Here is a 144,179-nt window from a genome sequence, read left to right on the forward strand (position 1 = left end):
CAGTGTTGGATTATAAAAATTTTGTTTTTTACATCAACCATTTATTGATGTTTTCACATTATTACAACACAGTACTTTTGTTTCTAGCAAAAATATATTTTAAAAAACAACCACCACAACAAATATACTATTAGTCTGAAAGAGTAACTCTTTGTAATCAACCAAATACGTGGTTGTAGAAAGGTTTAAATTAGGAATTCACACAGACCGAGGGCCAAGTCATCTCACTCAGACCTATTTTTCACTCTACCGACATAGCTACAAAAGTATCAAGGACACACAGCAGGCGGGGGGGAAAAATATGCTGATGCATGTTTTTTCCTTGTAAACAAAAGCAAAAAATGCTCCAAACTAAAATGCAATTCAAATAATGGTGCAGGGTCAAGCCAACAGCTTTCCCAGAATGGGTCTCTGTCATTGGTGTTGACCGGTACCACGGAGACCTGTATATAACATAAGCGGGTAGGGGGCCAAAGGATCCTCGGCCAGCATTCTCGTTTGCGACCCCACGCTGGGGTGTTCGCAGGTTTGCACAGACTCTAGGTGGCCTGAGAGCTATGCCTAGTGAGATGGTGGCTCCAGGTTTTGTACGGCCTAAAGCTTATGTAGTTTTGATTTGTTGTTGATGTCCTGTCCTGATGTGTGGGCACAGTCGTCTCTAAGAACATTCCTGGAAGCCGCTGCCACCTCAGGACAGCAGCAATTAACCCCATACAGAAGAAACTGTGAAGAACATGCATACATCCCTCTAACCCAAAGGCATCCCCAACTCAGTGTCTCTTTAGCTGGATCCAAAGATGCCCACAGCCAGGCCAGGAGCACCTGACATCAAGGGAAGTGGGAGTGGCAAGAGACATTGGTCTTTATGAAAGACCTTATTATAATCGAAATGTCTTACTTATGCAAAATTTACAAAAGCTTGTAAATACGTTTCTAGGGCTCATGCAGGTGAGGGGCCCTGAGGTTCAAAAGCCATCATTTCACAGTGAAGTCACCTCTTCTCAGGCACCAGTAGAGCACTGGACCTGCCTCCCTTTGCATGTATTCTGCCGTGCATCCAAACAGTGACAAGGAGAAAAATCGCCCCCTAGAGAATTTCTGTATGCATTTTATTCTATTCCAAACACCAAAACTTAATCCCTTGAGAGATGTCAGACTTCTCTCTCCACAAACATAGGAGGATATCTGAGCATCACGGAATCTGCAATCCTTATCCACTCTGCAGGCAAATGTTAAAACATCTCAGTCCTCGCTTTGGGCCCAAACGTGATCTAAGCAGGCGTGGATAGTCCAAGGGTCCTGCCACCTCCCAGCATTTCCTGCCATTTCTTTCCTCTTATCAAAACCTGCTCTTAGGGAGAGAAATCATATGAAATGATTTACACGGAGGTCTAAATGATAATGCTCAAACTATTTTTGCTTCCCTACTGAAGAGGAAGGACAAATTTCTCGCCTTATGCTACACGGGTAACTGCCTTGTCGGCCCCACTGTGAGTGGATATACCCACCACCCGAGGGCCAGGACCGCAGTAAGGCCCGAGGTCAAAGAAACAGCATCCCCGCAGTGCTCCGGACACCAACACCTCTCCCCTCTTTTACAGAAACTTACCAAACACCTGCTCGCTTCTGTAGGTGTCACCCCTAATAGCAAGTGGCAGCAAAAACACCAAGGAAAAACTTGATCTATGATACACACACACACACACACACACACACACGTATCTGTGTTTTTACCTTATGAAGGGTCTCCAACTTTTGTGAGACTTTTTATATCTTTGCGGGCTCCATTCATTCATGTGCTGGGCACTGGGCATACAACATCGAACAAACTAAACATGGGCCCTGCCCTTCGGGAATTTATAGTCTACTGGAAAAGACCAACAGTTAAACTGGCAAATACATGGGCAAGTACAAGGTGTGACAGGAGCACCCGGGAGAGGCATTTAGCAAAAACATGGGGAATCAGGCAAAGGGGTCTTTCAGAAACAGGGGCATCTGAATTGAGACGTCTAAAGTATAGAGACCTTAGCTCAGGGAAAGGGACTAGATTAGTAGAGGTGGGGGCTCAGGGAGATGGAGCAGCCTGAGCCAAGTCCTGGAGACCAAATGAATGGAACACATTCCAGAAAACTGCAGGAAGTTCAATATGGTCAGAACCTAACGTGTGTGTGGTGGAGGTGGGGGAGGTAAATAGTGGAAGAGGAGGCTGGAAAGTGAGGGGGAGGAGGGTGTCTGATCACAAAGGGCCTTGGAACTCATGTTAAAGAACTTGGGCTTAATCTTCAGGTGCTCAGAGTAGCCTTTAAAGGATTTTAAATAGGAGAGTGATATTATCAGATTTGCCTTTTAGAGAGATCCCTCTGTAACGTGGAGAATAGATTACACAGTGGGAGAAGCAAATTTGGGTGGGGAAGGAGGGAGATGTTGCAGAAGAAAGAGGATAATGAGCTCAGTTTTAAACTAATTGATTTTGAGGTATCTATGGGACGTCCAAGAGGAGGCATCCGGCCGTTAGTGCGAGCAAGGACCGGAGGCATGAGAGAAAGATCTGAATTGAGGCTTTAGCATAGAAATGGTTGTTGAGGTTATGGGTGAGGAAGGGATGCCTGGGGTTGGGTGGTGGGGGTGGGAGACATGAAGACTACAGTGAGAAACAGAGACCAGGGAAGAACCCCGAGGACACCTGACACCGAAAGGACAGAGAGGAACCTGGAAATCCTTAAGTAAGCATGTGGAGACAGCAGGGAAGTGGTAGAAGTATCATCGTGTGAGGGTTTCATAGGCTGTTTTGGTGTTTTGGCCCCTACCCAGCTCGGCATTTCCCTCCCCAGGAGATTAGAGTCACACACGTTTGTGATAAAGGTTTGTTATTTCAGATCTTTCCCTTAATATACAGTCATGAAATTGTATAACGCCATAGACTAAATTTCCATAACCCCTGTTCCCTGGTAGAGTTCTGCTACTTCCTTTTCAGAAGATGTTTACACACGTGATAAATGCAGGAAGACCCAATGTGCCCAGCAGTATGTCATAAACCAGGTCCTCTCTTGTCCCAAAAGAAACGAACTTAGAAAACAGAAAAATAATCCAAACTTCTCTGACAAGTCTTGAGGGATCTTGCGATTGGACAGCCTGAGTTGAAAACCAATGTCACCGTCACTGTTAATGTGATATGTGACCCTGGATGTTCTTTAATGTCAGAGTTTTAGTTTCCTCATCTTAAAATGGTGGATGACACCTCCCTTGTATGTTATTGAAAGAATTAGAAAAACACTTACTGGGCTATTAACAGGTATCAGAGACTGCTCTAAGCACTTTATCTGGGTTAAGCTGTTTAACACTCCAAACAGATGCCTATTACTGAGGCACAGAGAGGGTAGGTAATTTATGTAAGGTTTCCCTGCTAGTAGGAGAGGGAGGCAGGATTTGAACTCACCAAGTCCAGAGAACTGCTCCTAAACATTCTACTCTATTGTTTCTCTAAATATATGCAGACCCTCTAATGCAGCATCTGATGCATATAGGTATTGTACCTGATAAATGATACTGATTAATAAACAGAACTTTTGGATTTTTTGGGAAAGACAGGTTCCTTGATACTCTTTTATTCAACTCTATTCAATTCAGATCAGTTTCTCGAAGTATGTCAGTTCAAAAAGGCCCTTTTACATGTATGAGAAGAAATACCTTGGTTTGCAATAATTCTAGCAGTGGAGCAAAGCAGAAAGAAATGCGAAATATAGATTTCTCCTGGAACAACAGTATAATGAGGAAATGTTCCTCTCCTTTAAAAGCACTTCTTTCTATCATCTCTGAGGAGGGAGGCTAACAGATAAAACATTACAGACCTTGACTGGAGGGGGCAAGGCGCTGATGTCAATGTCCAGTGATGCATATTTGCTCCATAGGTCATGGCCATCAAAGCAAACGCAACAGCTATGACTGCTGGGTAAAAGCCCTTAGTATCCAACGACCAGATGCTTGTCCAAAAAAGCAATGCACTGCATTCATAAGGGAGACATGTCGGGACTTCACGGGGGAGGAGCCCTTACGGAGGCATGTGAATGGTGCTGGACAAACCCACGCCTGCACCCTCAAATGACTCCTACACCAAGGAATCTATCCAATCTTTATGACTCAATTCCATAGGTTAGCACTCAAAGGCTTTAGAGTATTCACAATGCCAACATAAAATTCCCCCCAAAGGAACACACACACACCTCTGAGCTTTTATCAACTACCTCCTCTGGAGAAATTAGTTGAAAACTAAGGAGAGAGCAAGATCTTTCAAAACCAAGGAAGTGCTAGGTACCTAACATACAGGAAGGCCAAATGAAAGTTGATGGAAGAGAGGTTAGAAAAGCCAAAGAGAAAACCAAGGGCCAGCACTTGTGATGTTATCAAGGATTAACTATAACAATTAGTTCACTGCTGGTCTCAGCTTCTATGAAGTTCCAAACCCAACAAAGATGGAGTATTCCTTATCATTACATAGGTTTAAATTTGCAAACAAAGCTTGAAAACAACTAATACATTTGCAGTTAGTCCTTTGGAGGAGGTTTTCTTCCTCCTAACTTTCTTCCTAGAATTCAGACAGTGGCACCAGGTAACCAGTAGCATCAGAATACATCTTAGTAGGATAATTGAGTCAGCCCCAAGGTACACTCCTCATGTACATTTCTTTGAGATGAACAGAATTATTAACAAAATTTGACAAAAGTATTGGAAACGGTCGTGGGGGCCAGATTCTGTTTACCTAAGAATATAGATAATTTTAGAAGAGCGACGTTTTGAGTTTTCATTTTTTGTCTGTAAAATAAAGATAGTATCTACTGTGAAATATGTGAGAAGGAATGAGGTAATGCTGTAAACAGCTTGGCACACAGTAGGCACTCAAGCTACATCGCTTTCTGGGAACTCCACAGGAGAGTTTCCTTGTGTTTTTTTTGTTTGTTTGTTTCTAGAGGCTGCCCTTATTACATCTGCAAAGCCAGCAACGTAGAATCTGACTTTATTCTGTGTCACTTCTCTCTCATTGAAAGACTCTCCACTGTGAAGAACTCACGATTAAAGCCAGGATAACTTCCCCCTTTGAAGGTCCACACCCTCGATCACATCTGCACAGTCGCTTTTGCCAGGTGTTCACAAATTCTGGGATCAGGGGTTAGACATCTTTCGGGGGCCATTATTCTGCCTACCACAAGCCGAAATAGCATAGTAAGCATTTTTTGCATCGTCTGACTTCTCTCCAGAAAAATTAATATAAATGTTTTTACAATAGGTATTATATACAGGGAAAGTATGTGAAGCATGAAGCCCAAATGAACTCCTGTACTGATTCAAAGGAGAGATTGACCTGAAAAGTATTTCAACAGTCCAGTGATGTAACACAGAATCCAACCCATTTTTCAATGCATATACTAATTTTAATTATCCCTCTCCTGGTATCATTTCGCTTCACTAAAACAAATAGGTTTTTTCAATTCTAAATTCAAAATATAAGAAAAAAATATTTCCAATGTTTCATAGCACTTGTTTGTTAAAGAGATACTATTCGTAAGTTTCTTACTTGAAAACATTTTGAGGTCTAAAGATAATTTAGCATTTATAAAAACAAATTTTGGTTGTGCAGGCTATTTGCTCAGGTACATTAGAATTTAAAATACTGCTATTCAACAAGTTCCTATTCTAATCAGTCAAAGAAAAGAGTCATTATGACATAGCGCGGGGACAGCCAGACGCTGTGAGAGCTCTTCATGTGCAACAGAGCTTAACTGACCACATGTTTTCTAAACCCAAAACTGAGGCACCTAATTTACCTCAATTTGACCTGAAACACTACCTAATTAATGTTTCGCACTGTTTTAAATAACTGCATCTTTTAATTCCCTTAATGTACAGTAACCTGAGTGTTTCTGTCCAATCCTGTTCTACGTAAATTCCCAAGTTAAAGGAAATTCGTCAACTCATTTTGTAAAGTGAAAAAAGAGCATTTTAAACTAAGGTTGTTTCTTTCATCCTGAGACTTCAATCTGACAAGTGATCCCAAACAGACTGTGTTCCAAAAGTTTACTCATAAGCTGAAATGTGTCTCTCCCACAGGATATGATTATCAGATGCCACGCTAGCCTATAAACACCTACATAATCAATAATAGCCAAATGGTAGATAACAATGCACTATAGTTCTCAAAAAAAAATCTAACAAAACAATAATATGAATGCTAAATATTGGTACTTCAGGAAATAAAATTTAATATAATTTCTCTAATTAAGCTTATGTATAAACTCTGAATGGAAATTTCAGCCCCTTTTCAAGTTCCTGAAACCTGGTAATATTGGTTCACTTAGAATTTCCTTTGCTTTCCGCATGCTGTTTAACACCACTCTCCTTTACTAACTAGGATTAATGACAACGTTTAAAACACTTAGCATAGGTCTGGGATGAAGTAAACTATAAAAATTAAATGGTTAAGAATGATTTGAGGCTCGTGGTAACGGGGCATCTATGCAAGAAATAGCCACCTGAGATAGTATCAATAAGGTGTTTACCACTCTTCTCCTTCAGAAAACCTGGGTCTGAGGTCCCTGGAGGCTAGAACTAGGAAACAGAGTCAAAGGTTACTCCCAGATTGTAGACCTGGAGCAAAGGCTAACCAAGTCCATACTGTAGCTAAAAGTTGTGAAGTGAGGGGTACCCCGGCGAGCAGCTGGAGAACTAGAACTGAATCCAAGCATTTAAGCAGATGCAGCCAGCCCATTCTGGAGTTACAGGCTGCAGGACAGCATGGCACTAGCGGTGCACAGGCCCTGGCAGCAGCATAGCTCTGGCTAAGTTTGTGGGCCAGGCTGCTAAGAGCACTGAAGCAGTTTGACAGCTGTGAGCATAAGGACGAAATGGGCAGAGAATGGCAAGTTGCTTGATCTTGTTAAAGAAACAAAAGGAAGAATCATCACTGGATCAATCCAGTGGTTCACAAACCTGAATGGATACTAGAATCTTTTAAGCATGCCCTTTAAATGCAGAGTCCTAGGCGCCAATCCTTAAATATTCTGATGGCTGAATAATATTCAGCCAAATTTGGGAATTCATCAAATTACAGTCAGTTCAACAGATTATTAATCTCTGAAAATTACAGAATATAATCAATTTACATTATCTCATAAAGTAACATTGTGAAGCTGCTGGTTTAGAAAAACTACAAACATAAATTTTTGTACAACCACACATTTTTGTGCAATATGTTAATGTCTGAAATGTTTTTTAAAACACAAATCCAAAGTGACATACAGTTTCTTCAAATACTTAAAGGGATTTTTGAAAAAAATGAAATAAAATAGGTAAATGTGCTCTCAAGTTTTAAAATTTGAATTTAAAAATTAAATCTGATATTGATACTATAAAGAAGACACGACACTATATTTTATTTCAGAAAGTTCAAGTCTTTTCATCATAATTGAAGGAATTACATGATTGATTAAATACTGTCAGCATTATTTTCCAAACTTTTCCATTCATTTTTTTAAATGCAGCCATACACCTGAGTGTCTTAAACCGTATAAATATATCCATTAGCAGTATAAGACTCACCAATATTTATATCATGCTTCTTCAACAGAACCTGAGATGAACCACTAGTAAAACAGGTTACAAGATTTAGATTTTATGATGAATTGGCCTGCTGAACTCTAAAACGCATAGAAGGAATTAAACTTTGCATTGTGCTAGTTTGCTTTGCATATGATGAAAATGGCTATTAAGGCCTTATTGTAAGGGATTACAAAAAACCCTATTGTGCACCATGCAAAAATGGAGAAAATAATGGTTTATAAATAACTGTTAAATAAGGGAATCATGTTTTTTTCCTCTCATTATGAACTTCTCAAAATCAAAGATTTTTTTCAGATTAAAGTTACATTAAGAGTTTATCGGAAATTACATCCCTAGTTTAAGAACTTAAACATCTTTAGATTTAAAAAAGGAATGGATAAAACATAGTTTTAAAAAATGATGCTTTGGGGAAAAGTCTTGATTCATTGTTTCATTCTTTCTAATAGCTGTTTCTTTGCTTGCTTACTATAAAAAAATACATTGTTACTGTGAAGCTAATTTTTGATTCAGTTCCAATGCTCTTGTATCTCCATGAGTTTTAGCATTGCTCAGCAGCACCTGTGGGAAGTCACAGACAGGTCAGTACGTTGTTCACTAACAATATCTATATTAGCTTCATAGAAGCCCCGTATGCCAAAGAGCAGCAAGCACTAACAAACGACAAGAGAAAAAGCGACTGTGGGCAAAAATGACCCTTCAGTCATTTTTGCTGAAATTAATTGTTCCACCAAAGCTAATAGCAGAGATAAGCACAATTTATTCAAAGGCGCAATTCGTACAGATGCCAACATCTCAATTGTCACCACTGTCAGCACTGTGTAAAATGACACAGTTTGTTGGGACTCTTTGTTTACAATACTATCACCGCTAACTCCTGACCCCAAAAGGCCGTTTTATGCACAGAAATATCCAAACGACATTGTTCTCCTTTAAAACCACAGCTTAGGATCAAAGCTCTGGGTTCTAGGCTCTATCAGGAACCTTTCCATGATTTTCACCAATTCCACAAACTAGAAGATTTAATTTCAATCAATCATTCGATTACTAAGACGTATTTTGGTTGTTCATTTTCAAACACTGTGAAGGGTCCGAGATTTTGCTCTACATGCAAGCTAACAAGCTAGTCTGCCGCAGTTTCACGGATACTGCCGGAATAGCAGGGCTCCCGGGTCAGAGACAAAGGCCTCCATTACTCATGGTACAGCAAACGTCATGCGCATCAGCACGTCTGCATCTGTTCCCTTTGCCTCCAAGTCTCACGGGGTGACATGGATGGACACATAGTTCCCACATACAGAGTGGGGTGCATCACACGACAGGAACCCTGAGCTGAGGACACTCGAGTCTTTCATTGTCGGCAGCAAACAGGCCTACTGTGTGCTGTGGAGGGAGACACTTAGCTCTGGCTCCCAAAGCTTTCACCGTACATACATCCTTGGAAAGACAGTCTGGAACAAAGGGCAGTCAGGCCCTCTGTTCATCAGATGTTTAGAAATGCCAGAGACCATGGTGAACGGTCTCCTAACATTCATACAAATTCTTCCTTTTTGGTTTGCAATATGCTGATTATACTGCCTCTCTTGTTTTTGTTAGTATTTTTTTAATATTGTAGTTTTCACTGAAAGGCAAGAAGTATTTCAAATGCTGTAGGTCTTAAAGCCTCTTGTTTCTTTTCATTGTGTTTTAAAAATTGCTGACTGAAGTTATGAAAATCTTAACTCAATCTATGTTTTACATACTCTACCTTTTTAAAAAGAATTTTAGATATCCATATTTACATATTTATATACCAGATCCATCCCATAAGCAGAGTAGAAAACAGCACATGCATTTTATAGAAAAGACAAGAATAAGCAAAATAACTTTTCTAAGATAATATGAACACCACATTAAATTCTACTACAGTGGGTCCTCGGTTTTCGAACGTCTCCGTTGATGAACATTTCCGTTTATGAACGCTGTAAATTTTATGGATCTATGGTATCATTAGATAGTAAAATTCATGCGACATTTGCAGTTTTAGGGGTTGATTTTAAAGCTTTGGAACGGATTAATCCACTTTGCATTACTTTCTAAGGGGAAACCGTGCCTCAGGTTTCGAACGTTTAAGAACTCAAAATGTGTATGTTTGAAACAGTCTACGTTCCAGAACGGATTACGTTTGAAAACTCAGGTACCATTGTACTTGTAATTGTATCCTATCTACGCATTTGCCTCCACTGAACTGGTCCTGAGAAATACCACACCCACCAGCTTGCACCCCTGTCTGCTTTCGCTTATTCTACACAGCACATTAGGAGAATGTATTTCCTACAGGTTAAATCACTGTTTCTCAACCAGGGGCAATTGCACCTCAAGTATCATTTGGCAATGTCTAGAAGACATCCTCGGTTGTCAACAGCTGGGTGGAGGAAGGACAGTGGTTACAGTGGTTAGAAATGCTGGTAAACGTCCTACCATGCACCAGACAGCAAGCCTTACCCCTCCTCCCACAAAGGTCCAAGATGAAATACGTTGAATAAAATCAATGACTTACATTAATGAGCTCGTAGTCATTTTTGGCATGTAAGTGTCTCAGTAGGTACCAACGTGCAGTGGACACAATAGATTTGGGATACCCAGGCTGATACACCACTCTCTCCAAAAGTCGCCGTGTCTCTCTGGGGAAAAGATATTTACATTTAGTCCAAGCATATAAATGAATATAAAATAATTCATAGACTGGACTCACACACACATTATCTTTCTCATGCTTTTGCATACGTGGTGCTGATTACTTCATGAATTTTTTCACATAGAAATACAGGTAATAATAATGGGTAACATTTAATCTTTATTATTTGCTCAGTACTAATGCTAAGTGCTTTACATATATGGTCACATTTAATATTCACGACCTTGTAAGGCAGATGGCTGTTATTTATTGCCATTTTGCAGATATGTAAATTAAGGCTCATCCCAAATAGAATAAGGGAAAGTCCCCTATTATGTGCACTTCTGAGTGCTCTACCACTAATTTGTTTTACATATTGGCAGAAAATAAATCAATAAATAATAAAAAATAATACAGAGTGGAACAAGGAGAAATACTTAACATCTACACTAGAGGCTAAGTGTGTATTATCAGGCTTTTAGTATATGTTTTCAAGAATGTACAATATGGGAACCCATGTAACAACAGGCTGATTTACAGCTCTGTTCTCATTTTTTCTTTTTTAATTTACAAACACCTATGACTGAAGACTTCTGTACTTGTAGAAACAACGTAAATAGTGGTGACTCAGAAACGCTGAATAGGGATTCTTATAAGTAGCATTGGTTTCAAGCAAGAGCTAAAGAACTGGTCTTAAGGATGCCTGTACATACAAATCACATAGTAAGCACACTGTTTTTTCTTACGCTGTATGTTTATTTGGGCTGATTTTTGGTGGTGATAAAAATTATGAGAGGTGCTAACAGATTACTAGGGAAAGGGGGGTAAGGCCCTCTAAGTAACCCACACTGAGAATCAGCAGAAGGAGTTCATTAGGAAGCTTAAATTACAGCCAAAAACATTTCTTGGTGAAATTAGTCAAAAAAAAAAAAAATTATGGTGATGGAAGAACTGACTCTGGGTGTTGAGCACACAATGTGATATATAGACGATGTATTATAGAATTGTACACTCAAAACCTATGTAATTTCACCAACTATTGTCACCCCAATAAATTTAATTTAAAAATAATGGTCATAAATAAATATTAATAAATGGTACTGAAATTGCTGATTAGCCATAGGTCTTAATTCTTCCTTCACTCCTACTTTGTTGATATGATCTTTGCAGCATATTTATATGTATTACGCTCTATGTCTACATCACCTATTGTATTCTAATAATTTTTTGAATCAACTGTTTTACTTACAGTTGCTTTGTGTTATGTGTCGTATCCATTAGAACTAGGTATTATTCCCAGAATGTTGAAATACTCTGGTCTGTTTTATCATCCATATGACTTTTAAGTAATTTTCTTCAAATTTATCAGACCCTATCCCCACCCTCCAATAAAAAGACTGCTAGAATTTTTATGTTTGTATCTGAGAAGCTTTTGGATTTTCTAGTTATAAAACCCACATTAATTATAACATGTCTCTGCCTTTTCAATATTTATTATTACTCTTTTCATAGCTTATTGCCTTGCAAGAACTTAAGTCAGTCTAGCCTTCAACGCGGGTCTGTTTGGTTTTGTTTGTTTCTAGAATCCGCATTACACTATTGGTCCATCCTAAGACAATAAAGAACAAAAACTCCAAGGCCTTCCTCACTTGAAATGCCATCATGCCAAATCTCTCATATTTTCTGTAGACCAAATTACTTTTTTTAAATAAGTGTAAGACTTTATTTTCTTCCTTATTGGGTGGGTTACTAGAACCAGACTTTCCAAAGTAGATACTGATATATGAATAAAGACAAAGTTTGTAAAACTAATTCTAAATCTTTGCTTCCTAGAAGGATTAAAAGTGAGAAATATTTCCAAGAAAAAAAATGAACAAAGAGTCCTCACACCTTGCCCCCATTTTGCGGTTGAACTGTAACAAAGCTTGTAAAAGGACAGCCAGTGGACAAAAGCAAAGTTTCAAGGCCTCAGCCGTAGCTTCTTGAACCAAGGACGGCCAATGATCATTGGGAATGTTAGCCTGTAAAAACATAAGACAAATAGCAAATCAAAGCTTTTGACATGTTTACCTTAAAAGATTGAAGTTGAACTCTCATTTATTGAATGCCTACTTGTCTAAGTTGCCATGTAAATGCTACAGGGAGAATAATCCTACAAAATGATTAAAATCTGATTCCTGCCCTTAAAGAGCTAGAAAACAGGGTAGACTGGGATAAAGGAGGTTTTCAAAGAGGAAACACCACTTAAAAAATACTAAAATATTTGCTACAAGAAAATGTACTGTTCTATTACATAGGTGAATAAAGTCTATCAGTTACTAACCCTATGGTCTACCAAATATACAAAACTCAATTTAACATGATTCTTTAACTGATAGTGATAAATATAAAGTTCTATATTTCAAAAATTATCTAAGGAGAGAGGAAAGGCTGAAATAAAATATTTTAATAAAATCCCAATATAGAAAAAAAGGTGCAAAGCAGATCAGAGATAAAGAAATCAAATCAAAGTCATCAATACTGAAAAATTTTTTTAAGAATTTCACTTTATGGAGGAAATGTTAAGGTGTCTATACATTACTTAGATTGCAAACTTTAGTTTCTTATCATATGTACTGACTCAGAAATAACAGAGGGAAGTATTTCCTAAGAACGAGTAACTGAAAATAAAATGAACACGCTACTGAATTATGAAAGAAGAAAAAAATGCATTTAAAATCTTTCATTAAAAAAACTCAAATTGTAACCAAGATTGCATAATTACAGATAGCTAGAATACACATTTTAATAAAGTTAATATAATGAGTCAACACATAATCCATCTCACACACTAAATGATGAAAAAAATGTTAGCGTAATAAACTCCGAGAGCAGCACAGGCAACAGTAATTTGTGTAATCAAGGAAGAGGAAGCTATAAAGATAATGAATTGAAAACAGAGAACAGAGGTTCTGAGACATCTGTTATAATGACAGGAGCAATGGGACCTTGGGTACAACTCATAAAAAAAATAAGGAAACGCCCATACTAATAAAATTATTCCTAATATATTTTTAAAAAACAGGAACACAAAACTCTCACTGGTTGCTTTCATAATACACTCTCTAAATTCGTAGAACTCATCATATAAAGTATTTTGTAAAGTTAGCCCAAAGATTATTATATAAGGAAAAAGTTGCTATATGTAACTGTATATTAAATAATGTGATTAGAATGCATTTATTTTATGTCTTAAAATAAATGTCTTCCCATTATGTCTTAAAAATTTATTATATGAGGGAGATTTTTCCTCTGTCCCTAAATGCAATTCAGTAGGCCTCATGACTCTTACATCCATTTGCTTCTACTTATTCGTAAACACAGTCTTAATTAGAATGTCCTCTTCTTTCCAACACTTCACTCTTCAATTAAAGGTAATATGCTCCCCACTCCTCTTTCCGCAGCTCCCAGCTAGGGTACGGCTATAAGACAGCTGGTTCCTCCTCCCGACACTTGTATCTTTTCTTGCTAATTGTAGTTTCAGGCCCCTACTGAAATACCTGCAGTTTGTATTTGATTAGTGCCATTGTAAGATAATGTCTACCTCTCTGGGCCTGACAAATATTTATAGCTCTTTTTCTCACCCAGATTTTCCCGGCTTTATCAGAGATCCCTAACTTCATGGGTAGTCTCTTCTCATAGGACCAGCTATGGAATCCATAGGGCCCAGGGCAAAATAACAACGCCCTTTGTTCAAAAATGATTCAGAATTTCAAGACAGCGACTATAGAGCATTACATCCGGTGCAGAGCCCCCTGCACTGCACAGGACGCATGCCCATGAGGCAGTCCTGCTGACCTGAAGGTCCTCTAACCTGGGTGAGTGTACTCCATTCTATTCCCTCTTTTCATATCCTTGAGTGATCTGGAAGCCTCTGGCTTCCTTTGTGCTGAGATCCCAATACTCCTCTATGTGGCCCTACTGGATAGGATCCAACAGAATTCCTCTCCAATCTCCTCTCACATTTGGTATTGCTCATTCCTCGGTCTACCAAACTCCAGGAGTGCTGCTGACCCATAGATCATGCTGCAGAAACTCTCCTTCAGTCCCTCCATCTGTGGTACCCAAGCATAGACTCCTACCCACCTTTGGGATTCACCCTGCTAATCACTCTCTCCTAGAAGCATGTGGTCACTTTCCAAAACACTAACAACTCCCTTTTTCCCTGTCCTAACACAGCAGGTAGAGAGCCATGGCGTCTGAGGACTGTGCCAGGTAGCTGTCCACACGCTTCTAGACATGTGCCTCCAGGACCACAGAGGTCCCACATCAAGGCCTCCCTCTCTCTGGCAGCACTTCCTTCCTCATTTTGTGAGCATCTCTGTGTGGAAACGTGCCAGAGAGAAGATGGGGAGGCAAAAACACTGTCCAAAGAAATTTCTTTATAATCCTTCTCCAACTGCACTCTTCTAATCCCTTTATAGATCCGTACAGGTTAGTCTTCTACCTTCTTCAAAAATCTGTATCTTCCTCTAATATTGCACTTTGGAACCTGATACGTAATATCTTGGTTGACACTTTCAGTTTAATATCGAGTTCATATATTATCACCCATACAGTAGCCTCTCATAAAACAGTCTAATTTTAATATACCCCTCCTCTGCTCCATGCCATCTATTTACCATAGAAATAGGGCATCTCCTTATAATAATTGTTGGGTGTCAAATCTTATAACAAGACCAAATTAGGTTAGGACAGTGCTCTAAGGTTTATGAACACGTACATTTGTAAATGTTATTTCATTTGATATTCATAACAACTTTATAAGAAGGCAAAGCAGGTATTATTATCTCCACTATTACCAAAAAAAAAAGTGGGCGCTATAAACAGCTTAATTGGCTAAAATTTTCATACGTAAATAACAGAACCAGAACCAAGTCTTTTATTTATTTATTTGTTCATTTGTTTGTTTGTTTGAGTTTTTGTAAGAGTTTATTTGAGCCAAACTGATGACACATGCCAGGAAGCAAGATCTCAAATGCTCCAAAGCAAAGCTTAGAGAAAACACTTTTGTGGTAGTTGGGGAAAGGGGCAGGTATGTATGGGTATTACTAAACCGAAGCTAAATCCCACATCATTGTGCATATTAAATTAGTGCATGAGTGAAGCACAGCAACAGTGCCTAGCAAGACTAAGTACTATATATGTTTGCTATTATTGTTTTAGTCCAGGTCAGATTTAATTTCCCATCTTTAAGAACAAACAAACAAAAAAAACCCCACACTACTAAGTGATATTTATTAACTAACAAATAATCAGCTAGACTGAAAGAGCACATACTTCTCCAGTTCACATTCAAGAACATGAACAGGCGCTCTGTGTGGCTTCCACAGCTCGCCAGCTACCGACATCACAGATTTGTGTTAAATATAGATAGAGACGGGATAAACAAAACAAAATGTTTGGTGGCCTACAATTACCATTAACCACCATTTCTTTCCACCCAAATGACCTCAATTTGACTGTCATTATTCATTCATTCAAAAACCACTTAGGAGCTCTTAGGTACAAGGCAGAATGAATGGTAAAGCAAGGATGAAAAGATGACTAAACATAGCCCCTGACCTAAGGAGGGCTTAAATATCCTCTACAGTAATAACACCAAAGCTGAAAAAAGGTCCTAATTCTTATATTTCTTTGTCAAAATGTCAAGTGAAAGAAGTAGCACTGGCAATGGATCACTACGGCAAAAGCATAAGTTAATTCAGGCCTATCTAGGATAATTTCTTCTAATCTTGTAAAATGAAAAATGACAGTTTATCTTTTAACTACAGAAGTAACATGTATATGATAAAAAAAAAATTCAAACACTATCATAGGCTATGAAATGAAAAATTCTCCTTTACCATCCCTTACAGACCCCCAGTCTTATATTATCCAAAGTAACGGTCATTACGTTTGTTTTATATTTTTTTGTATCTTCCTATGTGCTTATAAGCATACACACACACACACACACACACACACACACACACACGTTTTTACAGATATATATTCTTAAAAATATATACCACACACACATCCACTCAAATAAGATATCATACACACTGTTATGCAATTTGTCTCCCCACACATCCACTTAAACATTTATCTTAAAGAGTTTTCCACACTACCATATAAGACTTTTAGATTAATATACCTAACGTCGTATCGGAAAATACGATGTCAAGTCAAAAGTTACTAGATATCCCTCCTACAGAATGTCAAATTGAACAGAGAAATGACTGAAAATGTTAATTATTGGTATCTTTGTCACGTAAGAGTAGCTGGGTTAATTCTAACTTAAATTGCCAAGAAACAAAATTGTATATTCTGCCATAATTCAACTTTTAAAATTGAAATCTTTATGTTTTTTCTCCAAACACTGAGAATGTTTGGTTGGAGTCTATGGATTTATGTTACTCTTATGTCCATCAAGAGCCCAAATACAAAGTTTATCGGGAGACCACACTAGAAGGCGATGAAACAATAGAATATCACTATGTAAAAATCTTTCACCTGAAAGAAAAATTAAAAAATCAATTTTTCATGATCATAATTATTAAATGATCTTACCATGCAGACTTCTAATGCAAGCAGTGCTAGTCTCAACAGACTTGAGAGCTTCCCACTCCAACTGCCCTGTTGGGAAGCCACTTGTAGACTTTTTCTGTAGCACATCTCTGCAGCACCCATCATTCCTTGGGACTGATATATGTATGCCAACCACTGAAAAACAGAAAGAAGAACACAAAAGATTTGAGTTTAACAATCTGGTATTCTACTTCCAACAAATTCAGCAAACTTTGATGAAGTTAATTTTTTTGTTTAATGATTGGTAAGTTTTGTGACCAAAAAAACAAAAATCCCAGGTCAGGAAAGGGGTAGCATTTTTGGCCATTCTATTAGCAATAGCTTACCAGTCACCCCCAGTCTGAAGTCGTAAAAAGTCTCCCAAGATGGCAAAGACAGGAACAAAATCAAAATACAATGTGAAAACAGATAGATATACCATGTAAATACTGACCAAAAAAAAGTTTGTATAGCTGTATTAATATCCAATAAAGTAGACTTTAAGACAAAAAATATTAAGAGATAAAGCAGGCTGTTTCATAATGATAAGAGTCAATTCAACAGGAAGAAATAACACTATTTGTATACACCTAATAACACAGAATTTATGAAGCAAAAGTTGACAGAAATGAAAGAAAAAAACAGACAAATCCAGAAGCCCAGTTGGAGATTTGAACACACCTATCTCAACAATGATGAAAGAAACAGATAAAAAATTACTAAGGATATAGAAAATGTAAATATAATTAACTAGCTTGACTTAAATGACATATTTAGAAGATACTCGACAACTGCAGAATACATATTCTTTGCAAGTTGTATGCAACATTTACCAATCTGACCATATGCTGGGTCATAACGCAAGTGTGAATAAATTTCAAAAAACTGAAATCATACAAAGTATATTCTGATTAAGCAGAATTAAACCAAAAGTCAGTAACAGAAAGATGCCCACATGTCAGAAATTTTGCAACACATTTCAAAAAAAACATGACTCAAAGAAGAAATCTGAATGGAAATTAGAAAACATTTTTAAATGAATGAAAATGAAGGCACTACATAAAATCTTGTGGGGTGCATACACTGGAAAAAAATGAAAACTTTATGACGTAAGTTTCTATCTCAAGAAGCTAGGTGAAAAAAACTAAATCCATAGAAAGTAAATAACAGAGAAGAAATCAGTAACATGTAAATAAAGTATAATAAAATCAAAACAAAAAGTTGGTTCTTTCAAAAGTTAATAAAATTGGTTATGTTATCAAAAAATTAGAAAACAAAAATTACCAACATAAGAATAAAAAATGGAAAATCATTACAGATTTTACAAACATTAAAAAGAAGGTATCATGAACAACTTTATGCCAATAAATTGAAACCGAGATGCACTGGACAAATTCCTTGCAACTCACCAAAACTAAATACACAGAAAATCTTAAAATCTTATGTCTATTAAAGAAATTCAATCTGCAATAAAAGAAAAATTTCCCATAAAGAAAATGCTTGGCCTGAATGGCTTCAAAGTAGCTAAGGGAAAATTACATTATTTCCCTTTTAGAAGCAGAGTTAAACACCATTATAAAACACATTATAAAACATTATAAAACACCTTATTATAACATTTGTAACGCTTCTTTAGCTCTTATCAACCCCATGTAAAAGACAGTGTTTTCAACATTGTTTTAAATTGAGAAAATTTATAATCAACAATTAAGAAAGCTTTGAAGCATTATAGCAGATCCTAAATTAGTATTAACTTCCTTAGTTCCTCTGACCACAACACCCTTTAAATCTTGAAAAAGATACATGGTGAGTTGTGTGTTTTGTTTTGTTTTGTTTTTTAAGTTTCAGGTCATGGTGAGTTTAATGGCAAGACAAATAAAAATGGAGCAGTTAATGCTATGGAATATTTTAATTCAGGACTCATGTAAGAAAGGAGAGAATTTACCTGCCAAGCTGGAACAGAGGATGAATTGGACATGACTGTTTTTTTCAGCTCTTCAAGTACAACATCTGGGAGAGGCTTTTGGGATTCCAAGAGTGGTTTACATTGAACTTGTCTCAAAAGTAAGACAACAGCTGGCTGGTCAGGATTACTTTTCAAATTCTAAAATGTAAACCCCAAATAGAAATACATCAAATAGGTTCTTAAGTATAAAAGGCAATTAAGCTATTCTCCATGTTAAGAAACAAAAATTTTGACCTTTTCTTACTAAGAAAATAAACAAATTCGCAAGTAAATAAACAGACCCTGCACATCTTGGGAGTATCAAACTCTGTATTTAAAGAATCTTTAAAATTGGCAATGGTATTATTGTAGTTTATAAGTCATTTATTTTAGATTTAGTATGTCCCTTTGACTTGATTTATTCTCAGGTGATATCCTAAGAACTTTAGGTTCTGAATGGAAACAGCACAACTAACAAAATATAAAATTAACAGTGAAGGCTAACTCTTCTTTATTGGAAGAAACAATACTATGTAAAAAGGAAAGCGCAATAAAGTTTTTCCTTTTTCAACCTCTTAACAAAGATATTACATGTCCCTCCTCCAAGCACAGATTTCTTACCCATTGGGAGTAGAAGAAATGACCCATTTACCTATTTCCCTAAGCTGCTATTTTATATCCTAACACACATATATATACACAAATGTATTAAAAATATGTATATATATATAGATATATAGACATATATCTATATATATATACACACACATATATGTGTGTGTGTGTCTGTGTATCTCCTTCCACATACACATATGGAAGAAGTTAAAGAAATTTCTCTAAACAAGTCCTTTTACTATTATTTTAAACATTTCTTCCTTTATTGATTTCTCACAAGCTTCTCTAATTTTGACTAATTAGGTCATAGTCTTAAATGTATTTATTTCTAAAACGTACTTGATTTTTTTTTCCTAAGAGATTGAAACAAAAAATGACAAGGAAAAGTTCATAAAAGTTCCTTTATTCTGTCAGAAAGAGCGTAGCCACTGTCAATTTATGCTTACTAAACTCTCACTATATACTAACCTGTCCTGAACGTAGTTGGAATTTCTTAAATAAAAGGGAAAATTTATTACTATGACAATTCGAGTACCTAAGGGATCTTCAAAGATTCATTCTTTTTTCTCTGTCAAATTTATACTGATCTTTCAAAAAACTTCTAGAAAGACAACACAATCTCCCTGGTAAATATTTATAAACATGAAATTTTCAGGAAAAGTGATGTTTAAAACTCTTCTAACTCCTTAAATTATTTCTGAGTAGGTTTATGAAACTGATTTATTCATTCAGTAAATATTTACGGAGTCCCAATTATGTGCTAGGCAAAGTGCTAAGAATTTACTCACAGAGCCTCTATTACATCCAGGAATGTAAAAAACTACTCTGAAGGGAGTAACCAGAAATCAAAGGAAAATGCTACCTCCCAAATGGTACCAAAAAAAAAAAGAAAGAAAAAGAAAAGAGAAAAGAAAAAAAATATATTTAGAGCTTGGGTCCTGGAGTCAAACAAATGTGAGTTCAAATGGCAAGTCTATCAATATCTAGCTTTGAGCCCCTCTCTAAGCACTAGTTTTTTCATTTGTAAAAATGAGGATGACTATAAAAACCTATGTCAACAGGATTGCTGTAAAGTTCAAACACAAACTGCTAAATGTAGTGACTGGGTAATGATGAGTCCTCAGTAAATGTTGGGTGCTATCGTCATCATTAGTAACATCCCCGCCACCGCATGCTCTTCAAATAACATGCATTCTATTTTTGAAGTTATTTTCTACATACGACAAGAATCCATAAATCTCAATGCTCAATTCCGTAACAATACCTTTGTGCAAAGGGCTTCAGCTTCAGATAGTCTTCCTGTGTCTACTAGACCAGTGACAGCTTGCGAGAGAGACCACTTTTCAAGAGACACGTTGTAATTTTCAAGAAATCCTTTGTCTTTAACTATAAACAAAAACCGTCAATGTTACTTTCTTCTGCAATTTATAATGTGTTTGCAGAGGAGTAAGAAGTATTAAGTATTACAACAAGATGTATGCATATACAAGTTTTAAAACTTACATGTGTCACTGGAATACCACAGACTATCCTGACATGAGACAGGTTTCTGAAAAGTTTCATGGTAGGATTATTTGTGGTTGAATAACTTAAGACCTATATACTTGTGACTTGTATGAAAAATCATTACATCTACAGTAAAAGTGAAAATAAGTCATTGAAAAATTTAAAGATTTACTGCAATATAATGACATAAAATAAACTGCTCATGTGCACATATTCAAACTGTACAGTTTGATGAGTTTTGGCATAAGTATAAATTTATGAGCCATCACCACAATCAAGATAACGAACATACTCATCATTAAAAGTCTCCTCCTGCCCCTTTGTAATCACCTCTCTCCCCAGTCTACATCCCCTCCTCTTATCCTATGTCTCCAAGCAACCACTAATTGTTTTTAGTCAAAATAGATCAATTTTGAATTTTCTAAAATTTCTTATAAATGGAATCATAAAGTGTAAACTCTTTGGCATCTTTCACAATTGTTAACATGGTAAGAGACATTCATTTTCAAATGTCAAAGCAGGCTTGCATTCCTAGAATAAACTGCATTTGATTATGATGTATTATCCTCTTTTTTTATGTGTTGTTGGATTTGAATTGCTCAAGTTTTATTATGAATTTTTGCCATCTATGTTCATGAGTGATGTCGTTCTGTAGTTTTGTCTTGTAATGTCTTTTGTCTGGTTTTGGTATCAGGGTAACCGGCTTCAAAAGAAGTTAGGAAGTATTACCACCTCTTCAATTTTCTGGAAGAATTTGTATAGAACTGGTATTTTTTCCTTAAATGTTTGGTAAAGTTTATCAGTGAAGCCATCTGGTCCTTGAGTTTTCTTTGTGGGAAGATTTTTAACTATACACTCAGTGCCTTTAATCGATACAAAGCTATTCAGTTTATTTCTTAAGTAAGCTTTGTTGTCTTTAAGGAATTTGTAAACTTCAACTAACTTGCCAAATTTAATGGCATAAACTTATTCATAAGCCTTTTAATAGCTATAGTGATGTATCCTGTTTCATTTCTGACATTTGTTGCCTGTTTTCCCTGATGACTGGCTAGAGGTTTCTTAATTTTATTGATCTTCTCAAAGAATTTTCACTTTTGTTGATTCTGTTTTCTATTTTATTGATCTCTACTCTTTATTATTTCTCTTTTGTCTGCTTTGGGTTTAATTTCCTTTCCCTTTTTGTAGTTTCTTAAGGTAGATACGAGGTCATTGATTGAGGCTTTTCTTATTTTCCAGTGTAGACACTGAAGGCTATAAATTTCCCTATTAACAGTGCTTTAATAGCATTGTAGAATTCTGTTATGTTGTTTATTTTCATTCAATTCAAAATATTTTGTAATTTCCCTTCTGATTTATTCTTTGACCCGGAGTTTTTAGAAGTATGGTAATTAGTTTCCAAATATTGGGGAATTTCCAAATATTTTCCTGTTACTGGTTTCTAATTTAATTTCATTGTATTAAGATAACATATGTTGTATGATCTGAATCCTTTTCAATTTAAACCTGTTTTATGGCCCATAATATATTTGGGCAAATGTCCTGTGTGGACCAGACAATAGCATGCATTCTGCTGTGGTTGGGTGCCCTACAAATGCCCATTAGGTCAAGATAGTTGGCAGTGTTGTTCAGGTCTTTATTACGTCGTTACTGATTTTGCTGTCCAATTATTCTATCAATTAATCAAAGAGGGTTGAAACCTCTAACTATAATTGTGGATTTGTCTACCTTTCCTTTCAGTTCTATAAGGTTTTGCTTCATGCATTTTTTTCTACCTATTTTATTATTAAATACAATGCACATTTTGTGTCTTTTGAAGCTTTGTTAATCAGTGCCTAAATGTTTATTACAGGCATACCTCAGAGATATTGCGGGTTCAGTTATAGATCACTGCAATAAAATGAGTCACACTAATTTTTTGTTTTCCCAGTGTATATAAAAGTCATGTTTATACTATACTGTAGTGTATTAAGTGTGCAATAGCATTATACTGGTGATGCCAAAAAAAAATGTATACACATTGTAAGAGCTGTTCTCTGCATATTACTTTTCGAAGTTGAATTGAATTACAGTAACAATGTGTAGTATGACATTCGCTCAAAAGATGGGGTTAATCAAATGAATGCTAGCGTCACCATGCGACAGGCAGGACATTCAAAGAAAATGGTGAAAGCAGTTGTCATTGGAGAAGCGCAAGACCATTTTGAAGTGGTATTTGAAATTCGAGAATGTTGTGGAAGTACAATGGAGGCGTGAATATGCAACAGAACCTCCAACTCACCAAACAATTGCACGCATTCATGATAACTTTGAAACGCATGGTACTGTGTGAAGAAACTGAAACAGCATGTGCAGCGATACAAGTAGAGACTTTGGTCAACGTTACTCAGGCAGTGGTTCACCATATTCAGAAATTTTTGGATGCTGATGGTAACCACTTTGAGCACCTCTGGTATTTGCAGAAGTGAAACATGACTTGTATTCATCCTTTATTATCAGTATATATTGAGTATTACAATTTTAATACAGTTTTTTCGTATCTTAAAATGTGTATACATTTTTTTGGCACCCTCTGTATGTAAAAAACAATGTATATACCTTAATCAAAAAATATTGCTAAAAATGCTAATCATCTGAGCCTTCAGTGAGTTGTAATCTTTTTGCTGGTGGCAGGTCTTGCCTGGATATCATTGGCTAATGACAGATCAGAGTGGTGGTTGCTAAAGGCTGGGGTGGATGTGGCAATTTCTTAAAATAAGACAATGAAATTTGCCACATCAATTGACTCTTCCTTTCACTTGAACATTTAGAGGCCATTGTAATGTTATTGCTGTGTCAGGGAATAGGAAGGCCCAAGGAGAGGGAGAGAGATGGAAAAATCATGGGTTGGTGGTGTGTCAGAACACATACAACAATTACTAATTAAGTTTGCCATCTTATAGGGGCGTGGCTTGTGGTGCCCCAAAACAATTAGTAATAGCAAAGATCATAGATCACCATAACAAATTATAATAATGAAAAAGTTGGAAGTATTGTGAGAATTATCAAAATATGACACAGAGATACGAAGTGAGCAAATACTGTCAGAAAAATTGTGCACACAGACTTGTTCAATGCAGGGTTGCCACAAACCTTCAATTTGTTAAGAATGCAACGTCTGCAAAGTACTATAAAGCAAAGCGCATTAAAATGAGGTATGCCTATATTGTTATTATGTCCTCTTGATGAATTGATTCCATTGTGAAATGACCCTCCTTTTATCACTGCAATATTCTTTGGTCTGAAATCTTACTTGTCTGAAATCAACATGGCCACTCTAGCTTTCTTTTGATTAGTTTTGGCATTGTATATCTTTTTCCATCCTTTTACTTTTTTGGCTTTTTTGCTTTGTATTTAGATATAGATTTATATTTTGTCTGTATGTTTCTTTTAGGCAGTATAGTTGGCTCTTGCTTTTTTATCCAATCTGGAAATCTCTGTCTTTTAAATGGGGTATTTAGACCATTAACATTTAACTTGATTATTGATATGGTTGGGTTGAACTCTAACATGTTGTTATTGTTTTCTATTTGCCTTATATAGTCTTTGTTCCCTTTTCCTCTTTTTTTACATTATATGTCATTCTAACTTAACTACTTTGGTGGCTTATTAGCTACAAATGTATTTTTTTACTGTATTCATCTTTAACCTGTCACAACCTACCTGTAAGTAATAATATACCACTTCACTTATAATATAAAAATTTTACAACAGAATACTTTTATTTTCCCCTCCTGGCCTTTGTGCTATTGTTGTCATATGTGCTTTAAATGGTCAATTACATTTTAAAGAGATTTCTATCCTGTGCCATTTGTGGATCTGTTTCTACCGATTGATTTTTCTCCTCATTATGAGTGGTGTTTCTGCTGCTTTGCATGCCTATTAAGTTTTAACTGTATGTCAGACATTGTGCATTTTATTAATTCCTTGTTGAATGTTGGATATTTTGTTTTCCTATAATGTTCTTGAGCTTTGTTCTGTAAGCAGTTAAGCTTCTTGAAAATGATTTGATCTTTTCAAGGCTTGTTTTTAAACTTTGTTAAATGAGACCATAAAAGCCTTTAGTGAAGGGCTGCTTGTTCCCACTATGTTTTGGCACTATCCTTCTGAGTCCTTCACCCTGAATTTCTCATGTATAAAATGCTTTTTAAAACTTACTTGAAGCAGAAACAGCAGATAACAGTGCCAAGTATAAGTCCATCCTCTTTGGCTGAGTGTTGTTCACTACAGCTATTCTGTCATCAGCATGACAGGCCGCCATTAGTGCAGCCCAGACAGCAGGATCACCTAAGCATAGGAAATACAGTTACAGGCTTGCTAATATCACAATGTCGCTGAAAAATGACCAAAAATGGGGGCGCTTGCAAATACCAAAAGAAAAAAAATTAAGCTCTTCTTCCATAGCTGGTTAGCTCCGTTGCCTAGATTATTGTGCTACTGTGGAAAGGTGAATTATATTCACTTTCATGGGACATGAAGGACAAGTGTCAAATAGACACTCACGTTCATCATTCAGCCCGTTTTAAAAGCTCACTAACAGGAAAAGCAAGATAACACAATCTCTCAGTTCTTAAGAAAAGTTCGAGCCAAACGAAAAGCTCAAGACAACTGCATTTTACCTGTGTTCTAACAGCCTAGCACCACAGTCACATTATCATTCCAACTGAAACAATTATAATATTATATATCTTTTCCTTCCTTCCTTCCCACCTTAGTAGCAGCTTCAGGCGTAGGAGAGAAGTCTGACAGCCGTAAACTGAGGAGGTAATAATAGAAAGAGATTAAGAGTATAGACTCTTCTTTTTAGGAAATTTAGTTGTCAATTGAAAAAGCTACAAGAGCATTTGGAACTTAGAAGGTTTTTAAAACTTGTTTGCTCTTTTATTTTATAAATAATATTTTGCTGTTTGTGTCAATGGTTAATATTTTAGTCCTACTCTTGAAAAACAAATGGATAATTTTAAAGTTCCACAAGAGGGTGCTAGTTAACAATATAGTCTTTTAAACATACTTTTTAGCTTTAGTTTTATATTTTTTCTTATATAACTGCCCATCTAATGTATCTCCTATCAAATGTCTAAAATATATATCTATTTCATTTACAGATCATCAGTGTCACTGCTAATAGTACAAGAATCATTAGAAATATTATGCAGATAAAAGTTTTACAAAAATTTAAAAACATACTTCTATAATACAAAATAATTTCCCCAGATTATGACTACCTTATATAAAATAACATAAGTCATAATCAAATTTGAGAATAAGGAAATGGGGACCATTCCCTAGAATTTATGACAGGATCTGATTACTGTATAGGGAAAGGCATGTGACTGTGTCTTAGATCTGGGCGTTAGATCTAACAATGCCACTAATTAACTGTGGCAGCTTTTCCTTTGAGACTCATTTTTCTACAAAATAAGGCAAATGATCCAGATGATGGCTCCAGCGCTATCAGGTCTAAAATCCTATAATTCCAATTGACATAGATTCAATTTCTGAATATTGACTTACTCCTAAGATTAAGTAAACAACCCCTTTAGGGTCTTATGATATTCTATTGTTCAGATTTTGGGAGGGGAATGGACATTAGCTGGCAGCAATTTCTTCTGTGACAATTCAAAAGAAGTGCTGTTTTCATTAACTCTTCCATAGACAATCAGCAACTCAAATTCCCTATGAAACCAAGTGATAACATAAATATATATATTATATATAATATATAGTTATATATATTATATATAATATATATTATATATATATTATATGTACATATAAACTACAAACCTACAAAATTTTAAATAGTTTGTTAAACATGTCTCTTAATATAATAGTAACACTAATCTAGCAAATTTTGGATTTCTTTCCATTTAATTCTAAATTATTGGGGTTATGTTTAAATTTCGGAAAATATTCCTTGGAGTACCATCTATCAAAACTCTACTTTGTTCGACTAAAGATCTACAAGGACTTGTCCAAAGACGTCTGAAATGGGCACTCATCTTCATCACTCAGTCCCTGGTGTAAGCATCTTATATGATGACTCTGCTTCCTTGAGTATGTATTATTCCTCCAGATAACACTGGAAAATCAGAAAACATCACTAACGAAGACCTTATCTGGGAAATCTCACCTTTCTGTAGTTTATGCCACTTAACACAATCAAATGCTAACAGATCTTCTATCTTTCTGAAGCTACAGTAAGAATTCTTGAGAGCAATTCTAATACTTGCTTGAGAACACCTCCAAAAATCAGAACTTAGCCAACGTATAACACAGACAACCCCAAATGTTTGGGGTCTCTTTTTGTTCTGTTTCAAACATAAAAGAAAGATAGCCACAGGATATTGGTCTGTTTACTTATTTTATAAAATAATCTCTGAAATGTTAGATATTTTGCCATTTAGTTAGGACATTCACAATTTATTGTGAAGGTAACACTGAACTTGTTCTTTGTCCAATTTGTTTCCCAATAGCCCTTGGCCAAAATCAACAGCATTCTGAGCTAACTAATGTTTGAAGTGCTCTAGGGCAATACATTGTTCAATGCTATATTTTAAATTAAAAGCAATATTTTGCAAAAATATACCTCATCACCCTACACTGCTAGACATTCTAGTTCTCTAAGGCCTTCCTCCAGTAGTGGTACTGGAAACAGCTGATGCAGTCAGTCCATACGCAGCTCCTCGGTACCTTTTGTGATCAATAGCATGCATATGACATAGCTGGTTAGAAATAAGAAGAGCCAGCTCAGGTAAGGCCGGCACCTTGGCATTTCTAACTGTTACCACAGAATACATAGCTCCACTCTTCACAGAGCTAACTACACACACAAATGACTATGTTTATTAAGTAATTTAGTAGCTATAGTTAAACCTCATTAAACTACACTGATGGAAAATGGAAATAAAGCGACTTCTTGAAAATACATAATTCAGCTTCACTTATGAATAATAACGTATCTCTAAGCAGATATTCCTTTTAGACTGCTTTAATAATTGATCATCTCTTAATTATCAGTAGCCAAATGCAGATAATCAAATAATATGCAAAATCTTAATTAAAACACTTTCTTAAAAGTCCCTGTCTTATTTCACAAAAATATAAATTTTGCTCCTATAAGTTACAAATGCAAGGTGAATAGAATCCCAATGAATGAAATAGATTATGTTATATTCACCTGGAGAAAGGAGAGCTGCCTTCTGAATGGTCTTCAGTGCGGTATTTTTTTCATCTGCTGAACTGCTTCCCACAGCCAACTGATTTACTGCAGTGTACAGTAATGCCTTCTACATAAGAAAGAAGGATGTTAACCAATTCTCTTTATTAACTCCCATCAAAGTGACTAAAAGTAGTACGGTATTAGATATGATGTGACCCCTAAGCCCAGGAAGAAAAAATATTCTCTCATCAATAATAATACTTAAGAAGTAGAATATCTCCTTTATACTGGGACAAACTAACCTTTCCATGATTTGAGTCCAGAATATGAGCCACAATTCCTGCTACAGCACCTCCCTGTCATAGAAAATAATTATTTAAATAAATGCATAAACTTTCACAAAATAGTAAAAATTAAGGCTAATAAATTCTTTCCATTTAATTATTTGAAAAGTTCATTTTCATCAAATGTACAACTTCTAAACTCTTTAAGTATCAATTTACAATTACTGCTTTATAAAGACCAGCTTAATATCTTTATGAAAGAAAATCTCTTCTACTATGATCATTTCAACTCTACTATTTTAAAATACTCATTAAAGGTCCAAAAGTTACATGATTTTACAGTGGTACCAAACAAATGCACATATTTTCTAACAATATAAAAGACTGTGAAAGAAAGACAAATAAAAAGAGAGACCACAAAACTTATTGTACCATAAACTAACATGGTTTTTTACTCCACAAAAATACAGCATTTTAAAAATTTCTATAGTCCCTAGTAAAATGAATAATTAATGTTCAGAGCACCAGAAAGTTCATAAGTGCTTCAATAATCAACTCAATACTAAAGATGAGAAAAACATATGAAGTATCATAGTTTTCACAAAGTCAATTTGAAATCTGTAATTTTTAAAAATTAAATTTGACATTTTACCTGGAAAAGAAAGTGAATTATAAGAATGGTTTCAGTTTAAATCAGAAGTATACTATACTCTTCATTTTATATCAGAAGTGCATCATAAATATTTTCAAAACCTTATTTAGCATGTAAAGAATGGCTGTTGGGATTAAATGACAAACTATGTAAAAATGCCTCGCATAGTAGCTGGCATATAATAAGAACTTCATTCCAGTGTTCAATACTAATGGTCTCTTAGGTTCTTTGAACCAACCCATCCACTAAAAGGGAAAACTGGAACCCAGACAGGTAGTGAGCAGGGAAGACACTTCTGCCATTTGCAGATCCTAAGAAACTTGATTTTTCATTTTGAAGGACTTATGGGCTGGTGGGACAGAAATTCAGCCCAGGGCTCACACAAGGAGGGGGATATATAGGAAACCAATATCAAAATGAGCTGAGACTCCATGGGGCTATGCCTTCAGGTTAATGGTAAATCAGAAGTAAACCAGATTTCAAATGGCCTTGAAATCCAGACACAGAGTAGTAAATAGCCTGTTTGGTCTAGAAACCTCAAGCTCTAAATGTTGTTTAAGGCAGTTCCAGATTGGTGGATCTCCCAAGCACCTGGCAATTTCTTTCCATAGAAAAGGAACCTTAATCCTAGGCCTCAAATTATTTCCATAAATAATTTTCAAGTATACACAATCAGGTAAACAAAGAAACAAAGGCTGAAAAGCAGTAGGAATATCAAAAACAGATCCACACAGACTTTAGATATTGGAATTTTTAGATGTAATAAGTGTTCAAAACATAATAGCTACTATCGTTACGTCTAACAACTATTTAAACTATGAAAGGTCATATTAACCGTAGAAGTTAATAAAATACTTTATAGACTCCTGAAAATAGCTGGCTATTGTGAACTAAAATATAGTATACTCGCATAGTCCCTTATATAGAAGAACATTAATGACTCAATGTTTAGATTTACATTTTTAAATATTAGTAGTGTTCTATATCTTGTTTTCTTATCTTTAAAGAGCTTTTAAATAAAATTATCTTTTGGGATTCAAAAACACAATAACTAATTCGTACTAAATGGCAACATTATAAGCATAATATTATCACATAGTCATTAACATAATCTGTACGTGTTCAAAAGAATCCACCTATTTTGTATCTTCCATAATGCCCAGAACAGTACAAGGATACATGCAAGAAACTCAGTGTACTACTTGTTGAATGACTAATGAAAAATTTGGTTAAATAACAGAACTCCCTTGCTGTGTTACTTAATTTTTTTCCAGAATGATAATGCTAATACTTTAAAATTATACTATTTACTATACCACAAGTTATTTTACCTTTTCGCCAGAATTTAGAACATACTCACCTTTGCATTTTGTTGAGCATACTGAGCAACCACTCGGGACAACAGAGACCAAAGAGCAGGGTCGGCTGGGTTACTAGAGATCAAAAGCAGAGGGCTCAGAGGTAGGAGTTTGCTTTGACCACGAAAGGTACAAGCAACCAACATTTCCCTTGGTACCTAAGTTTGGAACCTTTTAGACACTTAAAACAAGTTCATATTAATTGTCCATGTGTGGTGGAAAGTGTCTAAATATTTAGAAAATACATTTTATATCTCCTATATACACCAACAGTCCTTATGAAAATAAGAAAAAAAAAATCAAGAAAGTGATGATTACAAAGCCATGAGATCTAATTAAAGTTAAGGAAATTTAATATTTTGTGTTCAAAGAAAACACAAAGAGCTAAGAACTATGGAAGGAAAACAAACTACTGATATAACACTTTACTACTGAAAATAAATAGCCATTGTTGCTAGAGATAACAATTATCTATTTTCTAAGTTTTGAAGACATTAATGAATGTTTGAGAGCCCAAAAAACTCCTAAAACCATCAAACTGGGCAGTATCAGATAAACTGACAATATCACAAACTTGAGAATCAGTAAGGGCTTTCATACCAAAACAAGGTCTGGAAGGACAAAATTTCTATTCTCTATCTCTTAACAACAGAATTTTTTAAAAAAATCTTTATAGATGAAACAATATGTATAGTCAGTTACCTTGGTCCTGTGGATAATTTCATAAAACTACATTTTGGTTTCCAAATGTATATGCTTACCACCTCATTTTATATTCTTAATAAGGTCCAAATAGCAAAGACAACCACATCAGAACAATTAGACCTCGAGTTCACAAGAATTTACCTGTGAACAGCTTTAGATACTTGTCTCTGCACTGCCACACTGCAGCCTTGCAATGCATAAATCGCTGAAGTCAGAAGGCACCTCTGATAATCACTGTCTTTCTGTTTGATGTGCTTCAGTAACTCGTTAAGCGCTGCTTTTGACAGCTTAACATCCTGTATTGCCAATCCTAGAGCACAAAGGGCTTGAAGGCTCTCTGTGGTTGGTTCCTTTAAGATAGAGCTGTAAATACATTTTTAATTGCCTGTTAGCCATGAATACAGTAGTAGTCTGTAACTATTAAAACATATTTAACATTTAGTAGAAAAGGCAATTTACTTAAAAGATTCACCAAACTAAGCCCATTTTTAAGATCAATGTAACAACAAATTCCTTTGTTTCTAGGGATGACATGTTTTCCTACATGTCTGAAAGTTAAAAGTACCAATCAATGGCCTTTCATAGAGAAGCACTAGCCAAATTTCTTTTATGGTCATTAGATCTGAGCTTTACAAACAAATATAAACCAGCCTCTTTGGGTCTCAGTTCTTGGTAAATAATTAGAATAATTTTGCTAAAATGTTTAGTTTCAATAAAATTCAAGAAGTTATAAATAAAATAAAATCCTCAACGTGAGAGCTGACTTTTATTGTTCTCAGAAAGCTTTGTCCTATTGCTCTGTGATACTGAAACCAGCCCTTTACATAATAAGTACAAATTATATCTATATCCACCATATTCCAAGTGAGTTCCTTTATAATCAAAGGAGAATTTAAATTTTGTATGTAAACAAGTTTGCTTTTTTTTCCTCTCCTTCAACTGTGAAATCAGACTTAGCCTTACGGAAGTAAAAGTCAATAATGTTTAGAAATCCTTAATTTAAATGAAGAAAACCTTAGCTCGATACAAAATTAATACTTCCAATACTAATTATAAATGCTGTACCATAACAAAACAAAGGAATTTTCAAAAACTTTTTGAACAAAGTTCATTAAAATATAACAGAAATATTTATAACCGTAAAATGTCAAATGCCTACCACTATATCTTTCTACATTTTTTTAGAAGAGGAAAACAAACTGTTTAGAATTTAATTTTGCCAAATAAACCTACAATCATGAATTTTCATGGGCAGCTCAAGAGTTAACAGCTTACTTAAAGCGTGCATGGTCACTCTTTTTACAATAAGTGTTAGGAGTCCAAATTATGGAAGTATGTCAATTAGAGACAGCCATTTCTATCATTACAAATAACTGCACTATAAATTGGTACAACTAAAAGAGCAAATAGTATAAATTCCAATACTGATAGCAAAAGAAGAAATTCCAATTTGTGCCTTGGTTCAAAAGGGGGAAAAAAAAACAACTATCTACTCTAATACTTATTAATATACAAAACCTAAATTACTACTGAAATAACTGCATCCCATTAAGATAACATATGATGAATGCCCAGTACCTGCCTGTTGTCTGGTATCATGTTCTAGGGATCTTAATGTGGTTATTTAACATCATAAATTATTATGAAGTTGGTTAGCAAAGTTTTTCCCCTTATATATTAAACTTACTCCTTTTCCTTTATGATTAAATAAGTACCTAGGACACAGCTTCGCTCCCAACATACGAATGCCAAAAGAGATCAATAAAGAATTGGTAAACTGAATTTTTCAGAGAAAGGAAGTCAGAAGAATGCCAAAGGGCGGCGGAGCAGTTGGTAGTGTTAAATTTAAAAGATGACATACAGAGAATCAAAAACAAAGAAACATAAATCAGAAAAAATACCTAGCCCTGGTGGACCCAACAACAAAAAACAAGGAGGTAAAGGTTTTCCTTCTCATAAGAGGAAAAGGATAAGACTATATTCTATTATTTTTCTCCACGTTCACCAATGTTCAAAATTATTTTGGTTACTGTTTTAAATAGTAGCCCAAAACTATCTAATTGTGTCCAATTTGGGGTTACTTTTGCCCTTGATAAGTGCAGCAATAAATCAGTATCTATATTGTTGTCCCCAAGCCATTTGGAAACTCGGGTTCTCTGAACATGTTATATATAGACATATATACACATTATATGGGTGTACCCATATAAAGTGACAGGATTTTTTTTTTTTAATTCTGATTGGTTTTCTCAAAATAGCAAAGAGGAAGAGAAAGAACTGCTTATTTATTATACAAGAAAATGACTTAAATAAAAAACATCACAATGAACAAACAAGTATAAAGCTTATCCTACAGAAGTTGTTCTCAACTAAAATCAGCTAATCATCTCCCTCCTACTATCTACAGGGAGGTGGGGCAATTTGGAGATGTATAGAGGTAATGTTTGGGTTTTCACAGTGATCAAAGAATGCTATTAGCATTTAATGGGTGGGGGACATGGTTGTAATCTTCCTGCAATAAGGAGATAATTCTGTATTATGAGGATTTTTTACACCACTGAAAATGCCAATAATGCACTAATTGATAACCACTGTACAATAGCATATATTAATATGCTTTTGAAGAAATTGCAAACAATTTTCTTAAATAAATAAATAAATAAATAAATAAATAAACGATTCCCGAAGTCAAAAAAATACCACATAAGTAACCACATGTATCATAGGCCATTATTTTTAGATAAAAATACAGAAACAGTTACAAGTAATATTCGTAGCATTTTTTTTAAAGACTCAACTTTAAATGAACTTTTTTTTATCATGTTAATTTGAAAAGGAAAGATGAAAAAAATCTCTTTGAGGACCCAAAAGGCAAAAAATAACAAGCCAGTTCCGACTGCCTTCATTAAAATATTACAATCCTTCTAACCACTATCCTGTACACCCGAAACTAATGTAAAGTAACACTGAATGTCAACTATAACAGAGAAAAATAAATAAATAATTAAAACAAGCTCCTACTAGATCAGGGGATCCATTACTCTTTACAAATCAGTAATACACACAGAGTACAGGATGGTTTTGAAGGACTGAATAGATCCAGGACTAAAATTAAGCTATGATCTCTAGTTCTCCCTGTGACTGACTGTCAGTTCAGAACCAGGGGATCCAATCACTTTTGCTCACCAAAAAGTTCCTAAAACATTAACAACTTCATTTTACATTGCTCCAAATTTGAACCCAATACTTAAGCACTTGGTCACGTTAAGTTTGATGTCAACTCTACATACCATTTAAATAGCAGTGTCTTGGCTATATCCACTTTTCCTTGTTTATACTCTGTTATTGCCAGAGCTGTCAAGATATGGGATTTGTCTTGCTCTGATTCCACAATAGACAAGGCTCTCTCATAGGCTGTAATATAGGGTTGGAAACAAAAGAAAACAATATAAAAGCAATTGTGATTGACAAACTATAGGATTTTTCCATTCCTAATTCTATAACTCAAAATGATCTAAAAAAAAAATTCCATTTTGTTGTTCCCTTGTTTTCAAGCGGATGGAATAAAACATTTATAATAATCTAACTTCGTTTAGGTGTTCCAAGGTGATTCCGTGGATATCACGAGGATTATGTGACATTCCCCAATTTATATCTTCGGAATCTTGAGGAAGACCCGAGTCACTACCTTCAAAATAAGTAAAGGCTTGCAGCCACCGAGATAGCACCAAAACTCCCATGTGCAAACCAGTAACTGCATCACCCAGCAGATACTTACAATGAGAAGCACACACACAGATTGGGCCCGTGTATGTGAAAATGCACTCAATCAGCATTTTTGGAGAAACCAAAGTATACTAACAATGGTTGAGGTCTTCTTTTATCAAAATTTACTTTTAAGCACTGTGGAGTAGGAAAAGACTTGCTTTCAAATGCTAACTCATATGTCATCCATAAGTCATCTTGGCCCTCAGTTTCCTTATCTTAATAATGAAGATGAAACTCAGCTCATAGCACTGTTATAAGAACTAGTCAACATAATAACGTACTAAACAATGAAACAGATAAAAGTACCTACTATCATTCCTGACTCCTAGTCAGATTTTAATCAACACTGCAACCCCTACCCCCATCTCAATATTACATCTTTCTTTATGTAAGGTCATCATGATCAAATTCTACTCAGCCCTGAAAAAGCAAGATGTGTCCTTCAGCTTCAAGCAGCTTACTCACCTTTGCTGCTCTCTTTATACAGACCCTTCATAAATAAAGCCAATGCAAAACCTATGATGTCTTCTAACTCTTCAAGGGATGTTGATTTAAAAGCCTGGATAGCTTTATCACATTCACCAATGGCACTAAGAAGCAAAACATAATTTACTGTTAATATCAAAAACAATTTTGGCCTATATCATCAAATATAGAGCTATTATTATAGTACATTTCTTTTAATAACAACTTCATCTATCAGTGTGAAAGGTATAGAAAAGACTTAAAATAGAAGGCATATCATTTATTTCACATAGGATATACTACGAGGATTTAACTTCACACTTTGCTTCTTTTAAATTACACGTGAAAATGACCAGTTCTGCTAAATTGCAAACTGTTTTTCTTTTGACAAACATAAAATCCCAAGTGATAAAAATAATTTCAAGTTGACCTTTATAAGAACTTCAATTTTTTAAAGCTTAATACATTAGTTAAATACTAACCCCTATAAATATGGTTTTAGCATTTTTGATGAGCTTAACAAGTCATAAAATACCCAGTCAGGATCAAACCTAGCCTTCAAGTAAACTGTTTATCTGCAGGTCCATTTTTTTTTGAAGGGCATATAGACACACTAAAATTTCACACACAAAAGTATACATTATCTTTCTGTATTTAATAGGAAAAGTAAAAATTGTTATATATGATACTAAAGTATCATTCTTTTAATAACAGAAAACTAACTTGTTCTACTTATTTAAAAACAAAGAGAAGTAGTTGTATAAGCTCAGCTGCCATCAGCTGGAATAGAAACACTATATCTTTGATATTCTTATTTGGTATCTATCACTATAATCAGAAGCTGTTTCTATATTTAATGTGTTATTGGAAACATTTTCATAAAATCTTTTTAATCTATGCTTCTAAAATTCATTTTCTAATGGTGAAAGAATTTAAAAATAAACTCAAATTTTGGTAGATATTTTGATAAAGGGAAGAAAACTACCTTAGATTTTTTGTGGATAAATACGTTTTTGTTTTTTTTTTAATGAACCCTATCTTCAAACATGTGCTTACTTTTATAGAGAAAAGAATGGTACTAGGGAAGGGCGCAAGAAAGCTGCAACTTTATCTGTAATTTTTTCTCTGAAAAAAAAACCTGAAACCAATTGACAGTTTTGTTTTTCAGTTGACAGAATTTTAAGATCTGTTATATTTGAGTGGTGAATATTCATTAAATTATGCTTTATACTCTATTACTTACCACATCTTTACGTGTTTAATATATTTCAAAACAAAAACAAAAGAAAAACAGATGACCTATTTTCAATGGGAGGTATAAATTTACCTCAAAGATATTTGCCTTATATGAAACATCAAAACTAATGAGAACAGGTACTTTATTCCATGTAATTTTTTTTTACATATCTATCTATCTTTTGCTTCAACAAAATCTTGAACTGACGGAGCTCTATAAACTCCTAAACACAACAGTTTAAGAGAACTGAAAGGAGAAGCAGTCAGAACAATGCAATTTTCCTGTCTATGAATATAATTCAATGACACGGCTATAAAAGAAAAAACTGCTACCTCCGATCTCTACTATGTAGCTCCTTAAAAGATGCAGGCACTAATCACAAAAGATCAAACTATCATTCTAATAATGTGTTTCACACTGGACCATTCAATTCTGGGGCAGCTCTCAGCTTGAGGAATGTCTCCTTGGCTTGAGCCAAAACATTCTTTCCATAACACTTCTATTCTCTGGTCCTAGATCTATCCTCTAAAACAATTGCATTCATTTACAAAGAAATTTTTTAAATCTTTTATGAAGTCAGAAGTCTTTGAGAATCTGAAGGAAGTCATATGGCTCCCTCTCCACCCCTAAAATGCACATACACACAAAATTGTTATGTACTATTTCAAGAGAGTTTCTGAACTCCTAATGTCCATCTCCAGTTTAAGATATACAGAAAATCAGAATAAATCCAATTAACTAGGCTTCTACTATTAGAGACAGCAACTGCCTCTCTTCCAAATGGTTTCTCTTATATAGTCCACAGCCATCAGTTCTAAACCTGCTCTCCATAAAGTGCACTGGGGTAGGTGTCGTTAGTTACAGGACCCTGTTACCACAGCCTCGTATTGTGGGAATTATGTATCTTGGGGCAACGTCAGCAGCCCACTGCCCCAGAGACTGGTCACTACCTCTCTAGTCCTATAATTTTCACCAGAAAAATCTAATAGAGTCACATAATTAATGGGAAAGAAATATGCTTACCATAACAATCTGCCATAATGTCTTACTGCAACATTATAAGTATCTCGGTCTTCTGCAGTCTGTAACAACAAAACTGCCCTTAAAAAAAAAAGACAAGGTATTTTAAATTATCTATTTGCAATAACATTCTTTTAACCTTCCATCTTAACTGCATCTACAGATTTTTCTTTTCTTCGTTTAATTCTTTAAGGCTAGATATAACAGCTTATTCATGCTTTATTAAGCCGGTACCACAAAAAGAATATTTAATATTTACAGCTTGTCAGGGAAATAACTTTAATAAAATGAACTCTTAGTAAGTGAACTCATTTAACATAACTGAGTTTTAAATATTCCAGAAATTTTAACCTAAATATGGAAAACGACTGTGTTGGTGTTTTAGTTTTGACATATTTGAAGTATATGGAAAACACTCTTTAAAATATTTATATACGAGTACTTTAAGTTAGGACGCCAGGAAATTGAGTGCTTTCGTGTGCCTTTACCTGTCACACACAGAAAAAATATTTAAGTAATACTGAGTTCAGAGAAAGGAGTCCCCAGAGACTTAGAATAAATACACCAACATTTTGTCAGCCCAGATTTTTACCTTCTCATGCTCAGTCCCCTTTGGGCAAGCAGGGAAATGTCTTAACAACTAAAAGGAGTGAGATACTTAGTAAGATTTTCTTTTTTGTTTAAAGAGGATTAGCCAGGGAGAAATAGCCAAGAAAAGCTTTTAATTCCCTTGGTGTTACATGAAAAACCAATATTTGCCAGAAAAGTCTAAAAGACAGTATTATGTTAAAAACTATACCTCTGATTAGATTTACACCTAACTTGTAGTTTCAAGCCTCAGACTACTTGTTAAGGTGGAAAACCACAGCAGTGACCACTAGAGAAAGAGTGGTGCATATCGAAGTGACTGTGGAGTTGCCATTTTAAGCCAAAGATAGAACCAGTGTTAGATTCACAATATTTGCAATTGTAAGACGTACCAAGAAAAAATAGTAAGCACCCTAAAGCTGCCTAGTTTTCTCTGTTTCAACATCCTGCTCACTGTTGTATTCTATCATGTTTATACAGTTTGTTTACTGGTAAGTTCATGCGACACTGAAAGAAAGAGAATTGTGCTTTTTCATAAACCTTTCTCCAAGTACACCTGGAAAAATAACTTCATTATACAGTCTCCAGTACCATCTAGTGATTACTCCTTTGAACTACAGAAAGATCCATAAAAGAATGGCAAAGTAGTTAGGACACCTTAATTATTTTTTCATTTTTTTAAAACGATTTTTTAAAATATAATCAATTGCAGTTGACATTAAATATTATATTAGTTTCACATGTACCGCATAGTAGTGACACATTTATATAACTTACAAAATGATCACCCCCATAAGTCTAATACCCACCTGACACCACACATAATTATTACAATATTATTGACTATATTCTCTATACCATACTTTACATCCCCATGACTACTTTGTAACAGCCAATTTGTACTTCTTAATCTCTTCTCCCAGCTCCCCAAAGCTCCTCCCATTTGGCAATCATCAGCTTGTTCTCTGTATCTATGACTCTGTTTCTGTTTTGTTTGTTCGTTTATTTTAGTTTTTAGATTCCACATGTAAGTGAAACCATATGGTATTTGGTTTTCTCTGTCTGACTTATTTAACTTAGCATAATACCCTTTATGTTCATCCATGTTGTTGCAAATGGTAAGATTTCATTTTTTATGGCCGAGTAATATTTCATTGTATATACATATATACCACACCACACCTTCTTTATCATTCGTCTGTTGAAGGACACATAGTTTGCTTCCAAATCTTGGTCATCCCATTTATTTTTTATCTAACAGGCTTCTTCTAAATATTTATTTATTTAGATTTAGGGCAATAATGTACCACAGAGGTTAGGCAATCAGGTCTTTTAATTTTTCATCTAGTGCTCACTTGATTTTCTTATTCCCAAATCAATTAATTTGAAAAGAATAAAACTTCAAGCTGACTTCACTTCCTCCCATTCTCCTGGCTGGTCATTCCACTTGAGTACATTATCTTTATTTCTTCAACACGCCAATCCACTCCTGTTTCAGAACTTGCTCTTACTGTTCCTTCTGCCTGGAATGCTGTTGCCCTGGAAAACCAAAGGGCTTTTGGCCTTACTATATTCAGGCCAGGCCTCAACTATCTCCTTAATAAAACTACTCCTCTTAAACCTATCTCAAATTCACTGCCTGCCTCTGTAGTCTCTGGTCCTTTACACTACTTTTATTTTCTTTCTTACCAATAATTACCATCACAGATGTTTATTAGCTTATCATGTGTCTCTCCCCCACCAGAACATGAGGTCTATGAGAAAGGGGCCTGTGTCTGTGTTAACTCACTGCTAAACTGCCAGTGCCAAGGACACTGCTTGGCACACAGCAATTCAACAATATTTATTGAATGAATAAATATATAGTAGATTAAAGGGATTTAAACAAATATATAATGTTCTGATTTCTTCTCTGAATAAATACAGGTATTTAATAAAGCTAGATGAAGTCTAAAGGGATGGATTTTAATAAAACACAGTCTGAAGGGTCTTTTTGTTTGGTTTCTGTTTCTTGTCTCCCTCCACCCCCCAAGTTAAGCGCTAGAAACCAAATGATAGCTGAAAATTTGGAACTGCATATTTTCACCTTCAAAGTAATAGATAATGAAAGATCAGGAAAGAAATCAGAACAGTTATTTAGTACCTTCTTCATGAGAATGAGACTAAATTTTAAAAGGCCAGCTAACAAATAAGGATGTCATTTCAATTAAATGTAGAGTTTACCTTTGGTAGGCGCCTGCTGCTTCCTTTTTCAGTTGTAGATGTTCATTTAAGTAACCCAACATTGTGAAAGCTGGAGCATAATTCTGAATTCTTTCTGGAAATCCAAAAATATATTTTCTTTACATGTGCATAATGGTTGTGTTTATAAAATATTAGTTTTATTTTCAATTTTTTCAGTATCTTAAAACCAAATTATCTCCTGAGATATGGGCATTGTTAAGCAGTCTGATTTTTTTTTTTGTTAACTATAAAATACCAGTAATCATTTTGTAACTATTTTAAATAATTAAATAACATTTATAGTTATAATGGTTTCCACTTATGTGTTAAAAGTTTAAACATTTTTATCCCTAATGGAATAAGAACTTGAAAATGTTCCTCATGTTAAAACTAGTCATTTTGACTTACATGGAAATTCAGTTCCTTGGCTAATTACTTAAATCTTCCTGTGATTAAATTTAGTAACAATTTCTGTTGGTGGTTCTGTCCAATTTCTATGTGTTGTTTTTTAACTTTAATTAACTCAGTATTGTATATTAGAAACAGGAAGATTTGAGCACTGCCAATGCAGTATTTTGAAATTTTAATGTCAAAACACATCATGTATCTAGCAATGCACAAAAAGGAAACACATCTGATCTAATTAAATAAAAGCTGTTTGGGGGAAGCAAGCCTTCAAATCCCTTAAATTGTTTAACAAAGCACAGTATAAATTCATCTTATGTGATGGTTAGGTTCCAAAGTCAAAGTATGAGGTGAAAATCACACAAAGTTATTCTTGAAAAATCCTAATGTGACCACACCAGGAGCGAGTTACCAAAACTGAGTCAAACTGAGTAAGGGGAGATCCACGCCTTCCATCCACATTCACCAGAGGAAGATACTGCATTCTCTCTGTATCCTTCCTCTTTTCTCTTCTAAGTTATTTATTTCTGGCCAAGCACATATAGTTGAATTTGATAAATGAATATATTGTCATTATGGCTCTATTATAGAGTTAAAAACTAGCTATGCGTAACGGTCAGGAAATGGTTTGTTCATTGTTCTAGGTATCTAAGTTTCACAAAAGTTCTTCTAGACTTACCTCTTTATGTAAATCCTTTACAAATGTTACCCATTCTGTAAAGAAACTTATCAATAAAATTTCTGATCATGTACCTTCTCAGAGCCTCTAGGTTTTCCTCAGTGCCCTTAATTTTGGCAAGCTGCGTAACATGTGGATGCCGTCAAGGGCTGAAGCTGGTAAACTAACTGCCTTCTACTCACGTGCCCCAGGCTGAAGAGGAATACAATCCTCTCAATAGCAATGATGATGCCATTTCTCTTCTGCTTTTCACAATTTGTCTGAGTCTTCATATTATTCAACTGTCAGTATTCCTGCTTCAACTCCTTGCTTTTTTGTTAGAATTTTGTCAAGGGAGAAGTAAACAGCTAGTGAAACTATAACATTTCTCGAGCTTCTAGGGTTTGCCAGGTACTCTGTACAACATTTCGTCTAAATCATCTCATTTAAACCCTCAGCAATAGATACTTTCATTATTGCATTATAGATGGGAGAAATTAAAATTCAATTTTATGCCCAAGGTTTCATTATGGGTACTAAGTGGTGAAGCCAGGATTAAAACCAATAGTTTTATTAAGGAAGGGAAATTAATACAATAGATGGTTAATAAAACTTCACCATTCTGTCTTTTTCCTAAGCCTAACTATATTTTTCCAGTATCTTAAATCAGGTATTAGAGAAAGAAAAATCAGGTGTTAAAGTGGGAGGTTAAAGGCACTGGGTTTGGAACTTAAAGCATATTATACCACTTAATTCTCAAACCTTTACAATGGAGGTATCATTATCTCTACTTTCTAAGGTTAACAGAAGTTAAGGGAAGTAAAATACTTGGCCTACGACTGGAGAGAAAGTAATGAAATGGCAGAGCTAAAACAGCAGTAACTCAGGCCCATTCGGTTCCAAAATGTTTTCCAGTACAACCCGGAAATCACTTTTATCTTGAATCTTTGGAAACCACAATTTTCATCGCTCTTTAAAAGTCTTTACTAAAATTTAAAAAGTAGACTGCTTGGGCACTGAAGGGAGAATGGAAGGAGAAAAGGCACATTCATATCTTAAGAACACTAATACTTAATTTGCAATTAACTAACTTAAAAAATTCTTTAAATTATTTTAACAGTTATTCAAATACCTTGCCATTATAGAACAGGGGCCTTACCTATGTATTTACTCAAAACAACCTGTGCTGCCGGGATAGCATTCATCTGGAGGATGTTGTACCGGTAGAGCTCTGTGTCTCTGTTGCTCTTATCTTGCAGTGTTGTACAGACCCAGTACGCATAACCTATTGCTCCCTCAGTCTTTAAAAAAGCCAAAGTTAATAAGTGGACATAGGATCATAAATATGCCAAGAAAAATTACGAAATGAAACAATGCATTTCAATACACTAAGTATCACTAACTAAAAACATCTTAGTTTTCTTTAAGTCAACCATTAAGTGCCTTTAAAGGAAGGGTCACTATGATACAACACAGCTAAGAACATATACCGCTTGCTTCAACCCGAAGCAGAAGATTCAAATGGGATAATTTAAGTGCAGAAAACAGAGCCCCGCCTGATAGGTTGGTTTGCTGCTTCTCAGAACCATTCCCATAGGTCAAACTATTAATTACCAATCAAAAGAATTCTAAAACACTTTCATAAATAATCTAGAAATGTCAGCTTAGTTCTTATGTTTATTTTTTTGCTAGCGTCTCCGTTTCTATTCCACGTGACTACTATTATATTTATTAAATCCTCATGTCATTTCTTCATCAGATCTTGAAACATGATAGGAAGATGAAAACAAGAAGTTCTTTAATTAAAGACAGCTTATCTGCTTCTAAAAAAGAATCAAGAGTAGAGACAAGTGCCTGTCATTAACATCTGATACAGTACCACTAGGTATTCATTTTCTCAACAAGAATAATATTTTATTTATTAATGAATTCTCAAAAATAATGCTTAAATTCTTACGTGCATACTGAGTTCCGTAGTGTGCCTGAAGAGATCCATGGTGTCATAACTTCCAACTGTCTCTGCAATGAGAGCCTATAAAGAAAAAAGATATTAAGCCCTTATCAGATAAATCATTGGCAAGCATCTTCTCCCATTCTTAGGATGTCTTTTCATTTTGTGAATGGTTTCCTTTGCTGTGCAAAAGCTTTTTAGCTTGATGTAGTCCTACTTATTTATTTTTTCTATTGTTTCTCTTGCCATACAACTCAACACCAAAAAAACAAACATTCCAATTTAAAAAAGGGCAGAGGACCTGAAAAGACCTTTCTCCAAAGAAGACATACAGATGGTCAACAGACATATGAAAAGATTCTCAACATCACTAATCATCAGAGAAATGCAAATAAAAACCACAGTGAGATACCACCTCACTCCTGTCAGTATGGCTATCATCAATAAATCAAAAGACAAATGTTGATGAGGCTATGGAGAAAAGGGAACCCTCGTGCACTGTTGGTGGGACTGCAAATCAGTGCAGCCACTATGGAAATCAGTTGGGAGATTCCTCAAAAAATTAAAGATAGAACTACCCATGACCCAGCAATTCCACTTCTGGGTATTTATCTGAAAAACACCAAAGCATTAATTTGAAAAGATATATGTACCTCTACGTTCACTGCAGTGTTATTTACAATAGTCAAGATACGGAAGCAGCTGAAATGCCCATCAATGAATGAAGAAAGAAGTGGTACATATATAAAATGGAATATTCCTCTGCCATAAAAAAGCATGAAATCTTACCATTTGTGAAAATATGGATGAACTTAGAGGGTATTATGCTAAGTCAAATAATTCAGACAGAGAAAGAGAAACGCCATATGATCTCACTTACATGTGGAATATAAAGAACAAAATAAACAAACAAAACAGAAACTGACTCATAGACACAAAGAACAAATTGATGGTTGCCAGATGGGAGCGGGATTGGGGGGGGTGGGGTGAAAGAGGTGAAAGGAATAAGAAGTACGAATTGGGAATTAGAAGATAGTCACGGGGATGTAAAGTACAGCATAGGAAATATAGTCAATAATATTGTAAAAACTATGTATCATGTCAGGTGGACATCAGACTTATTGGGGGGATCACTTCATAAATTACGTAAATATCTAACCACTACACTGTACACCTGAAACTAACATAAAATTCCATCTGCAACCTTCTCCTTTCCCTCCCACCCTTGACTTATTCATACAGGTATTTGTCTGGAATTAGGTTCATAATCACAGGTTCACCTTTTAAAAAGGAGGTCCTCACCTCTAGATATTTAGTTTTCATAGATATGGGGTAATATGTTTATTTTTTAAAACTGCCTCAGGACTTTAAATATTATACTTATGGTTTTGACATTATAGATGATATGGTAAGTTAAAACTACTTTTAAGCTCATCTACCTATTATAAGAAATCAGAATTTTTTTCAGTTATCGTACATTACTAATATTATTAGGAAATTAGTATTAAGTCTCACTTCTATTATCATTTTAATGAAATCTACCAGTTATTTCCTGAAGTGAATTATTTTTAATAACCAATATATTTGAAAAATAAAGAAAAAAATACTTTTTTTTTTCCTAACAGCATCTAAGACCTACGGACCTAGAGCTGTGCTACTCAAAGTGAAAGCAGCAGCATGATCCCTTGGGTAAAGTTAAACATGCAAATTCTTGAGCCTCCTGTGGCCAATAACTCACACAGAGATTAGTATAGTAAAGCCACCGTTCCCAGATGCCACCACCATTAATGGGAACAGGAGTTTGCCTTTCTAACTCTGCTTGCTTCACCAATTAACTAGAATTAGACCCAAGGGTCAAAAGTATAATAAAAATTATCAAAACCCTGATTAATAATTTTCTGATATGGGTGATGTTTCTGCTAGTCTCTGACGCAAAAACAAAACAAAAATATCAATCACTTACTAATTCATTATAATTTCTCAACTAGAGAGGAGTTGGAGGCCACTCAGCCCAATCCCTTCTTTTTCAGAAAAATTGAAATCCAGCAGTTTTTTTTAAGGTAAAACAATCAGTTGGTAACAGACTCCGACTAGTAACCAAGTACCCTGATTTCTATTTGGTAAAAATCTAAACTTTTGTTGAGGGGTGCAGGAAGAGCACTCATAAACAAGTACCAAATGAAATATGAAGATTTTATAGAAAATGAGAAAACAATCCAAATTATCTCTATAAATGTTCATTTTTTGGTAAATATGCATTAACAGAATTATTGGCTTACTTTTTAAGCAGAATAATGTCAGAATTTTAAGCTGATAGGGTTCAAAGCCCCCTAAATCAAAGGTTAACCATTACAAGCTGTATGTCAGCTTCAATTTCCACATCTATAAAAAGAGTTTAATAGCTACCACAAAATCAAAGGACAAGATTAACTGAAATCATATATACAAAGAGCCCAGCACAGTGACAGGCACAAAGCAAGCCCTCAAATGTTACCTGTTACCATTATTATTATTATTATTACTTATAGGTTATTTACACCATTTTATATTAATAGGTTATTTATAGCCACAGGATTATTAACAACTATGTTATATTTCTTACTTGTCCAATCCAGCACATTAAATAAGATGGGTCAAGGGACTGAGCCATTTTGAAAGCTTCATGAGCTTGCTAGGAAAAAAGGCAAGAAAATAGTACATCAAGTCATTTTATAAACTTTGTATTAAACCACTTATGTTTAAAAAGCATAAAATAAGAGAATAAGAAAAGTCAGACTTGTCAACATAAATATATCCATGAAGCTAAAACTTCACTGTTTAAGCACAATTAGCAATGCTTGAAATAGTGTTTTAACTATAGCCCAAGAACACTCCTGGGTCCAACAGATTTCTTACAGGCTTGGGGGTTCTGTCCCCAGCGAAAGGGCGATTCAGGGGTCCATCTCGTAGTCAGCACAACTTTTAACTAATGACCCATATATTTGCTAGCCACAGGCTTGAAGGAAGTGACTAAATAAGGCCATATCTATTCTCTCTTTAAGTTTAATTGGGAGGATAAGAACTAACACCAAAGACGTCTGAGACATGTACCTGCTACTAGACAAAAAGAGAGGTCAGCATAAATCTGCACTAAACAGTCTTTAAAGATACCTCATTTGGACACATTAAGTTGCCTGTTTCTTTTTCTGCTACAAAAAATAACTTATATACTGCTTTATGTCATTTTCTCAATAATCTTTGTGTAACAGGAAGCAATCTTATTTTTCCTCTAAAAAAGAAAGCTAATGGGCAACTGTGCCATGCTATCATAAAACTGTACTCATGGTTTATTAACTAACACCTTGTTTTAAATTTTAAAAAAATATTTTCACATACTTTACGATTGACATTAGTATTTCCTTCCTAATCTAAAACAATCTCTGCTGTGACTTAATGTATTCCTGAGACTATTACTGAAGCTATTTTAAAAGAATGATATTCATACTGGCTAAAACACAAAACAGTACAGATGTGTTATCTACAGATTTGCAGAAACTTCTAAACATGACCTACAAACACACACCCAACTCCAATTCTCTAATGTATAACTGTTCAAGTATGACAAATTACACTGTGATTTTAAAAGGGATTAATATCCTCTAAAACCAAATTTAAATCACCCAAGCAAAGGTTAAATTTAAGCTGCCAGAGAGTACCAATCATCACCCTACCCTCAATACAGCCTATATGGGACTCCTCTTATATGTTTACAGATAAAATGAACAACACCCAAATAATTCACAGAATGGTTCTAAATGAAAAATCAACGTAATTATAGAACTTAAAATTTCTTGAGTGGTATGAAAAGCGTAAAATAAATCTTACCCATTCATTATTCAATAACATAAACTAAAGGTCATCAATTATCTAGCACATTAGAGAGAATACTGGATAGATAACAATGCACACAGTATTTCTCCACAAGAAGTTGAACTGTTATGAAGAGATGATACGTAGAAAATGTTCTTTACTTTTAATCTGACAAAACAGACAACACATTTACCTCAATGTTTTCATTTGCAAGGTATAACACTCCCAAGTTGGTCCATGCAACAGCATTCTAAAAAACATATATAAATTTTTATATAAACATATGTATGTATAACAGGTTTCTTGTCTACATGGAAGTCTCAGAAAATTATTAACACTAAATTTTGAAATTCTTTTTCATAGGCAGACACACAGAACACTCACAATTTGCTCCGTTTGGATTGATTTGATGAAACAGTGTTGAGCAAGGGCATAATTGGCAATACCTGAAAAATAGAGAACTTGATGAAACTGAATTTTATTACCTGAAATGAGCAAATCTTCTAAAATTATTGAAGTGTTACTCAATTCTTACCACTGTGACATGAAACCACACCAAGAGCATTCCAGTATAAGTGGTTATTACTGTTGAGTCTCACTGCCTTTTTCAAACACTGAAAAATAAAATTAGATCAATTTTTATTTCTTGGAATGTCACATTTATAGCGACATAAATGTGGTTTATGTGAAAACACTATAGTAGTTATCAAAAACATCTTTCAGAAAAGCACTCAGTTTTTCTTAAGTTTATAAAAAAAATTTCTCAAAATCATACGTGTAAAGATTTCTCCAACAACTCTTTAAGATCATTCGTATTGCTGCCTGTTTCTGCCAGATGTTGTGCTTGGCGATAATAATTAATTCCAAGATCACACCATGTATTAGACGTAGACATCAGTTTTAATGCACGCCCATAACACCTACAGAAATATAAAACAAACATTATATTTTGTTATAATGTCCTAACTCAATTTGAATGTCATTATCTAGCAATCTTTGTTAATTACCTTCCTCCAAGATGGAGGAGCTCATTTTTCTTTAGTACTTGTTTTCCTTCTTTCTGACCTAGAAGGATTCCTGAAACACTAACATTCACTTTAGATGGTGAGACAGCATACAGACTGGTACAGGCATCCCCAACTAGCTTCCAAAGGCAAGACACATCAGCTTGATGCTGCAAAGCCCTGAAAAAAGAACAGTGTGATTCTTATAAATCATTCCCAAAAAGTATAAAATTCATCTCCCTCATTATTACTTACAATTAAAACAGAAAAATTATACATAAAATCCTGATTAAGAGCTACTTCCTTAAATAAGTGCAGTGAATGATTTACTAAATTCCTTCTAAGAATTACATTTTATTACCTCCCTAATAGAAAGAAGGGGAGAGAAAGAGAAGGAATTGATTGCTTTAAGCTAAGTGCCAGAAATTTTGCAAACATTTCTTCATTATTTTTTTCAGAAGTAGCAGAAATCACATAAATAAATCTGTAAGTTTTTCAGAACCAATTTATCTTTAATATTGACTTCTTTTAAAAATATGCTCTTTGTGTTTGTTTAAACAATAACCAAGCAGTAGTTGGTAACTCTCTTAACAGTTGATTACTGTAAACTCAAGTTTTTGCTTTCTGATCTCCCATAAATAAAAAGAGACTAGTAAATGCATGACATATCAAATATACTTGGTGATCCAAAGAATTTTTATGCTCTGAGACAACACCAACCATCTAAATAAATATTAAAATGTGAAATGTCATATTTATTGAAGTAGGATTGAATGGACAAGCTCAAAAAATAGAAAAATTAATTATGATGAAAAGGGCACTTCTTTTTAGAATGAGAAAATCTCAGTTATACATTTCTCTTCATTTTTCTCTTCTCAAGATCTATAAAAACAGCAATTTCATTTAAGCCAAATCTCGATAATCAGCTATCACAAACAGCTCTGTTACTGGCAGATGGACAAGCAGATGGACCATTTTTCATAGCCTTTTCTACTTATGGAGTCTTGCCAAAAATCATTTTCCAATCTTCCAGAGAAGTAAGATTAATTACTGCAGTCATCACTGAAAGTCCCCTATAAGGACCAGGAAGGACAATACTATTTGTAGCTCCTTTGCCTAAATATCTTAGCCTAATTTCTAAAATTGACAGCATGAGAAAAGACAAAAAAAAAAAAGAGAGAGAGAGAGAAGCAATTTTAACAGCCTATACTCTTACCTCCTTCTAAGTTTAATAAAAAATAAAACATCTGTAAAGTGAAATAACTTCTATCACACACAAGAATTGTGAATTGTGGTAGTGTGAACTCTCAAGTATAAAAGTAAATATAAATTTTAGGATTATCACTTTAAAGGTTTTGTATACCTCCTTATAATTGGTTGTTGAGTGCTACATGTTTTCCAGAACAAAATTCCCCACGCTAAGGCAGTATTTTTAACTCAAGTATCATCACTCAAAGGTTCACATTTTCTCTTAAATATAGTTCCAAGTATGCCTTCTTCTTTCCCTCTTTGGAAAGAGCTATATATTATGTAAGATTTGAAAAGTTGCAATAAAAATCAGTGGGAGAAAAAAGCCTAAGGTTTTTGTTTCGTATTTGGTTTATAATCAAAGCAAAGAAATCCTGGAGCAACCAAATCAATAGGGAACAGAGAAGGCAAGTAGGAAAAGAAAGGAAGGGAAGCATAAGAAAGATGTTTAAGAGCAAAAAAATTCAAATGCATGTCTAACTTGTGTACTTTCTAAAGTCATCTACCACAAATAACACTCTAACCTAGCTAATGAATTTATAGTTCAATAAAATACCAGATTTATTCAAGTTTTTCTGATTCCTTTTTTATTATTAGACATCACTTTTTTCCTACACAGGTTCTCTCCAGGAGCAATCAGATGACTCACTTCCCCTGACCGTCGGTCCTACCAATAAGCCTAAAATCATCCCTTACCACTGAACGTAAAACGTATTGGGCACCTACCTGAAGCTCTATTTCCCAATGATTCCAATTCAAGATACTTGTATTTTTGGTCTTCTGAGAGAGAACACCAACATGTGGCTCTCAGAGCAGCTACCTCCCTAGCAGATAGCTTCTTCCTTCCCACCCTTCCCTATGCATTCAGCATGGCAGCTACTGAAGAAACTATATTCCCCAGCACAAAATTAATACAAAATATACATTCTAGAATTGGCTAGTCTGTTATTCTTTGTTTGATATTCTGAATAATGATTGCTATATCTAACAGAATAAACACAGAATGACTTTCTAAATTTGGCTTTATTATAATACTAAGAATAGAAACACAGCGAATAATACAAACCAAGTAAAATATTCCAGTGCTTGTTCTATGCAGTCTACAGCTTTGCCATCAAGATAATCGACTAGAGCTGCTTTTGCCATCATGAGGTGGCATTCACCCAAACCTAAAATCAGGTAAGTTTGCAGTTGTTAAAACATGTTTAAAAAAAATTTAAAACGAACTTTGAAAATTGGGATTTTGCCTAAATGCTACTCTCTATCTATCATGTTACTATTTATTAACTATTGGGAAACAAGATTTGACCTTTATATGTTCAAAACTGAATAGCAAACTATATCACAAAAATTAAATGAAAAAGCAATCTCCTAAAGTGCCTATTAAACATTAAATAAATGTGAGTTATCCTTCTCTTCAGGAGTTGTACAACACATATATATTTATTTTAAAAAAAAGGTTTCCAAGGCCTAAGTTGCGTGTCACTTAAAATATATACTATTTCTGCTTTAAACCTCAATTGTTTATTTAAAAAGCAAAAGGAAATGGAGGAAAGCATATATAATGGGCACCAGGTTTTTTTAATGGTTAGATATAATTATTAGAATTTTAGATTAGACATGCATGGTGCTATTTCAGTTTATATAACCAAAAATAATTTGTGAAGAATAGGTATTTATGGAGGAACTGAAATATTTAAATAACTATAAAACAATATAAGTTGCCTCTAAAGTTCAAAAATTGAAAAAAAGGAGCTCTTATAACTTACAAAACAATTAGAATGTATTACAATATTCTGAGGATATAGTGAATTAATCATTAAAATATAAGAACAGAAAAACTCTTGTTTTAGAGATCCATTTTTAGATCCAATAGTTATCATGCTATTCGTCTAAAAATTAAATCTCTATCATATTATTGACTGTTATGAAACAAGATTTGAACTTTTTACATTCAAATCTACATAACAACCTATGCTATAAGAGGTTCATACTGGATGCTTGCTGTTGACTAAAGAAGTCCTTTTCAAGTTACTTACTACATTTTGGAAATTTAGTCAAGGATTTTATATTTCAGTATCACAAAAATCAAAGGAGCTATTAAAAAGAAATTACCTTTCAAAGCAGGCACATAATCTTCTTTCTTTTTAATGATCAGCTGGTACTGAGCTACAGCCTCCTTATATTTGCCTAGGATTTGCTGTATCGCTGCAACCTTAAACACGCTGTATATGGATTCTGGGTTCAGCTCACTGGCTTTTGTGAAGGATTTCAAGGCCGTTGTATAGCCACCTCGGCTTAGGTATGCCTCGCCTAATGATTCCCAACAATTGAAGTCCTTTGGGTCTGCCCTTAATGCTGCCTGTAAACTAAAATTTCAAAAAACAGTAAGAGAACTCAAAGCAGTAGAACCACTTCCACATCTAAAAGGAAAATATAAAATAAATAATTCAACTGAATCACATATATCAATGGTTCCTTCTTTTATAAAAGTGCTATTTAAAGCAGGTATACCTGTACCTTTTATAATTTGAATATTTTCAATACTATGAAATTTCATTACAAATTTGGAATGAATAAGAACAAAATATTTTTTTGAAGAAGTGCTGACCAGAATTTCTTTCCTTGACTATTTGGAAGAATTCCACTTTCCTATCCTATCTGAATAGGATATATGTGCCTCAGCAGTCTATAAACCCCTGCCAATCCTACCAAAACAGAAATAATCATAGTTAAAAAACAGGAATAACAAACATGCTTTAAATTTCTGATTAACTCCCATTTCCAGGAAATTTTAAATGCCTATATTCTAGATATCAACATAAATCAGAATCAACTTTATCTTGATTTTAATGTTTTATTTACCTGTAATTATAGCTCAAACGAAATGACTGAAAATGAGCTGCTGCAAATGCCCTCGAAGCTACCAAATGTCTCCCCGTCCAAAAACAATGCATGTCAGTGCGAGAACAACAAAAATATTAACCTTGGCTTCTTCTTATTCCTTACATTTCTGTTGAGAATCTAGTATATGTCTGATCTAATACTATTAAGACTACTAGATTGGCTATCTCCTTAACAATAGGATATCACTTAATCCATTATTGCAATGCCAGTGCCTGGCACATAATAAGAACGAATCAACTTTAAATAAATTTTGCTATGTTTCCCTTCAAACCACAACCTGGTATGAAGCAACTTGTAAACTTCATTTTGGCTACAAACAGAGTTTAAGAAACCATTAGGCAGTAACAGAGTTTAAATATAATAAGGTGCCTTACTCAGCCACTGCTTGAGAATGTTGACCAGCTTTCAAGTAGTAAAGTCCGCGCCTAAGCCAGGCCCACTTTGCCATGCCAGCACTTGCCTTCTGAGTTACTGCTGTTAGGATAGCTAAGGCGGTTTCCTAATAATGAGAAAGGACTAATATTAGATAAATCAAATATCATGAAAATACAGAGCACCTTTGAAAATATACAAGTATATTTTCATTTACCACTTCTGATTTTTTAAACTTGCACTGGTATACTGAACTACAGTTTCAACACTAAGTATGAGTAATTTAATGTCTGCCAATGAAAAGAAAATTCACTGTATAAAGTGACAAAAATATTTCTATTGTATCTACAAAGACAAATAAAAAACATTCTTGTAAGTATACATATATACAAATGCTTTTATTTCTACACTAAGCCTAGAAACAAAAGACGAAAGTGTGTCAGTTACTAGACATACCATCTCTTCCAGCTCCACGCTTAAGTCAACAGCAGCAGCTCCGGATTCAGCATCTGTGTCATCTAATTCAAAAGCTTTCCTGTAACATCCACGGGCTCTGTTTTTATCTCCTACTACGTCTCTGTAATAATGACCTAAATAGCAGAAAACTTTGCCCATATATGTATCCAGTCTGGCAGCCTTTGAAATAAAAATTGATAATAACACAATATTAAAGTTTGTCTCTTTAAAAACATGAAAGATAAATACACAGATTAAAGTTTTAGTAAATATACAAAAATATTCCAAATCATCCTTTAACGTAAGATCTAAAACAAACATGAAAACTGGCTGTCACTGCTTATATAAACTAAACATTAGTGTAAAAAATGTTACCTTTGTTAAAAGAAATGCAAAACTTGAGTTATTAATATTAGATTAATCTGCTTCTATGAGTCAAGATAAGAAAGTAAGACTTATAAATGTTAAACATCTAAAAAACAAACAGTTAAACATCTAGAATTACACAAGGCTCATATGCCCATAAAACAACAGTAGAAATCACCTAAAAATATTGTTTTCCTGAGATAATTATGTCTATTTTCCATAACATGTGTTTCTTAAATAAGTAATTTTTACATTTTTGGTTTACTTTTCTCCTTGAAAACCCATATAACATTCTCACAAAACCTTATGTATGAGAGATGACACACAAAATCAGTTCAGTAAAAAGTAAGTTTGGGGCTGGCCCGGTGGCTCAGGCGGTTGCAGCTCCATGCTCCTAACTCCGAAGGCTGCCGGTTCGATTCCCACATGGGCCAGTGGGCTCTCAACCACAAGGTTGCTGGTTCAACTCCTTGAGTCCCGCAAGGGATGGTGGGCAGCGCCCCCTGCAACTAAGATTGAACACGGCACCTTGAGCTGAGCTGCCACTGAGCTCCCGGATGGCTCAGTTGGTTGGAGTGCGTCCTCTCAACCACAAGGTTGCTGGTTCCGCAAGGGATGGTGGGCTGCGCCCCCTACAACTATCAATGGCAACTGGACCTGGAGCTGAGCTGCGCCCTCCACAATTAAGACTGAAAGGACAACAACTTGAAGCTGAACGGCAACCCCCACAACTAAGATTGAAAGGACAATAACTTGACTTGGAAAAAAGTCCTGGAAGTAGTACACAGTTCTCCAATAAAATCCTGTTCCTTTTCCCCAATTAAAAAAAGTAATAGTAATAAAAGATCTTCAAAAAAAAAAAAGTAATTTTCAGTACCTAACTTATATAATTATTATTTATGATTTTATAATGAATGCATTTCAACTCATTTCAACTATGAATTGAATAGTAGCATTTGTTTTACCTTTAGAAAGTGGGTGAGAGCCTTTGTTTTATCTTTTCTTGTTTCTTCACCCATGAACCAATATGTTAACCCAAGTTGGTAATGATATTCAGCAACTTCAGCATCCTTCTCAAGAGCTCTCTGAAAACTAAGTCACCGAGGGGAAGTAAAAAGGAATATTAAAATATATATGATATAGCAGCCTCCCAGTTCAAATACTCAAAGTGTGAGTGATTAAAGGATGCTGAATTAGAAACAAGTTATTGCCATAAGGATTCAGAATCTAATGAGAAAAAGAAAATTTTGTTTAAGAAGAGGAGCTTTAAAAAGGCTTTTAACACTGCCAGTGTTAAAGGAAGAGCTCCAACCAACAATGGCCTTTTAACACTGCCAGTGCTTAAGTGTTCAGAGCACACCCAACAAACATGTAGGCTAACTGAACATTACGACCAGCTAATCAGATTTTAAATCCATCATGGAATTTTATATAGTCACTATGCTACATACTAAATACATTTGTTAAAAATACTAATACTTAAAGCTTACAAAGATCAAATGTATACGAAACTGGATCTTTCTCAAGTCCATTCATTTTGAATTTTTGAAAAAATGTAATAAACTAAAATGATTTGATCTATGAGCAATCTATATATCCTTACCATTTTTCTGCTTGTAGATAGTCCTTTTTGGTAAAATGAATCAAAGCCTCCAGGGCATGAGCTTCAGCTAGGTCAGGGTAAGAAGAGAGAACGTCTTCCATTATCTATAAAGTAGAAATCTGTCAAATCCATATTCAAATAAAAATAACTTTAAAAAAAAAAAAAGTCTCAGATTGAATGAAAAAAACCAACCTTTGAAGCTTCATCTAACGAGCCTTTGTTCAGATAAGCCAAGCCTTTGAGAACCAAAAGTCCTGGGATATTATGTGCATCAGAAACCTAGAAAATAATTGTAAAGAACTGCTATAAATCTCCTCCAATACAATGGAGCAATTTTGCTTTAATTAGAGAATGACCATAGAAGAGTATAGAATAAAGACTCAGAAGTTCTGATTTCTATCACTATTAACACTTTCATTCTCTGTACCCTTTTTATTAGGGAAAATTTCAAATACATAAAAAAATTAGAGAACAGTATAAAACCACATGTACTCTTCATCCAGCTTCGAAATTATTAACTCAAAGCCAATCTCTTCTTCTCTATACCTTCACCCATTTCACTAAACTCCTACTTAGATTATCCCAGATATTACAACTTTTTATCTGATACTTCAGCGTCTATGTCTAAAAAATAAGTTCATTTTTTAAATAACAAAATCATACTATCATTATAAACACCTAAACAAAACCAATCATCTTTAATATCATCAAATAATTAGCCAGTGTTTAAAGTTCTCAGTTGTCTCATAATATATTAGAAAAATTTATTTTAATCAAAATCTAAGCAAGGTACATACATTTCAAATGGCCAATAGGTCTCTTACGCCTCTTTTAATCTATAGGGTTCCCTTCCATCTCTTTTTTATTTCTCCCTTGCAATTTACCGAAAAGTATGGGGCATTTGTCAGTTTCTCACAATCTAGTTTTTGCTGAATGTATTCTCATGGTATTGACATGTTCTGTAGTCCCCTGTATCTTAGTTAGCTCTAGAAGCTTGATCTGATTCAAGCTTCTGATTCAGGTTTGATGTTGTGGCAACAATACCTAAAGTGTACTTGAGTTTATGTCTGGTTGTCTTTCTTTTTGTGGTGTTAGCAGCCATTGATCCTCAATGCCTAAATCTATTCATTTATTACAGACGGTAAAAATTGTGATTTTTTTTTCTCATTCTGTCATTCATTTGTGGAATACTTCAACAAAGAGAAATTTCCTCTTCTGTACCATCTATTTCATTATTTTTAGGAATAGTCCATATAGGAAGGGCAAGATAAATGTCTTGATTGTTTTCAATTCGCTCCTTCGCATCCTCCAAAGTTTATTTTATTGAGAATGTTTTGTATCACCATGAATACATTGATTTAAACATATTTGCTGTCTTTAATCCATTGCAGTTACTGGTGCTCAAAACATCCACTCTACTGCCAGTGAGAAGCATTTCATGCTAGTTTCTAAGCCCTTCGGACACAATGCTAGCAGCCTTTTATAGTTTCCTTGCTTTCTAGCATTAAAAGATGTTCTGGGCTCATCTCATGCATTTTCTGTCTCAGACCTGGACTCGACCAGTTCTCTAAGTAACATTTCATTTTGGTTTTTTATTAAAATATATATATATATATATATATATTGGAAAGACCTCTACAAAGCACTCACACAAAACATATTATTGGTGGTAAGACAAGTAGAAAACAAGAAAATAAGATTAAGTTCTTGAAGGATGCTGGCAACTATTCTAATTTTAAAGAAATAACATGAAATGCAATGCCCTTTGAAATGTACAAAACAACAATTTTTTTAAAGTCAAAACCTTGTAATATACTAAGTAATCTAATTTTAATTTTAGATAAAAAATGCTCTCATCTGACAAAAATCTTTAAAGGCACTATGTTATTATTCATAATTTCCTAATTAAGTTATTTGCTAGGGAATTTCAAAGTTACTTGAACAAAAAACATTAAGAAATCACTTTCCTTCTTAAATATCAATCTTCTTCTGAGTGTTTTATTAAATTGAATAAGACAAACGACGTTCTCTACCATTATTAAGTGTCCTTAACAATATTTGTCAATAATCTATGAAATATTTTCCCTAAGAAAAAAATTTACATTCCCAAATTAGTAATGATGAAGTAGTAGCTTAAGAGGGCAAAAAGAAAAGAGAAAAAGAGCAAGAACTAAAGAAAGAAACTGCATCATGAAGAGCACTATAAGTACTTAACCAAGAAGCAAATAAATTACTTTAGGAGCTTCCAATCGGGTGAATGATTTACAAAAGTGCAGATGCGGTGAATTAATACCTCTAACACAAAATTCTTCTAAGTCCATATTTATAGTAAGGAAAAAGTGGCTGATGCCTGGTTGATAGGAAACGAAATAAGGTAAAGGGGAAAATTCAACAATAAGACTACCTGATCAAAAGTACAGATTGCTTCCTCTGAAGATTCATAATCTGAGAGTTTAATCAAAGCCTCTGCTTTCAAACGAAGACAAAGATTCTTCTGATGAAGACTGCCGCCCGACACATGAAGATTATCGATGTTCTTCAGGGCTGACAAAATTAAGAACATGTGAATGAAGACAACTATATCACTTCACTTGTTTTTCTTTTTCAGGGAAACATGTACTAAATTGCACACACAATAAGAATAAATTGCCAAAACAATAAGAATAAATTGCCAAAACAATAAGAATAAATTGCCAAAACAATAAGAATAAATTGCCAAAACAATAAGAATAAATTGCCAAAACAATATACACAAAGAATAACTCAAAGCTAAATATAAATTATTCCCTGAACTCTTTATGGAAATATCTGAATATAAAACAGGGCAGATCTAAATTTAAAACCTTTATCGTCACATGATATATAATAAAACTGAATATCCTAAAAACACAGCAATGGCTATCAATGAGGTGTGATCAAACAATGCAGTGAATATTTAAATTTAAAAAAAATGATTACAGTAAAAGACACATTACAATTAATCCTCCTCAAAATACTCCCCCCACTTCAAACACACTTATCCCATCATTCTTGCCACTTTCTGAAAGTTCTGAAAGTCTCTGTCAGTGTCTTACTGTGTTTCACTGAAAATAAGACCTAGCCGGACCAGCAGCTCCAGTAAGTCTTTTGGAGCAAAAATTAATATAAGACCCGGTCTTATTTTACTATAAGATTGGGTCTTATATAATATAACACCCGGTCTTATATTAATTTTTGCTCCAAAGACGCATTAGAGCTGATGGACCGGTTAGGTCTTATTTTCGGGGAAACACGGTAGTTGTGCTGTCATGGCTGCCTCGATGTCCTGAATCAATTCAAAACATTTACCTTTCATGGTCATTTTGACTTTGGGGAAGAATCAGAAGTCTCACAGTGCCAAATTCAATGAATAAGGTGAATAAGGGCACACTGTAATGTTGTTATTGAACAGAAATTACCATACCAGAAGTGATGTGACACAGAGGCTTTCTGTTGTGATCACAAAATATGGTGAATGCTGCAGCTGAGTGCCATCCACCGGAAAGAAAGGCAGGGATCTTCAATATGGGAAGTGGCACACTGAACCTTAGTAATACTGTGTCACAACTTTCAACTGTCAATTGGGTGTGAGCTCCAGTTGAGAGAAGGTGCATTTAAAAGTGTGCTGTAAATCATGGATGACGAACAATACATTAACATAAAATGGGTAAACGGTTTCATCCTCCATCATGACAACGCTCCATGTCACACATCACTTCGGGTACGGCAACTTCTGTCAGATAGAAACATTACAGTGTGTCCTCATCCACCTTATTCACCGGATCTGGCACCGTGCAATATCTGGCTGTTTCCCAAAGTCAAAATGACCATTGAATTGATTCAGAACATCGAGGCAGCCACAACAGCGCAACTAATGATACTCAGGAAAGAGGACTTCGAGAACTGCTTCGTAAAGTGGCAAGAACAATGGGATAAGTGTGTTCGAAGCGAGGGGCAGTATTCTGAGGAGGATTAACAGCAATGTGTCGTTTACTATAACAATTTTTTTGATTTAAACATTCACTGTATTTTTTTATCACACTTAGTACATCTGCTACATAACGAAGGTTAGCCTCAGTAAATCCATCTGTAACAAACATAGCAAATTAAGGATCATGGAAGGGGAAAGAAGTTGAATTAGAATGGACCGGGGTGAACTGTTTTTCAACTATAGCGGTTAGGCCACCAGCTGATTAAGAGAAGTGAATCACTTTTTGTGATTTTCTATCTCATCATATTCACATAGGCTCCAAGATGCCATTCCTTATCTACACCAGAGGAATTAAGAACTAGTGAAGGTCAGGGCCACACCAGGAACTTCCTTGTTACAAAGACAGCACCACCACACAAGCCAAAATTGACTGTCAAAATTCCAAGGGCGGGAAACCTTTGATAAATATTCATCGTCAATTTAAAAATACACTAGTAGACAGGCATACAGACTTGGCATTTTTTTCAGCTCCTTAATGAAATTTAAATTAGTTGGCAACTTAAAATACAAAATATATAGCAGTCTTTAAGATATATATATTTTTTTCAAACCACTGTCTTTCTCTTTTAAGATGGAAAGAAACAGAGTTGGCCACCCTCAAAGATGTCAAGGGTACCTTGATTGCATGAAAGAATAGCTTCCTTAGGTCTATGCATTTTGACTTGGGCTTCTGCCAGATGATACCATCCAGTTGTGCAGAGAGGGCTTTCTTTTAACCCTAAAAGGATAAAAGCAACAATAAAATCCAAGGTTTCCATGACTACTGAGATGAATGGCATCACCTCTACTCCCCAAATCAGACTCCTCCCCTGTCCCTCATCTCTCATATCTAATCAATCACAAAGTCACACTGATTGCAGGCTCCGATTCGTTTCTCTGCCCCAACACTGCAGTTCACATCTCCCTCATTTTTATCCCAGGTCACTGCAAGTGTCTGCCGTCCACTCCAATTCATTCTCTACCTTGTAGCCAGACTATTAAATGTGAGTATGAAATCACCCTGCTTAAAACCTTCTACTGGTTCCCTGCTGCCCTTAGGATGCTTAACAAGATTTGCAAGGCCCCTTCCCAGCCTCAATTCTTGCCCCTTCCAGCTCCAATATTTCATTTGCAAATCTTGCCGAATTGCCAGCAGTTCCCTGAATACCAGCTTTCATCTCACCTCAGGCTATTTCATTTATTGGCCTGAAATGCTCCTCTAAGCGCCAAGCTTGTATTTGTCATTCAGATCTCAATTTGAATGTAAGTTCACTCAGAAACACCATACCTGCCCCCTGACAAGACTAAGGTAAAGCCTCCTAAGGATACAAATATTATTATCCTTATTTTATAAATGAAGACACTAAGATACAATTTAACTTTCTTAAGGTCTTGAATTAGTGAGTGGCAGAGCTGGAATTCAAACTTAAGCAGATTCCAGAGTATGTAACTTCAATTTTCTTGCTCCTATCTTAAAAATACATTTCTTAAAGAAAGGCCCAAAGATGAATGCCTATTGGCTGAATAAGAACTATACCTCACGTTGCATGCTATCCACTGTACACTTACCTTCTGTTAAGTTCCTAACTGCATCTTCGTACTTTTTGTCTTGTAATGCTTTAATACCTAAACCAACAAGGCCTGGGCCACTTTTTGAATCCATTTCCACTAGTCTGCAACAATACTGATGTCCCTCATCAGTAAGACTTCCTGGAATTAAAAGAAAAAAATTATTAGCATACATACACCAAATTTCTAAGCACCAAAACCTATATACTGAAATCTCAAAAGCTGTCTTACACTTGCCCCACCATCTCCTGAGTCCAGGCCCTCAAAACTGAAATAAACCACCAAATGTAGAAAATATTAACGTTTCATAGAGAAAATTATATTCCTTCATCTTCTTAAATATTAGAAGTGAAAACCACTTTACCCACAGCAGTATGGGTAAACAGAACCTGAAGTCATACTGAAGAATTTCAAAAAAGAAACCTACAGCTACTCACCACTAGGCTAAGATACACAGTCTATTCCTGGTACGGTCTCCCTTTCCTATTCAGCAGTAACAATGCTGGTTGTTAAATGAAGGAATTCCTATCAAAGAGCAGTGTCTTCACCACTCTCTCTCCCTGGGGAACCATGTACTGCTAGAGACATGGCAGCCAAGACGCCAGGCCCAGTGGACTCTTCTAGCATCCTAGACTACTTACTCATCAGGATACCGCACAAAGGCTTAGTGACATGCTTCTGAAGTTTACAAGTTCAGCAGTACATTTCTGCAATCTTTCAAAACTCTTGTCCTATATGAGTTCAAGCTTATGTAATAATCATCCAATGCCAACACTGATTTCAAATTTATTTTGGTAAAATAATTTAGTTTAGAAAACATTATATGGTTTGTTATATTTCCATTTTCTCCAATTTCAATCAATCTCAGGATTTCCACTCCCAGAAAAGCATAAAAACAAGTAAAATATGTGATTCCTATTTTGAGAATAAACAATGAATAGCATTCATCACTTTAATAAACTGTTAAATCACTTAGGGAAATTCTTAAAACGTAATTAAGAAGGACTACAACTTGAAGCAATAAATAAAGGAAGCAAATAAAAATAATTGATCTGAAAAAAGAGACATGATGCTTTAATATCGATATATAACTTAGAACCCCAGACTACACATGGGTCCACCGTTTCAGTCACAGATGTCAAAGGTAAATTTTTAGCCTGATACCATTTAGCTTATATATTGCAAAATTTTCAAAATCAGATACACACCAACTATATATTAATTTAGAAGTCCAAGTTAGCACCAAAAATTTGGAAGATTTCATAATGGCTAAAGAAGTAAAACTTCAGTACTGTTTGGTGAGATATGAAAAAAATTGGAAGAAATACTACTTTGACTAGTAAGCCAGTAAAAAAAGACATAAGCCTACTACTACCAAGCTTTCTTATCTTCCCCCATTTCACAATAAAGCAAAACAATAAATCAAAAAGGTCATCCAGCATGAAATAATATTAATCAGATGACAACTGTGAAAGCTATACACTACTTGTTTTGTGAAGCTTTATGCACTGAGTCATTTTAAAAATGAATCTTTATACCTCAATATGCAAACGAGGACAAAGCAGAATGAAATATATTTGTCTCCAGTGGAAGAGAACCCAGTGATTAACTACTGTTAAGTAGCAAATTCTACAGATACTAAAGTTCTCTGGGGGATGGATAGATCAGCCATAAGAGACCTTACAGATTTTCAAAAGTTCTTAGTACACAGAAAGTTTGGTTTAGAGGAACAATGGAAAAAGAAAAAGAAAAAATCATGCAGCGTAGCTTCCTGCTGTTCTGCATTACCTATTAAGCCTCCACCCCAGAATATTTCTTTACCTTAGAATGCACTAAGCCTGAACTGCGCCATTCCATAAATTTTTACAATCAACAACTGAGCAGGGAAAGAACCCGTCCTCGGTGTACCATAGTGTAAATATCCACCCACCTACTCCCCTTTGCAAGAATGATTTTTTTCACACAAATCAACACACTCTAATCAATCAGCACTACCCCTTGGCTCTCTCTTTATTAGAGCACATTGTCAAGTACTGGATTTAGGTGCAAAACTCTGCCCACTATTTGTTGACCCCATTTCTTTTACAATTTTGCAGGCTTTTTGGAATGTAAAGACCACGTTTACTTCAGAAATCCGTATCACAGGCATGAATGTTTTTCTTGAGAAAGCATTCAGTTGTTCCCAGAAAGAAATTTCAAAGTATCCTCCTGTGCCAGTTGGCATGTGAGCAGGTCAAGAATGAGGGAATGGTCCAAACCACTAATAGCTGAACAGGCATAGGCAGAAAGGAGTGAGTACTAGCCATTAATTTCTCAATAGCAATTTTAACAGCAGAAAAAGGGGTGGCGGATGGGCACCAGAGGTCACACAATAATCAGCCACTTATATTGGGAACACATTGGATCTCACATTAATATTTGAACAAAATGGGTGATTTTGGAACTATGCTTCCTATCAGTGAACCACACACACACACACATTCATAAGCATACTCCTTGTACTGAAAGTCTCTTGCATGCCTCATCCTCCTTGACCTCAATGCACCGTTCATAAAGGTAACTAGCCCTTTCTTCTTAAAACTCTCCTGCCAGACCACACTTTTGCAATTCGTCAACTCCTCTAAAAGCGGACTTTGCTTTTGCATGGTTCCTTCTCCTCTCCCTTAAATGCAGTCAGTCAAGGCCCGGGATTGCTTCTTTTTATACCTGATAACCACTTCTTCCTACTCTTTTCCAATTATAGTAACTTACATTCCAATTCAAACACTTTGATTAGAAAAGGTAGCCCGAATAAACTTTATCCTAATCATATAGTTGCTTAATCTGTCAGATCTCCTTTCTGAAATGCTCTTGCCTTGCCTACTGTGTTACTACTTTGCCTCAGGCCCCCACCGTCCTCTCTAACCTCTCCTCTCCTCTGTTCTGTTTTCCTCTCTTCCCCTTCAAGCCAGCCAGCACGGTCCAGGTACAGTTTTCACCTTTTTGCCCTCTCGTCATCCTTTGAAGTCATCGATCCTACTTCACTTTCACCTGTTGTTGGGTACTGGTTTGATATTTTTTCAAATCTACTTGTTTGTAACAAAAATGAAGTTGTTTTTAAGGATAAAGTTGTTTTGATACAAGAGTGAAGTAAGATGTGTCAAGATACCTTCCTCTCATCTGTAGTCATCGATAAGCACTGCTGGGGGCTTATCAATACAAAAACATCTGAAGAAGCAACGACAGCAAGGGAACATTTAGACTGTAAGTACTGAGAGTCTGTGAGGACTATTCAAGAGTGTTTGGTCTGCAAGGCAAGCCTTTTGCTCATCTAAATACTCTCCAAAGACCTTTGGGGCATGAGCTCCTGCCACGGTAAAGGCGACTCTTTTACCAGCAGGAGTGAAAACTGTGCATCAGCTCCTCTAAAGATCCCTGCTGGCCAACACCAGCACCACATGCTGTGGCAATAAGCGTGTGCTGGCAGCTGGAACACCTGCCAGTTGGTTAAGCCATTCCTTCCTTAGAAAAGAACCAACCTTGCATATAAGGTACACCTCAGCTAAATTTGGACTTTATTCCTTTCATCTCCCCTTGCCTTAAACAATAGTGTGATTAATCTATCATTGATTTGGAGTATGTCATTTCATTATGGGCTTAAGAGACATTATCCTGTATGTTACTAGCTTGTGAAATTCCCACAGTGAACCTGTGTTAAATAAATTACTGGCAAAGATAAACTCAGTCTCCGAACATAACTGGCTGCCCACAACAAAACACCTCCATAGAAATGACTTCCAAACCCTATGTCTAGCCTCAGTATTGCTCTCTCATCTGCAAGCCACTGATGGACAATTCCCTTTGAATGTCCATTAACATCTCTCAACAACTTACCTGTCAGACAAACCAGCACTCTAACGGCAATTTTCCCTCATCTCTATCAGATTTTCAACTATTTTTCTATTATGAAACATGTAATTGATTGCTATTCACATACAAAGTATCCCATGTGAATACTCATTTATGAAAAACATTGAAAAATATGGATTAGTAAAGCTCTGCAATAATTTAGAATCACTACCACACTGGTGGTGGTACTGCTCTTTTTATTTCAGTGACTGACTTCTGTGAACTTTGTTCACATCAGGTGAATATAGGCATGAATAGCAGTGATATTCAAATTATTTAAACAACAACCTGTTCAGCACAGACACTGAGAACAAGAACAGAGGCTGTTGTGAAAACCAATATGGTTCCTCCTGTAAACTGTCTGAAAACCAGCCTTGGGCACAACACATCCACAGCTATAAGTTTTGGCAACTCCCAGCAAGCGGGCTGTCATCACTTCTCTGTTCCCTAAAGAAAGCACACAAGGAAGCACGAGCATGAAGCAAACACTGAGACGCTCTCTGACTTGAATCTGCTCTATTTCATTAAAAAAGTAGGTCATTCACAAACTTCATTCCTGTATGACATTACAGTATTTACAATAATACACTATGACATGACATCAATGCTGAGAATACTAATCTTTCACAAAATCCTTTGCATGACATTTGGTCTTGGACTATGTAATATAGTCCAACCTATTTCACCAAAATACATCATTAAATATTCCTTCTACTATAGCAAATAAAACTATATTACTATTCCCCAAAACTGCACCTAGCTCAACATAGCTCATGCCATCTGGAGTACTTTTCACCTCTTCCTGTTTATCTAATTTCTATGGAAAATTCAAGACCTTCTCCAATTTTCACCCTCAAAGATTTCACTGATCAACAACCCATAATTGCACTGTATCACTATACTTTCCTATATTTTTACTGTATTTTCCTGTATTTATATACTTTCCTATATTTTTCCTATACTTTCCTATATACTTCCCTTTCCTGTGCACAAAGACAACATATCATACTTCCTTTTATGTCCAGAAAGACTGAAACAATAACTTACCTGTAGTAGGCACTACAAGGATTTTTGAATGATAGCAACGTCATGCCCACACACTCATATGCCTCTAGGACACAATATAATAAAGAAATTACCTGATTCAATTAAATGCAAACAAAGCACTTCTAATGGATATTGTACAGTGGAATAGATGCTTATCATTCCTTCGCAGGCCTTCTTCAACCTAGCAGTCTCATGAGGAAACTTGAAAATATAAAAGTAAAATAAACTAAGTAGCAGTAAAATATACTTCTGGACACTTTCCTATTTAGAATAGAATAGTCACATTAGAGATTTTAAAAATCAACTTACTTTGGACAAACACTCAATGAAATGTCTATAAAGTGCTTGGTGATCTTCACTAGGAATCTTATGTGATAAGTCCAGTGCATTCTCAAAAGCAGTTAAAAGCTAAAACAAATGAACAAAAAAGCTATCATCTCTACCATTTTTAAACGACGAATTTTAAAATAGTCGAACGCATAAGACTCACTTATACAAACTATACCCTCAATTAACTGCAACTGCATTTTCTTATATGGCCTTGAAAATTTCAATGAGGAAAAAAATGTATATGTAAGTTTGGAATACATTCAAACTCCACTGGCCGGCAGACTGCGCTGAACTAATAAGGATAACTATAAATTAGCAACATTAATTTAATAAAACATTCTTGTAAGTGTTTTCTGTTCCCTACAAAGTAGTCAACCAGAAAGGTATGGTCTTATATGCCAATATAGCTATTACTGTTCAGATCATTTGTAAAACATCTCTTCTGAAATCACCAGCATGTTCTTTGGAATATCTTCAACGGTAGCAAATTTTCAATCTTAAAAAAAAAACTTGATGAAGTTAAGTTCTACTTTTGGTAAAAGAAAACCCGAGATATGACTAAACTACAGGTATAATGAAATAATTTCTCTTATACAGTATCCTCTTCCAAAAGAGGACTTCCAAATATATTTTGAGCCAGATCAGCAATACTAAAATCCAAGGCAAGCACTTTAAAGGATGCCATTTATTTGGTTATAAAAGTTCTACAGTTTTTAAATGAATTTCCATGACTTTATAATGAAAACTCGTACTACAGTTCACTACCTCAGATTTTCTTTATAAAGTATGGTAAAAAGTCTATGTAAATAAGTAAAATTTTAATGCTGATAAATGATCTTGCAAAAAAAAAGAAGCCTAACTTAAACAGTCAAGCACAAGGGGTTTTAAAAAAACAAGTAATGAAATTAATCCACAGGAAAATAGGTGACACATTTTTCTTCTCAGCACATTTAAATAAAGCAGTTATCATTAGCATTCAATGTGAAAATAATCCACACCAAAAAACTCTTTTATCCTATTTTTAACAGTTAGAAGTCAAATCTTAAGGTGATAAGTATAACTAGTTCTCTTTCACAGAAGAGTGTAGTACTATAGATAATTCAAAAAAAAAAAAAACCATTGTATTTATTTTGTATGTGCTTGATATTCTGTTAACCTATACTATTTCAGGAAAATAATGAAGTCATAATCTGGAGATATAATTTAAGAGAAGTTGGTGAATCAGCTAATTTTGGTACTGCTCAATTTTTCCACAACTGAATCTATAGACAGATAAACCAATACACAAACAAATGCAAATCTTATTCTCACATTTTTATCCCCAGCACTTATGACACTGCCTGACATATATCAGGGTCTTGATAAATATTTTCTGAATAAAGGAACAAATTAATGAGTGAACAAATGAACAAACATACAAAGAAGTGAGCTTCCCATCCTGTATAAAGCCTATCATTGCTTACATTTAAAAATTCCATTCAATTTAATAAGTGTACATTGAGTGGCTATTTACTATAGTAAGAAACTAAGTTTACTTTTAAACTGACAAATATAAAAAAACATAGAATGGAGATATTTCCAATTATAGTTCAAAACCAACGGCTTTTTCCCAAATTCTTTTAAACATTCTTTTCAATTACGTCAAAATCTGTACATTAAAAAGGAGTATATCTAGATATAAGCGGTACTCTAAATACTAAATATAAATACTCTAGTTAAATTGTTAAACTTCAAAGTAATTTAGTACTCTTAGTTCATAAATATAAAGAAACATAACTTTAAGATACAACTTATTAGAAATTATAGTTTTGTCAAAGCCAAATTCATAGTTTCTTTTTGACAGTGATAAAGGAACTGATTTACTGTGGACTCTTATGAATACAAGGGAGTAAAATTCTCATACCCTGAATATAAATTCCACTCTGTCCTGACTTAATATGAGACTGTAGGCCAGTAATTCTGACTTTATCAGGAATAGCCTCTGAATGTAAAATGGAACATTTATAAAATGTCTAATCTGACATATAGTACTTCTCTATATTATATCATTATGTTTCCATTTTCTAAATTTCATTAAATGATCAATTTTCACGATACAAACTGTGGGGAATAAACAGGTCAATACCAGTTGCTGAGTCTCATTATTCTGATCCTCATTACTCTCAGCCAGCAAGTGAGTCAATTTCTTCCATAGCTGATAAAGCTCTTGTTTGTCTGCACCCTGTTCCTGCTTTGTCTTTATCAATTTATGCCATGTTCGGGCCACCTGTCAAGGAGATTTAAAATGCTTATTTTATCTTAAATACTAAAAGTGCCAATTAAAAAAATAAAATCTGCAAAAAAATATTTTTATCTGCTAATACATAAAAATAGCAAAAGCACAAAACTCCATCTTTTATGGAACACCACCCATAAAAATAAGTTTATTGGCCAAATCTATATAGTCCTTATATCAGAAGAAGACTGAGACACCAGAGTAGATATAAGAATAATGACTTGCCCCAATCCTCTTAATTTATGGTATCAGCTATGGAGATACCACAAATGGATCACTAAATTCTACAGGTAATGCTTTTACTTATTTTATTTATTCCCGCCCAGTTTCCAAAAAAGTTTGGAAGTTATGATATCTGAAATTTGAATTCTAAGCTTTCAAAGCACTGTAATTTGTATTATCTCTCAAAGTTCATTTAATATCATACTACATAATAATTTTAAAAAATTTCCCTCAAGCTAAATGGAAGCTTTCTTCTAATAATGGTTTTATCAAAAGAAGTCTACTACTACCCCAGCAAATCATTAACCAACCTCTAAGTGTTTCTTTTCTTGGTAATACAGATCCACAAGTTTCTTACAGACATCACACCACTTCTGTTTGTCGACACTTAAAATAAAAAAAATAAATAAAAAATAAAGGATTTTTAATCTGATTAAAAAAACAAGCAAAGACTTAAGACATTAAAATTAAAATATCCCAATAATATTGTCAAGTACTATATTAAATTAGAATATACTACATCTTCATACTACCATAAAATTTTATAAAATGAGCCTCTCATTAAAAAAAAAAAAGTTTAAGAAATATTATCTTCCATTACATTTACTGAAAATAATATCAAAGTTCCCAAATCAGTCAATCATCTTCCTTTCAGTATTTTGAGTCTGGTCTGATCACAATCAAGAAATTCTGTAATAACATTTGGAAAGAAAAATGCTTCCCAATTACCAGTAAATGTTTGGAGTACTTCTAAATGATTTTTAATCAGTTTCTTCTAATTCATGCTTTTAAAAACACTGGCTTTTCTCCACATATTGATTACCTTTCATAAAGATCCAGGAGCTTTTCGTAAACACCAGGTAAGTCATCCTTAGCATTTATGAGCTTACATTTCTCATATAAGCTTGCTAACCCCTACAGGAGGAAGTAGTAGAGATTATTTTTTCACAAAAGTCTAATGTTCTCACATTTGTTTTGCTAAAGTGACAATCTACACATATTATTCATGATAAAGATAATTACAACTTATAAATAAAACATGTCTGGGATTTGCGTCCAAATATTTGGGGTGGGAGGTAGCAGGTGAAAGTATAGATGAAAAAAATGACTATGAGAGGATTTTTATTGAAGCTCAGTAATGGGCATAGAGGGATTCATTATACCATTCTCTTTACTTTTGAAAATATACTTGAAGTGTTTCACAACAAAAAAATTTTAATAGTTACTCTACAATGTTATCCCCTAAGACATTACCATCTGATACTACTTTTATATGGTGAAACAAACGAAAAATCCAAGTAGTCTGTGGAAACTGTCAGTTTTGCTTCAAATAAAGATCAGACATCCTAAATCAATCAGTACATAATAAAAGTGAGCATCTCTCTAAGTGTGTTACCAAATACCCTCATTCAAGTTCTTGTTTATGTAAACTTGAGACAAACAGGTTCATGTTCTCCAGAGCCTACTACCTCCTATTGAGCACAGTTTCTAAGATGTGATTGAGGTATAAAACCAAGTTACTAGCTTTTAAAAAGTTGGAGAAGCCAACTAAAAAAACTGAAGACCATTAAATAAGAAAAAAGAGTTTAACTTGTACTCAAAGGTAGAAAATTGCAAGTTTTTTAATATTATTTTACTTTTAGGAAACATAATATACATTTCTTTTCTCCCTGGTAAACATAAAGAATATTTTTCATAAGTCTTTCATACGCACATACAATTAAGTTGGAGACTTACATAACCATATTTCAATTCCAGTCCTTACATTTGAAAATAATCCACTGGATTGGGTGTTAAATAGCGGTAAACAGCATCCTTGGCACCACTTTTTAAGTGTCTTTTGGGTTTAGAAGATCAATAAATTGAAATTTTCTTCCGTATGTGGGGTAAATGGAAGTTTACATTATTATTTTAGAGCTGTTACCTGTAATTTTAAACACGGGGAAAAAATCACTTCCTATAATACAGGGGAAAAAGCAATTTACATACCTGCCAAGCTAATAATTGGTCTGGCTCTAGTTCAGCAGCTTTCTTATAGGCTCCCTGGGCCTGATCAGGTTGTTCTAGCTCGGCTGCAGCAACACCAATAAAAACCCAGGCATTGTAGTTATTTTTCTCTTGTTTTAACACTGTCTGATTAAAAAGCATTAAAAGAGCACGTCATTAAGTTTGGAAGTTAACGCACAAACATAAAACAGAAACACAGTCTACCGGAGGGTCAGGAAGTCTGCATCTACTGCTAATAGGTGATCTTACGAATACCACTTCACCATTAACCTCTCTGGTCCTCCGTTTCTTTGGGGAGAGAGGGAGTTGGACTAGATCAGTAATTGTAAAGGGTCTGAAACATGAGGTATATTTTTAAAAAGCTGCTCAAGTAATCCTGATGCTTCCCCTTGCCCCTTGAGAATACCGGATGTAAAAAGAACAATAAGACTGTTCTTACCCCCCCAACCAGCCTGCCTGCCTCTATTCCACACTGCTACTGGTCAACTCACAAAACTGTTCTCCATATTGTTTTACCTTATCCAACTCCCATATTTTCATCCATTATGATAACATTTCTCCGTATCACACAGGTTTTTGATTGAACTTACAGGTTAGGAAAGTAGACTGACCCCAATGTGACTGTACAAAATATGTGCAAACAAATCGTGATGAAGAATGTTTAAACAATACCTATCAATAGAATAAAAAGTATATAGAGAGCTATTACTTTCAGAAATAATAGCTACTTGCTAAGGTAAAATGGTTTGAAACAGAAAGCAAGATGTTCTAGTAAAAGAAAATAAAAGTAGGAGCTAAAATAAAATCAACTATTAAGGCTTTACATATTCTAGAGAAAAATAAGAACATTTCCATTGAACCAGTTGAACCAGTCAGATGATTGACTAGGTTTCTGTGAATCCACGTAACACTTCTAGCAATCTGTCACCAAGTCTAGACACAAGTTCCATTCTATTATCCAACAATGCTGCCTCCCCAAAAAATAACAACGAGGTACCTACCAAAGCTAAGCTCTAAACACTGGGGCCTTATTAATGCTTGTCCCCAACACCAAGAACAATCACTAGCATATAACTGCTGAACAAATGATAAATGCCATAGCCAACCAGCAATCAGTTAAGCACCTACAATCTGCTGAGTGAGCAGATTTTCGAAATGGAAAACAGACTTTTAAGGAAAGAATTACAACAATGTGATGAAAGTAGGTATGACGTTCTGAGAAGACAAAGAAAAAAGGGAGAAAGGTGAAAAAAATTAAGAAGTACAACTGATAGTTACAAAATAGTCATGGGGATGTAAAGTACAGCATAGGGAATATAATCAATAACATGGTAATAACTAGGTATATGGTACCAGGTGGGTAGTACTAGACTAATCGGGGGATCACTTCATAAATTATATAAATGTCTATCCACTATCTTGTACACCTGAAATGAATATAAAATAATATTCAATATAAACTGTAATTTAAATTTTTTTTTAATTAAAAACTCTAAATTCCATCTACATAAGCCAGAGAAGGCGCCCTAAAGGGGTGCTTATACTGAGTTATAAAGGCACACAGGCAGACAAGATAATCAGACAAACACACAGCAAATACACAGAGATGTAGCATTTCTTTATTAAAAATTTCATTTAGTCTTAACCAACATTCTAGATTACTACACATAAGTAACCACACATTGGCCATTGACTAATTCCTCATCTTTGCTTTCTAGTTGGGTGTCTCTGGTAGAAATTACTTGGAGGAATTCGTATCTGAATCAAAAAGACTACTGTATATAATAATAGAAATAGGTATTAGCTCGACAAGTCTACTGCTGAAGGAAACAGCCCCTCCCCCTCCTGCTTCCGCTCCCCCCACAGCTTGAACAGGCTGCCTACCTTCTTCTATATCAGAGGTTCCCTCACGGCCTCCATACCTGCTGGGCTCAGTCACCACTAGAAACCCAAACCTCACAAGGGCATCCTTTACCCCTTCAGACTCTCACCCTATAGTGCCGTGTGTATTTCCCCCAATCTTACCCAATTCCCTCCCTCTCCCTCTCCTAAATTCTTCTTTGTGCCCTGTGGAACTCCCAATCTGGACCAGCTAAGTTCCCTCTACATTTCTAACCTTTCTTTTACCTGTACTAAGTTCTGCCTCAACTATGACTTGGCTAGTCCCCTATAGATTTTACATGCTGCAGCTGATTTCTTTTCCCTGACACCCCACATGTCACAGGACCAGGAAGTAAGGAAGAGGATCTCCTTGCTCACACTGTCACCTTCATTCTTCTTCTCCTTCAAAAACCTCATTACCTTTGAAATTCGAGCCATCCAGCTATCCTGTGAAAAATATCCTTCTCGTTGCTGCCATCTACCACCGTCCCGGGTCCTCCCGTTTCCTTCAGTGTAAATTCCCTCTCCATCTCCATTCCTGTAAACATTCTATCATCCATGGTGATGACCCACGGAACACCACGGCCTCTCAGTTTCTTAGCCGCAGCACTACTCAGTTATCCAAAATCTGAATTTCTAAGCATTCCCCTCTCCTATTCTACTGGTTCAATTACTATAATGGTCCCGTGATAATAATTCTTTAATCTCTGACATGTCCAATTTTTTACCCCACCCCCTTTCTCCACAACACTCTATTTTTCAATTCTCATCCCGCCTTTTCCATCTTAGACTCCATGAGCCATCACTGCCATCACTCCCTTGCAAACGTTCTCTTTACCTCTCTTTCCCTGTATCTTTCTAGAACTTCATCATGCCCATCTCCAAGCCTGAGAAACTGAACATAAAGGGAGAAACTGCACAGCTGAGTTCACTGATTTCATTTTAATAACATGAAACTTCAAATGGATATTCAGTAGGACCTGGTAATGCTTCCAATCCTTACTAGTGTATTTGTTTTCGCCCTATGAATAAAAACTATTTCATACCTCTTTTGTCTCAAACCTGCTATACAACTCCTCTTCCATTCTCATCACATATTTCACTAGAAAGTAGAAGCCACTACAGGGATACACTCTTATCTTCCTACCCCCAAATCTACAAACCTGACAGCATATGGATCTGTATCTATCTTCCCTTCTTTTAAGATGGAAGAAATATTAAAGGCCCTTTTCTTTATCTCTCGATGCCATCCTCTCTCACGTTCCCAAGGACTTTACGCCTAACCACTTCCCTCCATCTCTCCAGTACGTTCACTTTCTTCCTCTTGGAATATTTCCATCAGCATACAAAGGAGCTTCAGAATCTTGATTCCCATCCAAAACCAAACAGAATTAGAATGTCAACAAAAACTCAAAACCTTAAGATATTCCATAGTATAACACATCAGAAGATACCTAAGAAGTAATTCGGTTTTTAAGAACTTGACTTTGATAAGTTACCAATACAGAGAAAGACAAAATTAAATGTGGCAGAAGTAACTTATCCTAGCACAACCACTCTAGTGGTTCAACTAAGTGACCTTATCACTTTGTTATATTTAGACAATAAACGATTCACATATTATGAATCCATAATGCTTATAAATAGGTAACATACTTTTACCGTAAAGAAAAAAAATATTGGTTACCTTACAATGTTTCAAAGCTTCTTTATATTCTTTGTTTCTGATTGCATCTCTTGCACTTTTTAGAGCAGTCTTCACCTCCTTGCTGGACATTCTGCCAAAATAAAAAGTCTATTTGTATCTATAATAATAACCTGCCTGACTGTAACAGTTCCAACAACCTTAAGATACCTGTGATTCCTTCTATCTGAAATACTTTTTTCTCCCTTAATATATACATAGCTTATTCCCTTACTTCTTCAGATTTTTAATCAAATGTCACTTCCTCAGTGAAATCGTCCCCTGGCTACACTAAAATGTGAACACTGCCTTCCCCCAACTCCCAACCACCCAATATCCCCTTCACCCTCTCTCTAACTCTGCATTTATTTTCCTTCAAAGTACTTATTATCATCTTATACACTTATATTTTATATACCATATATTTTATTTATCTTATTTATTGTCTGTTCCCCAATCCCCTCAGAACGTAAGTTCCGCATAAGCAGGAATTTTTTTTCCTGCTTTAGAACCAGCACCTAGTATCTGACAAATTGTACAAATTAATAAATATTTGTTGAAATTGAGCTGCATTTGAATTATACTCACTCTCCATAAATGATCTTATGGACCAGGACCCAAAACACATACCAATCTTAACCCAATTCTATACTAAGCAAGATTCAGTAGAATAAATCCAAGTGACAGAGTAAGAACACTAACAAATACATTTCAGTAACTATGATGCAAGAGTTTAAGAAAGTATTTTGTTTTAAAACTAGTTTCTATAATATATAAATCATGATATTAACTTTCTTCAAAGTAGGAATTACTGTGGGATTATAATAATATAGTATTCTGTGTAATATTGTAATCTTTGAAGAGCAATAAATACAATATTTATACTTAAATGCAGGTGATGAATAAAAAGATATTTCAATTGACAGACAAAGTATTTCTTCATTTAACATTAAGATGTGTCAATTTAATTTTAAGTAAATTAACGTATCTCAAGATTTCACAATTTATTCTGGTTTACCAGTAAACAAGTCAAATTCAATCACAACTGGATGTTGAAAAAAGAAACATTTGTATTTTTTTTGACAACTCCACTAAACTCTACTCTCATCAGGAAGGTAAAACAAAATTGAGTAAATATTAAGTCATTATCAACTACAGATGTTCAAAGCAGCAAAATGAACTAAGATGGCTCGCTGACATGGTAAGTAACAGTCCTTTATATCCAAAGAGGTCCAGGTAGAAGTACAAGATCAAATAAGTATAAAAAGCTAGAGAACGGAAAAAAAAAATCCTTTTGACTTAAAGAATGTTAGATTCAAAATAATATAAAAATTAAGATATCCTAAAACTGATTTATCTTCAGCCAGAACCAGATTCCCTACATTGGCAGAAAAGTGACTTTTTCCTAGTTACAATAATTACACAATTAAAATAGCATATTTCATAGACTCTTATTTTAGAAATGGCCCTCTTACCTGAAATTGTCTTCATATAAATTTACTGGTGCAAACTTCAGAAGGATTTTATAGGGGGGAGTCTATAAATCTTGATTGGAGCAGGCAACAAATTTCAGCACTGACTTCACCTTAAGTTTTCTCATGCCAAAATTATCTTTGATAGATAAACTGGCAGACTAAAAAGAAGAGAACATCAATGATGATGGCAGCTAATCTGGACCAATAGAAAAGGATAAAAAGAAGCATCCAAGTGAAAAAAAATCAAGAGTCCAAGTGAAAAAAGAACAAAAACAGTTTTAAGATAAGACCAAGCAAAAACAAACAGAAGAATGCAACTTTTCCGGGACAAAGATCACCATCTTTTGTATCACCCAAACTATGGGTGGAAGCACCAACTAGCAAGGCAGAACCTACCAGCACTGATGCTGTATACAGCCCTAAGCTATACACATAGCACAGGACATAAAATAAACAGAAAAGAAGGCCCCTGCTCTAAAGAATACAATCTAAATCAAGAAAAAGACCTAAGGCATATGAGCTATTAGAGAATCAAATGCTAAACTAAGGATAGAAGTTCAGAGAGGAAAAGTGTGATGTGAAGTAATTAACAGCTACTAAATGGAGAAGACAGGATTTAAGAATGGAGGGAAGAAGGAAAATTACTCTAGTCAGAGGCAATTGTATTAGCAAAGTCAGAGAGATAGGAATAAATGTGACATGTGTCACATTCAGTGAGAAACAATGAGAAAACCAGACGGAACAGAACAGAAAGGACTTGATAAAGAACAGAAGAAAATTAACCTGTGTGGGAAAAGTAGAGCACCAGATAACAGAAGACCTTCAAAGTCAGAAAGACAAGTTTGGTCTTAAATATAGTAGCAAACACAGAGCTGTTAAATGCTTGTAAGTAGGTTATTTTTAAAGACCACTAGAGACAAACTCCATTCTTCTCTTGGCAACCAATTCTAATGTTCAATACCCTTCAATATCCCTATATGTTTACATACGCAATTATAATTACTCTTTTGCTTCAGTGGAATCCTCTATTCTTCTCTTCCTATTCCTTCTTCATTTAGCATAATACGCTAGCATTGAAGCTCTCTCTTCACCTAAAATAAATATATTATGTATATAAGATTTTTATTTATATATAAATATCAGATACACATACACCATGGTTTTGCAGGGTTAAGTAATTTTTTAAAAGACAAAAAAAATATGCCACCTTCTAGCCCTGAAAACATCTTCCTCTTTTTGGAAGGAGAGGTGGAAAAGGGAGAGGCTCACTCACTCATTCTCTAAACAAAGCTTTACTGAGCACTAACCAACCACTAGGTACCATCAAACCCATTTCCTTTCACAGAGTGAAAACCTACTATCCACAATAATTCCGTGTAATCCCAAACTCCTCTATTTGGGACAGTGCCCTCCATTCCAAGCATATCCAATACTTCAAAGAAAAACCTAGCTTTCTTAACTAGTGTCCACTATTCTTCCTCAGCCCCACACATTTTGCTCTTATACCTCTCCTCCCAGGGTTTCTCCTCAATCTCAACTGATTTTGTTAAGTAAGAGCATTCATTTTGCAAATTTCACTCAGTGGAAGTTTTCTACCACCCTAAAAGATTTTAATTCAACATATCAAGCACAGAAAGTATCAACAACTGCACTTTTAAAAAGTTCGAAAATGAGAGCCATGCCAAAAAGACGACATACCTCAAAACGAATAAATATGAGTAGATAAATTAATATGTCCTACACACTCCACCTAAAGCTATGAAACCTTAAGCTACATTCAGTTGTGCAGATACAAAGATTTCACGAAGCAAAAATTAACTAGTTAATTAACAACAGCAATAATTATAAATAATAGCAATAATGACAGTGAAAATTAATTACAGAAAAGTAAAACAATGATATTTTCAAATCTACTAACAAAAGTCTAAAGGTATTTTGTGATGACCTCTCTTCTGAAAGGAATTGGTAAAAACAATTATTAAGTAAAACTAGACTCCAATTACCTATTATTTAGACTTCTGGACACTTACCTTTTACCTACTTTCACTACTTCTATCTTCTTTTTGAATTCAATTTCACATTGTTCCTTAACCGTTATCCATCTAAATTATGTAAAATATGAGACAGGCACATAAATAGGATGATACACATAACCCAAAACCTATTGAACTTTTTAATGCATTACATTCCGGTTCAATTTTCATAATTCATAACTTAAAACATGAGACACAATTATGTACAGCTTTTCATATTTTTTCTTTCCCAAAGAGACACTAATCTTAATCTCCAAACTTCAAACCTAGTCTAAACTGTTCCAATTGCCCCAGCTGATAAAAGGAATGTCCATAAGCAATCAGAAAGATTCTGAAAAAACATTTTAGAAACTCAAAATACATTAACTTCAATATAAAAAACTCAGCCAAGGGGGACGGCCCGATGGCTCAGGAGGTTGGAGCTCCATGCTCCTAACTCCGAAGGCTGCCAGTTCGATTCCTTGAGTCCCGCAAGGGATGGTGGGCAGCGCCCCCTGCAACTAAGATTGAACATGGCACCTTGAGCTGAGCTGCCACTGAGCTCCTGGATGGCTCAGTTGGTTGGAGTGCATCCTCTCAACCACAAGGTTGCTGGTTCGACTCCCGCAAGAGATGGTGGGTTGCGCCCCCTGCAATTAGCAACGGCAACGGGACCTGGAGCTGAGCTGCGCCCAACACAACTAAGACTGAAAGGACAACTTGAAGCTGAACAGCACCCTCCACAACTAAGATAGAAAAGGACAACTTGACTTGGAAAAAAGTCCTGGAAGTACACACTGTTCCCCAATAAAGTCCTGTTCCCCTTCCCCCCCCCAAAAAAATAACTGAGCCAAAAGAGAATATCACCTATGTCTAGTTACTTTGTTTTGAACAGAGAACAATTAAGAGCACTTATTTACACTGATTTGCATCCTAACTACACAAAAGTGAACCTTATCCTAAGCCATATAAAGAAGTATAAATATTAAAAAGAACTGCCCACATTATGCAACTAGATTAGTTTGCAATTTAATGAAAATAGAGAAAACTTTTTGTAAAGGTTACAAATCCATCTAAATAGCCATCTGACATATTAACACAAACTCTACAGGACAACAAATTCTAAGTATTTTTTTACGGCATCCCTGGAATGAATTCTGTCAAACAAAACTAATCTAGAATGCTTCATGGAGAGAATGGAGGTGGTTTTGAAAACCTGAATAACATTGAAAACAAAATGCCACTTTAGAATTAGGAAATGAACAAAATTTAGATGAAGCAGGTGGGGATGAACAAAAAACAGAAAGTAAGTTTACTGGACTAAAACATACTAGCTATATACTTAAATAGAATGGTTAGTTCCACAGAAAAGCATTATATAGTAAAGAAAACAAAGTATTGTGATCCAAACAATATTTAGGAAAGTAAAAGTTAAAACAAGGGGGTGGGGAGGTAAAACAATGTTAAAACCTGACTCTCTACATCACTAATTTCTTTGAGCCCCCACCCACCTACACTCGATTACCCTCCCTACCCAACCTGACTATATAATATTACTGAGTCACTTCAACTCTGTTCTTACAAAATACGCCATATTTTGCCTGCCTCTTCATTCTGCTATATTCACCCACCAAGCCAAGATTTAACCTGGTTGAAAAGGGGCTTAGGAATCAGAAAGATCTGGTTTCAAGTTCCATCAGAACCTGGGCTCCTTACTTCACAACTCCAAGCCTATTCCTCATTGGTAAAGTGAGGATTACCTCAATTACTTGATATTTACATAGATGGAATGCCTGAACACAATATATATTACTTCTGTTTTCCTTATGTACTGCCACCCTCTCAATTAACTACACTACTTTTTCCCCCATTCCTAACCCACAGTAGTTATTATATATGTTCTCTACACATTTAAAATCCCAAAACCTCCTCCTTCCTTGATCTCTCAAGAAGTAACCTCCCTGCCTATGTGTCTCGAAAGACAACTATCATTAAACACAAGATTCTCTTCAAAGTAGTCAGTATACAAATACTAGACCAAAGCCTGCAGCAGACACCACCCCCCTTCTGAACCACTGAAGCATTATTGGTTGAGTTACTCAACTAAAACTTAACAGATGCTTTTTATTGTCCTATGTAGATGTGTCCTCTCACCCAGGTAAAAAAAAATCCCTAAATAAAGGTAATACATCTTCAGAATTCCTTACATATCCAACACCTATTGGGTACTATGATTTTCCAGCCTCCAAAGCCTATACAAAAACATTTAGTTTTTAGTTTCCCCACTGCCAGAAGCAGAATTTCTCCACCTGCTAAAGTAAGAAAGGAAGACTCTCCTTTTCAGGATTAGCTCACATTCCTTTTTACACCATCCCGTAGTGCTTTCCACATTTACATCTTTCCTTCTCCCACTGAGCCTGTCCACTCTTGCTTCTGTCTACTCAAATGCTGCTGTAATTCACAGCCACATTCAAGTGTGAAGCGTAAAGCCTTCTCAAATGAATCTGACACTAGTCTGAACTTTGTAACACTTATTATCTATATCAACATCTCCAAAGAAACATTAAAGTGCTTAGAGGTATTAATGTAGGGCCTAGTAACTTTGTGAATACTGCCCATTATATAGCTAAATCACTCTTTGAAAGTTACAATGTATATTCGCATTTCAAAGGCTCTGAGAAGTCCTATAGTAAAGACCTAAAGATACTTTAACCCAGCAACTTTGCAACTTATGTTACTATGGAACATTTATGTTAATGATCAGCAATTAACATTTTGAAGCACACTAGCATTCTCCAACGCACAATTTGGGATGTTCTGGTTTGGGGTTTGTTTGGCAATTAACTGGACTTTCTGATAACTTTTATAGTTATTAAATTTACAGGTGTGTGTGTGTGTTTTCCACAATTAGCCTAGAATTCCTTAAGAGCAAAGATTATTTTTATTACTCTCCTATTTCCTAGTGTCTGGTACATTGCGGATATTCAATAAATAGTCACAGAATCACAGCAGGTGAAGACAATACTGAATTTATTCCACATAGTCACTAACTGCATACTTAACTTCCTTTTCTTAAGGCAGAATATAGTGCTGTGGTATTTTGGACATTAAAAGAACTATGAAGAACAGAAACCTAGACCAAGACTTTCAACTGAAGACTTTTCTGAACTGCAGAGTTAAGTATTTCACTAACACAAGCATCCCTAACATCAAATCTTTAACTGATGACTTAACATCTAATAGAACCCCGACCTTCACTGCAACACACATATACATACCATTTTCCCCCGAAAATAAGACCTAACTGGAAAATAAGCCCCAGCATGATTTTTCAGGATGACATCCCCAGAACCTAAGTCCTATTGCATCTTTTGGAGCAAGAATTAATATAAGACCTGGTCTTATTTTCAGGGAAACACGGTACATGTACCACATAGAGATGCACACTCGCAATTCTTCTAATAGGATTAGTTACTGATTAGCAAAAATGCTCTATGTCCAGAAAAGAGTGATCAAAGTAATGAAGAAATCTGAAATTATATAATAACCAGCTGAAGGAACTGGGGAAGAAAAATTGGCAGGGAAAAGATCAGAAGGGTTATTGAAAGGAAGAGATTATTCATGGAAAAGTGAAGAGAAAGGGACTATGAATGGTTAAAAGTAGAGAAAGACTGATTTCAGCTCAAAATAAGAACTTCTAATAATTAGACCTGTACAAATGTGGAATGAGCTGCTCAAAGGAAGTGTATTTCCCATCACTGGAGATGAAAAAGCACAGACTGGACAATCCACTTGGCAGGAATGTTGTAGGACAAATTGAATGTCAGATGAGAAGTAGGACTAGAAGCCTCTTAAGATTCTTCTAGGGGCTGGCCCGGTGGCTCAGGCGTTCGACTCCCTCCAAGGGATGGTGGGCAGTGCCCCCTGCAACTAGCAACGGCAACTGGACCTGGAGCTGAGCTGCGCCCTCCACAACTAAGACTGAAAGGACAACAACTTGACTTGGAAAAAAATCCTGGAAGTACACACTGTTCCCCAATAAAGTCCTGTTGCCCTTCCCCAATAAAATCTTAAAAAAAAAAAAAAAAAAAAAGATTCTTCCAGCACTGTGTGTCTGGGGCTCTAAAATATCCATCTTGCTCCACCTCACTGCAGTACCAGCTCCCACCAACACCATCAAGGGGAGAGAAAGTAACACCATCAAGGGGAGAGAAAGTAAGAAAAAGATGTATTCCTGCCATCCTGACCAGGAATTCAGAATACATGTTCTGTGAAAACAAGGCCATGGAGAGTATACATAGTTCACAGAATCAGTACTACGCCACAGACAAAGTTAAATACATTTTTTTAAGAATCTAAAGGTCAGTCAACATTGTTTCTACAGTAAAATGTGTTCTATATTCTAAAGTGACTCAGCAAATTTTTACAACATATCCCGTTCACAAGATAGCCTATGTGTATTACCTTCTATGCTATACTAGTATTTCACTTTTGTTTCCCTAGAGTGTAAGTTCCTTGTGGACAGGGACTATTGTTTATATGTTTGTACCCACCCACAGATCTTTAGCATGCTGCTTGATTAACAATTCTGCTTCACTGATATTCAGCTCAGCAGAATGTAATGACATGTAATTAACTAGAGACTGAGCATAGTAGTGAGTGAGTTAGGGCACAGACTTCACAAATTCAAGTCCTACTCAAACTGGCTCCCGGTGTGATCCTGAGCAAGTCATTTAACCTGTCCAAGCCACAGTTTTTCTATCTGCAAAATGGTGAAAGTGAGGATTATGGAAAACACTCCACTTAAAAGTAACCGGGACACAGTAAGGGCTCAATAAATGCTTGGTATAGTGCTCATCACATAATGAATGTTATATATTAAATAAGGTCTGTTGCTTATTACAATTATTTTATGCAAAAACACTGTCAGACATTAGTATGAAGAGTTGATTTTATGTTTTAAAAAAGTACTACAATGCCCCCCTTTTCCTGTCAAAATATTAAAATGACTAACGTGATACGCAAATTATATACCTGAAACTATGATAAATGAAATCAGAAATGGGGCTCTGGGACAGAAATCTGCTTCTTCCAGACTTTTCCAAGAGAGTTCAACAGTCAAGTAGGACCGGCGATTTTTCTGCAGCCAAACAATGGTATTCTGAACCTACGTCAATTAATCGAACACGTCATACTGCCCCAGCATTTCTTCCTCTATGAGCGTGTTCGGTTTCTCTGTGGAGACAAGCTGCACCTAAGCCTTTAGGTCCCGCCTAGAACCTGAAAGTTTATTATAACAACTAGGCCCCAACGCTCCCCCCACCGGAGCACAGTACATTCTGACTGCACGGGCAGAGGCGGGACGAAGATGCGGCAGGCTACAAACTTCCTTAGGGGAAGGTATTGGAGGGGCTCCACAGTATCCATATCGTACCTGTGGCGGTCCAGCCAAAGCCCCACAAAGAACCGCCGATCCAACTTCAGTGACAGATGCGCCGCCACATCATCACCGTCTCGCCTAACACTCGGCACGCTCGTTCGGCGCAAACCGAGCAGCCCCGGCCCCTGATCCTTCTCTCTCTAGGTTTTCATTTCAACCATTTCAACCGCGTACCTACTCCAACTTCTGCAAAAGGGACCCGATCCTACCTGGGACAGATGTTCCAATAAACGCCAAGTCTGGAATCTGAGCGCATGCGCAGTTCTCCAAGCATCGCTCACGTGACTGGAAGGGGCTGGATCTTAGTTTGTTCGATATTTGATTAAAGAGTCTTAACGAGAGTTAAGGCATGGGGTACCTCCGTTGCGCATGTGCCTACTCCAAGCCTGACGGGAATTGTAGTTCTGCGGGTGAAGCGCTAGGCGAAAACAAAACTGCAATCCCGGCTCACATCTTCCCCGAGGGAGGAGGCGGGCCCAGCGCCCAGTGGCTGGGCTCTCAACCGCGCCCTGCGATGCTGCTGCTATGGGTGTCTGTGGTCGCAGTCAGTGCTCTGGCAGCACCAGCTCCCGGGACAAGTGGGCAGAGGCGGGAAGCAGCTCAGGTTTGGCCCGATACACCTAACGTGGTGCTAGTTGTGAGCGACTCCTTTGTAAGTACCGGGAGGAGGCTGGGGGGCGCCCCGCTCGAGATCCGCTGTCGGCCCTCAGCCTTTCCTGTGCTTCAGGCTTTGGGGAGCAGAATCTGAAACTTTCAAACATGTTTTACCCCTGATACAAAGAAATGCATTTTGTCTTGAGGCCCCGTATACACACATAACACGACATAGATAGGCATATAATACATACAAAACAATACTTTAGTAAATAAAGTACACTTAATAGAGTCTTTGCAAATCTTTCTTTTCATTTTTACTGCTAGCCTCGACCCACTAAATTATTTCACCACTACTAATGAACTTTTCATACCCCGTTTGATTTAATAGAGGGGGGGAAAATAACACTCTGCATCTCCATAAAAGCTTGTTAGCTTTCTAGCTGTCTTTTACCAGTTCACCTCAAGTTTGCAGGAATTAATGTGTGGGTGAGAAGTGAAGAAAGTTAACATTTTTATTACCCAGGTACCTGATAATCCTGTTAGTGCTGATTGAATTGTATTAGTTGATATAATTTGATCCATTCCCTTATATTCCGGTGACATTATATGCATGGGTGTTGTTGTTTAATCCTAAACTTGAACACTTTTTGGAACTTTCCAAAAACTACTATCAATACTACGTGATACTTTCAGTATTATCCATGATTTTAAAACAACCGCTTGGACAAATGTTTGGTTACTAATTATAACATTAGTTCATTATCACTGGGTGTTACTGTGGTCACAGAGATCGATAGCGTTAAGCATGTCTGGCACCAAAATCCTTTTAATCACTATGTCACATTGTATTGCCTTTCTCCTAGATTGACCAATAGTGATTAAAGTTACGTTATCTGGATATGCCCATAGAATTTGTTGAGAATGTTAAAGTAATCTTTATGATTATCTAAACTTAAGAGAACAGGCACAATTGAAAAGGAATGTAAGAGAGGTTTACTAGAGAGTGCTGTTGAGATCAAAGGGAGAAGAAGGAAGCAGGATTGCCCGGAGAGAGAGAAGTTGAGTTTTGTTGCTGTGTCAATGGAGACCTCAGCTGATCATAGGTGTAATTCTCAAACTAACAGGATGCTTTGGAACTGTATCCCGTTGTGGTGAGGGGACCAGGTCTTTGTACTCTCATGTTGGATGGCCATCAGTTTGCTCCCAGAATGGGGCATGATCATTGGCAAGGCAACTGTCTTCAGCAGAGGCAAGCTTTCATTCCTAAAAAAGAATCCAGGTGGTACATCCCAACATCCTAGAAACTTCCAAAGATGACTGCGATATTTGGTTTGTTATTTTTTTAAGTAAAGTATACATAGTAAAGAATACATAGATTTTTATATAGTATTTGTGTATATAAGTACATAAATATTGTGCACAGACTAATAACTCCTATGAATATACCAGGTTTCCCCAAAAATAAGACCTAGCCGGACAATCAGCTCTAATGCATCTTTCGGAGCAAAATTTAATATAAGACCCAGTCTTACCCGGTCTTACTTACTATAGTAAAATAAGACCAGGTCTTATATTAAGATAAGACTCGATATAGTATAATATAATATAATGTTAATATAATACAGGGTCTTATATTAATTTTTGCTCCAAAAGATACATTAGAGCTGATTGTCTGGCTAGGTCTTATTTTCAGGGAAACAAGGTAGAAGCAAAGATCCTTAACAAAATACTAGCAAATTCAATTCAGCAATATATAAAAAGGATTAGATACCATGACCAAGTGGGATTTATCCCTGGAATGTAACATGGGTTTAGTATCTGAAAATCAGTTAATGTAATACACTGTGTTAATCTAATAAAGGACAAAAGCCACATGATCATCTCAGTAGATGCAGAAAGAGTATTTGACAAAATTCAACAATACTTCATGAGAGAAGCACTCAGCCAACTAGAAATAGAAGAGAATTTCCTCAGTCTGATAAAGGTCATCTGCAAAAAAGCCACAGCTAATAACATACTTAATTGTAAAAGACTGAATATTTTCTCCCAAAGATCAGGAACAAGACAAGTGTATCTGTTCTTACTGTGTGTATTCAACATTATACTAGAGATTCTAGTCAGGGAGATAGATAAGAAAATGAAATAAAAGGCATCCAAATTGGAAAGGAAGAAGCATCTCTGCTTACAGATAACATAATCTTATATAGAGAAAATCCTTGGGAATCCACTACAAAACTATTAGAACTAATAAATTAAGTTTAGCAAGATACAAGATCAAATACAAAACTCAGTTGTATTCCTATACACTTGATTGATGAGCAAACTAAAAATAAAATTAAGAAAATAATTCTACTTAAAATAGCATCAGAAGATTGAAATATTTAGGAATAAATCTAACCTAAGAAATACAGTTAATATACTCTGAAAACTATAAAACATTATTGAAAGAAATTAAAGAACACCTAAATAAATGGGAAACCATCCCATGTTCATGGATCAGAAGATTTAATATTGTTAATATAGTAATAATCACCAAATTGATCTACAGATTCAATGCTATCTTTAAAAAAAATCCCTATGGTGTTTTTGCAGCAATAGAGAAACCCAGCCTAAAGTTCATATAGAAATTCAAGGGTCCCAGAATAGCCAAGACAATTTTATACAAGAACAAAGTTGGAAGATTTACACTTTCTAATTTCAAAACTTACTAGAAACTACAGAAATCAAGATAGTATGTTACTGGCATAAGGATAGAAATATAGATCAATGGACTAGAATTGAAAGTACAGAAATAAACTCATGTTTATAGTCGATTTTCAACAAAGGTCCCAAGATCATTTAATAGGGAAAGAATAGCCTTTTCAACAAATAGTGCTGGGGAAACTAAATATCCACATGCAAAAGAATGAAGTTGGACCCTGCCTCACACCATTTTCAAAAATTAACTCAAAATGAATCAGTATCAAAACTAAAAGCTAAAACTGTTAAACTCTTACAGAAAATATAGGTGCAAATCTTTGTGACCTTGAATTAAGCAATTAAAAAACGGGCAAAAAATCTGAACAGACATTTCTCCAAAGACAATAAACAAATGGCCTCTAAGCACATGAAAAGATACTCAACATAATTAATCATTAGGGAAATGTAAATCAAAACCCGATGAGACACCCAGTAAGATGGCTATAATCAAAAAGACACAATAATTAGAGTCGGCTAGGATCTGAGGGAATTGGAACCCTCATTCACACTACTGGTGGGAATCTAAAAAGATGTAGCCACTTTGCAAAACAGTTTAGCAATTCCTGAAATGGTTAAACATGAATTACCATATGATCCAGCAATTCTACTTCTAGGTATATATCCAAGAGAAATCAAAACCTACGTCTACACAAAAACTTATATGTGAATGTTCATAGCAGTATTATAATACTGCCAAACAATGGAAACAACGCAAATATCCATCAACTGGTAAATGGATTTTTAAAAATATAGTAATATTATTCAACGATAAAAAATAAATGTGGTATTGATAAATGCTGCAATGTGAATGAACCTAGAAGTCATTATGCCAAGTGAAAGCAGCTACTCACAAAGGACCACATATTATGTGATTCCATTTACAAGAAATGTCCAGAGGAAGCACATCTGTAGAGACAGAAAGATTAGCAGTTGCCTAGGATATGGGGGAATGGGAGGATACGAGGATGATGGCTAAGGAGTGCAGAGTTTCTTTTTGGAATGAGAATGTTCTCTGAATATATAAAATCATTGAATTGTACACATTAAATGGTGTATTGTATGGTACGTGAGTTATATCTTAATAAACTCGTTTTTAAGAAAGAAAAGAAGCACCTCTGTCTGTGTCTTCAAGGATATAAGCATCCTCTCTGCCTCTGTCCTCCGACCCCCGCACCTGCATTGGTTATAGTTTCGTTGATGTTTCAGGAGTGGGAGGTGGGACTGGAATATGTAGTGGGAACCTCATGCGTCTGATGCACCGATCTGCGAAGAACATATGCACAGTCCTGCTGTGATCACAGATCAGACAGTTAAAGCTACTGTTACATTCTGTCGTTAAAATGATGCCTTACAATCTAAACATCACTGGTTTTCCCTGGCCCAGAATGATGAGGAACTGAATACCAAGTCATGGTTCTAGAAGGAGCAATCCAAATCACAAAATCATAGCTACCAAAAGGCTCATCCATCCAAGGGGAAAGTTGGTGGGTCCCTGAGAGTCAAGAATAATAGCAGAATGCAGACATGAAGGCAATTTGGTATCATCTCTGTCACCTTTATGTAGAAAGGCAATCAATGGGCCTCTTTTTATTTTTTTAAATGCCCAGTATCAGAATACTTAATTTGTTTGAGCCATAGGAATGGCTTTGAGAAAACTGACATGGGCTATTAGTAAATTATGGAAGTTATCCTGAAAGCCATCTTGAAAGATTCTCTCTCCCAACTAAATTTAGATAGAACCGTACTTTGACGTATGACTGATTATCCATTGTAAATGACATCACCATATGAAGGAAAACTCACTTTCTCTGTGTTTGTCATCAAATAGCCATGTTAAGATCCATTTCTCAGACTGAATTATTATGTGGACCATCTCCCATTGATGCCATTATCAGTGGTACCTGTTGTAGCCTTTTAAAAAAATATTTGCTAGTGTATAAAAACTGCATGAAGTTAAAAAACCAAAATTTCTATAATAGAAAGTGTTTAATTTTTTCTCTAATAGTATAATAAAGTTGATCTTCATTTAGAGTATTATTGGCATGCTTTTGACACTGAGAATATGTGTAGCATAATTTAAATATTTCCTTAGAACTCAATCAAATACAAATCTTGCCATTGATGTACTTAATCCAGGTGTATTAAACTTTGCAAAAGTACACTGTTGAATTTTGAACATATTAAATTTGTCTTTCATAAATTGAACAGCTCTAGATTAAAGATTCATTTCATTTCACTCGCTAAGTATTTTTTGAGTGCCTAATATATCTCAGGCAGTAATCTTGACCCAGAGGACCTAGCCTTGACATAGATCAGCCTACTTTATATATATCCACTTGGAAGTCTCAGACAACTCAAGGGTTTAAGTATATCCTGTATCTTGGATTGGCTCATTTTTTAAAACTGTACTTGAATTTATTTATAATTATATTGAAAACATTCAAAGCTATAACTCCAGGACTAGAATATTCTTTCTTCTGTCTTTGCTCTTTACCAAGGGGAGTTCTTCAATTCCCAATTCAATTCCAAAGTGCGTATCTCCAACCCAAACATCTCTTCTAATCTTCAGGCTCATTTGTCTAGCTCCCTAATTGATATTTCCACTCGCAGGTATCTCTAACTTTCCATGCCCCTTAAACTATTTGAATGACTGGCTCCTTCTCATTCTTTAGGTCTCATACTTCCCAGAGAAGCCTTTCCTGTCCACTCTTATCAAAAGTAGGTCTCCTTTTTTATTCTGTATCTCAGGTGTTTTGCCTCCCCGACTAGACTGTAAGCTTTCTGTTTCATCTCCAGATCGTATCTCTAGATTTTTCACAGTGCTTAGCACACTGTAAATACTCAATAAATATTGGTTCAATCAGTCCATCATCCCCCAAAAGAACTTCCCAGGAAGTCCTTTAATTTACTTACTGCATTCAGATGAATCCAAGTGTAACACTGCCTTCAACTCTCAGATACTGATATCGTTGTCTATACTTGTTTTTATATTTTGAGGATTCTTAGGATCATATTAAAGTCTTCTGCTACTTGTGAATTTTGTGGATAAAATTAAAGGAAATAATTTTCTTTTGTGATACAATCAGTGTTAATTAAATTTCTTTATTCCAGGATGGAAGGTTAACATTTTTTCCAGGAAGTCAAGTAGTGAAACTTCCTTTTATCAACTTCATGAAAGCACATGGCACTTCCTTTCTGAACGCCTACACAAACTCTCCAATCTGTTGCCCATCACGCGCAGGTATGAACATGCTTAATATTAATGGAAGAAAGTGGCCACACACTGAAAATGTTTTTACAATTTAAAAACTTACACCCAAAAGTAGTATAAGAAGCCATATTTGGCATCTAATAAAAAAATTTCATATAAGTGATGTGTGTTTTAAAATATGTATTGGGTATTGGGGTTATTAGAATTTTGAGTTTATTTTTCAAGAGTAGGAAATTTTATCATCTAAAATGGTATTTAACTCATGTGTTACTGTTTCATTGTCTTATGATTGATGACTAAGAATATTTTGACTGTACAAGCAAATGAGGAAATACTCATATATCCTAGAAGAGTTCTATTTCCAAGAAAGTTTTTCAGTAAGAGTACCGGGAATTGGGAGGGGACTTCAGAGTATCCCACAAAGTAGTTAGAACTTCTCATACATATGTTTATTTGAATTTTTCCACATCATTTCAGATTACATACTTATCTCTCTTTTAAGTCTCAATTCACTTCTACCCGAAACCTAATTGTTCACATTTATTTTAGTAATTTAACAAATAGGCACAGTTTTAATGGCAAAATGTCAGTGACATTAAACCATAAGTAACTGAGAAATAGGGGAAAACTGCCATTCTTATAAATTCTGTCTCTTCCTTAACAGAGTTGTTTTCCTCTCTATAATATATGATTTTGGCATTTGGATCCCATAAATAGCACTCAGCGATTTGCTTTTGTCTGTAAGTTCCCTGCATGATATTCTCTCTGATTTGAGTCACAAGTTTCTTCACCTACATTTTCAGCACTATCAACTATATAATCACCAATGATTAAAGGAAAGCTAAACTATATGATAAATTATATTTCAATGATGAGGGACTAGGTATATTAAAAAACAGTTTTGTTAATTTTATATTCTTAATTGAGTACATGGAATGAGCAGTGGACAAGGGTGAGGTGATGATGCCCTGGGTTTGAATCCCCGATGGGTCGTGTCAAACAAGTCACACAGTTGCCTTAGCTACAAAAGCTGTATATGCTGTGTATCTCACAGGGTTGTTCCCTGTGCATCCAATGTAATAATGAACACAAAAGTGCTCACTTAACTCCTTAGGTTTCAAAACTGTTAAGTGACGCTTTTCCTGCAAGAAGTATTTTGAAGAGTTTGAACAAAGAGAAGGAATAATAGTAATGAAAATTAACATTTATTGCATTCTTACTGTGTGCCTGACACTATTCTAAGTGCCTTACATGTGTTCATTTATATAATCCTGACATTTCCTTAAAGTAGATATTGTTATTATCCCCATTTTGCAGATAGACACTAAAATACTGAAAGGTTAAGTACCTTACCAAAAGCCACTCCGTAACTGGCATTATTGGGATTCAAACCCAGGTAATCCCCCAGCCCACTCCTCAAAAATAAAGCATTTTGTTAGATGAGAAAAGGAAGCTTCTTCAACCCTATTATGTGTGTACACAGAAATGGAAAAAGGGCAAGAAGGATTTTTCCCAGTTTTATTGAGATATAATTGACATATAACATTTGTATTAGTTTAAGGTGTGTAACATAATCATTTAATATGTGTATGTATTGTGAAATGATTATCACAAGTTTAGTTAACATCTATCACATATCACAAATTTTTTTTCTTGTGATGAGAACTTTTTAAGATATATTTTCTTAGCAACTTTCAAATATACAATATGGTATTAACTGTAGTCACCATGCTGTACATTACATCCCTAGAACTTATATTTAACTGGAAGTTTGTACATTTTCACCACCTTCACCCATTTCCCCCAACCCCGCTTCTGGCAACCACAGGCTGCTCTGTTTCTATGAGTTTGGTGTGTGTTTTTTTTAAGATTCCACATACTCGTATATGTGAGATCGTACAGTATTTGTCTTTCTCTGTCTGACTTATTCACTTAGCATAGTGCCCTTGAGGTCTACCCATGGTGTCACAAGAGGCAGGATTTCCTTCCCATATCTAAGATATAGACATAAATATACATATAGATATCAATATACAATGTGAGACATAGAGATATAGATACCTGTATCTATTATAGCTTTGTAATATAGTTTGAAATCAGGGAGTATAATGCCTCTAGCTTTGTTCTTCTTTCTCAAGATTGCTGTGGCTATTCAGGGTCTTTTTGTGGTTCCCTACAAATTTTAGGATTGTTTGTTCTATTTCTATGAAAAATGTCATTGGAATTTTGATAAGGATTGCATTGAATCTGTGATTGCTTTGGGTAGTATGGACATTATAACAAAATTAAATCTTTCAATCCATGAGCACAGATTATCTTTCCATTTATTTGTATCTTCTTAAATTTCTTTCATTAATGTCTTATAGTTTTTAGTGTACATATCTTTCACTTCCTTGGTTGATTTTATTCCTAGATATTTTATTCTTTTTGATACAATTATAAATGGGATTGTTTTCTTAATTTCTCTTTCTGACGCTTGATTTGCAGTTTTCAAACCATCTTTGCATTCCGGGAATAAATCCCAGTTGATCATGGTGTATGATCCTTTTAATGTATTGTTTGCTAATGTATTTTAATGCAATTTAATGTATTCAGTTTGCTAATATTTTGTTGAAGATTTTTGCATCTATGTTCATTAGGGATGTTAGCCTGTAATTTTTTTTGTTTTGTAATGTCCTTGTATGGTGTTGGTATCGGTGTAATGCTGGCCTTCTAAAATGAGTTTGGAAGTGTTGCCTCCTCTTCTATTTTTTGGAAGAAGTTGAGAAGCTTTGGTATTAATTCTTCTTTAAACATTTGGTAGAATTCACCAATGAAGCCATCTGCTCCAGGACCTTTCTTTGTTGGGAAGTTTTTGATTACTGATTCAATCTCTTTACTCATAACTGGTCTGTTCAAATTTTCTATTTCTTCATGATTCAGTCTTGATTGGTTGTATGTTTCTAGGAATTTATCCATTTCTTCTAAGTTGTCCAATTTGTTGCCATATATTAGGTTGGTGCAAACGTAATTGCAGTTTTTGCAATTTTTAACCTTCTAAACCGCAATTACTTTTGCACAAACCTAATAATTATTCATACTAACCTCTTATGACACTTAAATATTTTGTGGAAAGCCAGTACAAGGAAAAGGAATAGGGAAAATCCTTGAGGATGTTAGAAAACGGGATCTGTACTTCAATTGACTGACTTGGAAAATTAACCAATAAATACTTAGTGATTATTTTTATGACTGAAAGAGGACTCTAGACTCAGGTTTTATGTTTAATTCTAGGTGTATTTACCTTAAACAACTTAACCTGTAAGCCTTAGAGACTCACCTGTAAAATGTAAATAGTAACTCCTTGTAGAGTTTTCCTCTTGATAAAATGAGGTAGCAGTCAGAAATGTTAGATAAAGCACCTAATGCAGATATGTTCGTGTGTTTTTTTCCCAGCGCATGAGCTCTGAACTAGTAGACTCTATTCTCTCTTGCAGTAATTGTCTTAATAGTTAAAACAAACTGTTAAGCTATAATATATTAACCCCAATTTCTTTCTTCCCTCAGCGTTGTGGAGTGGCCTCTTCACTCACTTAACAGAATCTTGGAATAACTTTAAGGGGCTAGATCCAAATTATACAACATGGATGGATATCATGGAGAAGCATGGTTACCAAACACAAAAATTTGGAAAACTGGACTATACTTCAGGACATCACTCCATTAGGTAAAAAATAAAACAAAAATAATCCCGATAGGCTCCTTTCTGCTATAGCACATATGTGTACTCTTTTTGACTTTTGTTTTTTGTTTCTCCACCAAGGTAAAAGTAAATCTCTTAATCCCTTAATTGTGTTAATTTGGCTAAAACTTTAGCTTGCTTTAATCTTATTAAAGTATTAAAATTGCCAATATGCTAGTAATTTTGTTTTTCTTAAACAGTAATGATCTATTAAAGTGTCTAAAAATTGTTTAGCCCATGATTTATTTTTACTGAGTTTCTGTTATATAATGACTGCATTATTATTCACTTTACAATATGTTTTAAAGACCATAATCTTCTTGCTACTTGCTTTTGTCAGTTCTCTTCAACATGAGTCTATTGTAAGTTTGTTTGGTTTGTGTTGTTTTTTTTTTTTTTCATTTCACTAAGTCCTCAAAAAACCAGGCAGCCAATCACGGTGGATAATAGTAGAGATCTAGAATCAGATTGCTTACTTTTGAATACTAATTTCTCTATTTAATACTAACCTGTAGCAGTATAATCTTGGGAATACTTCTAAACTAATGAACTGTAATTTCTTTGTTGTGAGGGTAAAATGAAATAATATGTGCAGAAAAGAGCTAACACAGTAGGTCTGATACTACAATCGTTAGAAAGGCCTGCTCTCAAAGTTGGCCCTGCACTGACATCTGGAAACTGGAATTTCTGGAGTGTTCCCTCCATTGTCTAACTGATAAAGTGACTTCCCATGTACCTACAGTGTTTGTACAGCGCTGTTTATGCTGAACACCTGCTTTCACTCTGGGATTCTATACATTTGGTACGTGCTAGGAAGAGGGTGTCTACATGATCTGCCCAACAACTTGGGTCACAGAACTGTGAGAGAATAAATTTCTGTCTCTAATGAGTCTCTACTGAGCTTCCCTGGTAGGCAGCACTGCATAGGTATTGTCACAGTAGATGCTGGATGAATTAAGTGTGCCCTTTGTGACACCACTTGGAAACTCATGCCTGCTTTCCTATGGACTTATTCTAGCATTTTTTCCCCTTTGCTGATTTTGCTTTGTGTCCTTTCACTGTAATGCATCATAGCCATGAGTACAACTATTTGCTGCATCCCATGCGTCCCCCTAGTGAACTTGGGTGTGATATGGGGGGGGTCTCCCAACATGTATGATTCCTGCCACAAATACATATTAAGACCTTAGAGCAGTACCTCTTGTCTAACAGGTGTTAATTGAGAATTATGGTAATAATAGTAGTGATGAGGACGATGCTAATGATGATGATAAGTAAGAACCAGACAAATAAATTCAATAAAATAATGGTGAGTGTAGTGCGATGAACAGTGTTTCTTAAAACTTCATGTCCGCCTAGAACTTCAGAAAGTGACCTTACTCAGAAATACATCCTATTTGCAGATGTAATTAGTTAAGGATTGCAGGTGAAATCACCCTAATCCAATGACAAGTGTCCTTATTCTAAGAGAAAAGGAGACAGACACACTGAGTAAGCAGTGTGAAGAAAGAGACTGCGACAGGAGTGATCACAGCTACCAGCAAAAAAATAAATAAATAAATAAATTAAAAAGACGGATTGCCAGGAGTTACCAGAAACTAAGAAGAAGCAAGGAAGAATTCTTCCCTAGAGCCTGTAGACAGAGCATGACCATGCTGATACCTTGATTTCAGATTTCTAGCCTCCAGAAATGTGAAAGAATAAATTTCTGTTGTTTTAAGCCACCCAGTATATGGTAATTTGTTATAGCAGCCCTAGGAAATTAATACAACAAATTTTGGGTAAACAGATACTAAAATAATCTAGAAGAATCTGAGTAGAGAAGGTCTTCAAATAATGCCCTTTGGTTCGCCATCATTTCAGTAATGTTGTTGAGATGCTCTAGGAACATAATGCTTGCTTGTATCAACTGGTAAAATTGGTTTCGTTCTACTTGTATGTCATTTCACTTAAAGTCACAGAAATGATGGAGGACATTAAGTGAGGACCTACTGTATTAATCTGGCTCTTCTGGTTAATGTTAAATTTCTTTCCTTTTCTGTCTTCCACAAGCTAAACAATATTAATACTGGAAACCCCAAAGTAATCCTGACATCTCTTGACCACCTAGTCTTCTAATCATTACCACATATTGTCAGCTCTACTTCTAAAATATTTCTCCAATTTGTTCACATCTCATCATCTCCACCAAGCTACTATTACCTCTTGCCTAAACTATTGGAATGGCCTTCTAATTCTTTTCTTCTATTTGACTCATTTTCTATAAGCGGGTACTGTGATCTTTTAAAAATATACATCTGATTGAATGACTTACCTGCTTAAAATCTTTCACCAGTTTTTCTTTGCAGGTAGGCTAAAATCTCAAATCCACCACACCGTTTCTAAGATCCTACATAATCTAGCCCCTGCCTACCTTCAGTCTCTTTTCGTGCCCCTCTTTCTCTCCCTCAGTACACACTTGGTCATTCTTTAATTTCTTTAACATGCTTTTTACTACCTCTGGACCATTTCACAAGCTAGTCCTTCTGTGCCAAACGCTCTTCCCTTACTCTGCTTGGCTAACATAGCAGAAAGAAAGTGTGGGAGGGGAGGTAAGTGTGGTGGAAGGAGCACAGGCTTTGAATCTGTAAGAACCATTAGACGCCCAGGTTCCCTGCTTACCATCCTTGAGGCCACCATGGTAATTATATATGTTCTCAATTCGTATAGCTTAATGTTTCTCTGAAGCCAATTCACAATAGGCCATTTTTTAATACTCTCAAACAAATGAAAAATAAAAAGCCTACTTCCAAACTGAGAGAATTGCTATGGGAAAAACTCTTTAAGTTTGAGCCTCTTGGCAAACAGCAAAGGGAAGCAAATCATAGGCTGCTAACACCACTCTTCCTATTCCGTCAGGCCAGCAGACAAGCGTCACAGGCTTTCTAAATAGAGAGCAGAGCAACAGCACTCAAGAACAGCAACCGTACAGCTCTCTGTCAGTCCCGCAGGATTCCGCAGCCTAATGAATAAGTCTGTATTTACCTGAATATATCTACTATTATTTTGTATCTAAGATCATATATACGTTTAGGTCAGTTTTCTCCATACTAAAGATGCGCTTATTTTATTCTTTTACAATAGAGAAAGACATCCATTCCTTTGGTCATTTTAGAAGTTTTTTAGAACCTCCCCCTATGCACCCGCCCACCCACTCACACACCTTATTATTTATTGATATTCAGTATCTAGAACAGCTTAAGTAATGCTGGGTGCATTCTCAACATGGTATTTTATACTAGTGCAAGCGCCTGCTGTTTTGTTTTGTTATTCTGCCCCGCTCATTTCTGATGAGCAGCAGATTCTCGGCTACAGCAGCAGCCTGTGGGGCTACCTTCAGATTGGCGTCTGCCATAACTGCTACATCAGTTTCTTGTAACGCGAGTGATAGTAGCTCTGAGCCTACACCGTCATTCCAGTTCTTGGATTTTTCCCCCCATTTAATTACTAAAGTTTAATGTATTATGTTTAGTTGCCCAAAATGAAATTTATCTCCTACTTTTCCAGTGTTAGCCATTTAAGAATTTGGAAGTTTGTCTCAATCTGCTTGAGAAGAGTCTGAAACTATTTAATAATGTGGAGATTTAACTTTTCTAACTTAATTAACTATTAGCATTAGCCAGGTGTGACCTAACTGAAGCGACTTATGGTTTAAAAGAAGAGGTTCAAACAAAGTCTAGATAATTACAGTACAGGGCAAAACATAGTGAGCTCTGTTTAAAGTAGGGAGCAATCACATCAATTTTTTAAGGGGTGGGAGAAAAGGCTATAAGGTACTATATTTAACCTATTCTAAGGTCCACAATTTTTCACAATTTAAATTCTCTAAAATTGCAATGCATCTTACAATTGATAATTACAAAATTCCCTTACATATTGGCAACATTTTTTCTTAATACTATGCATTTTTTTTAAAAAGTACATTAATAGCATTTTAGAGTTAATGAACTCGCACAGGAGTAGAACATCACCAGACTTAAATGGAGGACAGGAGAGGCATCCAAGTACAGGCTTTGAAGATTAAGAGAGGAGGACTCGTATAATAGCCTCGGGCAGCTGGCAGAAAATAACCGGCATTTTTCATCAGAGAAGATGATTCGATAGTCTCCATAAAGTGTTGGTTCTCTGAAAAAAATAATAATTATCCTGGAATTGTTCTGTTCTATTCTTTTCATCCTTGAACAGAACTCACTGGGCTAACTAGCCAAATTTTAGTTATCTAACAGATTTTAAATAATTCAGACATGTCGTGTGTCATCCATGCCCCCATTACCATTCAAATCAACTAATTTAAAATGTGTTGACTGAATTTCTTTGATCAAAGTAACCCAGAGAATAATGATCTCTATCATTTATTAAGCTCTTACTATCTATTAGGCACTGCATTTGTTTTAAGAGAAAATATTGCCAGAAAAGTGACTATGTATCTTTCTAAATTTGAAAAATCATATACTCAGAAATATAGATTGAAGATTTAACATCTTTTAGCAGGCAGAGGAACATTTTGCAAATTTATCAAAGATTAATTATGACTATGGCAGCCCCCAAATTAGATTTCTTAGCAATGAAATCATTTAACTACTTACAAGCATGATAGACATAAGAGTGTACCTTTTATAAGTCTTCTATTCATAAGTTAAATTGGGTCAGATCTGCACTTAGTATGGTAGTGTGAACATGCTATTTCTTCTAATTAAGTTCTTTTGTTTGGGAGAATAGTCACTTGAGCTCACTTACATAAGACTGGGGGGTATACCCGATAGAGAAGATGTGATCATAATGTAAGAATTGCCATCAGTGAAAGGGATTCGAATTATCACTCCAAGAACAGGGGCTGTAGTTACACTAGTGTCAAGAGATGGAACTGGGGAGTCAATGTGAATCTAACACAGCTTTAAGGACCTCAGTAGCAGGAGTTAGGGGAACTTTATTCTAGTTTTCTGTCATTAACAGGACTATGACTTGTTTCTCTCTGATCTGGATCTTTTCTCAATCATATCACCTCCTACCATACCTTTGACCTGCATGACCCTTTTTGACTCAGGCTGCATCTCCTTCTTTATGACTTTTCCTGTACCTCATTCATAGTTACGTTCTGGGTAACTTCCAGGTAGTTACCTGACTTCTTTCCAAATTCAAATTCCATAAATAAGGATGATAGTCCCAACTGGTACTTTATCCCAGACCCCATCATAATCTCTGACGAGGTTAAGGACCTGAGGATCTGGTCCTCAGGTCAGTGCCCACCCCAGGCCAATCAAACTCTTACCCTATTAATTTGCCAACTTATCCTAGATTCTTGGGGGAGCCAAAAAAGAGGAAAAAATGAACATTATGAGAAAGGAATCTTTACCTTCAACCATAATCTTCTCCCTGCTGCCCTAGTAATGCTGAAATGATTTGTTGTATCTCTACTTGAGTACCAGCAGTTACAGGAATCACGCCAAAGGTACACATAACCATGAAAAGACAAAAGAAGATGCCACTAAGATGGTCACTTCGCTGGCTCTCCTCACAACCAGCCCCATCCTTAGGTGTGGTCAGAAAGGAACCTCGTTAAAGAAACAAAAGGCTCCTTTGTTGCCCTCATCACTTAGGAAATTCCAAGGGTTTTCAGAGCTCTGTGCTGGAAAGACCAACTATCTATTTCTCATTATAAATCACAGTATTACACCTGGCAACTAGTTAGGTTGTGTTACAAGCTTGCCTATAATTTTCTTGCTTCCTTTAATAATTCATCAGCCATATTTTCCCATGTAAAACTCCTTGGTTGAAAAGAAACCACTGTGGTTCCTCAATATCTGTACAAATTTCAGTGTCCTGTTTCTTAACATCCTGGAGCTCTAGCACAAGTACAGTTGATGTAATAAACCCCTACATCCCACTCCCCTGCAATAACTCTAATACTCATCACATACAGTGAGATTTCAACAATGACTTAAGCAAAACACTGAGAAACTGTTACATTGTTTCGATAGCTATGATGCATTTTATAAACCTTACTATTTTAGGGTTTTCCTTGTGCTAGACAGAATTAATTAGAATCTGTTAGCTATAATTCCAATGAAATTCTAGTTTTCATTATATTTATCAAAACATATTGAGTGCCTACTACGAAAAATTGTATTTTTATTATGGCCACTTAAATTTCTTCACCTGCCTTCAAAAGGCAGATAAAAGTTCTATATCAGCTCATCTATGGGCCAGTGGTCGTTTTATATGGTTTGAAATTTTCCTTACATGGAGTATTGTGTCTCAATATAAAATAGTCTTCCTTTCTACATTGGTATCTGAATTTTTAAAACTCTTAATTGAGAGGGTACGACAGAGGTGCCTGCCTCAACTGAAACTTATGAAAACAAGCTTATTAGAAATGTCCAGAACTGCTTCCTAAACAATTATGCCAGCTAAATATACATTGATCGAGAAAGAGTAGTACTAAGTATTGCTACTCGCCAAGTAGTTAAATAAGACAGACTAAAGATTTAGAGAAGCTGAATTGATTGAATTGTTTAATTTTTAAATCAGCAAATAAAAAAATATAGATGATAATGGATAAGAAATTTCCAGCACTATTAGCTTAGACAGCTAAGATCATAGTTAAAATTATTCTTATAATGTGAAAAGATACAGCTGGAAACAAGTTAAAATATGAAACTTCAGAAACACATAAGGTGCACATAGGATGTAGTATTTTTAAAATATAAAGATTTATTGATAGGAGAAAATTATAGTAGCTTTGGGTTAGAAATACTATTTCTCTTTTTCTAACAGAAAAAAAAAAGACAAAACGCTAGAAAATTCAGAAGTACTAGGAATCCAAAACATCTTTGTTTTCCTAAATGTCTTGTTGTAAGAAAAAGTACCCTTTCTAAATAATCTTAAAGAACACATAGTTGAATGTTTATTCTTATTTTTTTCCTGATTTTTGAATTTACAATTCTTGATAACTTTCTTAATGATATCTCATGTAATTATCTCAATATTTACATGACTGAATCCAAAAATCGATTTCCATATTACTTTCCTATGTTTTTACAGTGCTACCTTGGTTTTCGAACATAATCTGTTCCGGAAGACTATCCGAGTTCTGAAACGTTCGAATACCGAGGCACAGTTTCCCCATAGAAAGTAATGTAAATGGATTAATCCCTTCCAGACCTTTAAAATCAACACCTAAACTAGCAATTTAGCATGAATTTTACTATCTAATGATACCATAGATCCATAAAATTTATGAAATGTTCGTCAACAGAGACGTTCAAAAACCGAGGTACTACTGTACTTAGTTTTTGAAACTTTTTTAATACATTACAGTGTATCTGTCTTTTTGCCCCCTCAGCAATCGTGTGGAAGCATGGACAAGAGATGTTGCTTTCTTACTCAGACAAGAAGGCAGGCCTATGGTTAATCTTATCCCTAAAAAGACTCAAGTAAGAGTAATGGAAGGGGACTGGGAGACTACAGACAGAGCAGTAAATTGGTTAAGAAAAGAAGCAGTTAATAGCACTCAACCATTTGTGCTGTATTTGGGATTAAATTTACCACACCCTTATCCTTCACCATCTTCAGGAGAAAATTTTGGATCTTCAACATTTCACACATCTCTTTATTGGCTTAAAAAAGTAAGTACTCTATGTGTGCTCAAAAGTAGAATTTAACATTATATCTGTAAGTCACTAGTATTTACTCACTAATTCTTTTATTATCATATTTAAAGAAAGTTTTGAAACTTGTATATTCTCATTAAATCAAATTGACCAACAACTGGTTGATGAAAATTGAAGGGGCAATTTTACAGAAATAAGTGTTACAACTTAGAAACATATTTCTGAATTAGATACATTTACATATAATACGAAGTCTGACAATTAAGTTCGCGAATTTATTGCAATGATGTTGCCAACCTTTTTTTATATCAAAGGGATTCTTCATTATGAATTTGTACCAACTGGACAGACAGTTAACCAAGTTTATTATTTGGAAGTGCTGAAAATGTTGCGTGAAAAAGTTAGACGACCTGAACTTTACGCCAACAATTCATGGCTCTTGCATCACGACAATGCGCCAGCTCACACAGCACTGTCTGTGAGGGAGTTTTTAGCCAGAAAACAGATAACTATTGGAACACCCTCCCTACTCACCTGATCTGGCCCCCAATGACTTCTTTCTTTACCTGAAGGTAAAGGAAATATTGGAAGGAAGACATTTTGATGACATTCAGGACATCAAGGGTAATACGACAACAGCTCTGATGGCCATTCCAGACAAAAAGTTCCAAAATTGCTTTGAAGGGTGGACTAGGCAATAACGTTGGTGCACAGCTTCGCAAGGGGAGTACTTCGAAGGTGACCATAGTGATATTCAGCAATGAGGTGTGTAGCACTTTTTCTAGGATGAGTTTGCTAACTTAATTGTCAGACCTCGTATATCTATAAAAAGAGAAACTGAAAGACATTCTCTAAGGAGTGCAGGCCGTGTTCATTTTGCATAGTTCAGGATCACAAAAATAACCATACAAGCAGACTACAAAGAGATCTTTTTTTTTACTATTATTAGTTTCAGGTGTACAAAACAATGTAATAGACATTTACACTCTTCACAAAGTGATAACAAAAAGATCTTAATAATCAATTGGGGAAAATGACCATTTTTCTAGGACTCTTAAAAACATTTGTGAAAACATTTAAAACTCTTATTTTGGGTTACAAATGTATAGGGAAATGAAAAAAATAGTAAAACTAATATTTAATGCACTGTAACTGAAAATACTAGAAACACTGAAACTTAAAGTGTTTTGGTTTTTGTAAAAAGACATATGAAGAGTAGTTTGAACAGCGTTTGCCTTCTCATTATGTAAGTTAGATACAGAGCAAGCATCTTTTCTATGTCTCGGCAAATTGTCACATTCCTTTCTAAATTTGGATCACCTTCCAAAATTTTACCCTTGCACTTTCAATGTTGTGATATATTTCTGAGAGTTCCTTTAATGTGAAGATTTTTGCCACTGTCACTTCCTCTAGGTCATGTTTATCCTTTCTTTGCAGTGACCTTTCTCATTTATATAAATAAATGTATCTTCAGTAAGTTTCTCTGGCTGCACATCTAGTGTTTCAAATGGCTGCCAGTAGTGACAACATTTCCAGGTCAGCTATTTCTTCTGTAACTGCAGTTAACATATGATTCAAATTTTATTTCCAGTGTTACCACTTTTTACTTCTTTATTGTACATTCACCTTTGTTGACCAATTCCCTTTTTTGATTATCTATTTTTATACAATGTCACATGAATTTATCACTGGGGACAGGAAGCAGCACAACTTTACTGTCTATGTATATATTGAATAAAAGACATGCAGTGACCAGAGACAGACTTTGAAAGAAATGACCGGATTAGTCACTGATTGCAATACACATCTGTAATTTATATAGTGATTTATAGATTAAAGAGCTAGCAGCATAGGAATGTGAAAGTTTGTATTTTATGCAATAACTCACAGTTAATATACCTTGGTAACTAAAATTGAACCCTGTTGTTAAGGGACTGGTGTTATTTAACTGAACTGTGGTAACTGAAATCTGTATATATCTGAATCATGCAAAGGCAGGGCTGCCTGTGTTTTTAAATGTTATCACCTTAAATCAAATTTAAGTTACCTTAAAAACTCGGATCAGAAACACTATTTTAAAGGAAATAATGTCAGAGTTCTAAATACATCATGTCTTCTTAAAAAGTTCTAACTGGTTCCATCTAGAAAAATTTGTCTGGAATCAGTACTAGCCTAATGAAATGAGTTAAATAACTTTTGAGTAAATAGTAAGTAGATACTTGAATTTTTTAAAGTTATGTGACTAAACGATATATATGACTTAAGTCTAGTCTTAATTGTTTGCACCAAAACTGTAAGCATTTATATATATTAAAAAGTTGTATTTGTTTTTAACAAACATTTGGCTCTCTCACTAGATATTGCCATTTTTACTAGTGAACTATGGGAAAAAGGAGTCTAGAGTCTCTGGTTGTTTCTGAAATTTGAATTGATCATACAACTATATTAAAGTGCTTGGACACTTTTTCTATACTGTGTTTTTTTCATTGACCCATATAATTTTTAAAATAACTTTTACAACTGTCTCACTATATATAAGATATTGATATATATAATACCTTTTGCATTACTGTATTAACAATTTTTCCTAATTTATGTATTTGATTTACTATTTTCTTTACATAATTCATAACCATTCTTTTCTACTATCCTAAGTAATTAAAGTATGTATATCTAGGTCACCACACATAATTGTTGGAGGAGAGGAACATGACTACTTTGTTTTTCTTCCCTTTTTAGGTGTCTTATGATGCCATCAAAATCCCAAAGTGGTCGCCTCTGTCAGAAATGCACCCTATAGATTATTACTCTTCTTACACAAAAAACTGCACTGGGAAGTTTACAGAAAAGGAAATTAAGACTATTAGAGCATTTTATTATGCTATGTGTGCTGAGACAGATGCCATGCTTGGTAGGTAGTATAATTAATAAGCAATTACATGAAGAAAAAGTATAATAGTTTTCAAAACAAACTGTTATGCTGGTTGGTAACTCGTACGAACATCCTCAGATCATTTCATATAAAAGTTGCTAAGATACTTCAGGTTTAAGGTTCTGACTCTTGATACATATAAAAATTGGATAATTTACATTAATAGTAGATAGAGCCTTTTCTATCTTAATTATTAATAAGTATTTAGATTTGTTCACACATACAGGGTCATAGAAGGCTGTATTATCTGCTTAAACCAAAACCTTTTTCCAGCTTTAATCAGTAATGAGTTCAGGCATACCTCTTCTAATTGCACTTCACAGATGGGTTGTTTTTTCACAAATTGAAGGCAAGACCCTCCACCAGCAAAAGATTACAACTCACTTTATTATGATACACACTTTATTGTGGTGGTCTGGAACCGAACCAGCAATATCTCTAAGGTATGTCTGTACTCAGCCCAACAGGGATACACATGTGACAGGTAATGGTAAGGCAGCTTAGGTTCTAGGAGATTAGACAGTGTAGTTATAGAATCTTGTGACTTCTCCTAGACTTGTAATAACTGCAAAACAAATCCATTTTCCCCAGATGCTTAGAGTAAGGCTTAACTAAAGGGAAACTCAGTTTCCCCAGGTATATTCTGGTCCAGAATCATACTGAATTTCCTTCTCGAATTCAGCTCAAAACCAAACCTGTCTCCATAAGATGATAGTAAACAAAATGTTTTGCCTACTCACTTGTAGAGTTATGGCAATTTCCTCTTCAGATGTAGAGAAACCCCTGGTTTAAAAAAATTACCATTTTAGTAACAGTTCTTTTCATAAAACCATGTGATTTATTTTGCGGCACGTTGGAATGGAGCATAATTGCATTCGCAAGGTATAGGCAGCACCTCTTCTGTACAAAGTAAACCTCAGGAGTGAAGAAGTGAATGGTTGTTTCTTAAAAAGCAATAGAAAGGTAGAAAACAGAAAGGAAAACAGCCGTATGGATAAATTACTTATAATGTAGCAAGTATAATATGTATTAAAACAGTCGTAAGGACTTTCCAACTACTCAATCTTAAATGCAAATAAGATTTTATGTAACTTTCTGTAATCCCAAATCCACACAAATGTTGAATTGTATTTATTATGTATTTTCTGATGTTAGTGATGAATTTGCACCTTGGGCGTCTCTTTTGAAAGTTTGCAGCTAACCATCCATCCCTACCGACTAACGTGAAATAGCATATAATGTTGTAGCAGGGAGCATGGGAATTCTACTCTTGAAATCTCTTCAGGAAAAAAAAATGCAGCAGCTCACTTCAAGTTACAAATTTATGAAATATATTGAATCCTTGTGGTTAAATCTACAACTGGTCTGGTCACCAAATAGTATTTATTACCGTTCACTGTGTTTGTTCAACAAACATGTCATACCTCCTACGTGTCAGGTAATACTCGTATGTTAGGTACTGGTGGTATTAAGTTGAATATTATCACAAAATCATATATTAATTAAAAACACTGTAGGATTTACCTCACCTCAGGGCCTTGACGTTCACTCTTCCCTCTGCCAGGGATGCCCTTCTCTTTGCGTTTTACATGGCTGGCTGTTGTCAGTCATCTCTCAGCTCAGATATCACTCCTGTGGGAGATCTTCCCAAGCACTCTAAGTTAGTGTACCAGCCCAGTCATCCTGCGTACTCTGTATCTTGTTTGTTTACATCATAATCTTTTATTATTTTGTCTATTTACTTGTTTTCTATTCATCTCCTTTGAAGAATACGAGCTTCATGAGGGTGGGGACCTTTAGTCTTATTCAGCCTTCCATCCTAGCTGTCTACCGTGTTTCTCTGAAAATAAGACCTAGCCGGACCATCAGCTCTAATGAATCTTTTGGAGCAAAAATTAACATAAGGGGTGGGCCTGGTGGCTCTGGTGGTTGGAGCTCCATGCTCCTAACTCCGAAGGCTGCCGGTTCTATTCCCACATGGGCCAGTGGGCTCTCAACCACAAGGTTGCCAGTTCAATTCCTGGAGTCCCGCAAGGGATGGTGGGCAGCACCCCTTGCAACTAAGATTGAACACAGCACCTTGAGCTGAGCTGCCTCCCGGATGGCTCAGTTGTTGGTTGGAGCTCATCCTCTCAACCACAAGGTTGCCAGTTCAATCCCTTGAGTCCCGCAAGGGATGGTGGGCTCCGCCTCCTGCAACTAAGATTGAACACGGCACCTTGAGCTGAGCTGCCACTGAGCTCCCGGATGGCTCAGTTGGTTGGAGTGCATCCTCTCAACCACAAGGTTGCCGGTCCGACTCCTGCAAGGGATGGTGGGCTGCGCCCCCTAACTAGCAACAGCAACTGGACCTGGAGCTGGGCTGCACTCTCCACAACTAAGACTGAAAGCACAACTTAACTTGGAAAAAAGTCCTGGAAATACACACTGTTCCCCAATGAAGTCCTGTTCCCGTTCCCCAATAAAATCTTTAAAAAAAAGAGCTTCCATCTCTTAAAAAAAAAAATTAATATAAGGCCCGGCATTATATTATATTGCATTATATTATATTATATACCCAGTCTTATAGTAATATAAGACCAGGTATTACATTATATTATATTATATTATACCTGATATTATATTATAGTAAAATAAGACCAGGTCTTATATTAATTTTTGCTCCAAAAGACGCATTAGAGCTGATTGTCTGGCTAGGTCTTATTTTCGGGGAAACACGGTAGCTTTGCATCCATAGTGCCTGCCACACGGTAAGAACTTAGTAAACATTTATTGAATAAGTGCAAACACCAGCAATTATAATACGCTGTTGTAACTACAGCAGCTACAAGTTGTAGGAGTCTTGGAGGACAAGGTGATGCACTCTCCCTGGAGGAGCTGGAAATGCTTCACCAGGGAGGAAATGCTGGAACTGGGTCACAGGAAGAATGGATGTTTGCCAAATAGATGGTGAGAGAAAGGGCATTTGACACAGAAGGCGCAGTAGGTACAGAGGCAAGAAAGTCTAAACTAATTATTACTAGTTCCAGGAATACTACGTTGTTTAGGATTGTGAACGTTAAAGGTCTAGGGGGACGCCGAGGGTGCTGAGCCTTTGTGCGTCATGCTTAAGAAGTAAACAATGGAAGCTGTGAAAAACAGTTAAGCTGGGCTGTGACATGATCAGATATTTTAGAAAGAGATCCACCAGACTGGTGCAAGGGATATGGTGGAAGGGAAAGAGGCGTGGAGGCAAGAAGACCAATTAGGAAGCGATTACAATTGTCCAGTCGAAAGATCCGGATGGTCTGAACTCTGTAAATAACTCCACAGAGCAGTGCGTCTCAGTTCTGACTGGACCTCTGAATCACCTGTGTTGTTTTTGTTTTTGTCTGTAATAACACAGACCCCTGTATCCCAGATTCAGGAACTGCCAAAATAGGGATGACTCCTCTGTCTGGACTCTACCTTACTGTGATTCTCATAATGACAATGAGAAGGAAGTTTCAGGACACTAAGAAACAGGGACTGATCAGAGCAATTTTACTGTCCAGGCATTTCCTGACTAAGAATATGCTAAATCACATTCATATACTGTCTGTACTGCTGCCAGCCCTTCCTCAAAGGTGGGAAGCTCCATAACCCTCAGCAACTTCGTGGGCCTGGTCTGGCCAATGGGGACTTGGGAGCAAGAGTAGAAGAGGAAGGAGAAGTTCTGACCCCTTTATTACCTCCCATTAGGCAGAAATTGTGGGTCAGTGTGATATCAATCCTTACCATCCTCTGAGACACATACAGTGCTGACATCCAGACTTGTCTTTCTTTTTTCATTCGAGTCACTGAATGGAAAATTTCCCCCTATTTTCCTATAGAAACATAGAAAGGAAGCCAGCGTGATCTCCAGATAAAGAAACTATCCTATAGGTGTTATATTTTCTCCTACCTCTCTCTAGTCTGTTAACAGAGGAACAAGCACGTGAAACTTGGTATAACTTAGTATTTAAGAACAATAGATAATTTGATGTTAAGAAGCATCCGGACAAATTCTTATAGGGTAGAGTTGTTATAAACTTATTGATAGAATAAACACGAACTAAAAGGTAATGAATATTTATCATGATTTATATTGTAGGTGAAATTATTTTGGCTCTTCGCCAGTTAGACCTTCTTCAGAAAACTATTGTCATATACACCTCAGACCACGGAGAGCTGGCCATGGAACATCGTCAGTTTTATAAAATGAGTATGTACGAAGCTAGTGCCCATGTTCCACTCTTGATAATGGGGCCAGGAATTAAGGCCAACCTACAAGTATCAAATGTGGTTTCTCTTGTGGATATTTACCCTACTATGCTTGGTAAGTAATGCAATTCTGTAAATATTTATTTGTAATAATGCTGGAGAATAAATAAGCAAAGCAGTCAGAGGCTCTGCTGACTGTTTAAACCTTGAGCAGCTCATTTAATTGTGAGTCAAATCCATATCTGAAACATGAACACAATATTCCTCAGCTTCCTTTGGCCTTCACTCACTGCAGTTATTTTTCCTTCAAAAGATTCACAATCAGGATATGACTATAGAGTAAGCCATGTAAAATTTTCAGGTTATAGCTTTACAGATATGATTTGTATATCATTTGATTCTCTACCTCCACCTCCCTGAAATGAAATACTTCCGAGTATTTCATCCATTTTGAAACTACTAACTTTGTACAGTGTTAGAAAAGTCCCTTAATCTGATGCTATCAATATATTTTTCCTGAGAATCTTTAGATTGTTCAGTACTATCTGTTTTACTAGCTTCTTAATGTCTATAAGCATAACCATAGGTCTGCAAGAACATTTGCATAGTGGTAGTTAGCAGTGTTGACTCAAATACCGCCGTCATCAGATTCAGAGGGGATAATATAGAACTGCTAGTTTCTATCTATTTGGCAGAGTACTTTAAATTCAATGACATTTAAATATGTAATTCCACGTTCTAAGGCGCCTTCAATTGCAGAAAGTACCGTCAATTTATAAATAGGTTTGGTGAGTGAAAGAAACAGAAACACAACATAATATATATATAGTATATATATTAAAAAGTGAAAGAAGTGTGTCTGAAAATCAAGAAATAAGAGAGTCTTTTTTCTCCCTCCTTCCGCTACTAAGTATTTCCCTCCATTTAACTATTCCAGGGTCTTAAATTTCTTTACAGTTAATTGATATCAGTGCCCTTTCCTTTTCTCTTTAATTTCACATCCCTAATTATATATTTTTGAATGCACTTCTTTGTTGTTCCTTTGCCTGATTGTATATTTTTAATCTCTTCAATGTCTTAGTCATCATTTGCTATTTCTCCCGCATCCAAGCTATTTTCGTGCTGAGCCATATCTCTGCCACTTTCTGACTCCATCCCGTTTTTAGCCAATCCCTATTACTTTTCCTCATTTCTGTTTTCATAAGAAATGTACATGTAATTTATGTATGTGTGTAAGTACCTCTTATCCTCTTTATAATTTTATGAATATATGCTTTATGTATATTGGCATTTCTTTACAGCTTCTCTTCTAGAGTTTCCCTCCTCTAGAACTCCTCCCAACCTTCCCCATTTGCAACGAAAAACTCCTGAGGATCCTCATATTTGCTTAACTTTTAGCCTTGTTCTATTTTTCTTGAGGTACAATGACCAGAACTGCAAAAGATGATAAAAGGTTGGGTGATTATTTCTCAGTTTTTCCCTCAATGTATTTCATAGTGATATCTGGCATTCTGTTTGTTGTTTTTTGACTCTGGCAGCTCAATAATCCGATACATTTAGGGAGCTGTCTACACTACCTCTTTGTCTGGTCCACTCATCCTATCACCTTATATGGTAGTCGATTAACATGCATTGTTTAAATCATTATTCTTTAAATACTGTTTTATATTTGCCCACAATGCAAAATTTCCTACTTTATAATCTTGAGATAAAAATAGTATGTACTCTATTTTATTAAATATACATGCATATCCAATTCTAAAATTACAATTTTAGAAAATAACCTATAAGAAAGATTTATCTCCATGGATATTTATTATAAAATTATATTTTAAAAATAGAAGCTATATGAATATCTAGTAGTAATAGATTGGGTAAAAACTAGTCAATTTTATTTTAAAAGGTGAAATGATATGTGAAATGGCCCCCGTTTTATTAGTGAAAAGAAGATGTAGTCTGGGTAGTTTCAAAATAGTCATGGGGATGTAAAATACAGTATGGGGAATACAGTGAATAATATGTAAATCTATGTGTAGTGTGTCAGGTCGATACTGAACTTATCGTGGGGATCACTTCATAAATTATATAAATGTTTAACCACTATGCTGTACACCTGAAACTCATATAAAATAATGTTTAATGTCGACTATAATTGAAAAAAATAGTCACTGGGATATAAAGTAAAGCATAAGGAATATATCAATAATATTGTAATAACTATGTACAGTGTCAGATGTGTAATACTTACTGGGGTGATCGCTTGTGAGATAATATAAGTGTCTATTCACTATGTTGTTTTATACACCTGAAACTAAACAATACTGTATGTTAACAGTAATTGAAAAGTAAAGTTTTAAAAAGGAAACAAAAACTATGTGAACAGGGGTTTTGTTTTATTTTGTTTTGTCTGTTGCTTATTGAGATAGTGACTTTTGTCCACATAGCACTATTGGGCAGTAAAAGGATATTGTTAACAATTATACTGGGATTTAACAGGCGTAAACTAAGTCTGTTGTCTTACTGAACAGCCTTACCAGCCAACAAGGCAAAGAGAATTCTCATGGTCTATGTTTAATGTGATATCCGATTCAGCCTTTTAAAATGAAACTGCTCACTTCTGGAAGTGTATTTAAATCTCCTTTAGTATGCTGTGGGATAGCATGTTCTGTTTTACCTCTGCTAATAAGTAACTCACACAGAGTTTGATAAAGTATCTACAAAGGACTTCATATTTTGCAATTCTTCTAACCAATTAGGAGCTTAAAATAGATATAAAACAATAAAACAATCTATTTTTGTAATTCTAAGGTCCTTTCTTTATTAGCTTAGCCATAGCTATATTATTTTGTATGAATCAAATTTACACACAGAGAGTATGGGATTAAATTTCTCAGGTCAAAGCCTCAAGCCAGAATTCCTCTTTCATCCATTCTATGGGCTTTAGAACTATCATATAAAAAAATGGTGATTCGCAAACCTTAAATAGAAAGATTTTGAATAGGAAAACCAATTGGGATTTCTGTTTTAACAAACCTGTCTTACTATAAAAAGCGTGTTGAAATTTAAGATGCTACAATGCTTTATAAAAATCTGAATTTACAATAGTTTTTTAAAGGTATTTTAAAAGAGTGTTTATTTTCTATAAATTGATATTTAATGATAAAGTAGGAAGAGTATACTTAGTCTATTTATTTTGTAGGTCCTTATAGTATACTATCACATTATCATTTTCTAATACCAGCAGAAAAGTGCCATTTTTATTAAAAGGAATTTTTTTATATCATTAAAGTTGACATCATTATTTCAGAGATTATTCTTTTATAATTACTCCCTAAAATATTTTATTCTCCAATAACCTAGTATCAGGATCCTTTAGCTCAGTTACAATAAAGGTAGTCTCATTTTAAAATTAAAATTGTTTTGATTTTCTTTTGTAAACTCCTTATGTTCATGTAATTTATTTTCTTTTAATAGTTGATTGTTTTGTAAAATACCTGCCTTCCTTTTCCATAAAAGATGAATCCAGATTTTTTGAATTGTGAAAATTTAATTATATAAAAATACAGTTGTGTTTAAAAAATGTTTAGTGCTAGTGATTTAAACTGCAAAGCTTCATTGTTACAGGATCTTAGTGGAGGATTGGGTGGGGCATTCTACAGAGACTATTTGTTTGTAGTTTATTTTTTTACTTTTCAATTACAGTTGACATACAATATTATTTAGTTTCAGGTGTATAACATAGCGTATTAGACATTTATGTAACTTACAAAGTGATCACCCCATTAGTCTAGTACCCACCTGACACCATACATAGTTATCACAATATTATTGACTCTGTTCCCAATGCTGTACTTTACATCGCTGTGACTGGGGGCTATCTTTCTATTTGTAACTGACAATTTGTACATCTTAATCCTTTCCCTTTTTACCCATCTCCCCAACCCTATTCCCATCTGGCAACTATCAGTTTGTTCTCTGTATCTATGAGTTTGTTTCTGTTTTGTTTGTTCATTTATTTTGTTTTTCACATTCACATGTAAGTGAAATCATACGGTATCTGTCTCGCTGTCTGACCTATTTCACTTAGCATAATACCCTCTAGGTCCATCCATATTGTCACAAATGGCAAAGGGAGCCCTCATGCACTGTTGGTGGAATTACAAATTGGTATGGACTATTTTGTTTTTATTGGTTGAAAAATATTGTGGAGTTGAATAACTACAGTAAAGTAAGACCTGTGGTATAGTATTGAAGAGTCCAGAGATCCTGGACTGCGTAAATTCAAATCCCTCCTTCAGAATTTACCAAATGTATGGCCGTGGGAAATTTACTTAATATCTTTGGTCTTCGATTTTTCTTATCAATAAAATGGAAATAATAGTGACAATTCTATGGTTTAGAACAATGACTGGAACATGCATGGTAAGCAATGAAATGTTAGATGTTATCATTAATATTTTTTATTCCTCTTAGGTATGCCCTTAAAATGTATGTAGTTTGCATCACTGCCATACCGGTCTAATCCTTTATCTACCAATATGGTCAGGAGGAAATATAATCTTTTCTCTCTGCAGGAGACCATCACATAGATCAGGAGTGCATTTTTACCCATTACTGCTTTAAATTTAAGTCCCTTTATTAAGAATCTTGCAGTTCCTTTTAATCTTTGCTTATACTGCCAAGAAAGATGAAATTTACTTAAAATGGAATTAGAACGACAGATTTGCCAGAAGAAAAAATACAGAAAATTGTTTTAAACAAAGATCAATGAGCTTTTTGAAAAGCAGTTTAAGCTAAAGTGCTTTTAAGGAAATTATTGATAAATATCTGAGAAATGAATACGCAGTTTCCTGAGGCACAGAAAAATTAATAAATATGTAAGGTATTTATTAAATACTATGGATGTTTGATATGAGTTTTAGTCTTTGACATCAATTTACAAAGATATATTATCCTACTGATAATATACTGGAAACAAGTCATCATTATCTCTTGCCTGGACTCCTACAATAGCTTCCGAACTCCTACCTTCAACCTGTACCCACTTTTAATCAATTCACCATGCAGTACTTAGCATCAGACCATGTCACACTTCTTTCTGCTCAAAAAAAAACCTCGACCGGTTTCCCATTTCCCTTCGATCCAGGATTTCTAATTGGGCCTGGGCGTCCAACAGGATCTCTTCCCCTCCCCAGTTCAGCTTTTACAATTTACCCCTCACTTTCTCTGCTCCAGCCATACAGGACACCTCAGTGTTTTGGGAACGAACCAAGCAAGTTTCTGCCTCAGGGTCTTTCTACTTGCTATTCCCTGGGCTAATGCCCTTCCCCCAGAGATCTGTCGATAGGGCTCACTTTAACCCTTTTTCAGGTCTCTATTTAAATGTTACTTCATCAGAGAGGCCTTCCTCGACCACCCTACATAAAACAGCACGTAAACATACCTGCCATCATTCTCCATCTCCCTTATCTTGCTTTATTTTTCTTCAGTACACTCCTTATTACCATCTGACCTATTTGTTTGCCTGTCTCCCCATATTGGAACGCAAGTTCTAAGAGAGCTTTGTCCACTGTTTGTTTTTTTCCTGTTTGTTGAATAAATGAAAAAACTTAATACGTAAACTCTTATCCCACCTCACTACTTACTTCTCACATAAACATGGGAGAATCACGTAAATTTTCTTAGTCTATCAAGCTTCTTTAGGAAACTTAGGCTAAGAATAGATATGAAATAAGGTATTTCTAAGTGTTAGGGGTTATGAAAATGCTAGATGCAGGAACTTCCCACTCATGACTATATGCCAGTTGGTTCCTGCTTCCCAAGCATCTTCCGAGTCCTCGCCTCTCCCTTCCTGTGCCTGGCTAGTGGTGCCCCCTGATGGCTGACACACAGACCAGCCCGACCCAGCCTGTTTCCCGGCCACTTTCTTTCCTTACAGTAGACCTTGCAGTCAGAAGCCTACTGTCTTATGGTGCAATTCCTTTCATCTTGGGCAGGCCCTTTCTCTCATGCACGTCCTCTTTAATGTCTTTGCTCCTTCTCCTTTTGTTTTTAACCAGTTATCTCTGAAATAGTTCTCTCTTCTTTCCTTCTTTCTTTTCCTTGTCCTCTCAATCTCTGTCTCTCTCTCTCTCAAAAGTCCCTGATTATGCCTGGCTGGAAGAAGATCAGTACTTATAGTATGCCCATTCCAAAGAAATGGAAGATACGAAGTCTGTAATTAAGTTATATGTAAAACAGGTATCTTCAGAAGACTCACAGCAGTCTATATCCACTTCCTGATTCTGCTTTAATGAAACTGTTTTTCCTCAAATACCTACAGTCAAGTTAAGTTAATTTTCGTATTCAATTTTGTTTAATTTCTAGCATAGCAGATATATTACTTTCTATTTTTTACTGGAAATATTTAATTATAACTAAAAACATGGAACATTGCAATCAAAAAAGGGGTAGAGAGGGCAACTGCAGACTCATTTTGGAAATATGCCACCTACCCATTCATAATTAATGGCAGTTTTTCTATAGGAAAAAGATAGTTCCAAAAAATACCTTAAAAGCAATTATATTACATTATAATAAAAATACAACTTCTTTTGAAGTTAGGCATTGCTCATGCTGGTGTTTTATATGTCTGTATTGAATAAGGAAAAAATAAGTTTTTTTTCTCTAAATCAGTATAATCTAGGATTTCCCAACATATGCTCTGCAGAATACTAATCCCTCAAGATACTACTGAAGAGTAAAAAGTTCTGTCATCAAATAACTTTGGGACATATGGCATACTATATACTTGAAGGTTTATGTTACACATCAGCAATGGATTTACATCTACAATAAATTTACCATTTGATTTTAACCATTGTTTGCAAACATATGTGACTACTAAATCCCTTTTTCATGTAGGTCTTGTTAATATCCTGTGGAACAAATGCGAGAAACAGCTGTCATTAATCATTCAGAAATAAAGGACTAATATTTACTAATATTTGTTGAGGATTTTCTATGTGCCAGCCACTGGTCTCAGAACTTTGCATAAATTATCATATTAAACCTAAAATAAACCTATGAAATACAAGTATATTATTATTCTCTTTTATAGAGGAGAAAACTGAGGTTCAATGTGGGTAGTAATTACATGCTAGTGGAATAAGCATTTGGATCTAGGCGGTCTATTTACAAAATCCATACTCTAGTCTCTGTGACCTTTATGTCATTTATGAATGTTCAACTAATGAAAGAATGAGTTGTTATAAAAACTGTATTACTTTTGTTACATAGATATTGCTGGAATTCCTTTGCCACAGAACCTGAGTGGATATTCTCTGTTGCCACTGTCATCAGAAACGTTTAAGAACGAACACCAATTCAAACGCCTACGTCCACCCTGGATTCTGAGTGAATTCCATGGGTGCAATGTGAATGCTTCCACCTACATGCTTCGAACCGACCAGTGGAAGTATATAGCCTACTCTGACGGTGCTTCAGTTGCCTCAACTCTTTGGTAAATGTGTTAATACATTTTTTAATGTGTAGTATGATGTGTAATGAGCTGACCTGCATAGCGTTGCCTAAAAGATCCACTAACCATGGTTTTAAAAGTAAGTATCCATTGCTTCTCATGCTACAACAATCTACAAAAGATTGTCCATGTGAGCAAATCAGCATCTGAATTCGAGAGCAAATACCCTACGGCTTTTGATCTGGGTCTCCAGATTGAAACCACTGTTTTCTCTGATCAAGGTGTCTTCTAATATTCATGGTTATCTTTTCCAGTCAGTAGTCAGCACCCTCTCATTACCTTGGTTTCAGCTGTTCTAAAGGATTGATACCTCTATCTTAGGAAGCCTGACATTCTACATATATTATTTAATGTTCACTCCAACCCTACAAGAAGATACCATTATCCTCATTGTATAGAGAAGACTAGGAATCAAAGGGATTCACATACCTGTGCGAGCTAAGAAGGAGCAGCACTGGGATTTCAACCAATGTCTAACTCCAAAATCCATGCTCCTTTCACCGTACAATAATGCCTGCTAGCTTCGCTAGTCTATGAATTAATTTTAAAGCATTTAAAATTAATTTTAGAATTTTAATTCTAACCTTATTAGAATTAACGTTTTACTTATCCTTTGCCCCCTTTTGGCACATAAAATGATGTGCTAAAGCCATTATTAATATTCATTTCTCCCTCAGTTTCCTTCCCAATTACAAATGTCAAAATGATTAACTCAAAATAATTCTTTAGGGGCCAAACTGATTAAATCCCTTAACTCTAAGAGCAGCAGGTTCTTGGCTTCAAAAGGAAGTCCTTACAGTATCATCCCGATGAGTAATGGGCATTGCTTGCTCGTTCACTGCTCATGTTCTGCAAAAAGCAGATGTGACAGTCGAGGATCAGTGGGTGAGCCTTCCTTTCCTGTCCTCTCTGGGGTTTGAGTAACTGCCCTTCTCCAAAGAGGTGCCATCTAAAGTCACCCAACAAAGTCACAAATGTCTTCAGGGGTCTTCTGACTAATGCACTCAAATAGGCCCATAGAGGTTTTCCCCTCAACATGCGTTGTTCATGTACTAGCTTAAGTGAAATGTCGTAAGAGATGTGATGTGCTATTTTTCCAATTAGATTGGCATCCTGTATCCCTGCATCATCGGTAACAAGGGTGTTTATGTTATATGAAATATTTGTCATTTTTTCTCGATGGTAACGATTGAGTGAAGTTTTCATTTCCATGGCTATTTGCTCCAACAGACAGTACTGATGAATCTAACTTTCAAAAATCACAGCACAAAATGCTAATGTGTACAGAAAACTAGGAGTAAGTGAAGTTGCAAGAACATGACATGGCTATGTAAAGAATTCTTATAGCTATTGAACTGGGACAAACAAGCGTTACTTTTTTTTTCTCTGCATGTCAAAGTAAGCAAGGCATCAAAATTAGGAAGAATTGGGGCTAAGCCAGCTCACTAGTAATAAGGGTTTGACTGTTTCTGCCATCTAAGTAAGAATGGATAAGAAAAAAATGGGATAACAGGATGATGGTAGGAAGGAAGATAATTTAGACATACATTTAGAGGGGTGTTTAACTTTTGGTATATGATTTTACCATTTATACTATCCTTCATCTTACTGTACTAAGGGGAACTGAAAATAAAATGAATTCTAATACATTATCTGTCACAGAGTAATAATATTGTGATGTTTTTGTCATAGGTAACTATTTTAACAGGTACTTAATTTTTTTCTTTCAGATCTTTCCTCAGATCCAGATGAATTAACAAATATTGCGACAAAATTTCCAGAAATTACTTATTCTTTGGATCAAAAGCTTCGTTCCATTATAAATTACCCTAAAGTTTCTGCTTCTGTCCACCAATACAATAAAGAGCAGTTCATCAACTGGAAACAAAGTATAGGGCAAAACTATTCAAATGTTATAGCAAACCTTAGGTGGCATCAGGACTGGCTGAAAGAACCAATGAAATACGAAAGCGCGATTGATCAGTGGCTTAAAACCCATACTATCCAAACAAAATTTGAACAAAAATAAGAAAATAATGTTCCAGAGCTACAAAGAAATGTTAAAAGATCATGATTAATTATGTTTTAAATATTAGTTGTAATAATTACTAATTATTTTTACTTTAAAAAAATATATTCTATTTTTAAATAAAAAACAATCATTATAGAATTATATATTTTCAAAAGTGATTACTATCAACACCTCATTCTTACCAATGTCTAACAAGTTAATGGAAGTAGTAAAAGAATGGAAGCAAATAGTATAACGTTATATTCTTCTGAATAATATGGAATATAGAATCTTTTAACAATTACTGATTACTTATGAACCATAAAGCAGCTATTTGTATTTGATGGTGTCTGATGAGTTATTTGCATCTGATGGGACATGGACCATTTATGTGTATTTGATGGGAGTATTTAGGGCCATAAACCCTGGATATGGGTATTTTTAAATAGGTAATAGGTGGGGAAATGCGCCGACTGCTCTCCGCGGGGAGACATTGTCACTCCCCAGTCTCCAATGGAGGCCTGTGTGCTCAGGAGCCGCGGGCAGAGCGCCTCTTATGAAACCTAATTTGGGATGGAAGGGCTCCATCACTGCAGAAGGCTTTTTGAGTCCGCCAGCCACCCAGTTCCCCTTCCTGGAGGCCACTAATGTAACCACTTTCCTGTGTGTCCTTTTAGAGACAGAACATGCATCTCCAAACAGACTTTATATTCCTTTTTTCCCCCACCACAAATGGTAGCATACTATGTAAAATGTTCTGCATCTTGATATTGTTTCCACTTAACAATAGATATCTAGAAGTGAAATTGCTAGGGCAAGACTGTATCTAGCAAAATTATGCTAAATACAACCAAATTACCCTAAAGAAGTTAGAACAACTTAAACTCTCACCAGCAATGCATACCCTCACATCCTTTGCCAACCTGATAGATTAAAAATATATTATTTTTTTCTTTTTCTTTTTATGAATAAGGGAGATCATATTTTCATATACTTAATAATCATAGGAATTTCCTTTATTCTTTGCCTACTTTTCTGTTGGTTGTTGGTCTTTTTTATTACAGGCATGCTTTAGATATTAGCCCTTTGTCTGTAAAAGAACCTGCAAATTTTTTCCTTTTTGTAAATTTATTTTTTGACTTTGTTCTAGTGTTTTTTGGCATGTAGAAATTGGTATTTTCATACAAATTTTATGGTTTTTGTGGCTTTGGGATTTTATATCATATATATTTAGAATGGTCTTCCCCACTTATCTTCTGTCAGAGTTTTATTTTTCATCCTTAGATCCTGATCCATCTGGAACATATTACAAATTAGAGATATAACTTTAGTTTGTTTTTTTAAGATGACTACCCAATTGTCCTTTTATTGAGTAAACTAAAATTTATCCCATTGGTTAGAAAATGTCACTTCATTATATAACATATTTTGTTGAATAAGTTTTTTTTTCCTCTATTGATTTGAAATGTCATTTTATCATATACCAAGTTTCATTTACATTTGGGTCCTTTAAGAACATTTTTTATTTTGCAGTGGACCATTCTATTTTATTTATTAACATAGTAGTCAATATCTGGTCAGACTAGTCCCTTTGCATCAGTTTTCTTTCTCAGAATTGCTACTCTTGCTAACTTATTTTTTTCCGTACAAATTTAGAATATGTTTGTCTAGTTCCAAAACTGAAAAATCATGTGAGTCTTTTTATGAAATCATATTAAATTTTTAGCCTAATTTAGAGAGAATTGAATTCTTTATGATATGCAAATTATCCTAAAAAAGAGTATGCTTTTCCTTCAAGTCTTCTTTTATAATGCACAGTAGTAGTCTAAGTTTTCTTCATATAGAGCAGTTTCTTCATAAAGATTTTTGGAAAGCTGGGACCTTTAAAAAAATTGCACCTAGGCCCCAACCCACACCAACTGATTTAGAATTCTAGGGATGGCACCTGGGCGCTGTTTTGTTCTTACAGTTGTTCTGTTTAAGCCCTCCAGCTGATGATTCTAATGTGTAGTCAGAGGTGAGCTTATTCTTAGTTGTTTTATCATTTGTTGTTGGTGGTGCTATTTTAAGTGGCTCTTTCTTCCATAGTATCTTTTAATTGGTTGTTTTTTATGCAAACTCTATTTCTATATATTTATTATGTACCAAACCACCGTATTGCTTATAATGGTTTTTCAGTTGGTATCATATTTTCCAGAAACAAAAGCGTACCTGCATATAATAATTTTCAAACTGTCTTTGAAATTTTCTTTATGAGCCAGTTCATGTCCTTTACTTTATCATTCTTCAGTGAATTTGTACAAGCTTATCTTTGTAGTTATATATGAATATTAAGGTTGGGACTATTCTTATTGGCTGTTAAACCACATTATAAATCACTGAATCAAACTAAGACCTTGGTGTTGAGGGGCCATGAGCAAGTAAGAGATGTCACAACACAAAGTAGGTGGAAGAAGCTCAAGGAGGAAAACAGAACTATTCCCTTCTACACTGGTTATATATTCTGTGTATGTGTGTATGTTTACAATTATGTGTATTAAACTCTCACATAAGATTTTTAGCCCTTTTTTTATTTTAAAGTTACAAAGCAGAATCTTAAATAATTGTTAGGTCATAAAATTAGTTATATGCTATTTTGAAAAGAAGAAAACATATACATATATGAAAACATACATATACGTACATATAACACAATCAAAACTACATTCAGAAGAATACGCTTAACCTTTTTATCATTAAGACAAAAAAAATAAATAAGCTGTTGAATTTGGAAAGATAGAAAACAAAACAAGCATAAATTTTGTAATGCTTATGTTAAAAAACTGGTATCCTTAAATAATGATTCAAGAGTTCTGCTTCCACACAGCGTACAGAAAGCCGCAAGGGAATACTGGTCCTACGTTAACAAAAACCAAAAGCGGAGAAAAAGCTAGGTCATCTACACAATCAAAACTCTTTTGGAGTCTCCCAGAGGGCTGAGGATACAAGGTACCAGGTGAACCAAAGAATGAAAAAAAAAGAAAAAAAAAGGAGAAAAATGGAGCAGAGCATCCAAGAGCTGTGGCACAACATGACATGGTAAATGTATGTATGTAATTGAAATCACAGAAAGAGAATAGAGGTTGGGAAAATGTCAGAAGAAATATCTGAAAAGAATTTCCTAAAACTAATGATAGAGAATAAATCACCACCCTAAATGTTTAGAGAAGCCCGAGCAGAATATAAATAAAAGAAAAGGCACCTAAGCATGTCATAGTCAAATTGATGGAAAATACAGATAAGAAGAAAATCTTGGAGGCAACCACAGAAAAAAGAAACATTAAATACAAAGGAACAAAAATAAGAATTAAAACAGATTTCTCATGAAAAACTATGCAAACCAGAAGATAATGGTGCAACTTCTTTAAAGTACTGAAAGACAAATTGTCATCCTAGAATTCTACGTACCCAGCAAAAATATTTTTCAAAAATGAAGGTGAAATTAAAAACTTTATACCACACACACATCTGAGAAAATTTGTTGCCAGCACACCTCGACGATAAAGAAATTTTAAAGGATGTTCTTCAATCAGAAAGAATATGATGCCAGATGGAAATATGGATTTACACAAAGGGAGAAATAAGAACCCTTATACATTACTGGTGGGAATGTAAAATGGTGCATTCTCTCTGGAAAACAGTTTGGAAGTTCCTCAAAAAGTTAAACATAGAATTACTATATTACCCAGTTACCCAGAAATTCCACTCCTAGGTATATACCCCAGAGAACTGATAAAAGGGTGTTTGAAGAAAAACTTGTACACAAATGTTCACAACAGCATTACGCACAATAGTCAAAAAGTGGAAACAACCCAGATGTCCATCAACTGATAAATGCATAAACAAATGCAGTAAATCCATACAGTGGGATCTTATTTGGCCACAAAGAGGAATGAAATGCTCTTACATGCTACAATATGGATGAAACTTTAAAACGTTATGTCTAGTACAAAAATGACACAAAGACTATATACTGTATTATTGCATTTACATGTAATGTCCAGAATACACAAATCCATAGAGATGGAAAGTAAATTAGTGGTTTCAAGAGCTAGGGGAAAAAGAGAATGTGTGTGGGTTTCCTTTTTGGAGTAATAAAATGTTCTAGAATTAAACAGAGGTTATGGTTGCACAAACTTGTGAATATACAAAACAGTACTTAATTATATATTTTAAAGCCTGAATTTTATGATATGTGAATTATCTGTCAATTTAAAAATGAAGAAATAACAATAAAACACTCTTTTTTCATATATGAGAACGATGAAAATTAAAAACAGTGAAGAGGCACTTCCTGGACTTGTATGTCTATTTACTTCATCCGTTTAGGGAAGTTTTCCATCATTATTTTTTCAAATAGGTTTTCAGTTCCTTGCTCTCTTCTCCTTCTGGTACCCCTGTGATGCGAATGTTTATATGCTTGATGTCCCAGAGGCCCCTTATAAACTAGCCTCATTGTTTTAAAATTCTTTATTTCTTTTTTGCTGTTCTGATTGGGTGTTTTCTGCTACCTAGTCTTCCAAAACACTAATTCAGTCTAATCTAGTGTTGATTCCCTCTAATGTATTTTTCATTTCAGTTACTGTATTCTTCATTTGTGACTGGTTCTTTTGTATGTTTTCTATCTCCATTTTTATGTTTCCTATCTCTTTGTTAAAGAGTGCATCTACTCTCTGAGTTCTTCTACTCTTCCCCTAAGCTCACTGAGCATTCTTATAACCAGCTTTTTTGAACACTGTGTCTGTAGACTGCTTGTCTCCATTTTCTTTAGTTCTTTTTCTGGAGTTCTATTCTTTCATTTGTGACATTTTTCTTTGTCTCATCCTCGTGGCTGCCTTCCTGTTTTTGTTTCTATGTGTTAGGTACAGCTGCTATGTCTCCTGATCTTGGCAGAGTGGCCTTATGTATTAAGTGCCCTGTGGGGTCCAGTGGTGCAACCTCCCATGTCACCTGAGTCAGGTGCTCCGGGTGTGTCCTGTGTATAGTTGTGCGTGCCCCCTCTTATAGTTGAGCCTTTATTGTTGTTGGCATGTTAATAGCAGGGATTGACCCTCAGGCTGATTGGCTGTGAGGACTAGCCATGACTATAGCAGAGGAGCTATTGTACCAGGGTGGACCCCACAGAGCAGAATTTGCTTTAGCAGGGTTCTAGTGCCTGCCAAGTCCACTCTTTGGGCAGGTTGTTGGTGGAAGTGGTTGGGTGGTACTCTGATATAGTCTGAAGCTGACCATAGGGTGTGTTGGTTCTGGGGCCTCTTGACAGGGCCTCTGGTACAGGCCAAGGTCTACCGCTGCATGTGCCCTGCCCAGGGCAACCTGGTATGAGCCACAAAGTCATCTGCAGATGATTGCCACTTGTACTGGGCTTGGAGGTGCCTGGGAGAGGCTAAGCTTTGAACCACGGCTGGCTGCCACTAATCCCAGGCTTGGAGCTGCTTAGCAAAAGGCCTGAGGCAAGCTGAGGCCAGGTGTTGCTTTTGGAATTTGTGGACCTTTCAGATATTCTAGGAAAGTCTGCAGCACAAGCCAAGTCAGGAGTTTGTATGTAAAAGCCACTGGAAATGGCTTGGCTGGGCTCGAAAATTGGTAGGCTCCAGGTCTCAGGGAATCACCAGGGCAGGGTGAATTGTTTTAGCCAGGTATATAGAGACTCAGGTATGGCAACTGCAGAGTGGGTGAGGGAAGGACTCAGCAAAGGAACAATAGCTTCTGATAGTACTTCTGTCTGAGAGAAAGCTGCCCTTCCAGCCCCCATCCTGAGGCCAGACAATTCAGCTCTTTCCCATATGTCCCTGGCCCTTTTTCAGCTGCTGCCTTAAGTGCAGAGAGTCACAAACAAGATGAACCCAAAGAGGCCAACACCAAGACACATCATAATTAAAATGCCAAAGGTTAAATACAGAGAGTATCTTAAAAGCAGCAAGAAAAAGCAGTTACCTACCTACGAGGGAGCTTCCATAAGACTGTCAGATGATTTCTCAACAAAAACTTTGCAGGCCAGGAGGGATTGTCATGAAATATTCAGTGAGGAAAAGCAAGGACCTACAACCAAGATTACTCTAACCACCAAAGCTATCATTTAGAATTGAAGGACAGATCGAGAGCATCCCAGACCAGAAAATGCTACAGGAGTTCATCTCCACCAAACCAGTATTACAAGAAATGTTAAAGGGACTTCTTTAAGAAGAAGATAAAAAAGAAAAAGATTAAAAATATAAATAATAAAATGACAATAACTACATACCTATCAATAATTGCTTTAAATGTAAATGGATTAAGTGCCACAATCAAAAGACATAGGATGGCTGAATGGATAAGAAAAAAAGACCCTTACATACGCTGCCTACAAAAGATCCACTTCCAATCAAAAGACACACACTGAAAGTAAAGAGATGAAAAAGTATTTCATGCAAATAGCAACAAACAAACAAAAAAAGTTGGGGTAGCAAACTTATATCAGACAAAAAAGACTTTAAAACAAAGGCTATAACAAGAGACAAAGAAGAACCCAGCAATTCCACTTCTGGGTATTTATCCAAAGAAACCCAAAACATGAATTCAAAGAAACATATGCACCCCAATGTTCATTGCAGTATTATTTACAATAGCCAAGATATGGAAGCAACGTAAGTGTCCATCAATACATGAATGGATAATGAAGAGGTACTACATATATACAATGGAATATTATTCAGCCATAAGAAAGAAGGAAATCTGCCATCTGCAACCACATGGATGGACCTAGAGGATATTACGTTAAGTGAAATAAGTCAGACAGAAAAAGACAAATACCATATGATTTCACTTATATGTGGAATCTAAAAAGCAAAATAAATGAACCAACAAAACAGAAACAAATTCACAGATACAGAGAACATTTTGATGGTTGCCAGATGGGAGGTGGGTTGAAGAATGGGTGAAAAAAAAGGGTGGGATTAAGATGTGTAAATTGCCAGTTATAAAAACCAGTCATGGGGATGTAGAGTGCATCATAGGGAATATAGTTAATAACATTGTAATAATTATGTATGGTGTCAGATGGGTACTAGATTTATTGGGGTGATCACTTTGTAAGTTATATGAATGTCTAATCACTATGTTGTACACCATAAACTAATACAATATTGTATGTCAACTGTAATTGAAAAATTTTAAAAATTACTAAGAAAAACAAACAACAACAAAAAACGATGAGGCTCATTATTGTTGGCACTATGGGGAAAAACACACATGCACTGCTTGTGCCCCTTGTCAAGGGCAAATCAGCACAATGTATGAAAACGCTTTAAAAATGCATGTGCTCTGCCCTAGGAATTCCAATTCTAGGGTTTCATCTTAAGTGAATAACTGGATGTATATGGAAGAGATGTTCTTCACAGAATTATTTGTAAAGTGAAAATTGAAAAACCTTTGTCCAAAAATAGAGGGTTATTTAAATCATTTTAACTCATTTCACATTAAATAGATAATTATGTATCACATTTTTTTATTGACTGACATGGAAATCTGTTCAAATATAATCTTATGTTGAAAACAGCAGGATACAAAATATCGTATATAATGAACTGTTTTTGTAAATATGTAGATCTAGTCATTATAGTCTGAAGAATATATAACTAAGTATTAACAATGGTTATCTCTGGGCGGTATGTTAAGTGGTATTTGTTGCTAATCTGAATTTTAATTTTTCTGCAATTAATATATACTATTTAAATAACAAAAGAAATATTTAGTTCTTAAAACATATGTGTCAAGCTTGAAACATCATCAATATTGTGGCCAACTAGTATTGTGTGCCCTGAAATTATTCACTGAGGACAAAGTATCACCTATGTAGTATTTATGCCCAAAAAGTCGAATCCAAATTTAATTATCTGGAAACAAATACAACTTTAGAGCCATTCTGCAAAACATGTGCCACAGACCCTTCAGGTCCATCAGTGTCATAAAAGGAGAAAGAAAGACTAAGAAATTATTCTAGATTAAAGGCCAACAGAGAAATATGACATGAAATACAACTCGTGATTCTTGATTGTGCCCAGAACAGTGGATGAAAATAAACCCATAGCAAAACATATCTTTTTGAAATTTGTCAAAGAAGAAGAATCAATAAGCTTCTAAAACAGAAAAATTAATGACCACATCCAAATAAATCAGGAATCAGAATGACTTTAGGCTTCTCAACAAAAACACTTAGAAGCCAGAAGGCCACAGAGTAATGCCATCAAAATTCAGAAGGAAAATGTTTCCAATATGGAATTCTAAACCCAGCCAGATCACCAGTTAATCACAAGGGTAAAATAAGAAATTTTCTGACATGCAAGTTCCCCAAATTTACCCTTTCACAAGAAGCCACTGAAGGATGCTTTATACCCAAGCAAGGAAATAAACCAAGGAAGGAAGGAAGAAAGGGAGGGAGGGAGGAAGGAATGGATTGGAAAACAGGAGAACCAACATGAGATAAGTGAGAAGAATCTGTGGGATGATGGTGAAGGGAGATGCCAGATGAGGGCTGGCCTAGATGGCGATGTGTCCAGATTGAATCTACGTGGCTCAAGTAATAGGCACAAGGAGGGCTGTCACTGCTATGTTGTCAACCTTTGTACAATCTTTTTTACCTTGTGATATATTGGATGATGTGTACTACCAAAAGGGAAGAAACCAAGTAAAAAGGACCAGAGTTCCAAGAAACACGGACTCCAGCCCAAAAGAAAGGCAGACTATTTCAATAATGACAACAAATGGATGTTCTGAGACAATGGTTATACAGCAACCCAAACAGGAGGGAAATGGCCAGAAACCAGTCCAAAGAGAAAGAAAATGGAAGACTCTGGTAAGAAGGTTTCCAAGAAAAAAAAATTGGAATTGCTATATTATGTTAAGAAACTGACCTTGTGGAAACTGTACTGAGTATAGGAAGAATTAGCTGTGGTAGCAATGAAAATTAAGAAAGGCAATTAACTTCAGGAAAAAAAAATGACATTCATAATATATGACAACATTCAGCTGAGAATATTTTCATTTCATAATAAACACTGAATATACATCTAACCCAAAATTACAGTATTACTGTATTAATAGTATGGGAAAGGAGAAACAATGAGGACAGAGGTGTGAGAGCTAAATCTTTTATCTTATCTAGTAAGAAGCTGTTAAATAATACCTAAAATCGTTGAATCAGTAAACAGCATTATACAGTTACTATTTAGAATTATGGAATGAAGTAAATGCCAGAAAAATCAGCACCTAGAATCTAAATTGGTTCCCTCTCAAAGAGGAGAAGAAAGAGTCAGGATGGGGGCGGCTGGTTAGCTCAGTTGGCTAGAACATGAGCTCTGAACAACAGGGTTGCTAGTTCGATCCCCACATGGGCCAGTGAGCTGTGCCCTCCACAACTAGATTGAAACTACTATGTGACTTGGAGCTGATGGGTCCTGGAAAAACACACTTAAAATAAAAGTTAAAATTTTATATATATATAAAAGAAATAGTCAGTATGTGTGGATAGGGAACCCTTTATGTTGTTATCATCCCTCTAGTTCTATTTTACTTTCAACACTACATGCATGTATTTTTTTATAAGAATTAGTTTTAATTAATGTTTTATCAGGTTTTAGTAAAGTTTATGAAATACAATTTCACGGGTAGTCATTTCGTTAAATGAGAGCATTTCAATAAATTTGAGACAAATTACAGAATTATCTTGAGAAATATTACACTGATAATTGGCTAGGAGAATCACTGAATTATGGGTGTTGCTCAGAGAGACCTCCGTGGAAGAAGTGGATGGTATGTTACACAGAAAAAGGCCCTGGGCAAAACCTTCTGAAGGGAGAATGTAAAAATTAAACCAGGAGCTTGATTTCCCAAGGTTATCACACTACCTCTTTCTTAAAAGTTCCACCAAGATTGGCTATTCCAAAATGTCCCCAGCTTCCTGGGGCTCCTCTGGATGACACTGGCATACGTATGAAAGGCATTTTTTCGTACGTGATAGATTTAAGCTCAAGGCAGGAATGTTTGCTCCGAGTTATCTGAAATACATCACATACCCATTAATCCATCAACTCAAAACATATTTACTGCTACCTACCATGTGTCAGGCCCAGTACCAGGCAGTAGGGATACGACGATGAAAATGAAAAAAGATCTCTGGCCAAAGGACAACAACTTGGGAAATGGGATTCCTCTGGCAACTCGAAGGACTGTCTGTCATTTGCACCCACCAAAGCCTCCTGTCCCAGGCAGCTTACATTATCAAACGTTTTCTCAGCCTGGGAATGTGAATCCCAATAGATGCCCCGACTAGGAAGTGCAGGAATTCTACTTTCAGGGTGACTAACGTGGAGGGTGTATAAAAGACAAATTGATAGTTCCAACAGGAAAACTAAAATGTGTTGATGAGGAGGTAGGGCAAAAATAAAAGAGGCAGCATTTAATCTAAACCATTTCCTGTGACTTGGATTTCCTTTTAAGATTTTGGCCGCTTTATTATTTTCTTAGTCATCTTTTCTCTAGGCTTGTTGCAGGCGTAGTCCCTTCCTAGCAACCTCCCATCTGCTGGAAAACGGATTCAAGTGAAGGAGAAGCTGTGATGACACATCATCATCACTGGATGAAAATATTAGGGGGAAAGCAATACATGTACTATCCATGCATAATATCTATTAATGTCCTCTTCAGACTAATGAAATGAATTTTACATCACGAGAGAGCAGCTGTGTTGGCTGCTTCTACTAATGAGGAGTATTTGAAACTATCTGCAAGTAACTGCTATTCTTAATTGCCAGGCAATATCATTGACTTCAACCTAAGTAAATGTTCACATTGTTGGCCCGAGGAAAACACGTCTATATCAAAGTTTCATATATTGGGCTTTTCTTTGCTCAAAACACTGTTAGGTTTCTTGTGTCTTCTTTTTCTCCTGCTAGTGCAGATCCATTGCATTTCAAACCTTTTTTTTTTTTTAATCAAAACTAGTGTCTTTTTTTTTTCTTTTTTTTCCTGCTGGCAATCATGAAACCATTTTGAGATGTATAATCTCAGTCAGGAGATTCGTCTTTTGTGTGTTGGTCCTGGGTTAACGTAAGCCTTTATAATGGACAGGAAAAACGGCCTCTGTCTCCATGTGCCATACCGGTCAATAGCATACCGGCGAGGTTCCAGAGCTCAGTGGTCTGCAGCTTCTGCGAGGGCAGTGTGGGTGCGCGCAGAGATTGCAAGGGGGGACGGGATTGGGAGGGGAGATGCGGAGAAGGTGGAGAATAAGAATCATGTGTGTTCCTCTCGTGTACATCCCCCATTTGAGTTGACAGATGACGAGGACAACCTATAAGAAAGAACTAAGCGCAAATCTACTGGAACCCATCTCTCTCTCTGTGCATGTGCGTTTTCAACTAACTTTGGGAACTCGTGTAGACCCGGCATCGCGCCCTACGCAGCTTCGCCTCCGCCTTGGTTTCCCGCACCCTGCCTGCCCTCTCCGGTACCTCCTCTTCCTCCAGGCTAAGGATGGAGAATCCCTTCAGCCTCTCAACTCTGTCGACCGTGCCCAACCTCTCCGTACCCATCTCGCTGGGGAGGGGTATCAACCTGACTTCTGGACAGGGAGCCTCGGCCCTGGGGCCACCGCCGCTGCCACCCGGTCCGCTCAGCCGCCTGGTGTTCCTGGGAGTCATCCTGGTAGTGGCCGTGGTCGGCAACGCTACGGTGCTGTGTCGCCTGTGCGGTGGCGGCGGACCCTGGGCAGGTCCCAAGCGTCGCAAGATGGACTTCCTGCTGGTGCAACTGGCCCTGGCCGACCTGTACGCGTGCGGGGGCACCGCGTTTTCTCAGCTGGCCTGGGGGCTGCTGGGCGAGCCGCGCCTGGCCGCGGGCGACCAGGCGTGCCGCTTAGTGCGGCTGCTGCAGGCATCGGGCCAGGGCGCCTCCGGCCACCTCGTGGTGCTCATCGCCGTAGAGCGCCAGCGCGCCGTGCGCCGTCCGCAGGGCCCACCGCTGCCCGCGCGCGCCCTCGCCACCCTGGGCTGGCTGCTGGCGCTGCTGCTGGCGCTACCCCCGGCCTTCGTGGTGCGCGGCGGAGCCCCGCCGCCGCCACCTGCAGTGCCCCCGGCCACCCGCGCCTGGCCCGGACAGCGTCGCTGCCGCGGCATCTTCGCGCCCCTGCCGCGCTGGCACCTGCAGGTCTACGCGCTCTTTGAGGCCGCCGCGGGATTCGCGGCTCCGGTCGCCGTCCTGGGCGTCGCTTGCAGCCGCCTGATCTGCGCCTGGCGGCAGCGCCCGCCCCGGGCCCCATCGGCTCCCGCGCCCAGATCGGCGAGTCCCGGCCGAGCCCCAGCGCACAGCGCGCTGCCCCGCGCCAAAGTACAGAGCCTGAAGATGAGCCTGGTGCTGGCACTGCTGTTCGTGGGCTTCAAACTGCCCTACTTTGCGGTCCGCCTGACAGCCGCGTGGTCGTCCGCACCCGTGGGAGAGTGGGAGGCCGAGGGCCTTGCGGTGGCGCTGCGCCTCGTGGGAGTGGCTAACAGCGCTCTCAATCCCTTCGTCACCATCTTCTTCCAGGCGGGCGACTGCCAGCTCCGGCGGCGACTGCGGAGGCGCCTGGGCGCCTCTCTGCGGCGCACGGAGGGGAGTCGCGGAGGACGACGAGGGGGCCCAGGGCCACCAGGCTCTCCACCCGCCACCGCTGGCCCCAACCTCACTATCACCACGCTCGGCGTAAGCAGCTAGAGGAGGGCTGCTTGCGCCCACCCCTCCCGAGCCTCCGGCCGCGGCCCTGCTCCTGCGAAAGCGCCTTCTAGGTGCTCCATGGCCGAGACAGATCCTCTGCGCCGCTGCACAGCCTCCAAGGAACACGAAGCCGGCCAGGGTCTATCTATATAAACAACCGACAGGAGGGGTGTTCCAGATAGTGACACTGAAGCTGTCACCTGAGACACTCTCCTGCAATATTTCTTTCTAATGTTTACATTCTACATGCTTCCAATTCTTTCTTCCAGTCCTCTCACCTATTCCACTTGGAGACAGGAGCAAGCCATTGGAAAATTGTAGAAACAATCAAGTTACAGAGTTATTTTTGCAGTTCTCTTTCACGCTCCTGTAGTGTTCTGGATAAGATCATTTGTTTTAGCTAAATTGCCAAGCTTTCATTATTTGTTGCGTTATTATCCTGTTTTTACTTATCTTGAATCGTGTTTAATCAAGAGTACCTTCGGGACCAGAGAATTTGCCTGCCTTTCAAGGAGGAAAATCCCCACGTTGCTCTCTCCCTGAGGAGGGCTGTAAATTGTACCAGTGATACTGTCAGAAATGTAACCATGGCTGTCACTTCAGAGCTACAAAGTGTTTGGAAAATAAAAACATTTCCCATGACACCATTAGTACTGTTGTTTTACATGGTAATGCCGTTTCTCAGAAGAAAATCAGTACAGCCTTATTTCCAGTCTAGCTTCCATTTCAATAGAAACTGGGCTTGTAGGAGGGAGACATAAAAGCTTCCCTTAGTCCCTTTAAAGTTTTGACCATTTTCAGTAGGAAACTGTCCCTGTGCCCAGACCAGCCTCTACAGCTGGGATGCCATGCACAGTGGAGCCTCTCCGAATCGAAGTCTCCAGAGAACCAAAGTAGGGAATATGGGGCTGTCCTCAGATGGAGGAGCCTCATAGAGATTTGCAGCTACCAAGGAAGCTGCAATCCCAGAATAATGCATGTACATATAAGACTCCCTTTTAAAAAATGAAGGCAGTGTCTCTTGGTGTAGATTGCTGAGAACAAGGTCAAGGAGCAGATTTAATTGGGTAACCTCCTCCCTTAACTGTCCCTTGGTTCTAAGCTAAGTGGTCAGCACTTATGAACAAATATGTTTACCAGCGTCTTTCAGCTAAGAATCTGCATGCTTTCCATTACAGTTTGTGCGTTTGTGCACAAACTGTTTTCCCAGTATGTTTGTGCACAAATGTAGGACTAAGATGCAGAAAGGAAACAATTGATAAAGTCGACTTGACATCCAATGCTCTGTGGGGGCTTTCTTTGTTTTGTTCACTGATAAATTCCAAAATTTTAAAAAATACTTGACACACAGAGGCACTCAGCACATATTTGTTAAATAATTCATCATATGAGTCAGGCACACACAAAATGGATAAAAGATTTCTTTTACAAAAGATTTCTTTTCACATAAAAGATTTCTTTTACAAAAAGAAATCTTCATAGGCTTGGCTTAATACCTTCCTCCAAAATTCTGTCAAAAAATGTTACAGAGTTATAGTTTTCCTTCCTCTCTTTAATCCCCCCTATCCTGGTGAGGATGCTGCGATGTGTAATATACCAAGAATAAGTCAGCCCAAGACAGAAGAACACAGCTGTCTTCATGAACCCAAGTCGGGTTATAGCATTATTTTATTCATTAATAAACATTACCTGCTTGTTTAGAGATGCTAAGGTGAGTAAGACACATCTTTCCCTCAAAGAGCTTATAATCATATGTAGGGGACAACCTGACAATTATACAGCACAGTGTCCTGTGTGCTTTCACAGGGGTTCCACTCTGGGTGCCAGGGCACTGAAGAACATCTGGCCACCGTAGAGGACTGAGGGAAAGGCAGGAGAGAATTAGAGAAGGTTCACCAAAGAGGCTGAGTCTTGATGGTTGAGCTGGCATCATCAGGTAGGCAAGGTGTGTCTAGGAAACGGGAACAGCACTTGTAAAACATAGGGGAGAAAAGAACATAGTAAGGACAAGGAATGAAAATAGTTTAAAATGTCTAGCATTAGGGTGCCAGTGGGGCCCGGCTTGATGAGAGATGTGGCCGAGAAAGATAGCCTGGACCCAGTGAAGAAAGGTCTGCATGCCATGCCAAGAAAGCAAAAGTAGCCTTTGAAAGATACAATCAAATTGTAATATGATCAAATTTTGAATTTTGGACTGGTCATTCCAGTGATGGTATGAAGAATCAACTAATTGGAGTGGGGAGATGCCTAGAGGCAGAACTCAAGGCGGAAGCCCAGAGAGACCTCAAAATATGACCTGTAACATTGCATCACTTACAGTGCCTCCACTGAGATAATACATTTAAGCCAGTTGAGTTGGATTTTCTGATTTAGCTGGCTTAAATTTATTATCTCACATAACAAGAAGGCCAGTGGTAGGGCTGCTCTAGGATTGATTAACTGAATAGCTTCCTCACCTCATAATCAAGGACCTAGATCCTTTTTATCTTTCTTTCCTGAGGGGGTGCACTTGACATTAAGCTCAGTTCCCCTTGAGATCACAGAATGGCTGCTGCAGTTCCTGCCATCACATTCAAACATGACAATGTTCAAAGAAGACTTTCTCTTTTCTTTTCTTCACTCCTTATAAGAATGAAGAAACGTTTCTCGGAAGTCCTGAGCAGACTCTCCCACATGGCTTTTAATGATAGACCTATCATTAAAAAGGAAATAGGGCCACCATGATTGGCTTGGCTGGGAACTGAAGATATAAATTTGCATAGGGGAGGGGTGAAAAAAAGGAGACTTTCGTGTTTTCTTTTAGGAAAGAACGAAAGCGGAAGTACTTGTAGGGAGGGCAAGACTAAACTTTATACAATGGCAAAATTGTTCAAGAGAATGATTTTTAAAATATATTAGAGGTTTTCAGCTGACTGCCCACCAGGAATTGTAAGCACTCTCATCTGGGTCAAGAAATATAGAACACAAATTCAAGTAGTTAATTTGAATGCAATTAAACTGCATTTTACATAGATTTGTGGAAGATTTGGTTAAGACCAATTTATACTGAAATGCTTTCTCTTCTACACTAAGAAATTTCTCTATTTTACTAAATATGGAAACTTGATGGTCACTCTACGTGACTTGGTTCCCATTCTGACTGCATTTATCTGAAAATTAAAAATTTGAAGCATCCCCTCAGAATGGTCAGCATTGATCTCAGGAACCAGCAATGCTATAGAAAACTCAGAGACTCAGTTCTGTCCCAATCAAGGAGACCCCTAAAGGTTAGTCAAAATTTAGACTCTTGCTACAGTAGGATATACTATTCAAATTTCACAGCAAAGGTAAATGAGCAGTTGACCCTGAACTTGACCTCTTTTCCTAGGTATCACCCAAAATAAGATATGACTAGAGGAAAAACCAGACCACATACTTGGAATTTTTGAGGAATCTAATAATATCCATTCACCCATATGCATTCCCTTGGAGTTAGATTTTAACGAAGCTGCTGCACAGAGGCCTGGACTTCAGGACTCTGGGGGGCAGGGGACACTATTCATCCAGACGACAACGTAATGTCACCAACAGAACTGAGCAATGTGGTGGTCCCGATTTTCATCAGACCTTTAAATACTGAATATAAAGAATTCTATATCTTTAAAAAAAGAACTAGTCACGCAGCAAACAAACAGCTTAAAATAAGTAAACATGACCTATTACATAATCTAAAGCAGAAAGTATGTAGAAAACAACAGGAGTGTAATTAAACCACAACTAGTAACTAGCTATAAATCATTTACTAAAAATACAATAGTCTCATCTGTGGACAAGGAGATAGATTTCAAAGATTCTTTTTTCTAAGCCACTTCCTAGGAAACATGAAAGAAAGAAAATTTGAGGAGTTTCCCTTCCATTCCTAAAATGTTCTGACTTGACCGGAGGGAAAATATTATAATAAAAATGAATAGTTTAATTAAATTAAACAGATGTTCTGCCGAGATGGGAAGCAGCACTAATATAGTGCAAAGAACAGAGTCTTTACAGCCTAAAGACCTAGACTTGAATTTCATCCCTACTACTTAGTAGTTGTGTGACTTTAGGCTGTTTGCTGAATCTTTTAAAGCCTTGGTTTTCTCATCAATAAAATGGGGTTTATGCTATCTACTTCATAGTATTAATGTATGCAAAATATTTGATTGGTAGGGATGGGGAAGTCCTGTCAGTTTGTCTCTTCAGATTCACCCTGTACTCAATATATGAGTTATTTTCTAACACTGGGCTGTGAGGGATACAATCCAGTTGAGTAGTATAACATGAAGGGAAGCAAGAGATCTTGGGGAATCTGTGGGAAATTAACACAACAATGTGGTACACAGTAATAGAAAAGTTGGGGGGCTGGCCAGTGGCTCAGGTGGTTAGAGCTCCATGCTCCTAACTCTGAAGGCTGCCAGTTCGATTCCACATGGGCCAGTGGGCTCTCAACCACAAGGTTGCCAGTTCAATTCCTCAAGTCCCCGCAAGGGATGGTGGGCAGCGCCCCCTGCAACTAAAATTGAACACGGGCACCTTGAGCTGAGCTGCCACTGAGCTCCCAGATGGCTCAGTTGGTTGGAGTGCATCCTCTCAACCACAAGGTTGCCGGTTCGACTCCTGCAAGGGATGGTGGGGCTGTGCCCCCTGCAACTAGAAACGGCAACTGGACCTGGAGCTGAGCTGCGCCCTCCACAACTAAGACTGAAAGGACAGCAACTTGAAGCTGAACGGCACCCTCCACAACTAAGACTGATTCAGGACAACAACTTGACTTGGAAAAAAGGCCTGGAAGTACACACTGTTCCCCAATAAAGTCCTGTTCCCCTTCCCAATAAAATCTTTAAAAAGAAAAGCTGGCCTTCCAGAAGGTATAGTGCCCGTGATATTGTTAATTGCCTTCCTAGCATCTGTTTCCCCTTTTCTAACAGCTCTCAGATTCTTATTAGGTATGTCTGCCTCTTCTGAATAGTCTAGTGCTTTGAGGGAAGCTGACCCCTCTCCTACTCTAAGACTAGGCCTTGATTAGTCTAAGGACATCAAGTAATTCCATCTGCCTTACCTCCAGGTGCTGCTCAGGAATGGTCATGGGATTCAGTTAAGTCCAATGAGATGTGAGGGGGCTGGTTGTTGGGGCATCTAGGAAGGAAGCCTTCACTTTTCTGAGAGAGCCATAGGAGCCAACACGCTCTGTCCCTCTCCCCGTCGAAGGTAATGAGGGACCACGTAGTGCTGCTGGCTGGGGGCAGCCCACCTCTGACCAAAAGGGGTACCAGCCATAAAATGAGGCAAACACTGTGGATACGGCCAAGGGGAGAGATGAGAAGAGCTTCGGTCCTAATGACCTCACTGAGCTGTCAGGTCAACAACACTGAGGCCTGCCTATTGGATGACCTGTTAAACAAGCCAATACATTTTCTTATCGCTTAGGTAATTAAACCAGATTGTGTTATTTGTAGCAGTAAGCAGCCTCTAACTGAAAAATTTTTGCCAGAAAAAGAGTCTCACTTAGCTCACTGCATGCTCTTTATCAATGAAATAGAAACATTCTAAGCGTACTTTTATTTAGTTCATCAGCCAATATGTATTGAGGAAATGTACTGGACACTGTATAGGGCATAGTGGGGCAAATGGGAGAAAATCAAAGATGTATTTCTTGTATTGTAAACATCTGTATTCTACGAAGAGCTGTAAGTTTTATGGTAAGACCTGGTTGAGAAACCCCAACCTACAATTAGTGTCATAAGACATTATTTGCAAATTCTTACCATTGGTAGTTTTACTGATTTATTAATTCATTCATTCATTTGATATTTATTTAAGATCCATCATGTGCAAAGTACTACATGAACTTTATCATATACATAGATACATATATCACTTATCACAGACATAAATTCCATCTAAAATTTGGCTTTTGAGTGGGAACTTAGGACCAACTATTACTGTATTTTCTATGGCCAGATCGGGAAGTAACAGCCATAAATGAGCTGAACCAGATTACTATATAATGACCCCTAGCGAGTCACTCTTATTGACATCCACCCTTTGTGTAATCTTTTCCCACAGAGAGTCGGGGTTTGGCCCCGTCAGCAGCAGATTTTTGACAAGCAGGTCCTGATAAGCATTTATGCATGGGGGCTTGCCCTCTCAGAAAAGCTGCCCTGAGACTACCATACTTTGAAGAAGCCCAAAATGAAAGATCATGGGGAGAAGAAGGCCCAGCTACTCGGCCATTGCATCTGGGCCCTGTTCCCAGCAGACCCACCAGTTAAATGCACCCACGTGAGTGAGATCAGGGGAGACCAGCAGAAGAACTGATGAGCTAACCCACAGACTTGTGAGAAATAATAAATCATAGTCATTAAGTCTTGGGGTGTTTTGTTTGCAGCAATAGATAACTAAACCTTGGGTAGAGTAGTAAAATAACGCTGATGCCATAAAAATGGGGGTTAAAAGGCTCAGAGGTCAGAAGATCTAGATTCTGGTCTCTAACCACATATCAAACTGGGATATTTAACTACTTACCAAATATAATTTGATGAGATTTCACCCCAACCTGAAATGAGAGAAACCCAAGGGTAAGGTCAAGCTCAGGGGATAGAGTGAGGGCCCCAACCTTAACCCCTGGAGATTTAAGAGAGCCAATGGTATAGTTTAGTCAGAAGGCAGGAGAAAACCAATGCCCCAAACTCAGCAGTCAGACAGGAAGGGGGCCTCTCCTTTCCTCCACCTTTTCATTCCATTCAGGCCCTCATATTGGGGAGGGCCATCGCTTTACTCAGTCTCCCCATTCAAATGCTAATCTCTCCCATAAATACCCTCACATGCATACCTGAAAATAACATTCAACCAAATATCTGGGCACCCTGTGGCCCACTCCACTTAACACCTAAAATTAACCATCATGAAAAACTCTGAGGTCTCCTTGTACCTTCACCCCTAATAGTAAGTGTCAACATGCTTACAAATTTGTGTTTATCGCTCTTCCTGAAAGTGCTGTAAGTGATGTATCATTTCATTTTATTCAGAAGGATACAGATGATTGAAAATTTAGCCTGTGTCATCCATCAGGTTATACTAAGAGAAAGGATTTGAGTACTGGACATTCAAGAGTCACTATACAGGCCGCCACCTTCACGCCTCTGGCCAAGGAAATCATGCAGTTAAGAGCAGTAGACCTGCTCCACTGTAAACGATACAGCAAACATTTCTTCAGCTAGCTGGATGGAGTTTTCAAAGCATATTTTGATCTTAACAAAAGATTTTATTCTTCACTGAGCATTTATCATTATTGTAAAATGTAGCTGCTAAGAGCCTGCCCTAGGCCACATGTCCCAGAGTATACTTTGTGAAGCAGCAGATGTTTCCGTGTTAACACGTGAGAAATGAAAAACGAGACTCACAGTCGAAAGGTGGGAACAATAGGTTAAGTAGGTTTCTCTCTGTTTTTACTTTTTATTATAAAATATACAGAAAAGTTGAAGAATAATACAAATGAACACCCACATTCTCACTACTGAGAATCAACAGCTGTTAATATTTTTAAATGTTAACATTGTTCAATGTGTGTGTGTGTGTTGATGGTGGTTTTGTTGTTGCTGGTTTTAATAACTTGAAAATTAGTTGCAGACATCATATCATTATACTTCCCCTCTGAAAACTTGAGCATACCTCCCCTAACACATGCTTGCGTAAAAAGCATTACCCCAAAAGCATTACCACATTTAAGAACATTCACATTAATTCCCTAATATCACCTAACACTTAGCCCATATTCAAATTTTCCCTTTTGTCCTTAACATAACTTGAACAGATTTTTTTTCCTTTGAACCAAACTCTAAATACAGTCTACACACTGCATGTGATTGTTATGTCTTTTTAGTCTCTTTAATTCGAAAGCAGCCTCCCTGACCTGTTTAAAAAATAAATTGTATTTTTGAAGAGACAACCTTGCAGTTGTCTTGTAAAATATCCCACATTCTGAATATTTCCTCTCCTCCCAACCAGGTTTCTTTACAGTAGTACCTCTCAGAGCCTTCAATATGTTAATATGCAACATGACTCTCCAAGTAAATACCTTTAGGAGCCTCTGTCCTCTTTACAATATCCTTTTCTTTGGGAATTGTCCCCATCTCCAAAACACACACACACACACACACACACACACACACACACGCCTCTAGCAGTCACATATGGACTTTGTTACCCCACCTTCGGGTCTAACCCATTAGAAATACCTCCTTGAAGACTAGATATGATAAGTAGTTACAGAAATTTGCACAGATTTAAAGGAGGGGAAGACTAGGAAAACCAGGGTAAAATACTCACTGTTTTTAGGTGAGTTTGAAAGTGATATAGTTATTGTAGTTATAGATACTAATACCTACACCTTGTGGGAACAGACAAGAGAACTGTGATGAATTAGTGCCCTAGAAAAGACACAAACAGCGTGACATACTAAAGTATATTTACAGGCTAAAGTAAAAACAGGCTGGACGTCACCAGAGCAAGTATAGGTCTGGCTTAGGTGTTGGGCTGATGGAAGATTATCTCCTGTTGGTATCATCCAACTAAAGGTAAGTCTTTTTTTTTCATAGTGCATTATTTGTACAGACCCAGAAAAAAACAGTCTGGGCTAGAGAACAAGAAGAAAGTAAAAGGAAGCAAGGAAGGCACTCAGTTTTGGCACACAGTGCACGTGGCAGACAAGAAAGAGCTCAACGGAAGGAGCAAGTTAAACTGTAAGAAGGAGCTGAGCCTTTCTAGAAAGAAGAGAGCACAGCAGAGGGGACTGAAGCTCTGAAGGCATATTCCACCATGAAAAGTCCAGAACATTCCAGACCCGAAGAAAGGCAATGTCGTGAAAAGCATGTGGCAGAGGTATTCTTGCTCCCCAGGACCGGAGGAGACCAGATGCAGAAGCATCAACAGCAAAGTCAGAAATATGCACAGGTGATACCCAAGGTGGCGTGAAGGTGCAAAACACTGCAGAATCACCCCATGCAAGCAAGCTGCATGAACCTAATCAATCCCATAACAAAAGGGGCTGAAGTCGGCCATTGTGTTCAAGATTTCAAATGCTGCTCACAACAGATGCGGAGACCTTGATACATATGAAGCCCGCCCTCAATGCAGCACACCCATGTCAGGAAAACCAGGCTCAATGACGTGTGAAAAGGGGACACACACCCCTTACCCCATGGCTTTCAGGTGAAAGGGTTTCAAGTAGACTACCACTCCAGGACTGTCTCCCCTGCTTGGGTTCCAGAGGCCCAGTTAAACACAAAACCAACAACCCAAACCCCAAAACAAACCTTTTCCATACCTGTATTCCAAACCAATGTCTGGGGAGAAATTGAGTTTTCAGAGATGAAATCTTCTTGCAAGTTAAAGCCCAAAGACAACAAAATCCAAAGAATTGAAGTTCAAAAATCAAAATTTCTTACCCTGTACGACATAAATGAAAGCCCTTGATTGCTGACTCAGTGGCGTCTCTGCTGGAGGGGTCCTCTGACACTTGGGGAAGCAGTGGATCCTTTAGCAGTGGCAGCCGCAGCCGGTCTCTCCCTGAAAGAGATCACTCCTTTAGGACCTCTGAGGTCCTGTTTGTTCAATTCCCTTTTTATGACAAGCCTCATTCTTTGAAAGAGTTCAAAGTGGTAACGGGAAGCACAACATTATTGCAGCATTGGCCCATCAATTACCTACTGAAGTTAGGAAACAACCTACTCCCTGTCCCTAGAGCAATGGCCAGACAAAATTGTATTTGGTGTTGCCAAAGATTCTAGCATAGTCTTAGGATCTGAAAAGAAGGCAAGATCTTGGTCTCAGCATCCCCAAGGGAGCTGCCAATTGTCAATGAAGGTAGTCGAAATCTACAGCCTATGAAGGTAAACTCAACTGGGAGAAATCTTTTCATAAAAGGTTAATTTGGGCATCACGTTAAAAAAATCTGGAGATAGGGAGAAGATTCGCCTATGTATTTATCTGAGACAGAGGCAATCAAATTATTCTTGCCTTCTTGCAAGTTTAGAAGTTTGCAAAGGTGGAAGACCCAGTCTCTCGGTGTCATTTTCTTCTTAGACTAAAAACATCTCTTCATCGCCATTTCTATTCCAAGCCCTCCCACAAAATGAGCAGGTCCTCTACCTCACGCTGTGGAGCTCTCTTGAGCATGTGTTTCCACTGACTTTGCCTAAGTAGTCTGCCCCTAGGTATGATTTCTCCAGCACCATCTTGACTCCCTGAGACGGTGTGCAGTGGCTTGAAGGATGTTCCATACTATGTGAATCCAAGGCTAGTCTCTCTGTGCTTCCCTCTCTGAACCAGAAAGCGAAATGGAGTTTGGAGCAGCCCAGGCACTGCTGTCTACCCAGACCTGTCACAGACAACTTCCAGCTCATACTCATCCACGCCCTGTAGTACACACAGAGCTCGGCACCTTGCAGTTTAATGCAGCCGAGGATAAATGCAAGTCCCAGTGTGATGGGAGCAGGGGAGGGAGAGGGAGAGAGGCTGTCTTTAAAAAAAATATATATAAAATAATAAATTTAAAATTAGGTATGAAAGTGAATATTTATTTAGAGTTGGCAAATGACTACAAAAAAAATAAATATTTTAAAAACTTACATAATAAACATTCATTAATTGCCATTCATTCGTTACTTTGCAACCCTTTTCACCTAGTTTTCGTCTAACTACTCTTTAGTCCTCCTTTCATCTGATAACAATTTGATGATAATATTTTATATAAAGAGAATAGAAAGATAATTCAATCTTTCCTATAGTATAATTATTTTTTAATTGACAAGAAGTATAAAAAAACTGTTTGTAGTACTAATACAGGTTTGTATGTTTATAGACAAAGGAATTTGATAAATTCTCTTCCATATGATTCCCATCAAGAAAGACATAGGGTACAGTTATAGTTTACGTGCGGTATTACTGAGCATGTCTCATGTGTATAAAAGATGACCATGTGAATACATTACTAAGGTCCTTCAGGACCTTGGAAAGGGCCCATGTATGTGAGGGGACTTAAAGCTTCAGTTTAATGAACTTCACTATCTCTAATTTCAGCAAATATTATTCTACCCAGTACTGTCTGAAAGGCCAATGTACCAAAAGACATTGTTCCTGTAATTCAGTCCTTGCCTTAGCTACGCCTGCTTCCCAAGGTCTCTTTGGCCTCCCTACCTCTGCTGAGACCCAATGTAGTAGAACGAATATGTTCTGAATGTTGGTCCAGGTCAAGCAGCAGCTGTCTGCCCCGTGAGGCCCACATCACCTAAGCGCCTCTAGGCTGTGTCTTTGCAGGCCCCACACACCACTGTGCATATTTGCTAAGCCTGGCTTGGTATTGATACCAGGGTTTTTGCTTGGGCCTCCGTACAGATTACTTGGTGTTCACTGACCCCACTCCCCAATCAATCTCCACTTATAGCCAGTGTGTATCATTTGCTTAACGCCCAAGACCTGGAGTTCTACCTGGAAGATAAAGTCAGGAGTGAGCAAGAAATCTTAACATTTACTATTAAAATCTCCAATCTTTACTCCCGCCCTCCGTCTTTTTTTTTTTTTTTGGATGCTCTGCTCAGCCTCTTCCTTCTCCTTTCATCTGTGTGCCTGCAGAGAGGGTACAATCTGGTCCATCCTCCCAAGATGACAGCTCTAAAGGTAGCAGTGGGGATAGATACATTTAATCAGGAGACTGTTAGCAAGCTCATTTGGCTGCACATTTAAGCCACTCCAATCTAGATTTTTATTATTAAATAAAGATTATACTGTGATCGCTTCCTGCTTGGTTCCAAACTCAGGCAGGAAGGAAAGGTGTTGTTTATTGGGCCCTCTCAAAGTCCAACACAAATAAAAGATGATGGCACCTTCCAGATTGGTGACAACATATAAATAAAGAAGCAGAGAAATTTGAAATACACTTGAGAAAGTAAAATTGATATGCCTCAGTGCTGGATTAGACATGGTGGGGATACCATGGGGGTCCCTAAGACCACATCATGTCTGGGGGTTCACTGGAACTCATAGAACTCTTGATATAGTTCTTCTGATGTTAAGATTACTACAGTGATATAAAGCTACACAGCTAGATCATATGGAAAAAGGACATAGGTGGAATATGGAAGAATCCACGTGAAGGCTTCCTATCCTCTCACCCTCTCAGGAGGAGCCACATAGAGCTCATTCTTCCTCCAGCAATAAACTATGTGCAATATTTCCACCCAAGGAAGCCTATTAGATACTCAGCACCTAAGGTTTTTATTGAGGGGTGGTCACCTAGTCACCTCTGCCTAAGATGTTCCAGACTCCCAGAAGAAAAGGAGGTTGTGGTCACATAAGCCATATTGTTTGTACAAACAATATAGTCACCCCTATTATTTAGGGGAAGTCTTTTTACAGTGTAGGGAAGTGTTTACTAGCCAGTTCCCAGAAGCCAGCCAAGGGCCAACCTTGTAAGCAGAGCTTTTTAAGGATAACAATCTCAGGTCAGCTATGTTGTCTTTTCTGCACAGGAAGAGTGAGGAAAAGGGAGATGTAAGTATGACATCCAGGTTTCCACCTTAAGCACGTATATGTCACTTATGGAGATGGAGGAGACAAAGGAAGTATAGGCTTAGGGGAGAAAATTATTCCAGTTTTGAATACATAGAATTGGAGATAGCTATGTATGAGATATCCAGTTAAATATACTGTGTTGCAATCATAAACCTTAAAATTTAAGTGGCTTAATACAACAAAAGTTTATTTCTCACTTAAGTTACATGTCTTTTATGGCTTGGTGGAAGTCGTTGTGTTGGGGGAGGGGGTGGGTGGTCTGTTCCACACAGTCACTCAGGGACCAAGGTTAGTGCAGGCTCCACCATCTAGAATATCAACTGTGACAGAAAAAGAGATGACTGGAGAGGTCTCATACCAGCTCTTCTATGCTTCAGTCTAGGAGTGAAACACTGCATTTTCACCCACAGCCCATTAGCCAAAACTAGTAACATAGCCTCAACCAACTGTAGGTGGGGCTGGGAAATGTGGGATAGTAGATGGGATGTTTGGTGAACACCACTGTTTCTACCACAGTATCCAGGTAAGAATATCAGGTAGGTAGCCCAAACAAATGAATGTTGTGGAGACTCACTAGGAGTCATAAGCAAATAGGTAGTATTTAAAACCACCCTCAGTTTCTCATGATCTGAACCCCAATGTCCTAAGAAGGACAATGGTGTCACCCTTTCTGGTTTGAAGAAATAGGAAATCCTATTTTGTGGATATTCTTCAAACCTCCCCGTAGTGAAACTTGTAACACACACACGGATGTTTTCACTAGTTCACAAGACAAGACTTTGGCTTAGGATTGAAGGCAGTTTTTGAACCTCTCGGAAAGGAAGGACTTGGTCCCAGAAAAGCCTGCCTAGAAACATCCTGATGCTCAGAGCAGAGGAGCAGGGATCACCAAGGTGAGAAGGGACATTTGAAACTATATATACTGAAGGGCAAGATCAGAGAGGAAAAGCTAGTGTTTTCAGTGGTAGGTAACAAAACTCACGCCAGAGCTACCACTAGGTGTCACTAGTAGGAAATAAAAGGATGAAAGGAGGAAGCAAGTACCCCCAATGGTCTATCAGGTACAACTTTGTGGGAGCTGTGCCCACACTGGCTGGAATTGTGGTATTGCAAAAAAAAAAAAAAAAAAAATGAGGGTAGGAGTAATGAATTTTTTTCTGAACCATAATG

General features: G+C 36.4%; 3 protein-coding genes across 11 annotated transcripts; 2 read left to right on the forward strand and 1 right to left on the reverse strand.

Moving 5' to 3' along the window:
* Positions 1 to 7,728: 7,728 nt before the first annotated feature.
* On the reverse strand, positions 7,729 to 83,334 carry SKIC3 (SKI3 subunit of superkiller complex). Of its 9 annotated transcripts, none has more exons than XM_033110158.1 (44): positions 83,266 to 83,328; positions 77,635 to 77,706; positions 76,608 to 76,695; positions 75,605 to 75,762; positions 74,133 to 74,223; positions 70,547 to 70,690; positions 69,381 to 69,472; positions 68,869 to 68,944; positions 68,186 to 68,326; positions 66,040 to 66,138; positions 65,823 to 65,931; positions 60,796 to 60,936; positions 59,864 to 59,965; positions 57,643 to 57,782; positions 55,431 to 55,517; positions 55,239 to 55,342; positions 54,601 to 54,727; positions 53,270 to 53,449; positions 52,816 to 52,940; positions 51,650 to 51,903; positions 50,601 to 50,703; positions 48,290 to 48,466; positions 48,058 to 48,202; positions 47,818 to 47,896; positions 47,667 to 47,728; positions 47,476 to 47,532; positions 46,036 to 46,104; positions 43,440 to 43,514; positions 42,642 to 42,783; positions 40,420 to 40,513; positions 37,612 to 37,689; positions 35,352 to 35,476; positions 34,409 to 34,532; positions 31,260 to 31,481; positions 30,416 to 30,488; positions 28,422 to 28,475; positions 28,138 to 28,246; positions 25,116 to 25,244; positions 20,680 to 20,801; positions 18,801 to 18,959; positions 16,859 to 17,011; positions 12,155 to 12,285; positions 10,148 to 10,271; positions 7,729 to 8,169 (listed from the first exon to the last, which is right to left on the reverse strand). In XM_033110158.1, the coding sequence occupies exons 5-44, from the start codon at positions 74,220 to 74,222 to the stop codon at positions 8,095 to 8,097; spliced, it is 4,692 nt and encodes a 1,563-aa protein (XP_032966049.1). In that variant the 5' UTR covers position 74,223; positions 75,605 to 75,762; positions 76,608 to 76,695; positions 77,635 to 77,706; positions 83,266 to 83,328; the 3' UTR covers positions 7,729 to 8,094. The 9 variants fall into 9 exon arrangements, with proteins under 9 accessions (XP_032966049.1, XP_032966050.1, XP_032966052.1 ...); XM_033110159.1 differs by having other exon boundaries at positions 75,605 to 75,800; XM_033110161.1 differs by lacking the exon at positions 83,266 to 83,328 and adding an exon at positions 83,051 to 83,228.
* Positions 83,335 to 83,473: 139 nt separating this feature from the next.
* ARSK (arylsulfatase family member K) lies at positions 83,474 to 118,744 on the forward strand. Its single transcript, XM_033109789.1, is given in 9 exon segments — positions 83,474 to 83,708; positions 89,504 to 89,633; positions 93,150 to 93,309; positions 100,706 to 100,988; positions 103,713 to 103,884; positions 108,017 to 108,241; positions 115,405 to 115,609; positions 115,611 to 115,627; positions 117,376 to 118,744. Coding segments are annotated over 9 exon segments (1,629 nt in total). The 5' UTR covers positions 83,474 to 83,570; the 3' UTR covers positions 117,675 to 118,744.
* A 10,306-nt stretch (positions 118,745 to 129,050) lies between these two features.
* Positions 129,051 to 131,056, forward strand: GPR150 (G protein-coupled receptor 150). The gene is given in 3 exon segments (XM_033110830.1): positions 129,051 to 130,304; positions 130,306 to 130,371; positions 130,373 to 131,056. Coding segments are annotated over 3 exon segments (1,287 nt in total). The 5' UTR covers positions 129,051 to 129,206; the 3' UTR covers positions 130,496 to 131,056.
* Positions 131,057 to 144,179: the final 13,123 nt, after the last annotated feature.

This window comes from Rhinolophus ferrumequinum, chromosome 7, assembly GCF_004115265.2.
Source record: "Rhinolophus ferrumequinum isolate MPI-CBG mRhiFer1 chromosome 7, mRhiFer1_v1.p, whole genome shotgun sequence".
NCBI lineage: Eukaryota > Metazoa > Chordata > Mammalia > Chiroptera > Rhinolophidae > Rhinolophus > Rhinolophus ferrumequinum.

Bases quoted from the DNA above. Each gene is read 5' to 3' on its own strand.
- SKIC3 (XM_033110157.1), bottom strand. From the start codon at position 83,312: ATGCGCTCAGATTCCAGACTTGGCGTTTATTGGAACATCTGTCCCAG. The intron at 50,704-51,649 runs GTAATTTCTTTT...ACCTGATTTTAG, and splicing joins TTATGTGCCTGCTTTGAAAG to GTTTGGGTGAATGCCACCTC. The intron at 34,533-35,351 runs GTGAGTAAGCTG...CCTATATTACAG, and splicing joins GTATAAAGAGAGCAGCAAAG to CCTATGAGAGAGCCTTGTCT.